Source organism: Martes martes, assembly GCF_963455335.1.
Source record: "Martes martes genome assembly, chromosome: 2".
Classification (NCBI taxonomy): Eukaryota; Metazoa; Chordata; class Mammalia; order Carnivora; family Mustelidae; genus Martes; species Martes martes.
In genome coordinates, this window is record NC_137889.1 from 108,789,016 (window position 1) to 108,890,673 (window position 101,658).

At 41.8% G+C, this 101,658-nt stretch overlaps 1 protein-coding gene across 3 annotated transcripts; it reads left to right on the top strand.

Annotated features, from left to right (window-relative positions):
- The first annotated feature begins 1,751 nt into the window (after positions 1–1,751).
- On the top strand, positions 1,752–98,009 carry MCUB (mitochondrial calcium uniporter dominant negative subunit beta). 3 transcript variants are annotated; one of them, XM_080796947.1, is made up of 8 exons: positions 1,752–1,964; positions 79,924–79,999; positions 80,481–80,651; positions 84,989–85,093; positions 92,867–93,027; positions 94,397–94,600; positions 95,193–95,309; positions 97,132–98,009. In XM_080796947.1, the coding sequence occupies exons 1-8, from the start codon at positions 1,863–1,865 to the stop codon at positions 97,207–97,209; spliced, it is 1,014 nt and encodes a 337-aa protein (XP_080653073.1). In that variant the 5' UTR covers positions 1,752–1,862; the 3' UTR covers positions 97,210–98,009. The 3 variants fall into 3 exon arrangements, with proteins under 3 accessions (XP_080653073.1, XP_080653074.1, XP_080653072.1); XM_080796948.1 differs by lacking the exon at positions 1,752–1,964 and adding an exon at positions 2,277–2,510; XM_080796946.1 differs by lacking the exon at positions 1,752–1,964 and adding an exon at positions 2,501–2,695.
- Positions 98,010–101,658: the final 3,649 nt, after the last annotated feature.

The following is a 101,658-nucleotide window of genomic DNA, read 5'->3' on the forward strand; positions in this document are numbered from 1 at the left end:
AGAAAAAAGAGGGGCGCCTGGGTGGCTCCGGTGATTAAGTGTCTGCCTTCAGCTCAGGTCATGATTCCAGGGTCCTGGGATGGCTCTCTGCTCAGCAGGGAGTCTGCTTCTGTCTGCTTCTTCCTCTGCCTGCCACTTCCCCTGCTTGTGGTCACATACTCTCTGTCAAATAAATAGATAAAATCTTAAAAAAAAAAAAAAAAAGAATTACCATGGCCTCAGCAATCCCACTACTGGGACTACTGGGTGTATATCTGTGGGAAATGAAACTAGTATCTCAAAAAGATACTGCATTCCTCTGTTCTTTGCAGTCTTACAATAGTCAAGACAAACTCTTCTTTCATTTGGAACACTATGAAAGAATTCAAGTAAATTACCTTCCCATGTGGACTTAATCATTTCATGTGTCACTATCTGCTCAGGACACTTGTATTTTGAAATGCACATGTAAGTTAACATATATGAATTAGACTTTAATGGTGGCAAAGTTTTTGTTGTCATAGAGACCTCCATCTTTTTTCAATAAACAAAGATCATTATCAGGAGAAGTTTGCCACTTGTTGCATTATTTTCCAACTCTGATTCATTAACTTAAGCCTCTTGCAGACTTAGCAAATAAAGACACAGGATGCACAGCTGAACTTGAATTAAAGACAAATAACAAATGATTTAATCTAAGTATATCCCAAGCATCTCATTTTTCTTTAAAGAGTGTCAGTCATGCAACATCTGCCAATTATTTGCTGTATATCTGAAATTCAAGTTTAACCGGGCATCCTACATTTTATCTAAGAACTCTATTCTAAGCAAGCTATGTGAAAGATTATTTTGCTCTGAAATGGTTTTCAAAAAAAAAAATTTTTTTTAAAGACTATTTGTCAGAGAGAGAGAGAGAGAGACAGGCAGGTAGAGGGAAAGCAGACTCCCCACTGAGCAAGGAGCCTGATGCAGGACCCCATCCCAGGATCCTGGGATCATGACCTGATCTGAAGGCAGACACTTAACCCACTAAATAACGGGCATCCCTTTTATATGTTTTTATAAACAAAAAGTCTCTAAGACAAAACATTACATTTTCCAGTTCCTGGGAAGACTAAATTCGGGTTCCTCAGCTCTATTAAAAACGTGATTGAACAGAGAAGCCAACTGTGCTGTGCTAGAGAGACTGTCCCCAAGACCTCCAGGCAGGCCACCATCTCGAGAACAGCAAACCTCCACCAAAAGCAGGCCTTGAGCTGACCCTCTATGGACCTTAACTGGCCATCGCTGCCCTTAGCACAAGCCTCGGAGACAATTGAGGCATGGAGGCTTGGGGACCTGCTTCTCGCCCCCTCTGCCATTCAGTCCTGGAGGCTAACTTCCAGAGGGACCCCGCCGCATCTCTCCAGATCCCTGACGCTCTCCTCCCCTCACCCTACATCCCCCCGCCCCATGGGCGGGAGTGGAGACGCTAAGTACCCAGAATTAACGGTGGGTGTTGGAATCAACAGCCCCCAAGGTGTGATCGCAATCTCTCGTTCATTCCAGAAGCGGATTTTTTTTCCCCCACCGGAAAAAGAGGGGCCGCCCAGGCATTCGCGCTGCCCCCCGAAATCTAAGCGGGGGGAGGGCGGCTCACTAACGCCCCTCCCGTTTTCCTCTTTTTTCGGTCGGAGGAGAGAAAGCAGGCCGGCGCCGGGCGCGGACGGAGAGCCGCGGGAAGCGGGACACACCCTCCCGTTAGCCCGCCCCCCGCCCGGCCGCGCGGCGCGGGGAGGCGGGGGCAGGCGCGGGGCGGGCTGCGCGCGCGGAGGGCGCCCGCTGCGAGCCTCCGGGCGCTGACGATGGTCGGCTGAGTCGTGCGGAAGCCCGCGCCGGGCAGGATGATGCTCCTGAGGGGCGCCAGGACGCCGCGCCCGCGGGTGCCGCCGACCCTGGGGCCCGGGGGCCGAGTGCATCCGCGGCCGCGAACGCCGTCGCCTCAGGTGAGACAGAGCCCGGCTCCGGGGACCGGGGGCGCTGGAAAAGTTTGCGTCGGGCGACTTGGGCGGGAGCGAAAGCCGAGCGGCCGGCAATATCCCGGCGTTTCGCTGGCCCTCCGGTTCCGCGCGCGGGGGGACCCTGACAAGTGGGCGCCCGGGCCGCAGACGTGGGTGTCCAGGTCCCCGGCACAGTCACGCACCGGGGCCGAGGGAAGGCGAGGCCGGGGCGGCTTGGACGAGCATCACCTCCGCCAGGCTGGGGTGCGGGGACCACAGGGCGGCGCCCCGGGGAGCAGCAAAACCTCTCCGGGGGGCGGTTTCTCCGCGGCTACAACGCGCTCGGGAGGAAGTTTTCAGAGTCACTTTGCCGTTGGCTCGGGCGTGGGTGGCGAGAGGGACTGCGAAAACGACCGAGCACGGTGACTGTCCCGAGCGTGCACTGTGGTAGGAAAGTGAGATCTCCAGGCTGCAAGCCGCCGCCCCTCCCTTCTAACGGGGGGAGGAAAACTCGCGTTTTGTTCTGAGACGCGGTGAATCATGAGTGTGTCGGTGAGTAACAGCTGGCCCGACACAGTTGTGTTGTGGCCTGTGTGGAACCGTTGCTTGGAGGAGAGGGAAGAGAGTGGATGTGCCCTAGAAAAGACCGAGGTAGGGGGAAATGCGGCGTGCACCTCGGGTTGGGAGCCCTAACTGAGCTGATGAGGAAGGACAGCCCATTAAAAAGAGCCTTCCAGGTGCGTGTGGTTGGGGAGTGCGTGGTTTCTGAGTTTTAGTTCTCAGCCCCTCTTCCCCCATTAGATTAGTTTCAGGTCGTTAAAGAGAAAAAGTACGTTTAGCGGTGCAGTTTGCAAGAAAAACAAAAGAAGCCAGGCCATTATCTTGTCACTTTCACTTCCTGTCCCCCCCCCCCCCCCCCAGCTATTTCAGGGCTTCGCAGTTTTGAGTGCTGGAGGAAATATTTAAATACATATTTAAAATTTCTTCCCTGAGTGTTTGGGAGAGATTGAGGAAGGGCATTTTGCTACTAACACCCAGGAAAAGGAGCAGACTCCTTAAAATGATAGACTTAGTAGTAAATTGGAGAGCGGTGCTTCCCCTTTATGAAATTGTACTTTATTAGAAAGTGTTGCACTTCTTGGTCAGAAATAGACCAAACAGTGAAACAACCCAACACAAGGAGCCTCCTTGACTGTACCACCATTTAAACATAAATGACTGATTCTGTTTTCTGTTAAGTTCATTTAACATCGGGGTAAAGTTGTTACAGAGCCCAAGGCTGGCTGCCCTTTCTCAAATTATCATCTCTAAGCCCCTTTCTCAGTATTTCCCCACCTGATGCTGTTCCCAGTGGGTGCCACTGCATGCCCCAGCAGGAATGTGGATTCCCTTGAAAGAAAGAAAGAAAGAAAGAAAATGAAAATGATACAGTGGGGCTTATTAGGGTTAATCATAGGGGAAGAGTGGTTAGTACTTTGCCTCTAGGTAATCATCTCAAGCCTTACATTGGCTTGTTTCTAATTTGCAGATATTTAAGTCTTGACTGTCCGTGCTATTAAGTCAATTTACTGAACTTTAGAAGTGGAAATGCTTCCATTATTTTACTTGCTTCATAAAAGACCCCTGAAAGAAGAAAGACAAGCCTGTGAGTTTGCTTCTTTATATGCCTGTTTGGAATCATACAATAAAGAAACTGACAGGGGCACCTGGATTCAGTCACGATCCCAGAGTCTTGGGATCAAGTCCTGCATTGGCCTCCTTGCTCAGCGGGAAGCCTGCTTCTCCCCCTCAGATTCCCCCTGCTTGTGTTCCCTCTCTTGCACGCGCTCGCACTCTCTCTCTCTCTCAAATAAATAAGAAAAAAAACTGACAGATATCCTGGCCACTTAGGATTAAACCATTCTCTGCAAATCATATTAACTGGCCATAAGGACATTTTTCATTCTAAAGTCTGTTTTGTGGTCTCTCCATTGGATATGAAGAGTCCTATGACTAAAGAGAGTCATAAGAGATATGACTCTTGCCACATTCAGACCCCTAGCATCCATGAAAACAGGAAAAACACACCCAGCAAAAGTGAAATTTGCAACCCCACAGCTCATAAAAATCTTATCTTGCAAGGACTTGTCATTAATAATATCTCAGGTAAGCATTCCCAAATATATTTGACCTTTTCCGAAAGTATGGGTGTGCTTTACAGGAGGATTTGGTAATTTTAGAACATATACAGTTCTCATCCTTCATATGGTAGGTGAGTAACAGTCTGTCAGTATTTTGTGGGTGGAAAAACGTTTGTCAACATGGTTACGTTTGGTATACCGGGATTGTTTTTTAAGTTTGGAAGCGTAAGCGAGCAAGAGCATGTTGTGTTACCTTTCGCCAAGGCATGCCCTGGTGTCTAAGATCCCGTTCCAGTGTCAGCATTTCTGCCTGCCAGCAGTAGGCTGGCTGAGGCTGAGCGGTTGTCAGGGCCTCCGTGGCACCTGCTGGTCTTTCTGTTCTGCAGGACGCTCGCTGCTTTGAGTGATAATTGCATCTGGTGAATTATCTCTAAACAGAAAGCCCTTATAATTGTGCCTTTCTTAATTTGGGTTTTCTGCTGCTTAGTTTGAGAAACTAACTCCCTGGTAGGATTTCAGGCCCCCCAGGACAGCATTTGAGTCCTTAAAGTTGTGTTTAAAACTTAAAAAAAAATCAAGTGTGCTTTGCAGAGAGGTTTGGGTATGTGTGTTTTGTTTTGTTTTTAATATCTGGAAACAAAGCAATACATGTTTTCATCCCACCACCAAATGTTAATTTAGAAATTGTTTTTACCTTTTGAATTTAGGTCAGTCCCATTTGACACTTTCCTCCAATTCTACCTCTTGTGTTTGTAATTAGTGCACTATATTCTGTAGTAACTGGTTTCACAGCTCTCTCCCGAGAAGGGTGTTTAGTTGTACGTTGGAGTTTGTACTTAGACTATAGAAGACATTGGGGCAAAGTCATTCTAGACCAGTTTGTTAAATATTAAACATTACCATCTTCCCAGCGCTTAGGTATTAGTATTCGTGCTTGGTTTTTTATTTTTAGATTTTACTGTTCATTGCAATTTAACAAACACTACTAGTGCTGTTTTATGGCAGACTCCTATAAGCTAGAAAATAATTTTGTATCTTGGCAGATAAATATTTGTGGAATGTGAGACTAAGGTAGAAAACCTGAGGAAATCTTGGTTGATCTGATAGCTCTATAAACTAAATGTGTTTAGGTCATAGAATAGACATGAGCAGCTAATTTAGGTGATGGTGGGCGGTTGGGACATCTGAGTGCCACCTGGCCTTGCCGTCCCATTGTTCCCTGAACCAAGTCACTTGGTCTGTTTGGGCATGTTATACTCCCTGTTGTACAAGGAGACTTGTCTGATTGGTCCCCAAAGCCCTTTACATTTTGAAAATTGCTGTTTTGTAGGGGCGCTTGGGTGGCTCAGTCGGTGAAGCGTCTGTCTTCAGCTCAGGTCATGATCCCAGGCTTCTGGGATCGAGCCTTGAGTTGGGCTCCCAGCTCGGCAGAGTCAGCTTCTCCCTCCCCCTTCCCCTGCCCTGCTCTATCTCTCTCACAAATAAATAAGTAGAATCTTAAAAAAAGAGATAATTGTTATTTTGTGGGGCACCTGGGTTGCTCAGTTGGTTAAGCCTCTGCCTTTGGCTCAGGTCATGATCCCAGGGTCCTAGTATGGAGCCCCACTTTGGGCTCTCTGCTCAGCAGGGAGCCTGCTTCTCCCTCTCCTGTTCGCTCTGCTTGTGCTCACCCTCTCTCTCTCTCTCTGTGAAATGAATAAATATTTTTAAAAAAATTGTCATTGTGTAAGTTTACCGGGGAATGTAAATAGTATTGAATAAAGTATTGTCAGTTGTCCGAATGGTTGTCTTACTGGCTGAACAATCCTGTTGTATGATCTCAGGCTGGAGTGGCAGCTCTACCTTGTGGTTCCAGTAACTGTTTTCCCTTTGAAAAGGCATTGAAATTTATTTGATTGGGTAAGCATGTCAGAACAGATTAAGTCTCGCTCTGATACTTCTTTCTGTCATTAGCAGTGTTTTCATCTGTGAAATGTTGCTTATTCAAGAGTATCTAGCATTAGAGCCCTAAAACCATTACATAATAGACATTGTGAGCTAACCTGTGGGCTGAAAACCTGTAGGTAATAAACAGTGTCATCTTAGCCATATTCCAGAAATATCTTCTTTTTTTAAAAAATCTCATTTAATTTACCACAATATGAATTTTCCTGTTTTTTAAAAAACAAATACCAATTCTCTGTTCTCTGAGCTGTATGGTTCAGACCGCATGGGATTCCTCACCCAAATGTTCTTAATGAATTTTCCAGATTAGCATACCTTTTAAAAAACATGGTAGTCTGTTAAAAGGTGCCCTTTAAGAGGACTCCCAGAAGAAATTGCTGTCTAGTCTTAGTATTCAAGTCTTTGTTTCTCCTGCCCAGATGCTGGTTTTATTGTACGGGCAGTGAAATGAGTGCATGGCCAGTGCTGTTCTCCCTGTGCACTGGCTACCAGAAAGCCTAGGGTCAGATTTTCAATCCACCTTTTAACAAATGTGAAATGATAAGCATTTTATGTGTTTCATAATGAATGAATGAAACTCACAGTTTCATCATCTCTACCTTCATTTTTATCTCCATTCACATCCTCACCCATTTTTCTGAAGTTGTCTTTTAATGGGAAAATGTGGTGCATAAATAACATTTTGTTTTTGTTTTAAAGATTTTATCTATCTGGGAGGGCACAGGTTGGGGGTGGGGGAAGAGACAGAGGGAGAAGCAGGCTTCCCATTGAACAGGGAGCCTGACATGGGACCAGATCCCATGACCGTGGGATTGTGATCTGAGCCAAAGGCAGATGCTTCACCACCAAAGCCACCCAGGTGCCATAGATAAGGTTTTAAGAAATTAAAGAAATCGGCTTTTGGTGTTTGAACAAATATATTCTAAGTAGTTAATTGAGAAAGTGTGGGAAACTAGCATCTGTCTTCCCTGCAGTCTCCTAGGTGCTTCTTCACCCATAGGAATTGGATATTGATTGGATTGAATTGATTGGATAATCAATAAATATTGATTGGATTGAATTGAGCTGCTGTAAGAATCTAGATGCTGTGGTTCTCTTTTTGATTGAGATGTAAGTGACGTGTATGGTTCTGTCTTAAATGAGGTGCTGAAGTTGTTTACTCGACACCTTTTTTCCTTCTTACTACTCTCACCTGTCCTAAGTCTTATTTCTTTGCTACCTCTGCTGTCCTTACCTGACTTACAATCTAGTTTGGGTCAACTACCAAGGCCTAGAAATCTCTTTATTCTCAGAGTTTCCTATTCCATTAACTCCTAAATGGTGTTATTTGATTGTACGTGATTTTTACCTTAGATGCAGCTTCATTATAAAGGGAATAGAGAGCACTGCAGTCCAGGCTTTTGTTTGGCAGCTCTTTTGGGGATAATTAGATTTATATATATATATATATATATATGTATTTTAATCTGAGAGAGAGAGAGTGTGCACGTGCGTGTGCACAAACGGGGAGGAGAGGTGGGTATGGGGGGTGGGGTGGGGAGAAGCAGGCTCCCCGCTGAGCAAGTAGCCCAATGCGGGACTTGATCGGAGGACCCTGGGATCGTGACCTGAGCTGAAGGCAGATGCTCAACTGACTGAGCCACCCAGGTAGGGATAATTAGCTTTCTATTCAGGATTCACAATACTGGTGAGAAATGATGAATGAAATCTGCACTCTAAACAAAGTTTACTGAAGAGAATTTCTCTCAGTAGATTTCAGGGCAAGAAATAGGGAGACATGGAAAGAGCAACGAGGGATGAAGCCGGAGTTGAAATGTCTATAGCCTGTGAGCAGAAACAAGAAGAGACAGGGAACATTAAACCTCCTATCAAGAAATGGATAGATGCACAAAGTTTTATTGTGGCAAACTTTAGGGAGGAAAAAGACTTCCCGATCGGCAAGGGTCATTCCCCCAAGTAGGTGTTGTACCTGAGGGTCTTCTGGTACTTACTAGATGGAATAGATGGTTTATGACATTGCTGTGAACACTGGTAATCTCATTATATTTAATTCCACTGGGAACTCTCAGTTGTTTTGTTATAGGAATGCTTTTATATTGAACACATTGCTCAAATCACATTTCTGGGACTTGATGATTTAGCTTATTTTTAACCTCTTAGGCATAACGGTAAATAAATGTCCTGAATCTGGTTGGAGGAAGGAAGAAGTTGGTCTTTTTGACCTTCTTCTTTTTCTGATCACGTGGATGATGTATTCATGTGTGGCTGTCTCTTGTTAAATATTTTGTTTTTGGTATGAGTTTCCCCAGTAGGCTTGAATAGGTTATTTGAAGAGAGGATTTTAAAAGGTGTTTGATGAATAACTGCTCTTTGCACCAGTAATGCAGCTGAAATATAAGTGTACATTTTTATTAGAGAGGCTGACAGTATTGTGACCATAAACCTGAAAATACATTGTTTAGAAACTGCAAACATATCAACATAGCACTGGCTCTCTAAGCCCTCCTGGAGGATATTTGTGATGACATTTTATAGTCTGATGACTCATTTCTGCAAGTCTGCTTTGAGAATGTTTCAAATAATATATAATAAAGCAATTTCCACTTTTTAGGAGAAAGTATGGTTTCTTTGGACCTTGTAAATTATCCTCTTATAGTTGGTTATTCATGAAATCAAGGCAAGAAAGCTTTAAAACACAAGCTACAGTTGATCCAGAAATCCATTGGCCTTATCCCTTCCATCCCACTTTGTACTTGGTGCCTTCCGTGTCCCGTAATTGGTGTCTGTGATGTTCCCTGGGTAGCCTTGGACCCCCCCACAGCACCCACCCGTCTGCATTCTTCCTGAGTTCTGCACTTCCTCAAGGCTGAGTTCCAGTACCCACCCACCCGCTGCTGCAGATCCTCATTTTGCTGAGGTCCACAGGTCTGTGCCACCAGAATTAACCACGTTCTTTCCCCCTCCTGCAGCACTTATGCACCCCACTGTGTGTTCTAGCTGTGCTCGTGTGGTTTTCCCAGCTGGATTTGCTCAGCACTTTGGGGTCAGAACTCTTTCTTCTCACCTCACATGGCCTCTGCCCTGACCCAGTAGGTGCATAATATATGCTTGTTGGGTAGAGGGGGAGTGGACGGATGAGCAAGAACTAAATGTCACACAGAGTTCCTTAACAGTGGCTCTCTTCAGGTCTTACCTTCTCGAGTTCCTCTTCTTCACTTCACCCAGATGGGCACACCTGAAGCATTCTTCCCTACTTTTTGTGATACGAGCCTTGAATAATTGAAGATTTTTTAAAAAGTTAATCAAAATAATCTTTATGTGTTGTATTTTCTATTAAAAGAAAGCAATCTTAAATGATAGTTTGGTTAGTTTTATTTAATTGATTAATAATTTTTAAAAAAAGATTAATTTATTTGACACACACACAGATCACAAGTAGGCAGAGAGGCAGGCAGAGAGAAAGGGTGGGGAAAGCAGGCTCCCTGCTGAGCGAGACGGTGATGCGGGTCTTGATCCCAGAACCCTGAGATCATGACCTGAGCCGAAGGCAGAGGGCTTAACCCACTGAGCCACCGCAGTGCCCCAGTTTGGTTAGTTTTATTTCAGATAAGCTTTCAAATCGGGAGTTTTAAAGGATGTGATTAACAATCTGATGAAGCATAAGTTAAGGACAGCCTGGTGTGTAAGGGTGTGCGTTTTCTTGGCTGTTTTTTTTTCTTTTATTGAGGGATATGACCTGCCACATTATATTCATTCCAGGTGTGCAACATAAATGATTTGGTATTTATATATGTGTTGTAAAACAAGCACCACAGTAGGTCTAGTGAACATCTGTCACCATACACAATTACAGAAGTTTTTTTTCTTGTGATGGGATCTTTTAAGATTTACTCTCTTAGGGGCGCCTGGGTGGCTCAGTGGGTTAAAGCCTCTGCCTTCAGTTCAAGTCATGATCCTGGGCTCCTGGGATCAGGCCCCACATCAGGCTCCCTGCTCAGCGGGGAGCCTGCTTCCTCCTCTCTCTCTCTCTGCCTGCCTTTCTGCCTACTTGTGATCTCTGTCAAATAAATAAATAAAATCTTTTAAAAAAAGGATTTACTCTCAGCAACTTTCAAATATGCAATACAATGTTGTTAACTATAGTTGCCATGCTGTTCCCTGTGAGTTACTTCCCTCTGATATGTATTTTTATAACTGGAAGTCTGTATTTTTTGACCATCATCACCCATTTCTGGCAAGCACCCATCTGTTCTCTGTATCTATGAGCGTGGTTTTTTGTTTTTGTTTTTTTGACTCTACTTGGTATTTGTCTTTCTCCAGCTCACCTGTTTCACTTAGCATAATGTCCTCAAGGTCCATCCATGTTATTGCAGATGGCAAGATTTCATTCTTTTTTATGGCTAGATAATATTCCATTGTGGGCACACACCACGTTTTCTTTATCCATTCATCTGTCGATGTACACTTAGGTTGTTTTCTGTATCTTGGCTATTGTAAATAATGTTGCCGTGGACATGGGGGTGCATAGATCTCTTCAGGTTAGCGGTTTGGGGCTTTTTTTTTGCTAAATACCCAGAAGTGGAATTGCTGAATCATACGGTAGTCCTGTTTTTAATTTTTTGAGGAATCTCTAGTTCTGTTTTCTATAGTGGCTGCACCAATTTACATTCCCACCAGCAGTGCACAAGAGTTCCCTTTTCTTCACCTCCTTGACACTTACTTCTTTTTCGATAATAGTCTTGGCTGTTCTTAAAGGGTGGTGTTGATTTAGGAGGATTGTTTACATGTGAGTTCTAATTCTGTGGGAGAAGTAACCTGACCGGTGAAGACTTGGGTGAGGAGTGTTTAAGAAGCAGTGGTTCAGGGGCACCTGGGTGGCTCAGTGGGTTAAGGCCTCTGCCTTCAGCTCAGGTCCTGATCTCAGGGTCCTGGGATCAAGCCCCGCATCGGGCTCTCTGCTCGGGGCGGGGGCGGGGGGAGCCTGCTTCCTCCTCTCTCTCTCTCTCTGTCTCTCTCTCTCTTTGCCTGCCTCTTTGCCTACTTGTGATCTATCTGTCAAATAAATAAAATCTTTAAAAAAAAAAAAAAGCAGTGGTTCAGCACAAGCATTTAGTCCAATGGGTTTGTTTATCTTGGGAGTTGCCATTAAACCATGGCTACCATCTGCCTTTAATCTGAATCCACCGTTAGAACGTAGTCTGTGTTTATACACTGTTTTTCCTTTTCCTTTCTCAAATCATTTTCTAAATGAATTTTCTATTATCTCTATTGGTGAGAATAAGCTACAGGGTTCAGCTTTTGCTGACATAAAAGTCCCAACAGTAACTTAACACAGTTTTTTTTTTTTTTTTAAGATTTTATTTATTTGACAGAGATCACAAGTAGGCAGAGAGGCAGGCAGAGAGAGAGGAAGGGAAACAGGCTCCCCGCTGAGCAGAGAGCCCGATGTTGGGCTCGATCCCAGGACCCTGGGATCATGACCTGAGCCGAAGGCACAGGCTTTAACCCACTGAGCCACGCAGGCGCCCAAAACACAATTTTTAAGCCAGTTTTTTCTCTCTAGGAAATGGTTCTGAGGTGAATTTTTTAGGTCAGCCCTAGCTCTGCTCCACACAGTCATTTTTTAGGTCATCCCTAGCTCTGCTCACACGGTCATTCAGGGACCCTTTTCTCTGTCATCATCAGCATGTGGCTTCCAAAGTCAAAGGACTGTGGGGTTGTTTTGATTTGTTTTGTTTTTGTACTTGTGTTAATGGGCGAGGTTGGTGATGTCGCGCAACACCCATGCTCACATTTGTTGAATATTTCATTGGCTATGTCAGATGGCTACATTTGGCTACAAGGGGGCCTGGGAGAATGTAGTCCTGGCAGGGAGCCACAGTCTGGCTAAAATTTGATTAATGTGGAGGAAGAGAGATGGATTTCCGCGGACATTTAGCTGTTTCTGCTGCAGGCCCCTTGGCCAGAAACAGGAGAGTTTTGCATTTTGTGGGCACTGAATTTCCAAGGCTGTGTTGAACTTTTGTTTATATGTGTTCCTCAGCAATAGATGTTTGCAGGGAAGCTTTATTTCTTTCTGGAAAACTTAAAAAGGAAACAAGGGAAATGCAGCATTTTTAATTTGGGTTAGAACAGGAACATTTGACACCTTGTTAGGTTCATTATAAGCTGCCCTCTGGGCTGAAGCTTAATAGGAAAGGGTGTAATCTCACTTGTACACTGTAAGCTAAGGAAGGGAAATAAGTTCTGATGGTTCAATTAGAAGCTGAAGCCAGAATTCAAGTTTATGCAGTGACACTTGATAAAGAGGAAAGAAAAGTAGAAGATGCTGACAGTATGGTTTTAGGGAAGGACTTCTTTTAGAGGAATTGTGATGATTAGTAGGTAAAAATTATAAAAGTACTATGCATATCTAGGATATGAATTTAATTGCATTTTTTAGGCTAGCCTGTTAGAAATATGGTCCAATAGAGGGATTTTTTTAAAAGAGCAATCTTAATTGGATACTTAGGATTGTTGAAAGGTGCTGTGTTTTAGGATGAAATATAGCTTAGTATATAACATATTGAGAATAATCCACTGTAATTGAGGCTATGTTCAGAAAGTGTTTTATTCATATGACCTTGTATAATGCCTCCTCATCACGTTATTTACTTAATCACCTTTCTTTGGCTTATACGCTAGCTTTTTAATTTTAATTTGTCAGGCTTGGATATCACTGTTGATCATTTTTTCGGTTTGTTTTTTAAGTTTTATTTACTTAAAAGAAAAAATTTTATTTCAGTAATCTCTACACCCTTCATGGGGCTCGAACTCCTCACAGCCGGCTCTGAGGTTGAGAGTGCCCTTCCGACTGAGCCAGCCAGGAACTCCCACTATTAATCAGTCTTGAATGCACTACTTTGATTAATTTGGAGATAGAAGAAATGTTTTCCTTTCCCATTGCTTTTCATGTCCTTTAGTATAATTACTATTTTATATCATGAAATGGCCAGATTGTAATACTCATGTGTGCCTTGAACTTGGACACTATATTTAATTGTTCGTGAAACGTTAATAAGGCTTTAATGAAACAGCTGTCTAAAGGGCTTATTATATATGTATATATATATACACATACACATATATAATATATAGTATACAATATGGTTTATGTAGAAACGCATGTAATTGGAAATATATAATACTACTATCACTGATCTGAACATATTATTAGTGGTCCCTGTGCTTTAGCTCGGCATTGTTACAACATGAACGACCATCCGAGGTCCTGTGGAATTCGCTTTTTCTGGAGGCTTCTTACTCTCATTCCATATGGATTAATCTGGGCTTGGTAAGCATGTATCAACCCTAGAAGAAAGCAAGTCTCTCTCAGTGGGGAAAAAGGTATGGGATGAATGTGACTCCTTAGTGACTGAGGGAGAGTGGAATATCCCAATCGTGGCAAGCAGTAGTCCCTTACATTGTGTCAGGACTGACAGTCCGGCTGTGTCCTGCGTCAGGGCGTTACGGTTCTTCTCTGAGTATGTCAGAAGGTACAGTAGCAAGCTACAGCGAGGGAGGTGCCTCCAGAAGAAGATTAAGATGTTGGGGATTTCTACAGAAGATGATTAAAAGGGCCGGATATTCTTAATCTGGTGAAAAGAAGGCAAAGAAGAAGCAAATATTTGTGTTCACATATCTAAGAAGGTTTCTTGTGAAAGAAAGTTGTATTCTTGTGTTGCTTTAGAGTGAGGAAATCACACCTGAGATTGGGCACACCAGGTAGGCAGAGCTCAGCTCCGTTTAAGAAACTATTTGTATCTATTCTGGCTGTTCATGAGAACAGACCTTTTAAGTGCTAGAAGAACTTGGGCAGATGCCAAAGAAGGTCTGCTCAGTGAACGCTGCTGACCAGAGGTAGGAAGCAGAGCAGCCTCTTTTCCTCCTCCAGTGTCTCTCTAGTGCCCCCTACTGACAAAACTTTAGTGCCAACGAGCAGAGGAAAACTATTTAAAGGGCCCAGATCCATTTTCACAGAGAAGTCAAAAAGGATGAATTTGGAGCTTACCGGAATTGATAACCATCACAGGCGGGAGGAGGCACCTGTGCAGTACTGGAAAGTGACAGCTGCTCTCATGGGCATGGCCAACCTGGTAAAGCCAAGGTGGGGTGGGAGACAAGAGGCCAGACCATGGCTGGGGTACTGGTTATATGGGTGGTAATTTTGGGTATGATAGAGTGCTTATCGTCTAGATCAGAAATCAAGGAAGCAACACTTGACTGTTCCAGGAAACGCAGTCCAACCCACAGAGGAACAGATACAATGGCTTAAAAAAAAAAAAGGAGACTTAAAAGTGCATGAAGAAGTTAGAGCAAAGGGTGGATGATTGAGAAGCCAGGAAGTAGGCTTGAGAAGAGTTTGTTGGGAACTGGTTCAGGTCAAGGTCAAAATGAGAGGTCAGCTGAGATGACCTATACAGTTCCTTTCATTTTTAATGTTCTGTGAGGTCACTTAGGTATTCCGTCTTTGATATGCGCCCCAAAGTCAGAAGCTGCTTAAGTCTGGAGATTGATAAACTTGGCTAAAAATTAATCAGTATCTCTTGTCCACTCCTCACAGTCTGTCTTCGCTACCAACAAAAACCTTTGGATTGGTAGAATGTTATGAATATTTCGTTGTGGTGGTTTGTGTTTCAGCCCTTCATGTAACATTCTTTCTGTCAAGGTTTGGTTTTAGGATGTTTGCTGTGAGTTCTTGCCTGGAGGTCACCCACCCAGGTGTGCTGCTCATAACTGTTGTCAGTCTGAGCTGAAGCACAGATCTTCTGCTAACAGGTGAAAGCTCTTTTTCCCATATGAAATTCACTTTCATGAATCCAGGCAGTTTCATTTAATTAGTTTATTCCATTTAGTGGGACTGTGCCACGTTTAATTAGTGAAGTCTGAAATTATGCCAGTGACTAAGCATTGTCATCAACAGTTGTTGTTATGCCTGCAATTGTATGAAAACATCCAAGTCTGACCTCTCGGAGAGAAGTTCTATTACTTGAATGTACCTTTGAACTGAATTAGGATGAAATATCTTAATACTGTATTTATAATTCTTGTTTTTTATTTTTATTTAAAAAATACTTGTTTACTTGAGAGAGAGACACAGCGAGAGAGGGAATACAAGCAGGGGGAGTGAGAGAGGGAGAAGCAGGCTTCCCACTGAGCAGGGAGCCTGATTTGGGGCCGGATCCCAGGACCCTGGGATCATGACCTGAGCCGAAGGCAGCCGCTTAACAACTGAGCACCCAGGCACCCCTAATTCTGCTTATTTTAAACTATTAGATAGACATTAGAAAAGGTTTTTCACAGGCACAACAGTGAGCATTAAAATGATTTTAAGATAGCAATGTATTGGTTTTGAAACTTCAGAAAATATCTTTGTGGTCTCTGCTAGTCATCTTTTTCAGGTGTCTTCCTTGCTCTTATTGGACATCTTAGTGGGACATGACTTGCCTTCAGCTGGTCACCTGACCCAGGAATTTGGAATGGGGTTTAGGGTTGCCATCCCTGTTGGCTGCTCTTTTGAATAGTGGAATTGTTCACTTGGAGGTGGGTAGTGATCATTTTCTATGTTGTGGACTAGGAAGCAGTGAAAATCATTTCGTAGTGATAAAGCAGAATGACACTGACGTGTAGAGAAAAGGAGAAATGAAATACGGGTCAAGAGGACTCACCAGCCTCATCATGACACTCCAGTCCCTGGTCCTTTCCCAAGGTGTAATTATATCCTTCCATTGAGTCTCTGTGAGAGATGCCCCTTAGCCCTTAGACTAAATTCCCTCTTTGCTTAGGGTAAGGTAAGTAGATGTTTGTTCCTTCCATCCAAATAGCACATACATACGTGAAGATCATTCGGACTTACTCATAAAAAATCAGCTAAGATCTCAGGAGAGAAATGGGTAAAACGCATAAGTGATTCTCAGAAAAGGAAGTTAAAAATGCCTAATAAACATATGAAAAATAATAAGCGTCACGATAATCAATTAAGATTAAAAACAGGGGCATCTGGGTGGCTCAGTGAGTTAAAGCCTATTCCTTCCGCTCAGGTCCCTGGGATCGAGCCCTGCATCGGGTTCTCTGCTCAGCAGGGAGCCTGCTTCCTCCTCTCTCTCTCAGCCTGCCTCTCTGCCTACTTGTGATCTCTGTCAAATAAATAAATAAAATCTTAAAAAAAAAAAAGTAAAAACAATGGGCAGGGATACATTTTCTCCCCCTTTTTTTTAACCTATCGAATTGGCAGAGAAAAACAATTCTCGAAGTGTAAAGCATGTCGTGATGTAGAACTGATGTGGACTGCTAGTCGGAGTGTAAAGTGATTGTGTGATTCAGAATCCCAACAGGAAACAGATGGCTCAGTCAGATAAGGATAATCAGAAGAGAGTTTATCCACAAAGGACTATGCATAGGGGTGTGGGTACAGGGGAACAGCCAGAGATGGGGCAGTAAGCCTGGGCTGGTAGCAGTGGGGGGGAGGTGTGTGTGTCAGGGAACGTGGACCCAAGACCACCTTGAGGGGAGTAGGAACCACCCCCTTAGTCGAAGGACCCAGCCGGATAGTCACTCTTAAATTATTTCCTTATTGTTCCTTTAAACATTAACAGTCATTGAAACTGGAATTGCAAAATCCTGTCTTTCTGGTCCAGGTGAGACTTCAGGTGCTTCAGTAAATAATTTTTAATGAAGAAGCTGATGTTTTTCAAAGTCTAGCCTCTAGGTTTGTTTTCTTTTTTCTGCCAGCTATTATTGGAGTCCTCGCTCCTTTTTTTTTTTTTTTTTTGGTTGATAATCTGTGTGATGATGGCTAATACCTAGCCTGTGCTAGACACTGCCGTCAGCTCTTTCCTCACTATCTCATTTAGTCACCATCCCGGGAGATGGTCCCTGTGCCCACTGTTTACTGATCACTGGAGGCAGCAGCTGAGGCTTGAACCTGATCTGTGGCTTCTCAGGCTTACGCCCCCCAGCAGCCACTGCTTTATTGTTGAGGAAAGTTCTCTCTCACTTTGAAAAAAGAAAATTATAAGGGAGCATCTTTTCAGGGTTTGGTTATGCTGATTCAGTTGAAGAAGAGCTTCTGACATTTGTTTCATTCTGAAATGGATATTTGAATTTTATAAGAGCTGTGAGATTAAATTTTGAAGTGTACCACAAAGTTGACCCAGCTGTACCAGTTTCATATGGAAACTTATTTATAGTGAAGAAGTATGTTTTCTAAAACCTTTTTTTAAAGGTTTCCAAGTAAATACATTGGAAGTGTATTCCAATACATTTCATTGAAATAAAGCTCCAATGAAATTGCTTTTTTTCCCCCTCTAAAAGAAGCAGTTGGCTTTCAAAAGAGGAAATTAACATTTATTAATTAAAAGAGACTTCAATTGTTCAAACTCAGTCAGTGGTCAGTTGTGAGTTCAGATAATCCAAGAATGTTGGGCAAGAACTTCGAAAGACAATTTGGGTCTGCATACTATTTTGTAGCAAGATTACAGCAAAATCAGAGTTAAGCTTGTGTATAGCTGTCTCCTGTCACTTAAAATCTATCCACACCCCCCCCCCAACGATAGTCCAGTGTCTTTTTTTTTTTTTAAAGATTTTATTTATTTATTTGACAGAGACACAGAGAGAGAGAGGGAACACAAGCAAGGGGAGTGGGAGAGGGAGAAGCAGGCTCCCCGCCCAGTAGGGGACCTGATGTGAGGCTTGATCCGGGGACCCTGGGATCACGATCCAAGCCAAAGGCAGATAGTCACCGGCTGGGCCATCCCAGTGCCCTAGGCCAGTGTCTTTTAAAAAATTTTTTAAAGATTTTTATTTGTTTGACAGAGAGAGGGCATGAGCACACACAAGCAAGGGGGACAGGGAGAGGGAGAGGGGGAAGCAGGCTGCCCACTGAGCAGGGAGCCCAACGTGGGGCTTGGTCCTAGGACCTCAAGATCATGACCTGAGCCCGAGGCAAATGCTTAACCAACCGAGCCCCCCAGGTGTCCCGAAAATAGTCCAGTGTCTTAAATTTTAAAGTTATTCCCTTAAGTGATCATAAAATAATACTTAGTAATATAGTTCTGGAACTCTGAAGATGGTTGATATATGAAAATTTGAGAAAATCATTAAGAATAACTTTCTAAAAGTTTAAAAAGTAGTTTCTGTACACGTGATCTTATGTTCTCTATAGCCTTGTCATGTGGATAATTTTTTTTGTGGATAATATTTTTTTTTGTGGATAATATTTTTATTAAGGGGAACACTAAGGCCCAGAAAAGTAAATTATTCACATAATTAAATCCAGGTCCTCTGATGATGAACCCTACTTTTTTTTTTAAAAGATTTTATTTGAGAGAGCACGTGCAAGAGAGCATGAGTTGGAGGAAGGGGCAAAAGCAGAGGGAGAGGAAGAAGTAGACTCCCTGCTGAGCAGGGAGCCCAGTGCCGGGGATGCGGGGCTCAGTCCCAGGACCCCGGGATCATGACCTGGGCTGAAGGCAGACGCTTAACTGACTGAGCCACCCAGGCGCCTTGAACCCCATACTTTTAACAAACTCCTGCTGTGCCCTAGTTTTCTTCTTTCTTTTGGAGCACAAAAATAATAAAATAGACTTGGGCAAACCCAAGATTAATCCCAAAGAAGGAATTCTCTTTCTGGATAGTAAAAATGAACAGGACAAGTACCAAGAAGAAGCAGCTTATTGTTTGAAGCTCCCCTGATGTTCATATCCCAGTTTCCTTCATTTGCATATGCAGATCAGGCCCCTCTGCCTCCTGTTTCCAGCCTTCCTTGACAAGCTCTGTTCCTTTGTCACAGGTGTTCGCTTCCATCGGTAGGATGGTAGGATGCCACTTGAGCCTTGCTTCCATTGTTTTTATTGACGTTGATGATAGAGAGCATTTGCACTTGATCAGTTAGGCTGCGTGTTCTCTGAAGTCTGGGACCTCGTGTGACACCTCTGTACTTTGAAGTGATTAGTTCTGGCTGGGTTGATTTCTAGTTTGTCCTCTCCAGCATATCTGAGTGGTAGGGACTCTAGTTAAACCTCACATTTAAGGCAAAGCAGACTTTGTACTTGCTTAAGGGTGCTGTGTCTAAGAGGTGGCATTTACCTTGCAGATGTCGAGCGTGGGTACATTTTGATGCTTTTCTGACAAGTGGCCATTAATGTCTAGGAAGGGAAGCTGCCTTTTAAACTCACTCGAGGGCAGCTATGGGTCAGTGCAAAAATCCTGACCACTGCCGCACAGAGGACATTTATATTACAGTTGGCTTTGAGTTTTTTCAAACTTGAAGTCTGGCTGAAAATGGCAGTTAGGGGACAGAAGAAATAACCAAATTCCTGTAAAGGAACGTAACAAGATTTGAAGATTACTGTTACAACAGGCTTGAAACATATGTTTATAGGAAATGAGAGTATTCTTTTAAAAGGTAGTTACAGATTTAATAGGAAACAGTGATTAAATGACTAATATATTAAGCTGTGTTCTGAGTGTTGCCTAATTACTGAGATCATAACCTTAACTTTTTCTAAGAAAGGCACTCATGTAAAAATAGATACCAGCCTATGCTAGAGGCTTTGTAAATGAATTGAATTCAGAAGTATTTAGTTGTTTTCTCCAACATTTCAAATAGTAATTTTGCTGCCTTTATTGTACTGAAAAAAATTAAGCCAGTAGAAATGAAAACTTGTTTGCTATTTTGGTTGGTAGATTTGGCAAAATTAGGATGTCTGAGTGGCTCAGATGGTTGGATGTCTGCTTTCGGCTCAGGTCATGGTCCTGGGGTCCCAGGATCGAGCCCTACATCGGGCTCCCTGCTTGGCGGGGAGCCTGCTTCTCCCTCTCCCTCTGCAGCTCCTGTTTCTTGTGCTCTCTCTCTCTGTCAAATAAATAAATAAAATCTTAAAAAAATATATAAAAAAGATTTGACATAATTCGAAGCTAAATCCTATGGGGTTCGTGCCCAGAATGTGGTCTAAAATACAGAAACTTTAAAGAGTTCTCCAAGGAACAGATCTAGAAAGGTTCACTTGTCATTTAAGGAATTAGTTTTTAAAAACTACAGACTTTAGCAGTGACCTTCACCTTCCCAGTTGTAGATGCCAAATCACAGCTTCGTGATGATCTCTTTATCACAACCTCCTAATGGAAAGATAAGGTAGGATTGTGGCCCAACTGGCAAGAATACATCTTTAAAATATATCCTCTGTTTCTCATCTTTAAAAACATTCATGCTGAAGGATGGCACACCAAAGTGAGGGTAAAATGTTCTTCAGTAGATGTGTTTCTCATTTTCCTGTGGTGATGCAAATCACCAGGTAACTCCCTCTGTTGCTTTGCGCTGCCAAGAGACTGGGTGGGTCTGCCTTGAGGAGCTGGGTGTTTGAGTCTCTGAATTCAGTTATGTTTTTCTTTGTCAGCTAAACGGGCATTTATGTTTTCTTTTGAGTTTTTGAGGTTTGTACTCTGATGCTGCAGTCGTCAGCTTTTAGCAGGGTTTGAAGTGGCCAAGTGAAAGAAAATCTTGTTTTATCTCCTGTCACTGTCTCTTGAAGATCGTGTCTATTGCTTTTTATCCCTTATGAAGGGTTACATTTCTTAGTTCAGTACAAACAGAACTTCCTCTCCCAACAAACTGATGCCTTTTTGCCAGGAGTAAGTGCTAATAATTCAGTCAGTCTGACTTTTTTTCCTGTCATGCCTCAGAGATGTTACAAGGGCTGTGTTTTATGTCTCACTATTGATAGCTTTCCATAGCCCATACCATCAGTTCTCAGCTTTTATTTCTTAAAAAATTATTTTAAAAAATTTTAAAGTAATCTTGGTCCCCATCTGGGCATAACTTACAGCGCAGAGATCATGAGTCACGTTCTCTACGTCTTGAGCCAGCCAGTGCCCCTCAGCTGTTCTAGCACCCGTTTTATAAATTGTCTGTCGTTGATGGTGGGGAACGGAATGCAGTATAAAGAATGAGCGATAGATTGGCCAATAATGTCCATGCAATATGATTTTTCATGGAATCTGGTAAACTACTTTTGACATTCATTTGGAAAAGAATAGAATAGTCAGAATTTAAAAAAACAAGAAGGGACTTGTCCTAACAGATGTCATTTAAGACTAGCATAAATAAGACAGTGTTGTATTGATTCAGGAATATCTAAATGGATAGGGAATAGATGATAGAGAAACAGAATATCAGTGGGAATTGAGTATATTGTAAACGTGGCATTTAGGACCACTATGGAAAGGGTAGATTATTTGTTCAGTGATTTGGGGGTAATTGATTATCCATTTGGAAAAATAAGTGTAAATTTGTATTTCATATGTTCATAAAATTTCATATGATTTGACTAGGTCAAGATGAAAAACTTTGGAAGTACTAGAAGAAAATACAGGAGAATATAATCTTAATTGCGAGGTATAAATGAAAAATTGGTAAATTTCATGTTAAATATACCAAAGTAATCAGTTTTTTAAAAGATTTGTTAAGTTATTAGTGTATTAGTGAGACTCTTAAAATGACATCATTTTTTTAATCTCTTTTCAGCGTAACAGAATTCATTGTTTATGCACCACACCCAGTGTTCCATGCAGTACGTGCCCTCCTTAATACCTACCACCTGGCTCTCCCAACCTCCACCCCGCACCCCTTCAAACCCTCAGATTGTTTTTCAGAGTCCATAGTCTCTCATGGTTCGTGACATCATTTTTAATAGTTGCATCATATGCCATAGTACAGCTTTATCATTGTATAGTGTATAGTGGACATTCTTTTTTTTTTTTTTTAAGATTTTATTTATTTATTTGACAGAGATCACGAGTAGGTAGAGAGGCAGGCAGAGAGAGAGAGAGAGAGGAGGAGGAAGCAGGCTCACCGCTGAGCAGAGAGCCCGACTCGGGGCTCGATCCCAGGCCCCTGGGATCATGACCTGAGCTGAAGGCAGAGGCTTTAACCCACTGAGCCACCCAGGCGCCCCTATAGTGGACATTCTTAGTTACATTTCTTTTTTTTTCTTTTCTCTAAGATTTTATTTATTTATTTATTTGTCAGAGAGAGAGTGTGAGTGCACGAGCAGGCAGAATGGCAGGCAGAGGCGGAGAGAGAAGCAGGGTCCCTGCTCAGCAAGGAGCCCAATGCAGGACTCAATCCCAGGACCCTGGGATCATGACCTGAGCTGAAGGCAGAGGCTTAACTGACTGAGCCACCAAGGTGCCCCCTTAGTTACATTTCTTAAACCACTGAGCGAATTTATATTTTCTAAAAGATGGTCCTCTGAGCTGTGTTCAGATAATCCAGGAAAAACTTTAAGTTAGAAGACCCTCTTTGTCCAGATACCTTTCTGTCTTGCAATTTCACATTTGATACTCTGATTGGGTTAAAACATGCCCTTTTACATTTGTTCTTTTTAAAAAGTGACATTTCAAAGTTACATTTTAACATTGCTCTATTAACTTGTTTGCTTTTAGAATTCTCTTGTGACCAGTGTATTTGCTCCCTTGTTTTATTTGTGACTACTGTGCTAAACCGTCAGAATCCAGCAAGGTATAAACAACTTAGAATGAAAAGATTTCATATTTAGATAGTAGAACCTTCTCTTCAAGGCCTGTGTTTGGGTGAAACCCAATATAGAAACCAGATGCAGCACACACCTGAGGGAAATGGTGTTGGTGTTCCAGGCTCAGGTCTGACCAGACTGCCTCTGGCCATCCCCACCAGGTCTGTGGGGCGCCTCTGCACATTGCTTGGAACATGCTTTGACAACCACTGATAGCAGCAGTGTTAGGTGAAAAGGCACCAGGGCGTATGGTTTAGAGTAATGGTGCTAGTGAGGTTCTTAGGATTTAAGTGCTGGTCTCCTTTAAAGGGAATGCATTGTGCTTTTTGAAGTTATTTTTGTGTGGCCATGTTGGCATGCCTGAGTTCATTCATTCATTCATTCAAGCGGGGGAGAGCACGTGTTCGGGCAGAGGGAGCAGCAGGCAGAGGGAGAGGGAGAAGCCGACTCACTGCCGAGGAGGGAGCCCTATGCGGGGCTCCATCCCAGGACCCCAGGATCATGATCAGAGCTGAAGGCAGATGCTTAACTAACTGAGCCACCCAGGCACCCCCCATGTTGGCATTCCTCTGACCATCCTCCGCTTGACAGCTGCTGATGCCTTCATCAGTTTCTCTGGAAGGTGGAGCCTAAAGTACAAAAGATTTTTAGCCACTCTTGCCTCAAGGTGAAGGCCATGCCTGGCCCCGCAAGTTATGAACCTCCTGGTGTGACAGTGTTTGTCAGAAGGCAGGGCTGGGCCCACATGACTCCTTTGTCTCTACGTGCCTGTACTTCCCTCCCCTCTGGAAATAACTTCCACGGGGGTGTGTGCAGAGAAACTGTGGAGTGGATTGCTCTCACGCAGGATGCGCTGGCAGCTTCCAGAAGCCTTTCCTTCTCTGCAGCCACAGCCCCCTAGGAGGCTACCTCTGCTCTCACCCCACTTGCTTTAGTTTAAAGACGTAAACGAAGCCCCTAAGTTTTTACGTATTGGGGACAGAGTTCTAGTCTACAAAAACCTTCGTTTTAGTCACCATCTCCTGTTCTCGGATGTGCAAACTGAGACATAGATACATTCTGATTTTTTTTTTTTTAAGATTTTATTTGACAGAGAGTGAGAGAGGGAACACAAGCAGGGGGAGTGGGGGAGGGAGAGGCAGGTTTCCCACTGAGCGGGGACCCTGACTCGGAGCTCAGTCCCCAGACCCCAGGACCATGACCTGAGCCGGGCAGCTGCTTAATGACTAAGCCACCCAGGCGCCCCTAGACTCGGGTATTGAGTCTCTTCCCTGCTGTTGCTCAGATGAATTTCCGAGTGAGCTTTAATGGCTGGTTACTGAAATGGGCTCCTTATGATGGTGTTTTCCTTTCTTTTAGTTCTGCTGATCATTAAGGTTTATGAGGGGTGGGATAAAGCCCCTTTTGTATCCCCAGGGCCTGGCATAGTGCCTGGCACCAGACTGACTTTGACCATCTCCCTGGCCATGTGGGGATCCCATTTCTTCGTTGTCATGGCCGTTATTCAGAAGTGCCTCATCTTAGCTTAGATGAGAATGCTGGGAAGGTCTTGGGTTTCTTCCCTCTTGTTCATGCAGATCCAAAAAAGTTACCATCAACCAGTTTATCTGGTGGCAGACGACTCCTTACACTGTTTCTTTTTTTCTCTTTAATTAGAAGTACCTCTAAGTTAAGACAAATTCAGATCCACTTCCTGTTTCATTTTTGTTCTTTTGTGAGAAGGGCCTAGTCTTAAAAGATTTCCTATAGGCAGGCTGTTGGAATTAGGTTAAGAATAATACCACGTCTTTTTTCTCTGAGTTCTAAGAGTAAGTAACCCTTGATCCTGCTTCTTTAACTATAAAAAGACTTGAGAGATATATAAAAATGAGGGTACCTTTGAAAGTGTTTTAGGAACAGCAGGGTATCTACAATTGTTGCCCATAATTGACTTCCTATTGCTTTTGTTTCTTTAAAGTTTAAGTCCTTTCTATACCAGTTTTAAAATATTGTTTGATTAGAGCATTGAAAACTATATCTAATGCAATTTCCATGTTTTATGGACTTTAAAAATTGAGCTCCTTTTTCATTAGAAAGTTCTTATAAAGAGTAGGGGAAAAAACCCAGGGGCGCCTGGGTGGCTCAGTCATTGGGCTTCTGCCTTTGGCTTGGGTCATGATTCGGGGTCCTGGGATCGAGCCCTGCATCAGGCTCCCTGGTTGGTAGGAGGCCTGCTTCCCCCTCTCTCACTCCCCATGCTTGTGTTTCCTCTCTCACTGTGTCTCTCTCTGTCAAATAAATAAATAAAAATAAATAATAAATAAATACATAATTTATTTTAAAAAACCAATTTTTTATTTTTTTGACAGAGATCACAAGTAGGCAGAGAGGCAGGAAGAGAGGAGGAAGCAGGCTCCCCGCTGAGCAGAGAGCGTGATGTGGGGCTCTATCCCAGGACCCTGGGATCATGACCTGAGCCAAAGGCAGAGGCTTTAACCCACTGAGCCACCCAGGCGCCCCATTAAAAAAAAAGATTTTTAAAATTGAGGTTTTTTTAGTAGATTCGTATGTGCATGCATTAAGTCAGATAGCTATACAAGTTGCTATGAAAAGCAAGCTTTCATCACTACCTACAAGCAAGCACTCACAACAACTCTGTTAGCTGATAGGTTTTGCTGCCCTTCGTTGCTCTAAAAGATGGGCCTTGCTGCTGGCACTTGGTACTTGTTTTAGGTATTTTTAGGAGAATGAGGATGGAGCTCTTCTTACTGCTGCCCTGTACCTTCTTGTCTCTACACTCTATCTCAAAAGCTGTAATCTTAGCTCAGTGTTCGGGCTTTGCTTGTGCACGGGCGAATGCTCTCCACAGGGGAGTCATGTAGAAAACTGATCAGTTCTTTTCTGTACAAGGTCAGTCTTGCCCTTAGTGTAAGATTGTTTTTCCACATACAATTGTGCATGTACACACATTTGCACTTGATTCTCTTTGTACCACTCAGTAATTCAATCTGGGACTTCCCTTCAGTTGTGTAAATCTCACAGCTTCAGACTCCTTCCACATCCTTCCAGTGGTTTCTTTTTGAGATACTCTTTCCTGGAGTTGCTGCCCTCCTCTCTGTTTGCTCAGCTGCTACCTTTGATCTCCACGCCTACCCCCACCCCCGTTGTTCTCTGGTGTTGGGTCCTCAATCAGGTAGAGAGCACCTCTTCTAGTAGGTTTGGGGGAGGGGTATGATACAGGTTGGTAGAGGAATGATACAGGTTGTCAAGACAACGTGGGGTAGTTTCATTGGGTTGGCTGAGTATCGAACTCTAGGTGGGGAGAGCGTTTTCCTTGGAATTTTGGAGCCATTGCTCATTCTGTTTTAGCTTCTGGTGTTAAGCCCAGTGCCATTCTGATTCTCGATCCTCAGTATGAAACCATTTTTTTTTTAGTTTTGGAAGATTACGTAGGGCCATTTCTTTGCGCTATGAGGAAATTTGATGTTCCGAGAGTTCATAAAGATGGGCCTGTGGGTATCTATGTCTTCCATCATCGCCCTGGCTACTTAGTAGGCCCTCTTGATCTGAAAACTTGTGTTTTCAGATCAAGAAATTTTAGCTCTGGAAATTGTTTTTGTTGATGATTTCCTCCATTCTTTTCTCTATTCCTCTCTGTAATTGAGCTTGTTAGAAGTTTTCTTCACTTAGATATTGGATCAATCCTCTGCTTTTCTAATCTTTCCTCAGTTTCCACTTCTTGGTCTTTTGTTTCTACTTACTAGGAGATTTTCTTGATCTTTTAAGTGTACTTTTGATGTTTTCCTCTTCTGTTGTTGAATTCTGCATTTTCTAAGAACTCTTACTTGCTTAATTCCCTCCCTTAAAAAAAAATGACATCTTGTTCTTGCTTTCTGGATGTATTGTCTTATCTCTGAAGATATTAGCATGAGGTTTTATTATCTTCTTTCTGCCTCGTCCCTGTGTACTTCACATTGCTTGTGGTGGTGTTCCCGCTTTCATATTAGGGGTGTGGTACTAAAATACCTGATAGGAACCTGTGCAGTTAGGTGGAGTTTATCTAACATGGTCAACACACTTTTCGGTACAAACGCACAATCCCTTTATCTGCAGTTCCAAAATCTTAAGTTCAAAGTGCCAATATCAGTAGGAATGCATAGATTCTGATTTTAATAAATGGGTTATAATCTCTTACTATCATTATTTATTATGTTCAAATTTTGCCAGTGGGAGTCCAGTCTGACCTTTGCAATTCCCTATCAATTCTTTGAGCACTTCCTTTGTGGTGCAGCAAGATGGTCCAAGGCTCATTTTGTATTTTTTCTGCCCTAACATAAGAGTTAGCTTTTTCTCCAAAGAGCCCAAGTTTCTTTTAGTGGTTGATGGTATTTAAATACTAAGATCTGGTGGCTAGGCCTGTTCCTGGGTACCAGTTGTAGCACTATCTCAGAAAACCTAGCTAGTAAGAAAGAAACATAAGAAAATTAGCATATATATATATATATAAATATTATTTTTGTATATTTTATAACACACTATATATTTTATGTAACACACACGTATATACTGTGAATTCATAATAATTCCTGCAGTTCCAACTCAGCACCGAAGGTTACATCTCTAACAGTGAGGTTACTTCTCTGTATGCATTACTTCAGTATGCTTAATCATTTGTTCAAGCCTAGAGTACACAGAAAATAGTAGCTTTAGAATCTCTTTCCTGTGCCACTGCAAAAAGCAAACCTCAGTAGAAACCAGTATTTTTTTTTACATAAAATTTAGATACAATGAACTACATCCTGTGTGCATACTTTCTAATTTTGACCACGTGTAGACTTGTATAATTTTCTACTCCTGTAAAGATATAGGAACATTTCTATCACACTAGAAATTTCCCTCATGCTCGCTTGCTTGCTTTCTTCCTTTTTAAAAGATTTTATTTATTTCTCGGACAGAGAGAGAGAGAGAGAGAGAGCGCACAAGCATGGGGAGCAGCACAAGGAGAGGGAGAAGCAGGCTCCCAGCCAAGCAGAAGCCTGATGTGGGGCTTGATCCCAGTACCCCGGGATCATGCCTGAGTGGAAGGCAGACACGTAACTGAGCCACCCAGGTGTGGGGATAATTAGAAAGCAGTGATGTACACGTGGATATATTGACAGTGAGCGAGCCAGGAAAAAAACATTTTTAAGCCGTGTTCTGTCTTATAAATTCAGTCCTTTTTAGGCATTTACTTGAGACTCCATTCACGATCTAGTATTTTCTTCATTCTTTCTAGGTGTATCACACTAATGTCTCTTTGAAAGTACCAGTAATCACTTCAAGGCTAGAGCAGGTTGGCTGGTATGTGTGAGCAAATAGAAACACACATCTTTCTTGTGTGTGATGGTTCAGAATGACCATTTTGGGATGATACCCAACAGTATTTCAGTAATCTTATTTCATGTCCATATTTTCCTACATGATTAAGAAAAAACAGGAGTTTTCCCTAAAAACTGGGGATAGTATGTAGGGAATCACTAGAATAATAAGAAAACATGGTTGTCTAGTCTTTTGTTAAAAAAGACACTTGAGGAGGGCGCCTCGGTGGCTCAGTGGGTTAAGCCTCTTCCTTTGGCTCAGGTCATGATCTCAAGGTCTTGGGATCGAGTCCCGCATCGGGCTTTCTGCTCTGCAGGGAGCTTGCTTCCTCCTCTCTCTCTCTCTGCCTGCCTCTCTGGTACTTGTGATCTCTCTCTGTCAAATAAATAAATAAAATCTTTAAAAAAAAAAAAAAAGGAATCTCGAGGGAAGATACTTGATTTCCAGTTCTCCCGCACAGGTGGGTGGAGCGGTTATTGGAGCTCGGAGCCCCACTTAGTGTCTGTTGCCCTCTTGCCCTTCAAGTATATGTAAGATTGAGAGACTGAATGATTATGTGAGGTCATTTCGGGGTGTTGTGAGAGTGTGTCCCATTCCTTTCTATGTCTACCTGCATAATGATCAAACAGGTCAAGTGGCTGGTGTCCCTGGCCGTCATTTCATATGACTACTTTTTTTAGACTTTCTTTGGAACACCAATGTGAATTGATGTGGGAAACAAAGGCAGAAGAAAAAATTACTAAATTTCCTTACTACCTACTGCCCATGGACAAGTCCTTGAAGCAGGCAGTGACATTCCTCTAGGGACTCAGCTGTCTCATGTAAAGACTTTGCTAAAAGTAAAAGGCAATCCTAGCCTGATGTCCCTCCCCCTCTCCCCAGGAGCCTGAAAGTCTTGTTTAACGTATAAAGATTCCTTTGGAAACTACCTTTATCTCTAACTGCCCCCCCCCACCAAGATACGTTTTGGCAATCATTCCCCAAGCATATGGCCCACCAATACACGTCTGAAGGGTCTCATGAAGCAGGCAGTGACGTCACATTCCTCTAGGGACTCAGCTGTCTCATGTAAAGACTTTGCTAAAAGTAAAAGGCAATCCTAGCCTGATGTCCCTCCCCCTCTCCCCAGGAGCCTGAAAGTCTTGTTTAACGTATAAAGATTCCTTTGGAAACTACCTTTATCTCTAACTGCCCCCCCCCACCAAGATACGTTTTGGCAATCATTCCCCAAGCATATGGCCCACCAATACACGTCTGAAGGGTCTCATGACTAAGGTTTTATTAGACAGTAATAAATGACCTTTTCCCCACAATAGCTAGCCCACTCAAGGTCTTGGAAACCTTGCTTCCAAAATGCCTCAGAGACTTAGGCCATCTCTAACCCCTTCCCAACTTAAAGTGTATAATGGGCCACTCCTCATGACCTGGGTATAGCTTTCTGCCCACAGGTCCTGTCCCCATGCTTTAATAAAATCACCTTTTTGCACCAAAGACATCTCAAGAATTCTTTCTTGGCCATCAGCTTTGAACCCAAACATCGTCTTTCCTACATCATGAATGTTCTTATTCAGAAAAATGGAAAGACTTATTTGAAAACTGGCACTATAATTGAAAACACTTGATTTCCTGAAGATGGTTAATGCAATATACACGTGTATCTCCATCTCGGGATCTAGTAATAAACTATTGATGCACGTTAGAAGTTTTAGCCATTTTGTATTTGTCTTTAATTCATCATCTTTATTAATATAATGCAGTAATTTTTTTTTCTAGATCACTGAACTTGATTGCTCCTTGGCACTTATTAAAGATGTGAAGGCAGGGAGGCCAAGCTTAAGCCTATGTAAATTTCCCCTGGGCTGCCGCTCTGTCTTCTGAATGGTAGAGTGAGTCCAAGGATAATGTTGGGACTCCAAAAGTAAGGTGTCGACTGAGTCCCAGACATGCTCCTTGGCCAACTGTTGCTAGGTCTCCCTAGCGGAGAAAAGCTCGAGGGAAGAAGTGTACACGCCTTCCTTCTTCCATTTACATTTAATGACCCCTACTGCCTAGAAGGCTGCCTCTGCTCTTCAGAATTGAGCAGGGCCCTGAGAATTTCTAAAACTGGGTATTTACCAAAGAGATACAATATGTGTGGATTGGAAGCAATTGGTAACTTATGTCTAAAATATTGCTTCCTGGATTCTGTGTGGGTTGTCAAAAAGCATGGCTCTTGTTGTAACGGTTACAGTCGGGGGGGGGGGTCCAGTTTGCATGTGCTGTCTGGAATGTCACAGCAGTCTACAGGCGGCCAATTCCGTGAGAATTTTAAGCCTTCCAGGAGAACCGTGAGGGGGTACTGTGGGGCTCATGGTTGGGTTACTAGGTGCTGGCATTAAAAAGAGAGAAAGGCAGTGCCCAGCTAGTCCCTGGACAGAATGCTCACGAAGACAGAGCCCCTCAGCCTGCAGTGGGGATGGACACTGGGAACCAGGACGGGCGCCCCAGGTTGGGACACACAGGGTGGTGGAGGGCTGCAGCTGTGTAAATATGAAAGTGGGTCTTCTGGAGGGAGTTTAAATTACAGGAAAATTGGATCAAATTCTCTTTTAATTATGATCTGTGTCCTTGATTTTTCATATTACCAGTGAGTCCTGATTAAAAAGGAGATTGATTTAACAACGAGATACCACCTCACAGCAGTCAGAATGGCTAAAATTAACAAGTCAGGAAATGACAGATGCTGGCGAGGATGCAGAGAAAGGGGAACCCTCCTACACTGTTGGTGGGAATGCAAGCTGGTGCAACCACTCTGGAAAACAGCATGGAGGTTCCTCAAAAAGTTGAAAATAGAGCTACCCTATGACCCAGCAATTGCACTACTGGGTATTTACCCTAAAGGTACAAACGTAGTGATCCGAAGGGGCATGTGCACCTGAATGTTTATAGCAGCCATGTCCACAATAGCAAACTATGGAAAGAACCTAGATGTCCATCAACAGATGAATGGATAAAGAAGAAGTTGTATATATATACAATGGAATACTATGCAGCCATCAAAAGAAATGAAATCTTGCCATTTGTGATGATGTGGATGGAACTAGAGGGTTCGCTATGCTTAGCGAAATAAGTCAATTGGAGAAAGACATCTATCATATGTTCTCCCTGATATGAGGAAGTGGGGATGCAACATGAAGGGTTTGGGGGGCAAGAAAAGAATAAATGAAAGAAGATGGGATCAGGAGGGAGACAAACCATAAGATACTCTTAATCTCACAGAACAAACTGAGGGTTGTTGGGGGAGGGGGGTTAGGAGAGGGTGGTGGGGTTATGGACATTGGGGGTTTGTGTGCTGTGGTGAGTGCTGTGAAGTGTGTAAACCTGGTGATTCACAGACCTGTACCCCTAGGGCTAAAAATACATTATATGTTTATAAAAAAATAAATTAACAAGAAAAAAGGGAGATTGGTTTGAAAACTTCAAGCTGATACTTTGCTCATTGAATTCCTTTTACTTTTAAAATACATGTGTGCTGTGTTTCTTTCTATAGTCAAATGGTTAATTTTATTTTGTTCTCTGAATTGGCACCAAAAGAATTAATCGTGAAAGTATTTCAATAGATCGGGATATATATTTATATATTCAGCTGTGCAGAATACAGCCAGTCAACTCTTTTATATGAGCCAAATGTGTCAGAATAAATAGACTGGGCATTTATCATCTCTGAAGAATGCTTAAATTTTAACTTTGGAATGAGAAAGCTTTGAATGTCTTTGACATTTAATATGTTTTAAAAAAGAAAACAGCCAAGGGGTGCCTGGTTGGCTCAAGTTGTTAAGTGGCCAACTCTTGATCTCAGTTCAGGTCTTGATCTCAGGGTGGTGAGTTCAGGCTCTGCATGGGGCTCCATGCTGGGTGTGGAGCCTGCTTAAAAAAAAAGAAAGAAAGAAAGAAAACAGCCAAAAAACCAGCTATCACTTCATTTGGGAGGAAAAAAGGTGAAAGTGGGAGAGGTAGAAGGTATTCTTAATGATGGATCTTTAGTTAAGCACTGTGGTCCAAGAACAGAATTGGGCATCATAGCTTACCATATCATATCGACTGATCATAGCTTGGAATTCGAAGCCTTAATTAAGTGCTGAGCTTTGCTGGGGGTTGAATTTCCAATCAGGTGAAACTTTTTTGTGTGGTTTGCATTCAGAACCCCATTCCATCCCTCCCAGCTCTTGTTCCATCCTCTTTGACCTCTTTTGGCCTCATGTCTTCTATGATGGAAAAAAATCTCGAGTTATGGAAAACGCCTGAACTACAAGAAACAACTTTGCCACCTTTACTTTTTTTTTTTTTTTCCTGAAGTTAAGTAAACTTAACTTGAGCCCCAAAGCATGTACTTGCAGGGTATCTGCGGTCTTTCCACTGCAGTAGTGTTGAGGGAAGACTGTCTAGAAGGTCCTTGGGGGTGGCTCTACTTTAGAATATCGTTCTTCCCTGTGGGATCCTGTGCGTGGTCTCCAGGATTCAGAATCTTGGTTTTTTGTCAGTTCGTGGCGTGAATCCAGGCCTGAGTCCTGAGTGAGCCCTGAGTCATGCTGGTCAAACTTAAATCTCTTGCTAAAATGATGTTAACATTAATTTACAGTTAGCAATGTATGTCCTATGCAGGGCAGTGTTTCCTAGAACTGAGATAACTTGGAGATGCAAATGAGTTGGAAGGTGCTCATTGGACAAGGACTTCCAGGATATGTTATCTAGGCTGCCATGCACAAACCCATTTCCCCAGTAAGAAATGCAGATTTTTAGTGGTGAAATGGCAAAAGTACTTGATTGTGATTTGGGACATCTGGGTTCTAGTCCTGGTTCCGCTACTGCCTGTGCAGTAAAGGGATAGAGTTAGGTGGCTTTCGTCCCTCAGATGCAGGTTTTCTTTCCTTCCTAGTGTTCGTGCCTCCAGTGACTTTCCAGCTTTCATCCAGATGTTGAGTAGCCTACATTTTCCACTTTGTACTCTCTGTGCTGCCGTAGGAAAATGGTGTATTCATAGATTCAAAGCTGTTTTAAAGAGCAGTCCGACACAGTCATCTGTGCAATGCTTGTGGGAACCCACGCGGACTTTGAAACAGTCGGCTCTTTTGGGCTGAGACATTGCCTGAGGTATTTGGACGTCCCCGGGGCCCTGTCAGCGAGTGGTAGGAATAGGTCTGACAGGGAGCTGGGAAAGACTCTCATTGCTAAGCTTAGCTTTGAGAACAAGAACTAGACAGGATGGGCTGGAAGAGAGAGGCCCGAGCTCCTCCATGGAGGGTGAGGGTGTTTGGGGGGACTTGGGGACATGTTTTCATCATATCATTTAGTTTTTGACCCCATGTGCATCTCTCCCCTCTGAGGAGGCCTGTTCTATGAGACTAACCTACAATACATCGAGGGGGTCCTATTTGCTTCCTAGGGGATGCTCCTTTTCCAACTGGCTTGATCGCTCTTAGGTTTGCTGTTCCTCATTCTTTCATCAGTAATGGTACAGGGTGTGAGGTGTTAGCCTGCTTGTATAGTTATGTGGTTGAGATCTCTTTCTCTCTCTTTTTAAAGATTTGTTTATTTGAGAGTGTGAATGAGCAGGGGAAGGGGCAGAGGGGAGAGAGAGAATCTCAGGCTCCCCACTGAGCGCGGAGCCCCACACCCACAGGGCTTGATCCCATTGACCCCTAGATCATGACCTGACCGAAACCAGGAGTCAGATGCTCAACTAACTGAGCCACCCAGGAGCACCGTGGTTGATACCTCTATATTCACATACACATATGCATATGCGTATGAGTACTATGGAAATACGAGATATCCGGGCCAGGGAAAATGATTCTTTATTTAAAAAAAAAAAAAAGAATTCTTCATTGGTACAACTAGATCAACAACTAGAGTACCATGGAGCAATGAAAGCTCATGGAATTTCCCTGTGCAGGTGGCAGGTTGCGCCCCGTAGACGGGAGAGAACACGGCTGTATTTTCCCCATTTATATACAGAAGAGAGGCAGTTGCTCTCCTCCTCTCTTATAAGGATGGAGAAAAGGCTTTGCTCCTTTTAGATAGGCTAGAAAGGCTCTCGGGTTCTTACCCTAAACTTTGGGAATACAGGTGCATCTCTCTGAGGACCAGATAAATATTCTGTGTTCTGGATTTTTACGTCCAGGAGATGTCTCCGGGGTCCACGCTTCTGTAAGTACCTGGGAAGATAATGCTTTTGCCCTCCTGGCATGTTGGGAATTTTTTTTTTTTTTTTTGCAGGCTCCCCGCTGAGCAGGGAGCCTGATGTGGGGCTCCATCCCAGGACCCTGGGATTGTGACCTGAGCCGAAGGCAGATAAACCAACTGAGCCACCCAGGCGCCCTGCATGTTGGAAATTTAAATGCTTCTGCCTTCCTGGCATGTTGGGGAATTTAGTCCCGGGGCCTAGTCTGGGCTGTAACCATTTGGCCCTCTTGTGGAGATAAGTTTTACCATCTCTTTTGGAACAAGCATTTAACTAGACAAATGGCTATAGATCTAATCTTCATGGTTTATGAAAAGCAAAATGCATCTAAGGGAAGTGCAAGCAAACATTTGCTATCTTTATATCTTATATTTTCCTTGTCTTAGGAGGCTACGGCTTTTGTAAGAACACTGAGAAATCCAGGGAAGTTTTATTTCTCCAAATCCACCAAAGGTACTTTCACAATTCTGATAATACCTATTTTTTTGGAAGTAGCGACTTGATAGAGAGGTCAAAGGGGGTAATTCAGTTGCTTATGTATCATATGAGTGAGGATTACTAGAAATTAGGGTCAAATCTCTCTGTAGTTCAAGTAGAATTCTAGGCATGTATTTTTCTCTCTCTGTTAGAAGAAAGGCTGATGGTTTGGAGGCGATTTCCTTTTATTGGTATCACTCATGCTGGCAGAACGGAAGCAGATGGCAAAGTGGGGCATTTTAAATTCCACTGCTAGCTAAAACTATAAGAACATAAAGCCCTGTGATTATGTTGCATTGATCAAGTGATTAAGATGAAAAGAGTGCATTTCGGAGCATACAATTTCTCCTGATCTCCCTTACTAGATTGATGACTTGAAAATTTTAGAATAAAATAACTGTCATTTAAAGGAGACTGCTCATTCATTTTTTTCATTAATTTTGTTGGTCTTGTGGTCCATTAGTCAGCTCAGACTTCTGTAACAAAACGCCATAGATGGAATGGGTTGAACAACAGACACTTTTTGGTCACAGTTTTGGAGGCTGAGAAGTTCAAGGTCAAAATGTGGCAGATTTGGTTCCTGGTGAGAACCTTCTTCTCAGCCCACAGACCCCTACCTTCTCATCATGTCCTTGCTCGGCATGGGGAGAAAGCTCTGGTATCCTTATCTTCTTACAAGGGACCTAATCTTATCATGAGGGCTCCATCCTCTTGACCTCATCAGAACCTAATTTCCCCCCAGAGGCTCTGGCTCCTAGTATCACATTGGTGATTAGGACTTCAGCTTAGGAATTTTGCTGGGACACAGCCATTCAGTCCATCATGGAAGATTTGAGTGTGACTTCAGTAAAAGATGGCAGATTCAACAACTCGAAGTTTCCTTCTGAAATCCTAACAAAACAAGAATACAGGACTAAAAAAGATATACACGACAAGGATAAAGAGATTGGAGTTATTATTTGATTGCAATCACAACAGAGTACTTGGTGCTACATAGCAGACAAATAGTAACAAGCCTGTATTACTTATCTATTATTATATAACAAAAATACACCAAAACTTAGTGCTTAAAACAGTGCACATTATCTACCAGTTTCCGAGGGTCAGGAATCCAGGTGTGCTTCAGGGTCTATGCCACACTGAAATCATGATGTTGGCCCTTGGCCAGAGGTTACCCTCAATTCCTTGCCTCTCCAATAGGGCAGTTTTCTCCATCAAAGCCTGCAGGCTGAGAGGCAGCTGAGCTAGACCAGCAGATCGAAGTCAACCTTAGAAGCTCATCGTGATGTAACATCCCATCACCTTTACCATATTCCATTTGTTAGAAGCAAGTCATTGGGTCCTGCTCACACCCAAGGGGAAGGGGTCATAAAAGGGTGAAAATGTCAGGAAGGAGATCACTGTGGGTATCTTTTTTCATTGAATTATTTATTGAGATAATTGCAGATTCACAGGTAGATTTTAAGAGATAATATGGGGAGATCTGGTATGGAGCTTGCTTACCCATTTTTTCCCCAATGGCGATATTCTGCAGAACTAGCACGGTAGAAGACCTGGGATGTTGATGGTGACATTGATATAATCCACCGGTTTTACTTCACTTATTCGGATGTATGTGTGTGTGTGTGTTCAGTTCTGTACAAATTTGTTCCATTCTATCAGGTGTAGATTTATGTATCCACCCCTGCGGATCCTTTATGTAGAGGACCATATTTGCAAACCACATACAACAGACCATCTAATGACTTACATACCTTCAAGGTGCAAAAAAATACATTTTCCTCCATCTAAGGCCCCCAGAGCCTCATCTCATCTCAGCATCTGCTCAAAGTGCAAAACGGTGTCCTCTGAGTCAGCTCCAGGGCTCTTGGGTACAGTCTCTCCGCATCTGCAGACCTCCTCCACCATACTTTGTTGCTGCTTTAATGACACCTCATTAGTGTGAAGCAGAAGCTGGGCCTTCAGCAACTCTACTCTCTCCTGGCTCCTCCTCAGCCTCTCTGACTCCTGGGCCAGGTGCGTGACTTCCCTTCTCTGAGGAAGGACTCCAGCTTCCGCAGAATACCCTTGTCACCAAGACCAGAGGCAGCAGGAACTGACTTAGATTTCAGTCCATCCTTATGGACTCCAGGTTGTGCTTGTGGTTCTTAGCTTGTTTTCTCTTCCCCACTTTGTATCCATCTTCCTTTCCTGACCACCCGCTCTGTGGACTTTAGCCCCAAAATCGGACATGACGATGACAGCCTCATAGAAAGCGCTTCACCAATTCCCACAGTTGGCCGAGGTCAGGTCCCTGTAGTGAGCCTCTGTGTAGTCACACAATACATTCTCAGTGGTTTGCCTCTTTGGTTGAACCCCAACTCATTCACAGTCCAAAAAGCCGACCATCAGGTAGCAGTAAGGAAAACTAAGAAACAATCAATTTATATTGTTGGATTTGATGGAACAAGTGCCTCCAGAAATATAGGGTAAATCATGGGTTATAAACATGAGGATTGGTTAAAGGTCTGTTTAAGAAGCTATTAGACCCGAACTCTCTATATAGGTGGGCAGGTGGCCTCTCTCCCACCTGGAAGGAAAGCCAAAGTTGTATATGTTAAGACGGGGGACATCAAGCATACTGGCATACTCCATGGAAAACCGGAGGATTAAGTGAAAGTTAACTGACCAAAGTTGGACTCCAGCCATCTTTCTTTCCTGTGTTGTGGAATGCAAGCCCTTAGGATTATATCTTCCAAGCACATTACAGAGGAGCCTCTTATAAGAAATCTGGCCAGCCCGAAAGAAGAGACTTGAAAATGCTGGCATTGTATAAAATCCTGAACAATAGAATTGTCGTAAGTAGGAATTTATTTGCTAGGTCTCAGCAAATAAAAACTTGAAGAAGGTGGTATTCCTTCTGAGAATATTTGTCAAAGAATAAGACTCTTCCTTTATCTTTGGAAGACCATCTTTTTCTTCCATGGGCACATCTGATAAGGGCCACTTTATGTAGTACTGAGGGAGAAGACACTCTTGGCTAGTGATATGGGTCGGTAATACTTGTTCCAGCAGTCAGTGAGTGACAGGCGTCATCACCGTGTGCACCTTTGTCCACTTAGGACAGGAAAGAAGTACCCCCAGGGATTACATCATATCCAGCAGTGAAAAGCTGAAAGCTTTTCCTCTAAGACCAGGAACAAGACAAGGATGCCCATTCTCGCCACTTTTACCCAACACGGGTTTGGCAGTCCCAGGCAGAGCAATTAGGCAAGAAAAGAAATAAGAGGCCTCCAACTGGGAAAGGAAGAGGTAAGACTTCATCATTATTTGCAGATGACATGCTGTTATATATAAAACCCCTAAAGAGTCCGCCAAAAAACCAGAACTAAGAATTCAGTAAAGTCATAGGACTTGAAAATCAGTATACAAAAATCATTTGTTTCTGTACACTAATAACAAACGACCAGAAGGAGAAATTAAGAAAACAGTTCCACTTACAAGTGCATCAACAAGAGTAAAATACCTAGGAATAAATTTAACCAAGGGCGTGAAAGACCTGTACACTGAAAACTGACATTGATGGAAGAAACTGCATAAGACTCAAATAAGTGGAAAGCTATTCTATGCCTGTGGATTGGAAGAATTAATATTATTAAAATATCCATACTGTCCAAAGCAATCTATAGATTCAGTGAAATCCATAACTAAATTCCACTGGTTTCATCAAGATAAAAAGCTGCACAGCAAAGGAAATAATCAATGAGACTAAAAGGCAACCTATGGAATGGGAGAAGATATTTGCAAATGACCTGATGAAGAGTTAGTATCCAAAATCTATGAAGAACTGATCAAATTCAGCACCCAGAAAACAATCCAGTTAAGAAATGGGCAGAGGACATGAACAGACATTTCTCTAAAGACGACTTCCAGATGGCCACCAGACACACGAAAAGATGCTCAAAAAGATGCATTTCCCATTAGGGAAATGCAAGTCAAAACCATAATAAGATACCACCTCACACCAGTCAGAATGGCTAAAATTAACGAGCCAGGAAACGACAGGTATTTGCAAGGATGCGGAGAAAGGGGAACCCTCCTACACTGTTGGTGGGAATGCAAGCTGATATAGCCTCTCTGGAAAACAGCATGGAGGTTCCTCAAAAAGTTAAAAATAGAACTACCCTGTGACCCAGCAATTGCATTACTACATATTTACCCAAAGGATGCAAAAATATTAATTCAGAGGGAGACATGCACCCTGGTGTTTACAGCAGCACTATCAAAAAAAGCCAAATTATGGAAAGAGCCCAAATGTCCGTGGATGAATGGATAAAGAAGAGGTGTTGTGTGTGTGTATATATATATATATACACATATATACATGTACAATGGAATATTACTCAGCCATCAAAAAATGATATCTTGCCATTTGCAGTAATGTGGAGGGAGCTAGAGTGTATTATCCTAAGCAAAATAAGTTAGACAAATATCATATGATTTCACTCATGTAGAATTTAAGGAACAAAACAGTTGAACATAGGGGAAGGAAAAAAAGAGAGGGAGGCAAACTGTAAGAGACTCTTAACTATAGAGAACAAACTGAGGATTGCTGGAGGGGAACTGAGTGGGGGATGGGCTAATTGGGTGATGGGTATTAAGAACAACACTTCTTGTGATGGGCACTGGGTGTTTTATGTAGGTGATGAATCACTAAATTCTACTCCTGAGACCAGTATTACACTATCTGTTAATTTGGGTGGCTCAGTGGGTCAGGCATCTGCCTTCAGCTCAGGTCATGATCTCGGGGTCTGAGGACCGAGTCCTGCATTGGGCTCCCTGCTCAGCTAGGAGTCTGCTTCTCCCTCTGCCTGCCTGCTCTTTCTCTTGCTTACTCTCTCTGACAAATAAATAAAATCTAAAAAAAAAAAAAAATTTAAAAACTTAGATAAAAACTCATGTTCTTCTGGAAAAAAAAAAATTCAATGACGTTTTTCATAGCAAATCAACAAATAATCCTAAAATCTATGTGGAACCATGAAAGAAAGACCCTGAACAGCCAAAGCAATCTTGAGAAGGACAAAACTGGAGGCATTGCACTCCCTGATTTCAAACTATACTACTAAACTATAGTAATCAGTCAAAAACAGTTTGGTATTGGCATTAAAACAGACCTATAAATTAGTGGAATAGAATGAAGAGCTCAGAAATAAACCCATGCATAGATGGTCAATTCTTTATGACAAAGGAGCATAGAAAATAAAACAGGGAAAGGGGATAGTCTTCAATAAATAGTGATAGGAAAACTGGACAGCCACATGCAAAAGAATGAAACCGGATTATTATCTTTCTACCATATGTGACCACTAACTCAATTAAAGATTTGAATGGAAGACCTAAAACCATTAAACTCCTAGAAGAGAACATAGACAGTAAGCTTCTTGGCATCAGTCTTGGAGATGATTTTTTGGATTTTGACACCAAAGCAATGACAACAAAAGCGGAAATAAACAAATGGGACTACACCAAACTAAAAGCTTCAGCACAGCAAAGGGAACCATCAAGAAAAGGGAAAGACAGCCTATCAAATGGGAGGAAATATTTGCAAATCGTATATCTGAAAAGGGGCTAATAACCAAAATATATAAAGAATTCATACAACTCAATAACGAATAAACTATCCGATTGAGAAAAAAGGGCAGAGTATCTGAAAGACATTTTTCCAAAGAAGACTCCCTAGGAGTAGATTTTAAAAGTTATCATCGCAAGGGGCACCGGGTTGTCTCAGTCATTGAAGTGTCTGCCTTCAGCTCAGGTGATGGTCCCACGGTCCTAGGATCGAGTCCCATGTCGGGCTCCCTGCTCAGCTGGGAGCCAGTTTTTCCCTCCACCTGCTGTTCCACCTGCTTGTGCTCTCTTTCTCTGACAAATAAATAAAATTTTAAAAAATAAATAAAAATTAAAGTTACCATCATGAGAAAAAAATTGTAACTGTGTGTGGTAAAGGATGTTAACCAGCTTATTGTGGTGCTCATGTTTTCAGTATATACAAACATAATCACTTTTTTCACCTGAAACTAAATATAATGTTATATGTTAGTCATATCTCAATTTAAAAAAAAAAATACCACCAGCATGACGAGTAGTCTGATACTACATCTGACAGCTACAGAGGGGAATAGACCAAAATTTGAAGTTCAAAAAGGATATATGTAAAACGGTAAGGGATAGATCTGTAATGTCTTGCAGTTCTCACTCAATAGACATTTGTGGAAAGAATAAATGACTATTTTGATATGTTTTTGCCCTTTAGTACATATTTATAAATTGCCTGTCTAATGTTCTTCTCTCCTTTTCCAGTAATCAACTTTGCTAAACTCTGTTTTCTGCTAGAGAATTTTACATGTTGTTTTTACTGCCTTATCTTAGCAGTAGGTTTAGGTCTACATTATGTATACTATCCTGACTGATGGATCTCTTGCTTCTCTGGATGTTGAAAGTCTTGCCAAGTAAGTTTTTGGTAGTGCCTTACCTCTAGCAGAGTGTGTATGGTGTGGCGTCATTGTCTGGTGCCTCTACCAGTTATTTCCCAGCAGAATATGCAACCATGAAGAAACATGGTTCTAAATTTTGTCCTTCTTCCTTTCATACAGCCCAGCTTCATTTTGCTTTCATTTGGACCTGACGCTTTTTAAAAAATTATCATATAATGTATTATTTGCTTCAGGGGTACAGGTCTCTATAATTCATCAGTCTTACACAATTTATAGTGCTCACCATAGCACATACCCTCCCCGATGTCCATCACCCAGCCACCCCATCCTCCCACCCACCTCCACTCCAGCAACCCTCAGTTAGTTTCTGAAATTAAGAGACTCCTGGTTTGTCTCACTCTCTGGTTTCATCTTGTTTCATTTTTTCCTCCCTTCTGCTGTGATCCTCTGTCTTGTTTCTCAAATTCCTCATATCAGTGAGATCATATGGTAATTTTCTTTCTCTGATTGACTTATTTTGCTGAGCATAATACCCTCTAGTTCCATCCATGTTGCTGCAAATGGCAAGATTTTTTGATGGTTGCATAGTATTCCATTGTGTATGTGTGTGTATACATACATACGTACATATATATATGTATATATGTGTGTGTGTGTGTGTGTGTGTGTATTTGTTTGTTTATCACATCCTTTTTATCCATCTAGGCTTTTTCCAAGTTTGGCTATTGTGGACATTGCTGCTATAACCATTCGGGTGCATGTGCCCCTTCAGATCAGTTGGTTGGACCTGACACTTTAAACGTGTGTCTTAGGCTGTTTTGCCAACTTTTCAATTTTCTTGAGTGTGGACTTACGGCTTTCATTTAAGCCACTAAGATTTCAGTAAAGAAGAAATTCTTCCACTAACCGTGCTGTGGGGTGGCTGGGTGGCTCAGTTGGTTAAGCGTCTGCCTTCGGCTCAGGTCATGATCCCACCGTCCTAGGATTGAGTCTTATATCAGGCTCCCTGCTTAGTGGGGAGCCTGCTTCTCCCTCTGCCTCTGCCTGACACTGCCCCAGTTTGTGCTCGTGTGTGCTCTCTCTCTCTGTCAAGTAATAAATAATACTTCTTAAAAAAAAAAAGAATGAACCATGATAGTATTTTAATATTTTGCTTTCCAGTCTTTTCTCTGTACACAATCATGTTCCCACGTAATAAGTTATTAACAAACATCCCAAAGTCACAAGTACAAAAATATACAATAATCTTTGTGTTTTTGTTCTTTTCCAGGAAAGCAAGAACACGTTATTAAATTGCAGATGGTACTGCATCTTTTAGACACAATTTGTGATTATGAATTTTCAGTGTTTGGAATATGGGCTTTAACTTTGTTCTTTTGATTTATAACTAAATATATACATATTCAGTTAGCCAGAGCCTAAATACACAACTTCATATTAAAAAATTCACCCATCTGGGAACCTCTGTTAATCTCCTTCTTTGTTCCAACCATATTGTAATCTCTGCTTGTAACACATATATGTAAGCACTTTGATTTACCCATCTCCACTGATTTTATAAAATAGTAATGATACAGGCAAATTAATAGTCCAAATTTGCCTCAACTTTCTGGCACAGATGCTTGCAAAATGGAGTTTTTGTCTGGCATAGGATCATTCTGAGTGTTTATTCCTTCGTTCATTACTTTTCTTTTTTAAAAAAAATTTTTATTTGAGAGCTAGAGGGGGAGAGCCTCAGTGGGTTGGGAAGGGGCAGAGGGAGAAGGAGAAGCAGACTACGTGCTGAGCAGGGAGCCTGCCCTGCAGGGGTGGATCCCAGGACCCCAAGATCATGACCTGAGCTGAAGGCAGATGCTTAGCCCACCGAGCCACCCAGGTGCTCCATAGTTCATCACTTTTACTGTTGGCATTTTGGTAGGGCATTTTTTGTTGTTGTTGTTCTGTTTATTACAGGCTTTGTCCGCTGTATGTTTGTAGCACCCACCAGTCAATATGGCATCTGAAAAAGGTTCTCCACACATTTCCACACGTACCCGGGGGTAGGCGGCAGCAAAACACAGTTGGTTAGCTGAAGCACTGGAAAAGTTTGATGTAAAGGAAATTGAGAAGTGAAAATGTATAGGTGTGAAAATGCTGGTTTTGAAATAGAAGAAATCTGAAGACCATTTGTTTATGCTTTTACACAAATACAGTAACACTTCATATCATTTGGATCTAACCGCTTTCGAAGTTATCATTACCAGGGTACTCTCCTTGTGTCATTGTTTTCTTGAAAACAATTTTAATGGGTGCATAATGGATTTTACAGATTCATAATTTATTTAACCCTTCCATTATTATTGGACAGTTGGGTTGTTTCCATTTTTTGTTGTTACAATGTTTCTAATCTCTTTGTATAGATAAATCTAAGTAGATGTTAAGCCCACAATAAAGAATATGCAAAGATTTGATTTTCCTACTCTGATCAATCAATTTTTATACCTACTTTACTTTTTTAAAAAGATTTTTATTTATTAAGTGACCAAGAGACCACGGGAAAGAACACAAGCAGAGGGAGTGGGAGAGGGAGAAGCAGGCTTCCCTCCAAGCAGGGAGCCCCATGCAGGGCTCGACCCCAGGACCCTGGGATCATGGCCAGAGCTGAAGGCAGACACTTAACGACTGAGCCACCCAAGCACCCCTATACCTACTTTAGATAAAGATACTCTTAAAAGTATTTGGGGAAGATCAGGATAAGGGTAATTTCCCTTTATTCTTTGGAAAAGCCAGGGACATCTGGTTTTTATGTGTAACTTCTTAACATGTGTAGCAGCATACGCCTCTGGTCCTTGCATGCCTTCACTCTGCCCACCTCTTGTTTCAGTAGTACCTGCGGTGGGTTGTTTTTTTGCAAATCCAGAAACACCGTCTGTTGCTGGTGTTCCTCAAAGTCACGTCCGCTCTGTTTTTCTGTGTCTGCCCCAGTACGTTCTTAGCAGCAGAGGAACCACAGAGTTTGTCGAGCCTGTGTACCAAGCACAGCCTGGAGGGGCAGTGATGTTAGTGTTCCTTCTGTTCCCCCAGGGCGACAAATCAGTCTGTAGCACCCTCCGGAATGCTCTTTAGTTTAGCTTTTCTTCTTCCTTGTCTCATGCCTTCTATTCTCTAACTCCCCCTTTGGAGGATCACCTCCCGTAAATTTCTGCACCCAGATCTTGTCTTAGGCTCTGTTTTTGGAGAAACCGAAACCAAGACTTCTGTAAGGATGGGCTTTTTTTGATTACTATGTTTCCTGTTAAATGCATGTGTTGCACTTTTACCTAATTAAATGTCAAGCGAGAAAACAGCCTGGAAACAAATTATGATTCGCAAAGGTATACAACCACTGGACCAAAGTGGTTGGAACCATAGGGAGAATAAAATATAAGTTGTGACTGGAGGCATGATTTTTCTTATAAGTACCATTAATACTTTATTTTTTAATAAGATTTTATTTATTTGAGAGAGAGCACGAGCAGAGGCAGAGGAAGAGAGGGAGAAGCCGACTTCCTGCTGAACAGGGAGCCTGACATGGGGCTGGATCCCAATACCCCGGGATCACAACCTGAGCTGAAGATGCTTAACTTCCTGAACCACCCAGGTGCCCGTAAATACCATTAATACTTTAAATAGCCATATTGTTTAAAAAGTGCTTAAAGCCTATGGAAGAAGACCAGTGCTTTTTCTTGTTCGTGACTGACTGCCATGCAGCAAGGAAACTACGTCCTCTAAGAAGCTTGTTAAGTTGACACTTACTACTCTTCCCAGACTGATGTACCAGGAATCCCAGTTGGTTCAGAGTCCATTAGTGAATACTGAATCTCTTTCTTTGTTGTTCCTCTTGAAATGAACAAAGCTTTTAGGTCATTAATGGAGTTAGTCTATAATAATGTTTTGAGGTTGTGTTGATTCTGCCTGAGAAATTACAATAATAGTAGTAGTAGTACTTAGAGTAATAGTGAGGGTGGTGCATTTACTGAGTGCCAAGGTTCTTTACCCACCTGCTTATCTTTAATGCGTGTGTCAACTCGTTGAGGTAGGTACTGTTATCCCCATTGTATAAATGAGGACACTTGAGGTACCTAGATCCCATAGCTATTGAGTGACCGTTTGGATGCCCGTTCCGGCCTGCCTGACTCAGCTCTGCCTTTACCTCATACTGGTTCCTTTCTCATCAGATGCTTTCCAGGACTTCTAGGGACTGACATGATGTTCCTGAGACCAGTGTTAGAGACACTGCTGGGTGAATTCATGATAAACTCCCAAGTGTTCTGTTCCTTTACTTTCTGTGCACAGACCATGCAATGCCAGAGAGACTCCTTAATAACCTCTAACACCAGTGTACATTTAAATTCTGGAACCCCACACCAGAGGGACTCCCTCTGGCTTTTCAGCCCCAGCAACAGGTCAGGAGTGAGGCCTGCTGGCATCCCACCTCCCCCGGGCCCCAGTGCTTCCGTTGTTGCACATTGTTGGTGGGGAATCCCTTCATCCCTGCACAGTACTAACTATGGGGAGGTATTTCATCAGACTTCTCTTCCTTTTCTAGCCCTTTTACTGAAAGTTGTATGATTGAGAGATTTCCCTACACTACTATAATTTATAGTACAAGTGCTCTAAGGACCTATTTATGAAGAAACTCCCAGTAACTCACTATACAACGTGAGAGCATAGCGAGGAAAGGAATGTCTGCTGAGTCTCCCAGATGCCAGGTGTTGTCAGTCTCACGTGCGAATAAATTAACATTCAGTTTTCATCACAACTAATTCTGTGCACAAATGATTTGATGGCAATAACTTGTATGTTTTTCTCTTTGTTCCTGATCTGAAGAGGTTGGGAGTTGATTAAGAATAAAGAGCTTTTATTACATTAGTAACACATTTGTCTTTGTGGTGTTTGGTAATTCCCAAGCCCTCTTCCTCTGTGCCTTCAAGGAACTCCAAGTCCTAAAGAGGCAACTCAGTCCCCACTTTACACCCAATGCAGCTGGAGCTCGGAGACGCTGAGCAACTTGCCCAAGGGGCCAGAGCATCCACATTCTCCTAGCTGTAAGCCATCGCAAATCTGATGTGTTTGGTTGAATTTTTTCTTCTGTTTCTCCATAATTATTAATAGACTGGATTGTCTAGAAAGAAAGAATGGGTGGAAGAGGTAAGATTCAGAGACTAGAAGTATATTTGATTCTATAGCTGTCCTGAACTATATGGTTGAGGGCACCTCTTAAGAGTTTGGCGGACCAGAGAGTGCATGTTCTCTTCTCCAACTTTATCTGGTGTATCTGATAAAAGATGGCAGTTACCTTAGTTACTTCTTCTGTGCTATACAGAAATGTTGCAAGATGAAATGAATGCTGTGTAGAACTTTGAAATGCTTAGAAGAAAAAGTAGATGAAATTAAGTTGGCAGTATTTGAATTTTATATCTTGAGAGAAAGATACATAACGTTCTGTAGTAGCTGCACATAGAGGAAGTAAAACAGATTTTACTCTCAAGATTTTACAGTAAGTACAATAATATAATAAGGGACAGAGTGCATAAAATAGAGCATAAGCATTTTATACTTGTTTCTGCTTAATAATAAAACTATAATGTCACTACTAGAGTTCTTATCCACCGATAATTAAATCACAATGGAAGAACTTTAGTCTGTTTGCAACTCCACAGTTGATCTGTAGAAAACATGAACATGAAACAACGTATAGATTTTTTGTCATTATTAATAAGAAATAAAGAAAAAGTTTCTCAATTGAAAAAGGGAATATGTGCTTATTATTTAAAAACTTGAAGAACTGGGAGACAGAAGTCCTTCCCTTTCTGCATCCAGTGCTAACATGTAATATTACATGTTTGTTTTAAACAACAGAATTTTATAGGGATGCCCGTATGGCTCAGTCGTTAAGCATCTGCCTTTGGCTCAGGTCATGGTCCCAGAGTCCTGGGATCAAGCCCCTCAGGAGCCTGTTTCTCCTCCCTCTGCTTGTGCTCTCTCTGTCAAATAAATAAATAAAATATGTAAAAAAAAAAACAAACCCAAATTTTATAAAGAATATAAAAGTTAATGTTTCTGAAATTTGGGATGAAATATGTAAAATAATCAAGTTATTTATTGGCAAAGAGTTGTGAATGAATGTAAACCAAAAAGTTAAACCCACAAGGAAAGATCTTAAAGAAATTAGGGTTTCAAAAAGCAATTGTGCAACTTTAAGGGTCTTTCATTTTTAATAGAAATGTCAGTATGATTTAAAATTGAGGATCATCTGAGGCATTTGAAAACCAGTTATTTTTTTTAAAATATGCTTCAGCTATTTTAAGATTAAATCGTGTCTGTGCTTCTCTGGATACCCTCATTGCACCCTAAAACTTACTCCATTATGGCCCTTTCCCCACAGACCCACAGTTGTCCATTTACTCACTTGTCGCACAAGAGTACAGACTGTATCTTGCTTGCCAGGGTCCCTCCAGGGTCTAGTACATTATATAGCGACCAGAAGAAGTATTTGATAAATGGTTTTGGGAGATTGGGAGATAGAAAGGACACAGGGTGGGAGAAGGCATCTCCTCATTCTGAATAGAATGCGATATTTCCATTGAGTAGAATCAGAAGAATCTGCATGTAGGTTATCTGCCCTAGTCCTTTCCTCCCTAATCTTTCCAGAGTGCCTGCCCCGGTCCTGTTATTAAAGCTCAGAAGGGATTGAGTTTCAACCTATCACTATTGTTCTTTCAGTCACAAATGAGTGTTTAGGGCTCTTATTGGCCAGTGTCCCACATTCTGAGATAACAACCCATATGAAATTGGGATGTCTGAGTCTGTGCCTGATACTGGCTTGTCAACACTGTTCACAACCAACCCTCATTTCTCCCTTACATTATTTGCTTCTTGACTCATCTTACAGTTCTCGCCCATCCCAAATTCCTTTTAGAAGTTTCTTACAGAAAAGATGTAAAATTTGAACAGTTTTCCAGCAAAGAAATTTTACAAGAAAAAAAATTCTTATTATAATATTCTTCTCCGGTGATGTTCCCTTTAAGGAGGATGCAAAGGTTTTATAGAAGAGATTTTATTAAATTTAATATATAAAAATTTTAACACTGAGAAATCCTGGCTGTAGTATATAAGTGATCTGTCAGTTACTACACAGATAATTAACTATAATTCTGAATGCTCAGACTTAAGAAAAGTTCTTTGAAAGCCAGGATTTTTAAAAAAAATTATTAAAGACACTGTGGTCTGGTGATTTTGAAGTCAGATTGACCTGGTGTGAACTAGGACCCTGTGATCTGGGGCCTGCAATTTACTTAAGGCTTGGAGTCTCATTAGTGGGAGAGAAAGAACAACAGCTACCCCCTGGGGTTTACTTGCAAATTAAATCATGAAACACAGGTGAAGTGCTGCTCTACAGCTTTTCAATAGGTAACTCCTTCCTCAGCTCTTAATAGTATAGTTAAAGCAATACAGTATTTGTCCTGTACCTTTCCTGTGTTAATTAAAATACATTTTGTGGAAGGCAGCAGAATCCAACTCTGACCATCTTAAAAATCCTTCTTAAACAAAACTTGCAAGTATTTTTCCCATTCAGTAGGTTGCCTTTTCGTTTTTTTAAAAGATTGATTTATTTTTATTTGAAAGAGAGTATGTGAGCCCAAAGGGGGTGGGGGTGGGGGAGGGGATCTCCAGCAGACTCCTCTGCTGATTGCGGAGCCCAGTGTGGAGCTTGATCTCAGGACCCCAAGATCATGACCTGTGCCAAAATTAAGTTGGATGCTCAAATGACTGAGCCACCCGGGTGCCCCTCCTTTTAATTTTGTTAATGGTTTCTTTTGCTGTGCAGAAGCTTTTTAGTTTGATGTAGTCCCACTTGCTTATTTTTGCTTTTGTTGCTTTTGCTTTTGGTGTCAGATTCACAAAGTCATTGCCAGGACCTATGTCAATGAACTCACACCCTGTGTTTTTTTTCTAGAAGTTCTGTGGTTTAGAGCCTACATTCAGGTCTTCAATCCATTTTGAGTTCGTTTTTGCGTATGGTGTAGGATCGTGGTCCAGTTTCATTCTTTTGCCTGTGGCTGTTGAGTTTTCCCAACATCATTTATTGAAGAGACTGTCCCCCATTGCATATTTTTGGCTCCTTTGTCATAAATTAACTGACCATATATGTGTAGATTTATTTCTGGACTCTATTCTGTTCCGTTGATTTGTGTGTCTGTTTTAATGGCTATTCCTTCTTTTTCAGAGGAATAAATTGAGGCCCAATGTGGTTAGTTGGGTGGCTTGTCAATTCGTGTCTTCTGCTTCATGAATCAGAATCAGTGCTCAGGCTGTTACCCACATCAGTGCAGTCTCTTCCAGAAATCCAGTCTTTCCTCCATGTATCACCATTTTCAAATAGTTGGGATAAGGATTTGTGGAGTAGAAATGAAAGACCTCTGAAATAAGGTATAGCAGATACTAATTTTTTCTGAGAAAACGCTTATACATAGCTACTATCATTAGATGGTCACCTCATTTTTTTTTTAATTGAGGTAAACTTTGGTCTTCGTATCTGATATTTTCTTTAGGAAATCATATAGATAACACATTATTTGCCAAACAGTGTGTATTTATTAGCTTAGCTATTTAGACTTAATTATGGTCTCAGGGGTAGTGTCTGAGTGCTTTGCCTTAGTATTTTCATTCTGTAAGCTAAAGTTTGGGGTTCACAGAAACAGCTAAAGTAAAGGGGGATACAATTATCATTGTTGGAAGTTAAAGCTGGGCTTTAATATAAAGTTAAACGGAAGCTGGCAGAAGTGTTAAGAATTTGCTGTTACTTATTTGTGTTTCTAAGAAGAATCCTCTTTTGAGGAGGCCTGGGTCACATTCACACGTGTGAGATTATACTGAACGAGTTGAGGTGCATTTGTTGTGTTTTATTATATTGTGGTTAAAACAGGCTGATTTATTTTTCTCCCACCACAAAACAGATTTTTTATTTGGAGATATTTGCTAAAGACTGGAAGATAAAGATGAGAAAAGAAGGAAAAACTGTGGGGATTAATATGATAAAGATAATGCTAATTTTACATAAAGTAATGGATGTGGGGTGCCTGGGTGGCTCAGTCGGTTAAGCATCTGCCATCAGTTCAGGTCATGATCTCAGGGTCCTGGAATGGAGCCCCGGGTCAGGTTCCCTGCTCAGTGGAGAGTCTGCTTCTCCCTCTCCCTCTGCCTTGCCCCACTTGTGCTTGCTTTCTCTCTCTCTCAAATAAATAAAATCTTAAAAAAAAAAATGGGTGAATTGATATTGATATTGATAATGATTCCATTATCCACTTTTGCCAGGGAGGTTAGTTTTAGTTTTGTTTTTTAAATTTCTAATAAAATTTAACACAGCTCAAGATGTACCACAGCTTTCAGTTTAATTCCTGACCATTATTCCCATTATTTCTAAATTTAGTTTTTTGAGATTAAAAAAAAACTTCCTCAAAAGGTATCAAGTTTATCCTCAAATAATACATCATCATTCTTTGTTTTCTGAGACCAGTAGAAGATGACCAGTGTTTACTGGCATGTAGGAAGCATTTGAAAGAAATGACAAGAGAAGTTTAATTTTTCACTGAGATATTTAGAATAACTAACAAAGCGTAAAGGTATGGAGGAAGAATTAAATTCACTTCCATGATTAAGTACAAGGTGATATGCCTGATTTGGGGGGAATTAAAGAGTCTAAGCCTTGCCTCCTTAAATGGAATCTGTTAAGTACTTTAGGAAATGAATAGCTTTTGTTGGGGTTTGGAACATGTTACCCCAAACTATGGCACCTTGATAACAGACCATAAGTGTCAAGATCCCTGCTGTAGTGGGGAGAGATGGAGAAGTGAACTCGGAGGTGATCCAACAGCAGACTGAGATAAGAAGTAGGAGGAAGTTAAGCCAGGGGTAAGGGACAAGGGGTCATGTGGCAGGAACAGTATTGGGTGGGCTGATGGGGAAGGCCTGTTGGAGGAGGCAGCATCTGGGCAAGAGCTGAATGGCCAGGAGTCAGTGGTGTGCAGGCTTCCTGGAAGGGTTTTCCAGCTGAAGGAAGTGCAAGTGCCATGTCCCTGAGCAGGAGTGGAACGGAGGTACTTCCGAGACATGGAGGTGACAGGTGAGTCTAGAGAGGACAGAGTGAAGAGAAGAGAAATACAGAGGGTGAAGTCAGGACGTAGGTAGAGGCCAGACTGGAAAGGAATTTAAATTTCATCCCAAGCACAGTGGTAGGCTTCTGGGGTTTGAGCAAGGGAGTCACAGGATCGGATTGATGCTTTTAGAAGATCACTAAGGTTATTGTTTGGAGAGTAGCTGGGAAGAGGCAGGAGTGGAAGCCGGGAACCAAGTTAGAGGGGTAGCAGAAGTACCTAGGGAGGCATGCTGGCAGCTTGCAGAAGGGTGTCAACGGTGGAAACAATCTGATTGACTTGGGGTTCATTTTGGAAGTAGAGCTGAAGACACTTGTTGAGGGATTTAGGTGAAAGAGAAGGGGAATGAAGGATTCCTTGGTTTTGCCTAGAGCAGCTGAGTGGGTGGTGACTCTGTTTGCTGATGGGGGAAGCATCAGGAAGGGCTGATAGGGCAGAGAAAAGAATTTCTGCCTTTCAGCAAAACTCAGGTTTTCTTGAAGGAGGAGGAGAAGAAAGTGAGTTTCCAGAAAGATAAAGAACCTGGTCCAGGATCCTGCTGCGAGAATCACTAGGCATTCTGGTTGTGACCTTGGCACCCTTGTTTGGCTTCTTGGCTACAACTTTTAAGGGTAGAGTCTAGGAGGAGCTGGCATCCAGGGCAGAGCCGGAGAGCTGGTAAAGGTGAACTACTTGGAGCAGCTGTTTGGGACTTGCTGCTGAAGAACAGTTATCTGTGGGCCCTGGTTGGTGGGGTCCCAGGGAAACCTAGATCCAGTTTCCTTCTTGATCTCCCCAAGCTAAAATTCAGTCTGTCCTTTAAGAGCTTTATTTAGAACTTTTTTTTTTTTTCTCCAGGCTGGATGTCTTCTTTACTAGAAATCGGATTTGGGGAACATAGCTGCTTTTGTCTTTTATCATATTAAAAAAGAATCCTCTAAAGATTTTCTTAAGGGTTATTTTCAGGCAGAGGGTATGATTTTCAGCTACACAGAGGTCCCGTTTCCCCTGCCTTGCATAAACCATGCTCCCTGGACTCTCTTGTGACGCAGTCGAACTTACTGGCAGAGCTCCTGAGCTTCTCCACCGCATGGGCAAGCCTGTCCAGCTCCTTTTTGTTATGCAGTACTTTGCTCTCCTCTATGTCTTCTCTGCTGAAATGGTCCCTCTCCGGGTGGAGGCCGGTGGCCTCACAGGTGGGACCATGCTGGGATAACCGGCCGCAGAGGACCGTCTTCTGGAGGAACTGAGTCGTGTGATTTCTGGGCATGCGCCTGTCTGTATGGTCCCGTGTGGTACAGAGTCGGACACCACACCCCACACTGTGGCACTGGATTTGTGCCTATTGACGAGGTGTGACACGTTTTTGCTCTGTGAGCATTGCCTAGTCTCTTCTGCTTTGGGTCTTAGGACTTTGTTTTTCAACACTCACTCTTCCCTGGTTGACTTTGCTCCCCCAACACTGGATAATTAGATAGGAATGTGGGGCGCCTGGGTGGCACCGATGCTGAAGTGTCTGGCTCTTGGTTTCGGCTCAGGTGGTGATCTCAGGGTGGTGAGATCAAGCCCCCTGTGGAGTTCCATGCTCAGTGGGGAGCCTGTTTGAATTTCTCTGCTTCTCCTTGTGCCCCTCCTGCTTGTGTTCTCTCTCTGAGTAAATAAATCTTAAAAAAAAAAAAAAAAAAGGAATGTGAGACTCACTGTAGGTTTCTTTTCCTCAGAATACAGGTTACATAATAAAATGAAACTGAGTGCCTGTGGCATGTTTACTAAATACAGTGACAAATACTGAGTATCATACATACTTGAGACACAACACAGGCTTACATTGTCTTTCCTTTAAAGAAATGCAGGACAGAGTAGAGGGGGAGAAAAAGAATATGGTGCTAGTGATTCATCCGTCATCTCTCCGCTCCCACTCTACCCTTCTTTGCTTTGGGATGTTGGAGTTGGTCTCTAAACATTTCTCATTTGGCAGCTGTTGCACGTTAGCCTCTGTCAGAAGAGGGACTGGTCAGTGGCGTCCCACAGCAAGGTGATGGGCACAGGGATCACTCCCTCCCCAGTTCTGGTTCTTCTTCTTCCCTCCATGCCAGAACCCTGTGGTGCTCCTATGTCACCCTTGGCAACTCTCGCAGGCCTTCTGCCCACCTGCTGGCTGTTTCTGAGGTGTCCCTGCCCCCCCCCCCCCGCGCCCCGCCGTGTCCTTAGGCTGCATTCTTCCCACAGGGAGACCTGGCCTGTGGCCCAGCTTGCACCCTTAGCAGGGGCTGCCCTTCCATGGCCTGGCCCAGGCTGTGGCTCTCCTTGGAGTCTCTGAGCCCACAGCTGCACCCTCTTGGGGGCGGGGGCGGAATTTCAGCCTTTGGGGGTGGGAAGCCTCTCCTGAGCCCTCCGCTCTCCTTCCGTGTAGATAAATGTTATTCCAGACCGCTGGGAGCCACAGACTACAACTGAACACATTACCTCCCTCTGGGTTTGATATTTGTTTAGAGGGAGGTCAGTACACTTTTTTGGTAAAGGGCCAGATGATAAATATTTTAGACTTTGTGGGCCACCTACGATTTCTTGTTCATATTGTTCTTCTTCTTCTTCTTTTTTTTTTAAGTCAACCTTTTGAAAAGGTTAAAAAAAATTAGTTCATGGGCTGTAATTTCTTGACCCCTTTGGTTTAAAGAATGAATCAAGAAAAGTCTAACTTTTCGAAACTAAAGAAGTGTTACCTAAAGCAGACATCTGAATTTGAGACTTACCATAGACTTTTGGCATAACAAATCACTGCAAAGCTTAGTGCCTTCAGACAACAGGAGTTTCTTAACTTTCCTGATTTCTGAGGGGGCAGGAATCTGGGAGCAGTGTGGCCGGGTGATTGTGGCTCCAAGTCTCATATGAGGCTGCAGGCGTTGGCCAGAGCTGTGGGCCTGCGGAGGCCCATGTGCCCCGCCTCTGGCTAGGGACCTCCACACCTTTCCCCACAGGCCTCTGCGCTGCATTAGTTTGTGGTCTTCGTACGTCCCCCTGAGAAAGTGACCCGTGAGACCGGCCAGAAGCTACGGTGCCTTTCAGGACCCAGCTTTGGGCGTCCAGCACCATCACTCCTATGGTATTATTTTGGCAGGACAGCCGTGATTTCGTGTGGGGGGCATCACGCACGGATGTGACTGCCAGCGGGTCGGGATTATTGGGGACCACGTTGGAAGCTGTTCTGCCATAAGACTTGTACCTGTGATTGCTTCTCCGTGTGCTGACTACGTTAACAAACTGTGAACAAGCAGAGAATCTTGGAAGATCAGTGCTTTAGAAATTCACTTAGTGAGATGGATAATTAAGTTCCATAAAAACAGCAGCTTCTAAGATGCCTAAGTTAGATAGAATTGTGTACAGTAAAAATGCTTTCTGCCATCCATTTAATCGAGTTTCTCTTAATCAAATTCCACTTAAACCTCTCTTTTCCATCTAGAAAGCGTATAGACCTGATGAATTCTTTAAAATACCTTGCTAAGGGGCGCCTGGGCGGCTCAGTGGGTTAAAGCCTCTGCCTTCGGCTCGGGTCATAATCCCAGGGTCCTGGAATCAAGCCCCACATCAGGCTCTCTCCTTGGCGGGGAGCCTGCTTCCCTCTCTTTCTCTGCCTGCCTCTCTGCCTACTTGTGATCTCTGTCTGTGAAATAAATAAATAAAATCTTTTAAAAATAAATAAATAAAACAAAATACCTTGCTAAGTTTTTTTTTTTTTTAATTCACATACAACTGACATGTCACGGTTTCAGGTGTACAATATAGAACCAATATTGTACATATTGTAAAATGATTGCAATAAGTCTAACATCACTACACATATTACAGATTTTTTTCTTATTTTTGTTTTAAGATCTACTCTCTTAGCAGCTTGCAAATAAATATACAGTACAATACTAAAGCCGTAGTTCACCATGCTGCACACTTCATGCCCAGGACTTATTATTCTTTAACTGGAAGTTTGTACTTTTTGACCCCCATCACCCATTTTGTCCATCCCACACGTCTCTATGGCCTGCCTCTGACAGCCACCAGTTTGTTCTCTGTATCTATGAGCTCATTTTTTTTGTTTTAGATATCACATATAAATGGGATCTTACAGTATCTGTCTTTTCTGACTTATTTCAGTAAATATAATACCTTCAGCGACAATCCATAGTGTTATAAATGGCAAGATTTCCTTCTTTTTAATGGCTGTGTGTGTGTGTGTGTGTGTGTGTGTGTGTATAGAATGGGTCGTATATATAATCATTTATACATATGGTCACTAGGGCATGCTGAATTCTTAAGGCTATTCCCATTAGTAGAATTGTTGACTTGCCAGAAATCAAGTGTTTGTTCCCAAGCATGGTTCTGTTAATTGTATTTGTTACTCTATAATTATGTATTCTCAGTAGCATATAAACCAAAGAACTGTGAATGTGAGTTGTCTCTCGGAAAATTAAGTTAAATACTTGGGATAATTTGATAAATGAATTACTCAGATTTGTTGTTGAATTAGATATTAGCAAGTCCAGGAGAAATCATGAAAATCTGGAGAAATTCTGAACCCAGATTGGTTTTCAAATATCTTAAAGGTCTTTTCTAAAGAATCTGGAAATGATACATGATTCCCTGTGTGTATCATTGCAAAATACCAATGAGTGGAATTTTTCTCAAAGAAAAGACTTCAGTCATATGACAAAATATTGGCAGTTGAACATTTACACATTTTGGATTAAAATAAAATGTTTAAGGTATGTTTGTATTACTTAGTTTGTGTCTTCTCATTACCGGCTAGCTGCCGGTTGTGATTGCAATTGATGAGGAACTCCCAATTTTAAAGTAGAAGGGCCTTTGGAAATGTGTGGTGCAGGGATTTGTAGTGTGCTCCACGGGTCCCCAGGGGTGTGTAAGCGCTCTCTGGGATTACCTGTTTATGCAGAGGGAAAGTGTTGGGATGCGGTTGCAGACTTACAGGGTGTTTAGGGGGGCTGTGATCTTTGAGAGCGGCTTCTCCTGTGTTTGTCCCATACATTCCTGCTGGGTAGAAATGCATTTGGACATTCATGGGTTTCACATTTATACCCCTGAACAGACACTGGAAGAAGTTTTGGGATTGCCCAAGAGAACGTAGCTAGAGTCCATCAGTTCTTGAGAAAGCACCTGATAAAAGTCCCGATGAGGCTGTTTCCCCTACAGTATTGTCCTGCTTCCCTGTACACTCTCCCCTCAATACATAAAATAGTTGGAGAGAATTCTGGCCTTTTTTTTTTTTTTTCTTTGCCATTCTTTTCTTTACAAGCCCTTTACTCTTATATTGCATTTTTAAACACTTTAACTGAACCTTGTTACATTGAAAATGAAAGAAATCTAAATCTACTGAGCTTTTACTACACTGAAAATAGTGAGGTTCTCTTATGAAAAACTATGCTGTTTTGACCTGTGATCAAAATTAAACTCAGATATGCCTTCTTCAGTCCTTTCTTTCATCTTTTCCCGCATAAGCCCCACCAGTTCTCTGTTCTGCATTCCTCCATCGGGAAGGTCTGCTTCCTGTCTTTTGGGTCTGCTGACCTCCTACCCAGACACCTTCCCCCACTCTTCCTTCATGCTCCTACATGTTTTCAAGGTCCAGCAGAGCAGCCAGTGTATTGAATGAATTATGTTTCTCCCCTAGCAGTTTGGGCATGGGATCTGTCCCGTGCCCCTTGGCGATAATTAACCTTCTTTCTTCCTTCTGAGCTTGTGTCTTCTACACGGCTAGAGGGCTGGCTTCTTGAGGGCACAGACTGCATTCTGTTAATCCTGTGGTTCCTTCCTTGGTCCTTAAGTCATCTTCATGCTGCCCTCACGTGTGGGATTAGCTGTCATTGGTTTGCCATATTATGGTTTCAGTGAACCACCTTTAAAAAAAATCTTTTCTATGTTAATTAGATCTTAATGGCAGTTGCCTTTTTTGTGTTTTTTTTTTTTTATCCTAAAAAAAATATTACTGGATGTCAGTGGACCTAAAAGGGCGTCTTGCCATAAGGTGTGTTCTGCCATATAGTTGTTTTCAGAGGGGAATGAATACTGATGATTTTTTGTTTTTTTTAGTTGGTTTGTGTATTTTCCCCTGTCTGAGTCTTCTGTCAATCCTGTCCTTTCCAGTCTCTGTGTCAGCGCTATTTTGGGTAGGTGGCATGGTGTGGCGGCTGAGTGAACGTCAGGCCCTTAGGCTGATTCTCCAAAATAATGACTGTGAAACTGTGTAGCCAGAAAGGGAGGTTAGGAGGAGATATTAGGGCACCCATGAAATAGAAAAACACTGGATTTTAGGAAAGAGTCTAAAATGAAATATTATAAATTTATAACATTAGAAATGACAGAAGTCAAGAAGTATCTGTTAAAATAAAACTTTTTAAAAGATTTTATTTAATTATTTGAGAGAGAGAGAGTGACTGAGAGAGCAAGTAGGAAGAGGGACAGAGGGAGAGGCAGACTCCCCACCGAGCAGGGATCCTGACATGGGGCTCAATTCCCTGAACCCTGGGATCATGCCCTCAGCCAATGGCAGACGCTTAACTGACTGACCCACCCAGGTGCCCTGTTAAAATAAAACTTAAATCATCTTGGCTTTCAGTTAGTCTTTTGTTTTGCATTTAATAGAGCAGGATATAATATTTTATAAGGAATTTTAAAAGGAAACTTATTAAACATGAGTCCTTAAGTATGCCTGCAGAGGAATAAATTTCTAAGTACTTGATGTGTTGGTTTGCTGGACTGGAGTAGAGCTGCCCGCTCTGCTACCCCATGTGGCTTGTGGCCCTCTCTCATCTCAGACGCTAGTCATCAAAGACAGCTTTGTTAGTACCTTCTGGCTCTACCTCTGAGGCTCTATCCCATTCCTTTGAGATAATTCTTTTTTTTTTTTTTTTTAAGATTTTATTTATCTGGGGAAGAGAGAGAGCGAGCACGAGAGCAGTGGGGGAGGGACGAAGGGAGAGGAAGAAGCAGGCTCCCCGCTGAGCAGGGGATATGTGGAACTCAATCTCAGGACCCTGAGATCATGACCTGAGCTGAAGGCGCACCTCAACCGACTGCGTCACCCAGGCACCCCTCCTTTGGGATAATTCTTGATAGTAATTGACTTAGATTAGGAGCAAAAAAAAAAAAGAAGAAGAAGAAGAAGAAAAGGTTTAGGTATGTTCTTCTCTAAAATCCACCTTCCATATAAAGTTTTTCTTCTAATTCTTTTCTGTGGGGGCTCCATTACACTTCATTTGTTCTTTCCACTGTCATACTTACTCTCACTGTATTATTCCTGTTCTAAGCCTGTTATTGAAAGAAATTCTCACAAAGGAGAATTGAAATCTCAGTTCAAGAGTCCAGTTCAGATTTAGCTGAGCAACTTAAAGAAGAATATTCGTATAGGAAGTACATTGTCCCTAAGTTTAATGACTTCACAAAATGAACATACCTGTAAGCGAGAAACAGAATATTAGCAGGTCCTAGAGGGCCCCTGTGCTCTCTGCCTAAACCTGGAAGTATAACCATCATCCTGCCTCCAGTGGCATAGATTACCTTTGCCTGTTGTTGGAATTTATATAAATGGAATCTTAGAGCATACACCCTTTTATACCTTTTGCTTAATGTGTTTGTGTATATATGTGTATATATGCATGTGTATAATGTGTATTATTGTAATATCCCATCTGATGACTATACCTCTGTTTGTTGCACTTATGATTTGTGTAGTTTCCAGGTTTTGCTTATAAAGAACACTTCTATGAATGTACTTTTGTTTTTTGGGCACATATGTAGTTCTCTCTCTTGGTTTATACCCAGAGTGGAGTTGCTGTCATTAGGTATGTTAGTAATTGGAAATAGTGCCAGTTTTCAAAGTGGTACTTTACATCGTCAATAGCAGTGTACAAGAATTCCAGTTTGAACACACATTTAGTCAATCACATTCCCAGGATGGGAGCCTGATTGGCCCAACTTGGAGCAGATGTCTGGACAGTTACAATGAGGGGAACTGGTTGGGGGTTGGGGGGCAATTTGGGGGTCATGTAATACGGACATGGTTTGGGAAAGCCCACCACTGATAGGTTCTAGCAGAAGAGGCAGTTTCTTGAAAATGAGAGGTTGTGTGAATTGTGTGGATCTCCTAAATGGTTTCAACATAGTATTGGCAAATGAGATGCACAAGGAGAGGCTCTGAGTGAGGTACAGCTTTGAGTCATCAGCAAAGTAATGTAGTTAAAGCCAGTGACTAGGTGAAAGAGTGAGGTGAGAGCGGGTAGTGCATGGTAGAACTCTGGAAAACACCAACAATTAATTATAGGATGACAGAAGAATCTCTAAAGGAGAAGGAAAAGGTGTGATCAGAGGGCCAAGGGAATGTGGTGTCATGGAAGCCAAGAAAGAATCCTTGAAAGACAGCAGTTAGAAGTGGAGACTGCTTCTACGAAGTCAGTGACTAAAAAGTTTTTACTTGATGGAGAGATGAGGAGGTTCGTGGCCTTCTGAGAGGAATTTTGGTGAAATGGGGGAGCAGAGGCTGGAGTGCAACCGCAAGGGATGAGGGAAAGCTAGGGTAGTAGAGATAATAGCTGTGGCCAGGCCTCTCAAGTCACTTAGTGAAAAGGGGTCGAAGGGGGTGGAGCTTGAGGGAAGGCCATCAGAAAGTAGCAGAGAACATCTGGTGGGGAATATCTGAGACAGAAAATATTCGGACAAGTGAGATCCCTTTGGTCGTAGTGGGAACGGCCGGGATCCAAGCGCTGGGAAATGTGTTAGCCTTAGGAGGACCCAGAAAGACTTCCTGCACTGCCACCATGGAGAAAGCAGGGAAGGGTGGCTGGATTGGTAGCAGTCTAAAAGAGTCTGTCAGTCAGCACATAGGAGGTGCTCAGTAAATATTAGTTGGATTGGACTGAATGACTGTTTTCAGGCATTATATCCTGCAGTCTCATCTGTCAATTTTTTTGTGCTTCCAGATCTCCTGGCTTACGTTACTCAGGAGAGCTGTTATTTCCACGTCTACCACCACAGAAGGTGTAATAGCTTGGGATTACCACTTGCTAAAGAAATCCAAATAACGGGGACCCCTGGGTGGCTCTGTCAGTTAAGCGTCTGCCTTTGGCTCAGGTCACGATCCCAGTGTCCTGGGATCAAGCCCCATATCCAGCTCCCTGCTCACTGGGGAGCCTGCTTCTCCCTCTCCAGCTCCCCTGTGCTTGTGTTCCCTCTCTCACTGTCTCTCTCTGTCATAAATAAAATCTTTTTTTTTTTTTAAAGATTTTATTTATTTATTTATTTAACACAGAGAGAGATCACAGTTAGGCAGAGAGGCAGGCAGAGAGAGGAGGGGGGAAGCAGGCCTCCCACTGAGCAGAAAGCCCGATGCGGGGCTTGATCCCCGGACCTTGAGATCATGACCTGAGCCGAAGGCAGAGGCTCAAACCACTGAGCCACCTAGGCGCCCCATAAATAAAACCTTAAAAAAGGAAGAAAGAAAGAAAGAAAGAAAGAAAGAGAGCGAGAGAAAGAAAGAGAGAAAGAAAGAAAGAAAGAAAGAAATCCAGATGTGTTCCCTTTATATGGTGCCCATCTGTTTCCCAGTAGGAAACATGCCATGCAGAGATTTTCAGAGTATGTAAAAGCTGGGACTATAAACACGTGTACTGATTTCAGTTGGGGTGTGTGTGTGTGTGTGTGTGTGTGTATTTATGTTTATATATAATATGTATTTCTAATATGTATACATTTCCACATTAGACCATTTGTGTCCAAGTATTCGCTTTAGCTTGGGGAAAATAGAAAACACTTGTATTGACTTTACAAAATGTCACGACCATGTTTTTGGAGTTGTTTTCAGACCTTGGGCCACATTACTTTGTATGTCTTTAATGGTGGGAAGCCTTCGGCCTTTCTAGGGTTACTAGATGGCTTCAGACAGCTAGGTGTTGTCCGGAATCCACTCTTGGCCTTTTCTCATCTGATTTCCAGTATGAGCCTTGAATCCTTTTAAAGTCAATTACATAACATGATGATACCTGTGGACTACAACTGAGCAATCCCTGAAGAGGGTGGTAATAACGAGTTCTCACTTGTGGATGTGGGAAGGGCCAACAGGAGCACCGTGTTATCGCTGAAAGCCCCGTACTGGGACTGGTGTCACACGGAGCGCTTTTGTAGCAGGATAATTAAAGTTGTCCTAAAAAGGCTTCTATTTACAAGCACTTTGTTTTTATTTATTTTTCCATATCCGTGTGTCACTCTTGCCTTTCAGCTAAGAAATTTAAACCGCTCCCCTCTGATTTGTATTCATTATGCACATTATATGCTGGTTCCTGCTGTTGCCCATTACACATCCGTAGCTCTTCTTCACCCCACGTCACAGTTCATTCTTTCTGAAGTAATGCCGCTGCTGCTTTTTTATTCTCCGCTGGGCTAGACTTCTGTTTACACCATACTCTCTACTTCTTGACACTTGACATTTTCTTAACGCTACAGTGTAGGGTTGGATTACAAAAGCCCGCTGTGCTTACTTTAAAGGGATGAAAACAATGAACTAAAAGAAAGTTCAGCTTTTTGTTCAGTCTCCCTGATGTGTACATTTTTTTCCGCTTCCCCCTTTGATGTGTCATTTTTAAGTAAATGGCTTGTCATGGGGTTATTGGTGTCCTCTACTATATTTTAATACTGGAAATAATTTATCATTTGTTAACATCCAAGAGAAGCAATATTACTAGATAGGTAAGTTTATTTTACAGAAAACTTATGCTGTCCTGGAAATACGAACCCTCTGACAGGATTCGTAACTGCTCATAGTTTCCAGATGGTTCACAGGTTCACTCAGAAGAACTGAGTTTGGGTTAGGCAGTCTTGAAATGCTTCGGCTCTGCATGCGTGGCAGTTTTGTGTAAGATTTTTAGAATGGTCTTTTAATAAAATCCCTCTGAGAAAGGGTTGTTGTAGGCAAAATATAATGGTTTCTCTTTGACACCTTACTAACATGTCAAGAGAATGCCAGTATTCTTATCATTTGTAAATAAGAACTGGTTAAGGGTACCCTTAACATGAGTTTCTGTGCTTGGGGTTTTTTTTCCCCCCTTATTTTTTTCTTTAAAAAATTTTTTCAAATCTCCAAGTAGCCATACTTTTTTACTGACATACAGTAAAAAAGTAAAGTTTATTTAATGTTTGACCACTTGTTAATAGGTTGCTTCTCTCTGGGAATGTTAATTTTAGTTTAGTTCGTCTAAACTATTTTTTAGAATAAATGATAAGTTTAGTTTGTCTAACCTATTGTTTTTAGCATTGTGTTATTTTGGAACAAGCAAAATGCAGTAAGAAGGAAGTTCAGAAATAATCTGAGAATAAGTCATTAACGTGATGCCATTCCCCCTCAAATACAAAGACATTCTCTAATTTAATCACAAAATGACCCTCCAAATCAGAAAATTAACATGGGTACATTACCACCATCCAATCTGTAGACCCCTTCAAATATTGCCAGTTTTCCCATTAATGTTCCTTAATGTCAAAAGCTCAGAATCACAGTTGAATCTGTCATATCTCCTTCAATCTGAAACTAACATTGTTTCTTTGACTTGGAACGATTTTGACTCTTGTGAAGATTACTGCTGTTTTGTACAGTGTCTCTGTTTGGGTTTGACTGGGGTTTCCTTGTGAATCGATTCAGGTTATGCGTCTTCGTTAGCACTTTCCCACCTGGTACATGTAGTCTCAGGGCTTGATTTCCTTCTGGCCCTATTACTGATACTGGTCACTCTGATCACCTGATTAAGATGATGCCCGAAAGACCTCTTTCTTTTCAACTTACTATTTTCCCTTGGAATTAATGCTTTTGTGTGGAGGCGTATGTGTGAATATCTTGTTCCTTATCAGACTTTAATTTTTTCCATTTACTTAATTATATTGAAATGGACTCATGGTTTCCGGTTTTCTTCAGTGGATTATCCATCTGTTACTACCATTATTTTAATGCTCAAATCATTCTAAATTTGACCATTGAGAACTCCCTTTAAGTTGATTTCTGCATCTTTGTGATATGCATCCCATTATTCATTGAGAACCCCCTTGCTTTTTAGTACAGCAAGAGGCCTCGGGTTCATTTTGTCCTTCCTGTGTCCCAGCCCAGGGATTAGCCATTTTTCCAAAGAACCCTGGTTCCCTTTGGATAAGAATGGTACTTAGGAGCCAAGATCTAGATGCTCCATAGGGTCATTACTAGGACTTTTACTGCTCACACCCGGCCCCTCCCATGGAAAGAGAAGATACACCCATATAGGTATAAAATATATAAGTATATGAAATTTAGATATATTGTATAAACATATAGACCCTAAACACCTGAATCTTTTAAAATGTTTTATATTTATCTTGTTGGTTTTATTTATAGTTTTGTGTATTAAAAACCATGAACTCCTACCAGTGCTTCCATTTCATTCCAATACTACAGCATTCATTCCAGTTTTCTCCTTTACGTATTGTAGCTTCTTTTTTGATAGGATAAGTCTGACTTCCATTAATCTTGATATATTTGCTTATTTGATCAGGTTTTTTTTTTCCCCCTAAGATTTTATTTATTTATTTGACAGAGATCACAAGTAGGCAGAGTGGAAGACAGAGAGGAGGAAGCAGGCTCCCTGCTGAGCAGAGAGCCCAATGCGGGACTGATCCCAGGACCCTGAGATCATGACCTGAGGCCCCTGAGATCATGACCTGAGCTGAAGGCAGAGGTTTTAACCCAGTGAGCCACCCAGGCATCCCTGATCAGTTTTCCTGTATGTGACAACCTCTAATCTCTGCCACCACTCCTTCCCCTACATTGATGCTTTCCTCACCTGATTGGTCTCCAACAGCTTGTTCTTAGCTTACCCTCCGTGCAAAGCCTTCTTCATTCCATCTGGGTCCTGCCAGCCCACATGAATCCCCCTTTCAGTATGCTTAGGCCGTTTTACCCCCATGCTGGCTGCCGCTCAGCAAGGATGTCCTCCAGCCACAGTCAAAGTCCGACTTCCCACCTTTGTGTCACTCCTCTCACCCTCCATGAGTGCCCTTTTTAGAGGAATCCTTAGATTGAAGAAGCATTATGAGTCCCAAGCAGGAAAAACAAAGTCACATTTGTACCTGACACTGTGGTGAAATTGCAGAACCCAGAAGCAGAAAGACGGAAGAAAATCTCACAGAAAACTGTAAATTTACTGAAGATGTTTTATTTGTTTTTTTTTTGTTTTTTTTTTTTTAAGATTTGATTTATTTGAGAGAGAGCGTGCACGAGAGAGCACAAGTAGGGGGGAAGGGGAGGGAGTAGCAGACTCCCTGCTGAGTAGGGACCTGGATGGGGGCTCTGACGCAGGCTTGATCCCAGAACGCTGGGATCATGACCTGAGCTGAAGGCAGACACTTAACTGACTGAGTCACGTAGGCGCCCCCAGATATCTATATTTATCTGAGATAATAAGTGTAAACAGATGAAATTCAACAGTGAAAAAGACAGAAATTGCCAAATTTATTAACAGCCTAGACTGAGGACTTTATTACCCATACAAAAGATCTCTTTGAAAACATTACTCAAAGCTGTACTGAGCAAAATTTAATACAGAAGGACTAAGAATGCAGAAGAAATACCAAAAGAGGAAATGAGTAAAATACAAGAATAAAAAAGTAATAAAACAATATTTTGTTGTTGGTGGTTATTTTGTTTTGTTTTTAATATAAGCTCTACACACAGTGTAGGGCTTGAACTCATGACCCCGAGATCAAGAGTCCCATGCTCTACCGACTGAGCCAGCCAGGCACCCCAAAACCCAATATTTTAAACCCTGTATTATGGGGCGCCTGGGTGGCTCAGTGGGATAAAGCCTCTGCCGTTCGGCTCAGGTCATGATCCCAGGGTCCTGGGATCAAGCCCAGAATCGCATTGGGCTCTCTGCTCAGCTGGGATCCTGCTTCCCCCTCTCTCTCTGCCTGCCTGTCTGCCTACTTGTGATCTCTGTCAAATAAATAAATAAAATCTTAAAAAAAACCCAAAAACCCTGTTTTATGTACCACCTAATATGGAGTTCTTGTGTGGAATGTGTGAAGCAGGCAGGTAAACTCCTTGGTTAGATCATTGTTTTGCTTTGAAGCTTGTCCTTGGGTTCATTAGTGTTTTATCGGGATTTTTTGTAAAACCCCACACTGAGCCTTTGAGCTTTCATGATTTCTTTTTGCTTCTTTGTTCCTGCTCCCTCCCTCCCCTAAAGTAAACTAATATATAAAGAGCTCATTTTTTATGAGCTTTTCTGACTTGTCTCTACATTACATTTTATTTATTTTATTTTAAAGATTTTATTTATTTATTTGACAGAGAGTGAGAGAGGGAACACAAGCAGGGGAGTAGGAAAGGGAGAAGCAGGCTCGGTGCTGAGCAGGGAGCCTGACATGTCAGGACACGGACATGTCAGGACACCATGTGTTGCTTCGGGACATGGGGGTCAATCCTGGGACCCTGGGCTCATGACTTGAGCTGAAGGCAGATGCCTAATGACTGAGCCACCTAGGCATCCCTTTAGATTACATTGTAAATCTGCCTAAAAAATTTTGCATTTTATAGCACACACTGGGCTGAGATAACTAAGGCTTCTGTCTGTCTCAGGTGCTAAGTGAATCATTAGTGTTAAAGTTTTCTCTTTGATCTGGATAGTCCAGGAAGAGTAGTTTATAACATGACTGAAACAGAACAGAAACAGAAATAATGTGTATGTAACACAGCCATAGCTTCCACATGTTTAGCGTAGTATCCCAGCAAGACCATGTTAATATCTCTTCCGAGCACTTGGCATTTAAGCCGTTGTCTGGACTGATCCCAGCAGGATCCCTAAACTTCATGTGCTCGTGTGTTTTGTGTGTGTGTGTGTGTGTGTGTGTGTGTGTGTGTGTTTGTATGTATATGTGTGTCTGTGTATCTTCATTCTTCCTTTCCTCATTCACTCCTTTCCTCTCTTCACTTCAAAAGGAAATGCTTTGGAGAGCAAATAACAAAGGACCACAACCCATATAGATGATACTAGACTAATTGTTGGTCTGTTACAAAGCATGTTGACCTGTTGAAATATTAAGAGTATATTGGCTTAAGAACACATTATTTACAATTAATGAATTGATTTCAGCATCACCGTATGAATGCAGTTTCTTAAGATTTGTTTGTAATAGAAGTATCTAATATTTTTTCCTCTTCTTCAGACCACTTGTTCCACAAAATCTTTCTTTCTTTTTTTTTTTTACATGTGTAAAACTTTTTTCTACATTTTTACACTTGGTCTGGAAACAGAGCACCCTGCTCTGCACAGGTTTGGGCACAGTGTATGATCACCTGACCCGGGTGCGGTTCTGTGTCCTGTCCCACAGGGTGACAGTACTGACAGGACAGTGAAGCAGTTGAAAGAATGGGAGCTCCTAAGTGCTTGACTGTGCTTCCTTATTAACTGACTTAATCTCCTTGTGTTCCAGTATTCTAATAATTAAGATATGGGAAACAACCTGCATGCAGCTCTTTATAGCAACTTTATAGATAGTGACCAAAATTGAGAAGCATCCAAGATACCTCAGTAAGCTAGTAGATAAATTGTGGTCCATTGAGACAATGGAATATTATTCAGCACTAAAATGAAATGAGCAATATAGACAATATTATCATGATCAAACTTACTGAGAGACTAGATCTTAATCATTCCCATCCCGAAAAAGAAATTACAATTATGTGATGTCAAAGAGGTGCTAACTAATGATATGGCAGTCCTAAATGTATCAGATCAACAAGTTGTTCACCTAAATTTACACAGTGCTGTACATCAAATATATTTCGATTAAAAAACTTAAAAAGGAAATAAGTGATCAAGCCACGGAGAGACGTGGAATCCCCTTGAATGCATACTAAATGAAAGAAGCCAATCTGAAGGGGCTACACATACTGTATGATTCTGACTGTATGACATTCTGGACAAGGTGAAACCGTGGCGACAGTGAAAGGATCGGTGGTTGCTGGGGGCTGCAGGGGTGAGAGGGAGGCAGAGCATATAGGATGTTTAGGAAACTGTTCCGCGTCGTGCTGTGGTGGTGGCCACAAGTCATCACGCAGGTGTTAAAACCCATAGAATGTCCAAACAAGAATGAACCCTAATATCAGCTATGGACTTTGGACGAAAATGATGTGTGAATGAATATAGGTTCACAGATGATGTGTGAATGAATATAGGTTCACAGATTGGAACAGTTGTACCACTCTGGTGCTGGATGTTGATACTGCGGAGGCCGGTGGGATGGTGGTGGGAAGAGATGAAGGTATGTAACTCTCTGTACTTTGCTCAATTTTACTATTCTAAAATTGACCTAAAATATAAAGTTGATTTCTGAAAACTGGGGGAGGGGCATGCTGGATTCACCCCACAGGCTCTTGTTTACCAACTCCAGCTCTCTACTTCCTATTACATCAATGCTAAGCTTATTTGCTAGATCAATTAAGTGATAAATACATTTGAATGGGGGGAAAATGATGGGAAGTAATCGTATGCACCTCATATGGTTGCTAGAAAGATTAAATGCGTGTAAAACATCTAGCTATACAGAGAAGGTGAGAAGGATATTCGAGATGGAGAACAGCATGTGCTACAAGCCTGAGATCTGAAAAATTTGTCAAGTTCTAGGAATTGAGAGGTCACCAGTAGGATCAGTGAAAGTAAGCAAGGAAGAAAGGGAATGAGACAAGCAGCATCTCTTTGGCCATGTTAAGCTTTTATTTTGTTGAATTACAAAGGGAATCCATTGAAAAATTTTAAGCAGAAGAGTGAGATGATTGTGTTTACATTTTAAGATCAACATTTTTGCTGCTTTGAGGAGGGTAGCATAGAGGAGAGCAAGGGTGGAAGCAAGTAAACGAGTTTGGGAACTGTTACAGTGGATCATGGTGGCCTGGACCAGAGCATTAACAATAAAAATGGAGAGAAGTGGATAAATTAGGCAGATAGAATGGATGGGTTGATGGAATTGATGGCATCAAGAATGACTCCTGGGTTTCACTTGAGCAACTGGGAAGACAGTGGGTCAGTTACTACAGGGGGAGGATGGAACCAGAGTTATAGGTTTCAGGGGGGTCAGTCAAGAGTTTTGTTCTAGGTAAATACAGTTTTAGAGGTATATGATTATGTAAGGGCACGTGTTAGTCCAGCATTTGGACTAAATGCTGGACCTTGGGAGAGGTCTGGCGAGAGTTGAGGGGGTGGAGATAGAAGCATTATGGTATATGTTAAAGAGTGAATAGGAGTGGAGGATGCCAGCTTAGATAAACTGAAAGGTGTGGTTAAGGAGAGCCTATGAATGGGGCAGTAGCTGGAGGGCTATGTGGCTAGTGGAGGGTTTGGAACTTTTTGAAGATGAGAGATGGCAGATCATGTCTGCCTGCTGAATCTGTGGTGTGAATAGTAGTGAGATGAGATGGAGTTAAGATTTTGAATGTAGACGATGGAGAGCAGCTGAGGATGGCTTGGCCTTTGAAGAGGAAGGTCACTTGATTGTAATAGGCAAGAAAGTGATAGTAAGAATAGAGTTCTGTGTTTTGTTTTTTGTTTTGCAGTGGGAATAGTTTTTATAGGGTGGAAAGGAGTGCAAAGGCAAGGAAGCATTCAACAGTGCATGCTAATCCAGAAACTGCAGTGTTTCCTGAGTCTGAAATCCAGGGTGGGGAGGTGGGTGGTGCTGGTGAGACCGGAGAACCAGACAAGAATCAGTTCCTGGAAAGTTATCTTTGAAATTGTTTCTCTTTGCAATAGAGAGCAAAGAGAGGTTTTTAAATCTAGAAATAGTTTGACTTTATATGATTTCAGGAGATCTTACTATGGAAAGGATGTGGGAGAAGCCAAGTAGGAATCTGCTGCAGTGATCCAGGCAAGATGATGAGGCCCTGAAAGAGGTCAGTGGGGGTGGAGATGGAGGGAGAGGATTGGATTTAAGGGATCTGTGTGAATTAGAACCAGCATGCCTTAGTAGTAGTTCATTTGTAAGTCCAGGTCTACCAGTTGATTTTATAGAATATTAGTTGTTGTGGATAACTTTCAGGGCTCTAGTTCTAACATCTGGTCATTAGTGGTGTGAGTTCATCAAAATAAGGAATGAAGGAGAGGATCAGGTCCTCGGTTCAGGAGGTATTGAGGTTGAGGTACTGGTGGGCTGTCCCAGTAAGGACATCTGGTGAGCCTCCAGCAGGAAGCTGGTTCCTCCAGGGATGCCCAGATGTGTCTGTTATTGTTTGATTCTGAACCTTATGAACATTTGCTTGCTTGGGTTCAGACTATTATTAATACTGAGTTGTACTGAGTAGAACAACATGAAGCAAAGAAAATACTCCCAACAAGAAGTTTGATAATACGTTATCAGATCCCCAAATTTTTACTGATTTATGATTTAATCATCCTGCAGTCTACTCTAAAGGAAAAAAAATTCTAAGAAAGATTTACATATGAAGATGTTTAGAATCAGTTTAGCTGTAATGGTGAAAAATTGAATATAATACATAGAAAATAACCTGGAAGGTATACATCAGTGTTAACTGGGGTAATTCTAGATAATGGCTTTTTGGATGACTTTTCTTTCTATGAATCTATGATGTGTAGATTTTCTAAAATGAGCACGCATTTTCCGATGAGAAATATATGGAAATATATGGAAATGGTGTATGAAATGGAAATGTCCAGCAACAGGTAAATAGTAAATTCTGGTACATCTGTAGGATAAATGGTTATGGGGTATTTAAAATTATTTTGTTAGGGTACTAAATGAGAAAAATATGCAGCCAAGAATAATCCAGCTAGGCTGTCATTGAAAATAGAAGGAGTGATAAAAAGCTTCCAGGATAAACAGAAATTATGAGAATTTGCGATCACCAAACCAGGTCTTCAAGAAATTGAAAGAGGCCCTCTAAGCAAAGAGAGAGCCCAAGAGTAACATACACCAGTAAGGAACATAGACAATATACAGTAACAACCACATTACAGGCAATACAGTGGCACTAAATCCATATCTTTCAGTAGTCACCCTGAATGTAAATGGCTAAGTACCCCAATCAAAAGGCACGGGGTATTGGGTTGGATAAAAAAGCAAGACCCATTGATTTGCTGTCTGTAAGAGACTCATTTTAGACCCAGAGATCCTGCCAGATTTAAAGTGAGGGGGTGGAAAACATGCTAATAGACATCAAAAGAAATCTGGGTGGCAATCCTTATATCAGACAAATTAGATTTTTTTTTAAGATTTTATTTATTTGTTTGACAGAAATCACAAGTAGGCAGGCAGGCAGAGAGAGAAGGAGAAGCAAGCTCTTGGCCAAGCAGAGAGCCCAATGTGGGGCTTGATCCCAGGACCCTGAGATCATGACCCGAGCTGAAGGCAGAGACTTAACCCACTGAGCCACCCAGGCGTCCACAAATTAGATTTTAAACCAAAGGCTGAAATAAGAGATGAGGAAGGACACTATATCATACTTAAAGAGTCTATCCAATAAAAAGATCTAATAATTGTAAATATCTATGCCCCTAAAATGGGAGCAGCCATTATATAAGCCAATTAATAACAAAATCATAGAAGTACATCGACAATGATACAATAACAGTAGGGGACTTTAACACCCCCCCCTCACTGAAATGGACAGATCATCTAAGCAAAAGATTAACAAGGAAATAAGGGCTTTGAATGACACACTGGACAAGATGGACTTCACATACATATTCAAAACATTCCATCCTAAAGCAGCAGAATACACATTCTTCTCTACTGCACATGGGACATTCTCCAGAATAGATCACATACTGGGTCACAAATCAGCTCTCAACTGATACCAAAAGATTGGGATCTATTCCCTGCATGTTTTCAGAACACAGTGTTTTGAAACGTGAGCCTAGTCACAAGAGGAAAGTTAGAAAGAACTCAAATAAATGGAGGCTAAGGAGCAGCCTACTAAAGAATGAATGGGTCAACCAGGAAATTAAAGAAGAATTAAAAAAAATTCATGGAAACAAATGAAAATGAAAACTGTTTAAAATCTTTGGGATGCAGGAAAGGTGGTCCTAAGAGGGCGGTAGATAGTAATACAAGCCTTTCTCAAGAGAAAAGAAAGGCCTCAAATATACAACCTAACTCTACACCTAATGGAGCTGAGAAAGAATAGCAAATAAAGCCTAAACTGAGCAGAAGAGAAATAATAAAGACCAGAGCAGAAATCAATGAAATAGAAGCAAAAAGAACAGTAGAATAGATCAATGAAACTAGGAGCTGATTCTTTGAAAGAATTAATAAGATTGATAACTCCCTGGCCAGACTTCTCAAAAAGAAAAGAGAAAGGACCCAAATTAATAAAATCATGAGTGAAAGAGGAGAGATGGCAACCAACACCAAAGAAATGCAAACAATTATAAGAACATATTATGAGCAACTACACGCCAGCAAATTAGACAATCTGGAAGAAACGGATTCATTCTTAGAGTATAAACTACCAAACCTGAACCAGGAAGAAATAGAAAACCTGAACAGATCCATAACCAGCAAGGAGATTGAAGCAGTCATCAAAAATCTCCCAATAAGCAAGAGCCCAGGGTCAGATGACTTCCCAGGGCAATTCTACCAAACATTTAAAGAAGAATTAATACCTGTTCTCCTAAAACTATTCCAAAAAGTAGAAATAGAAGGAAAACTTCCAAACTCAGTTTATGAGATCAGCATTATCTTGATCCCAAAACCAAAGACCCCTACCAAAAAGGAGAATTATAGACCTGTATCCCTGGTGAACATGGATGCCAAAATTCTCACCAAAATACTAGCCAGTAGGATCCAACAGTACATTAAAAGGTTTATTCACCAGGACCAAGTGGGATTTATTTCTGGGCTGCAAGTTTGGTTCAACATCCACAAATCAATCAGTGTGATACACTACTTTAATAAAAGAAAGGACAAGAACTGTATGATAACTCTCAATAGATCCAGAAAAATCCTTTGACAAAGTACAGCATCCTTTCTTGATTGAAACTCTTTACACTGTAGGGATAGAGGGTACGTACTGCAATATCATCAATGAATATCATTCTCAATGGGGAAGAACTGAGTGCTTTTCCCCTAAGGTCAGGAACACAGCAAGGCTGTCCACTATCACCACTGCTGTTCAACGTAGTACTAGAAGTCCTAGTCTCAGTAATCAGACAACAGAAAGAATTAAAAGGCATCCAAATTGGCAGAGGAGTCAAATCCTCACTCTTTGCAGATGATTATTATACTTCATGTGGAAAACCCAAAAGACTCTACCCCAAAACTTCTAGAACTCATACAGGAATTCAGTAAAGTGTCAGGATATAAAATAAATGCACAGAGGGGCACCTGGGTGGCTCAGTGGGTTAATAAGCCTTCAGCTCAGGTCATAATCTTGGGGTCCTGGGATCGAGTCTGGCATCGGGCTCTCTGCTCAGTGGGGAGCCTGCTTTCTCCTCTCTCTCTCTCTCTCTCTCTGTGTGTGCCTCTCTGTCTATTTGTGACTCTCTCTGTCAAATAAATTCTTTAAAATTAATAAATAAAATCTTTAAAAAAATAAATGCACAGAAATCAGTTGCATTTCTATACACCAGCAGCAAGACAGAAGAAAGAGAAATTAAGAAGTTAATCCCATTTATAATTTCACTCAAAACCATAAGATACCTTGGAATAAATCTAATCAAAGAGGCAAAGAATCTGTGCTCAGAAAACTATGGAATACTTATGAAAGAAATTGAGGAAGACACATAGAAATGGAAAAACGTTCTATGCTCAGGGATTGGAAGAACAAATATTGGTAAAATGTCTGTGCTACACTTAAAGCAATCCCTGTCAAAATATCATCAACTTTTTATCGCAGAAATGGAACAAGTAATCCTAAAATTTGTATGGAACCAAAAGAGACCCTGAATAGCCAGCAGATTGTTGAAAAAGAGCTGGTAGCATCCCAATCCCAGACTTTAAGCTCTATTACAAAGCTGTAACCATCAAATCAGTATGGTACTGACAAAAAAACAGACACACAGATCAGTGGAACAGAACAGGGAGCCCAAAAACGGACCCTCAGTTCTATGGTCAACTACTCTTCGACAAAGCTGGAAAGAATGTCCAATGGAAAAAAAGACAGTCTCTTCAACAAATGGTGTTGGGAAAATTAGCCACATGCAGAAAAATGAAACTGGACCATTTCCTTACACCACACACAAAAATAGACTCAAAATGGATGAAAGACCTCAGTGAGGCAGGAATCCTTCAAAATCCTTGAGAACACAGACAGCAACCTCTTCAACCTTAGCCATGGCAACTTCTTCCTAGAAATGTTGCCAAAGGTAAGGGAAGCAAGGGCAAAAATGAACTATTGGGACTGCATCAAGTTAAAAAGCTTTGAACAGCAAAGGAAACAATCAACAAAACTAAAAGACAACCGACAGAATTGGAGAAGATATTTGCAAATGGCATATCAGATAAAGGGCTAGTATCCAAAATATATGAAGAACTTATCAAACTCAACACCCCAAGAACAAATAATCCAATCAAGACATGGGCAGAAGACACAAACAGATATTTCTGCAAAGAAGACATCCATCCAAATGGCCAACAGACACACGGAAAAAGCGCTCAACATCACTCGGCATCAGGGAAATACAGATCGAAACCATCATGAGATACCACCTCATGGCTAAAATTAACAAGTCAGGAAATGACAGATGCTGGCAAGGATGTGGCGAAAGGGGAACCCTCCTACACTGTTGGTGGGAATGCAAGCTGGTGCAGCCACTCTGGGAAACAGCATGGAGGTTCCTCAAAAAGTTGTAAATAGTGATACCCTCTGACCCAACAATTGCACTACTGGGTATTTACCCCAAAGATACAGAGGTAATCTGAAGGGACACCTGCACTCCAATGTTTATAGCAGTAATGTCCACAATAGCCAAACTATGGAAAGAGCCTAGATGTCTACCAACAGATGAATGGATAAAGAAGATGTGGTATAGATATACAATGGAATATTATGCAGCCATAAAAAAAGAAATCTTGCCATTTGCAATGATGTGAATAGAACTAGAGGGTATTATGCTAAGCAAAATAATTCAGTCAGAGAAAGACAATAGTCATATGATCTCACTGATATGTGGAATTAGAGAAACAAGGCAGAGGATCATAGGGCAAGGGAGAGAAAAATGAAGTAAGACGAAACCAGAGAGGGAGACAAAGCGTGAGAGACTCTTAATCTGAGGAAACAAACTGAGGGTTAGTGGAGTGGAGTGGGGTGGGAGGGATGGGATTGCTGGGTGATAGACATTGGGAAGGGTATGTGCTATGGTGAGTGCTGTGAGTTGTGTGAGACATACCTGTACCCCTGAAACAAATAATACATTATATGTTATAATAATGATAATAATAAAAGACAGAACTATGGGGACAGTAAAAAGATCAGTGATTGCCAGGAGTTGGGGTGGTGTGAGAAAAAGGGATGAATAGGCAGAGCAGAGGATTTTTAAGGCAATTACAGTACAGTATCATACTCTGTATGATACTGTAATGGTGGAAACATGCCATTATGCGTTTGTCCAGAGTCACTGAATGTACACCAAGAGTGAGCCCTGATGTAAGCTGTGGACCGTGGGTGGTTATGATGTGTCTGTGTAGGCTCACCAGTTGTTAACAAACGCATCAGGCCAGTGAGGGTGTTGCTAGTAGGGGAGGTCATGCATGGGGCAGAGGCTATACAGGAAATCTCTGTACCTTTGTCTCAGTTTTTCTGTAAACTTAAAACTGCTATAAGAAAATAAAGTCTTATTAAAAAAAAAGAAAAGTTATCTTTCTCCTTGAATTGCCTTTGCATATTTGTAAGAAAAATATCAGCATATGTGTGAATCTTTAAAATTTAAAAAATAAAATTATTTTGCTTACGAAAAGTTTTTGAGGTAGGTAAATGGTTATAAAACAATGATCAGTTCTCCGTGGGCTGTGATTACAAGAGCATATATATCTGAAGGAAGGCTGGCATAAATGAAGTCGGGTTCGTGGGATTGTAGATGTCTGTTTTCTATATTTCTCAAGTTGCCACAGTGACTTTTTTTTTACATTTCTTTTAGTCTTTTTTTTTTTTGGTTTTCTAGTTTTTAAAAAGCTTTTTGCTTTTTTCTGCTTTCCTTGAAAATTTTTGTTCTATTTTTTTCTAGCACTTAAGAAACTGTAGATTGAGTGGTTTCTTTTTTTTTTTTTTTTTAAGATTTCATGTATTTGTTTGACAGAGATCACAAGCAGGCAGAGAGGCAGGCAGAGAGAGAGGGGGAAGCAGGCTCCCTGCTGAGCAGAGGGCCCAACACGGGACTCAATCCCAGGACCCTGGGATCACGACCTGAGCGAAGGCAGAGGCTTTAACCCACTGAGCCACCCAGGCGCCCTGAGCGGCTTCCTTTAAGTGTTTAACATACACACGTAATTACAGTTTTTCTAACAAAGTCTTAAGTTTTTCACTGTCTTTGCCCTCCTCCTGAACATGACAAGAATCTTCACATGTTCTAAGAATTCATTCAGTGTAACATACCAAATCTTGCTTAGAATTTAACAGTCATTTTAACACCAAAAAATGGTTTAAAACTTCGTAAAATGAATAGTTTATTTACCACTGTATTTTATAGCTTTGGTGTTTGTATCTGTTTCCTGGGGCTTCCTTGACAAAGTACCTCAGGCTGAGTGGCTTAAACAATAGCTTTGTTTTCTTACAATTCTGGAAGACAAAAGTGTGAGGTGAAGGTGTTGGCAAGTTTCGTTTCTTCTGAGTCCTCTCTCCATGGCTTCTGAATGGCCATCTTCTCACTGTGTCCTTACCTAGTTTTTCTTCTGTGTATGCTCATGTTTGTGCCCAAATCTCCTGTTCTTGGAAGGACACCAGTCATAGTAGATTAGGGCTCACACTCATGTCCCCAGTTTGACTTAATTACCTCCTCAAAATATATTCGCATTCAGAGGTACTGGAGGTTACGGCTTCAACATGAATCTGTGGGTTAGAGGGAAAACACAACGCAATTCAGCCCATAATGATGTTCTCTTCCATCAGGGGTTAATTCCCTTTTTCCTGACGAAGTTCTTCAACAAAGATGTATGGGAAGGAAACTGTGATCTCTGTATATCTGAAAACTCTTTTCCTTCAACCTTCAGTAATATTCCTGAGATAGTGTTCTAGGTTGAAAGTTACTTCCCCTTACCAGCTCGAAGGTATTACCTTCACATTTATTTAACATATAATTACTGAGCCCCTATCTTGCATGTCAGGTGTGTCAGGGGATATAGCAGTGAACCAGACCAGCCCCCTCCCTGCTTCCGGGGAGATGGCACACTAGTGGGTGGAAAGGAAATAGCATTTGTACAGGTCGCGTGAAGTTAAGTTTTCATTTCTCTAGGGTAAACAACTAGGGGGTGGGATCACTGGGTCACATTTTAAAAAATGTAAAAAGAAGAAACTGCATCTTGATTTTATTAACAATAATAAATTTAATGGAAAGTATGGCAGAGCGTTAGAAGCAGTCTGGTCTTGTTAATTGGCCCCGACATAGGCTCATTGCACAGCTTCTTTCTACTAACACCTGCCTCCCTTTTACTTTGAAGCTGAAACAGACCTCTCCTATGTTAATGATATTTTCCCTTTTGTCATCTTCTAATATAGCCATCTCCTCCTCGTTCTCAAACCCCTATCTTCCTGATCACTCTGCCTGTCCAAGATCAAGCAGGCTGGTATATCTTGAAGCTGGGATTCGCACTTGCTCTGCTTGCAAAAAGCAAGTTCTCTCCACTGTGACCATGGTGATCTCCTGGGAAGACTTAAAGAGGAAATGGCTTTTGAGCTAGACCTTGAGGGAATGACAGGATTTGTAGATAAAGAAGGGGCTTTCATGAGTTATCATCAATCAAAATGGTTCTGTGCAGAAAATTAGCGTAGTGCCCTGAGGGTCACCGAGGGTCTTCTAGAGCCCAGCTGCTCCGAGTGTGAGCCTCACACCTGTAACTTCTGTATAACCCTGGGGCTTACTGAAAATGCAAATTCTCCCACCGGACCTCAGACTTACTAGATCAAAAATCTCAGGGTGGAGTCCAGGAATCTGTTTTTAGCAAGCCCGGTCTACTTCACAGTAGATGATACTCTGCTCTTCAGGTGATTCTTAGAGGCCAGCAAATGCTTGAGAAAGCTCGGAGAGTTTTCTCTGGCCGCCGTACCTTTCGGAATTTCCTTGTTGTCAAGTGGTTGCCTCTAAAATGACCTCCTCAGTAGTACACCAGAAACTTCCATCAGCACATTAAATGATAAGTACTTCCTGATCGGGAATTACCATTGGCATCTAAAACCTGACTCGTAAGCTGTCTAGCTATAGATAGACTCTAGGATAAAATTTAGCTAGTATGTAAAGTGGTAACATAGAAAAATCCTGGAAGGATACTTACGAAACTACTGTTAAAAAATGGTTCATGGGGGTGCCTGGGTGGCTCAGTTGTTAAGCGTCTGCCTTCGGCTCAGGTCATGATCCCAGTGTCCTGGGATTGAGCACCACAACAGGCTTCCTGCTCAGCAGCAAGCCTGCTTCTCCCTCTCCCACTCCCCCTGCTTGTGTTCCCTCTCTCATGTGTCTCTCTCTGTCAAATAAATAAATAAAAATCTTAAAAAAAAAAAAAAGTTTCATGGCCCTGTTGTAAGGTTAAGTTTATTCAGGGGGACTGTGACTAGAGGGTTTTGCGGTGGGGAGAGAGATTGGGCTGGACTCCAAATACAGCAAGGGAAAATGGGGATTTATATGGAAGGGCAGGATTGATAGAAAATAACTCGAGAGGGCAGGGTAGTTCTTAGCTGAACTGACTACTCGGATTCTTGCTGAAGGCAGATGAGAATGATCAGGTAATACGTATACGTGGGGGGACTGTGGAGAATGTGGAGTTTGGTTGGATATGGAGAGTGGGGGATTCTGGCCACACTGACAGGATTCTTGCTAGAAGGGACTCTTTGAGGACACGCGCCAGGATGGGGCTTAGTCAGGCCTAGAGGAGCCAGACTGAACTTTAGACGAGGAGAGAGTCTTCGTCACCACTAACAGTGGTGGAGGGAGGTTTTGGTGCAGAAGTAAAGGGTAAGACTTTCACCTTTACACTCTGTGGTTTTATATTTGCCTTTTATATATGAAGAATCGTTTATATCATTAAATATTTTTAAAGAAGTATTTTGGTAGAGAATTCTGACGTGTTTTCAAGTGGATACTTGGTTTCTTGTAGTTTAGAAGTGGTAGGAAAAAAACAACAGTATTGTACTACCCATTATCCAAACTTGGAAAACTTCTTTGTATCTTTATTCTTTGAGAGCTGCATCTATCTTAAGACATAGTCAGGGTTTTCTTCCTTTTCATCTTAGTAGTGAGTTACATTTAGAAATAAAATTCAAATGAATGGCCTTAAATTAACGTGACAGATGATATTTTGTTGTAAGTAATAGCCTATGTTGTGTTTAATACTAGAAATATGTAGCTGAATGTTTTGTTTAACTTATTGACAACATTGTTTTGATTTTGAGCATAATGGAACATCATTTGAGTCATTGTCATTGTTTCATTTTTCAGAGCAGTGAGCACATTTTTAACTATTTGATTTATTGCATAAATGAAAACTTGACAAATAGAATTTAGGAAAGAGTTTTGGGGGCACCTGGGAGGTTCAGTCCACTCTGTGGAGTGTGCAACTCTTGATTCTCGGGGTTGTGAGTTCGAGCCCTACGTTGGGTGTGGAGATTACTTAAAACTTTAAAAAAGTCAGAAAAAGAATTCTTCATTGGATAATTCCTGGCACACTTATTGTTAAGGGACACTTTGCAAGGTGATACATTAAAAAACACTGGATGTTGTGGCACCTGGGAGGTTCAGTTGGCCGAGTGTCCCAGCTCTTTCAGGTCTTGATTTCAGGGTCATGAGTTCAAGCCCCATGTTTGGCTGCATGCTGGATGTGGAGCCTGCTTAAGAGGAAAAGAAGAAAAAACCCTGATTGCTATGATACTGATTCCTCTGGTATAGGTTCTTTGAAGTGCCAAATGCCTATGGACACCCTATTTCTCAGTGCCCTTTCTTTCAGTGACCACAGCGTCTCTGTGCCCTGCTGTGCCATGATGTCATCTGGCCTTCCTTAAGCACCAGTACAACTGTCAACCAAACACCAACACAAACTCAAACATGTCCCACAGTCAAGGAGCCATTTTAGATGTTCTAGGCCCAGCAGTGCTTTCTGATAGAACTTTCTGTGATGATGGAAATGTTCTGTTTCTGTGCAAACACCATAGCCCCCGGGCACACAGAGCTGTCGAGCACTTGAAAGGTGGTAAAGGTGACTGAGAAACTGAATTATTAGTGTTCCTTTTAACTTTAATGGTCATGTATGTCTAGTGCCTACCACATGGGCCAACAAAGCCATCTGAAAGGTTTGGTGAGCTTCTCTAAGGGCTTATCTGGGTCTGTGTGGGAAGCTGAAGTGTTTATCATGCTTGTCCTATAAAGTTAGGAAAATCTTCTGGTAAAGACACTTATTTCAGCTTTCCCACTTTTTCTAAAAGAAGAAATAATCTTTCTTACAGGTTTTGTGCCTGCAGCTGTGTGGAAATCTTAAATACTATCAATCACATCTTTATAGTACAGTGGTGCCCCCTGATGGTAAGCTTTCTTATCACTTCTTAGATTCCTATGCTAGTATATTTACATTCTTCCAAATAAAAGGAGAATTAGGGGTTTTGAGCAAAACGGACTCTTCTTGTCCCCCTCCTTTCTCTTCCCCCACCCCGCCCCTAGTTCACTTCCTCCCTTTTCTGCTGCCATACTCTTTGGCAAACTCCCACCCCAGCAGCAGATGAGGTATAGATGAATTTGAGGCAGTTTCTGCCCTCAAAAACCCAACTCTTCACCTGGGAAGACAATAAGCAGATAATTATAATAAAGTGTGACACATGCTTAACGAAGTGTTATAGAATGGTAGAGTATAGGCAAATTGTAGTATAATGAAGGCACTATTGTAGGAATTCAGAGGGTTATGAATTCCATATTTAAGCATTCTTCATAGAACCTTGTATTTTAAAGTTGCTTTTTAAAAAACTAAATTTTATCTATTTCTATATTCCTACTTTTTTTTCCTCGACAGAAGTAACAGTTAATTATAGACACGGCCTTCCCTTGATAACACTTACTTTGCCATCCAGAAAAGAGCGCTGTCAATTTGTGGTCAAACCAATGTCATCAACAGTTGGTTCATTCCTTCAGGACCTACAAAATGAAGATAAAGGTGTCAAAACGGCAGCCATCTTCACAGCAGGTATATATATATTTTTTTCCACTTGTCTTTTTTTTCTTTTTCTGAACCTTTATTTTATTCTTATTCTAGACAGTTGATTCTTTAATTCGTTACATAATAAATGGTTGGCCTTTACTGTGTCCTTCATTTTTGTATATCAGTAATATAAGAAAATTAACTCCAGTGAATAGAGAATGAATGGAGTAAGTTTGATGTAAATTTCAGTTACTTATTTCAAAACCTTAGCCCTAAAATTTTTCCTGAGAAAATTTTAATGACAGTGATTAGTGTGTAATTTTCAGCACAATTTGAATAATTAGAAAACAAAATGCAGCTCTGATTAAATAGCTAGTGAATAATTATACAAATACTTCACTAATCTTTATTATAAAGGGATATGATCTCATATGTTTTCTGATGGCTCGCTTTCAGGAGGAACGTACATATTTTTTAATACCAGTAAGGTGTTTAATCACTAGAAATTTCAAGTTTTAGGATCTAGCTTTTATGTCTTCATGGTCTGAGGTGGTCTTGGACCTGTTGCCCCTAAAATAGAATAATGAATTCTTTACCCCAGCCCAACATAGAGACTACGAATAGAGATAAATGACCAAATTTGCATTTTTATTTTATTGTAGTATTACATGCTTAGAATAAACTTATTGAAGCTATTAATGATTACCGTTACAGTTTTGAAAAGAAAAGAAACATTCTTCTTCCCTGTCCAAGTCCAGAACCAAATAAGGGGTAGATACAGAAGTTGGAAAAATTGAGATTAAGAATTTATTTTCTAGAGGGTCTCATGCTGAGTGAAATGTCAGAGAAAGATAGTTATCATATCACCTCACTCATATGTGGAATTTAAGAAACAAAACAGAGGATCAAAAGGGAAGGGAGGGAAAAATAAGACGGAATCACAAAGGGAGACAAACCATGAGAAACTCTTAACTCTAGGAAACAAACTGAGGGTTGCTGGAGAGAAGGAGGGTGGGGGGATGGGGTAACTGGATGATGGGCATTAAGAAGGACGCTTGATGTGATGAGTGCTGGTTGTTGTATAAGACTGATGAATTGCTGACCTCTGTCTCTGAAACTAATCATACACTATATATTAATTGAATTAAATTTTAAAAATTACTCAACAAATTGAGCATCTAATATATTCCAGGCACGGGTCTAGGTGCCAGAGGCAGAGCAGAGGACGACAGAGGTTAAACAGTTCTCCTCTTTTTGAGGTTATGTTTTAAGAGGAGAAAGAAAAGGGTGAAGGAAATATGTAGTGTGTTAGGTAATGAATGTTACAGAGAAAAGGCAGAGTGGGGGGCCGTGGTGGTGGGGAGGTGTCTGTGGAGCAAGTGGGTGTTTATGTCCAGGGAGGTGCTCTGGAGTTGGGGGGGTGTTATGGCGGGAGGTGCTCACGGAGTGGGGAGAGTGCTGTGGGGGGGCATGGTGTAGGGGGAGATGCTTGCAGAGTGGGGGGGGTGTGCTGTGGGAGGACATGCTCTTGGAATTGGGGGGGGCAGTGTGGGAGGAGATGCTCTCAGGGACCTGGATGGGGGTGGGGGAATGCTCGCTAAGGTCAGGTTCTCGGAAGACCTGGAAGAGAAGAGGGAGCTGCGTAGATGGGTGAGCTCTTCTGGCAGAGGCCCGGGGGTGGGAGCTGAGCCACTGTGGCTACAGAGGAGGCAGCTGGGTGAAGTAGGAGGGGAGGGACAGATTAGGGCAAGCTTTATTGTAGGCTGCGGTAAGAGCTTTGGATTTAACTGGAAGGGGAGCTTTCTTCCTGATAAAAACAGGATCAGAGAAGAAGGTTTTCGTCCTGTGGCCACAGCGGCTTAGCTTTTCGTCTCTGAACTGACTGAATGGTCCCAGGAGCATGGCACACCCTCGGGCCTTCTGCACTGGGCCAGCACCTGCCTTCCTGAGCTTCTAAGAGACGGCAGCTAGCTGCCAGCCCGTGTGCCTGGAGGGGCACCGAGCACAGCCCTTGCCCAGTGGTGTGGACTCAGTAAGTGTCCCTTAAGTGAATGAAATAAGCAGGTTACAGCGGCAGTTGACATGGACCCTGCTTGTTTCTAAAAATGTGAGTAGCTTTGAAACATAAAGCACAATGGAAAAGACAGGAAATCTTAGAGAAAAAGGGCTCTTTAGACTGAGTGAAAACACTTTATTGGGGTTTAAATCAGTACAACCAAGACTCGGTGAAGAATTCAAGACTCTATCATTAGCTCCTCAAGAGTGTTTCGCGTCAATTTGCCACCGTTCCTGTATTAGTATAAAGGATAATATAGTACTTGGGCTGAGAAATCATACCCAGGTGATTGCTTTTTATAGCCCTATTTGAAGGAGTAGGTTTGAAGTCATTTAAATGTAAATTTTTAAATGACACTTTCAAAGTCATAAAGTGATTGGTGTCTTGCGCATCTTTAAAAAGAGAGGTTCTGTGGGTGGAATTTGCCTGCCTTTAATTTGGGCTTGAAAAGAGTGTTCTAAGCTTGTCACAGTTTTGCCCATAGTGTGGGTTGAATTATTTGGCAATTCCTGGGAAAATGATGTCACCCCAACTGATGAACAGGAACCCAAACAGCCAAATTCGAGGAACAGACCCAGGTGCAGACTTGACTCGCTGCCTTCTGGAACAAAAGAGTTACAGAGAGCCAGACGGGAGGCAGACAACCAGGTTTTTCCTGATTTTACTAGCAGCATTACTGCGGTCATGCATATTAATGTAGTTAGAGTAGCTCTGGTAGGATATAGCCAGGCAAATGCCAGGCACAGTAAAAATTACCCATCCTGGACTGTTCTAAAGGGACAATGATAGAGAAACTCCCACCCACCGACAGTGTTTTTTGCTTATTCAATGAGTTTGCTTTCTCAACACCTGGGTTCCATTAAAGTTTAGTTCCAAAATAAAAAAAAAGCCAGGCTATCTAAGAGGCTGAGCGAAAGCACGCTGAGGTTAAAAATTTCCAGGAGGTTTTTTTTGTTTTTGTTTTTGTTTTTTAAAGATTATTTATTTATTTATTTGACACAGAGAGAGATCGCAAGTAGGCAGAGAGGCAGGCAGAGAGAGAGGAGAAAGCAGGCTTCCTGCCAAGCAGAGAGCCCGATGCGGGGCTTGATCCCAGGACCCCGAGATCATGACCTGGGCCGAAGGCAGAGGCTTAACCCGCTGAGCCACCCAGGCGCCCCTCCAGGAGGTTTTTGTTTTTCATTTTTTTGGTTTTGTTTTGTTGTTTTTCTTTCCTGAATTGTTCCTAGGATATTTGAAATTACTATTAGAATCTCTCCTACCATTTTCTTTCTTTTTTTTTTTTAATGTTCTAAAGTCTTTGCATTTTCTTTTCTTTTTTTTTTTTTTTAAAGATTTTATTTATTTGGCAGAGAGAGAGGAGAAAGCAGGCTCCCCGCTAAGCAGAGAGCCCAATGTGGGGCTCGATCCCAGGACCCCGAGATCATGACCTGAGCCGAAGGCAGAGGCTTTAACCCACTGAGCCACTCAGGCACCCTTCTCCTACCATTTTTGACCTCCATAAAAACCACACACATGCTGACTGACTCCTTGGGTTTAATTACGTTTATTACTATCCCTGCCACCACCACCCGCCCCCCCCCCCCCAGCCCCTGGAAGCTTTGCCTCACCCGCACCCCTGCCAAACCCAGCTACAACATTGGGGAGCCCTGTGTGGTAGTGGTTGGTGGTGCTGTTTGGCTATGAAATTTGAACCAATCAGTCACCTCTAATAATTAACGGGTTTTAAATGTGATTACTTGTGTGCCTTGCACATGCCAGTCAGGGGCTTAGCTACCAGCAGCAGATGAGGACTCTGGCTGAGCGGAGGAGCCTGTCAGTAGGCTCTGGAGATTGGAATAGACAGAAAGCCAGGCTCAGAAGAAGGCAGGAACTAAGGGAGGACAGACCAAAGACCAGGTTAGCCTAGGATCCACCCGATGGGCTCTGCTGCTGACTCCTGCACCCTTACCACCCCCTCAAAGTGTCACCTCCCCTGCTCTGGCTTTGCTATGAAGAATCCATCCCCGCCCCTGCCCCCAAGCTTAGCCTGACCTTCTGCAGATACAGTCTCCCAAGGAACATCTGCCTAGACCCCAGCCCCACTAACAGCGTGGGAGAGGGAACCCCTGCCTGCTCTCTTTGGTGCAGTGTAATGGGAGGTAGAGCAGGAAGGGAGAGTTCCTCAACGTGGGAACAGTATTGGGGATTGGAGAGCCCTGCCCCATGAAAATGTCCACTCCTGTATTATAAAAACCTGAGTTAGTAAATATTTCTCTGTATATTGGAAAATGGTTCTTACTGTCTAAACCAAGGACATATTTTTTACATGATTTTTTTCTTTCAGATGGCAGTGAAATTCCAGCTTCGACCTTGATGGATATTTTGCTAATGAATGATTTTAAGCTTGTCATTAACAAAATAACATATGATGTACAGTGCCCCAAGAAAGGTAAGAGACACAGCTAGACAACAATCTTTTTTTTTTCCTAATATTTTTAAAATTTATTTGACAGAGAGAGAGCACAAGTAAGCAGAGTGGCAAGCAGAGGGAGAGAGAGAAGCAGGCTCTCTGCTGAGCAGGGAGCCCAACACGGGGCTCGATTCCAGGACCTTGGAATCATGACCTGCGCTGAAGGCAGCTGCTTAACCAACTGAGCCACCCAGGCACCTGCTAGGCAATTATCTTAACATTTCCCTTTAGTTGTGGGGCTTTTACAGGGAGCAAGCTTAAGAACCTTCTTAACTGATGTTTACGCTTCTCTTGAGGGGGTACGAATGATGAGTAGCAGTTGCCCAGCAAGGCCTTTTAGTGTCGTATCTTTTTTTACACTTATAAGACTTCACATTAGGATCTTGAATGCTTAAGCTGACATTATTGGATTAAGAAGAAGTAGGCCTGAAAATCATGAATCCATGTGTGTATCATATAGTGCTTAACTCTTTTTTCAAAAACAGGCTTGATTTTTTCAGAGTAGTTTTAGTAGGTTCACAGGAAGATTGAACAGATAGGATACAGTTCCCATATACTCTGTCCCCTCCCCGTAGCCTCCCTCACTGTCAGGCACTACATTTGTTACAATCCATGAGCCTGCACTGGCCCATCATTATTACTCAAAGTTTGTAGTTGACATTAGGGTTCTGATAAATGTCTACTGACATATATCCACCATTGTAGTATCACACAGAGTAATTCCACTACCCCAAAGTCCTCTGTGATCTGCCTGATCCCTCCCACCCATCACCCACCAACCATCAGCAACTATTAAAGTGTTTACTGTCTCCATAGTTTTGCTTTTTTCTGAATGTCAGATAGTTGGTATCAAACAGTACGTAGCATTTGTAGGTTTTTGTGTGGACATCAGTTTTTGATGCATTTGGGTAAATACCAAGGAGCGTGAGTGCTGGATTGTATGTTGAGAGTATGTTTAGTTTTGTAAGAAACTGGCAAACTTTCTTCCAAAGTGGTTGTACCATTTTGCACGCCCATCAGCAGTGAGTGAGAGTTCCTGCTGCTCCACATCCTTGACAGCTTTTAGCATCGTCGGTGTTTGGGATTTTGACCATTCTAATAGGTGTGTAATAGCTTGTTTTTTTTAACTTGTACTTGCTTAATGGCATATGACTTCAGATGCTTAATGTATTCTTTGGTGAGGTGTCTCTTCAAGTCTTTGGGTCATTTTTTAAAGCAGGTTGTCCATTTTTTAAATTGTTGATTTAAGATGGTTTTTGCATATTTTATTTTTTTGCATTTATTTTTAAAGATTTTATTTATTTATTTGACAGAGGTCACAAGTAGGAAGAGAGGCAGGCAGAGAGAAAGGGGGAAGCAGGCTCCCCGCTGAGCAGAGAGCCCAATGCGGGGCTCAATCCCAGGACCCTGAGATCATGACCTGAGCTGAAGTCAGAGGCGTAACCCACTGAGCCACCCAGGTGCCCAGGTTTTGCACATTTTAGATAACAGTTCATTATCAGATCTCTCCCTTGCAAATATTTTTTTCCCAATCTGTAGCTTCTCTTCTCATTCTGTTGGCATTGTCTTTTGTGGAGCCGACATTTTAGTTTTAATGAAGCCCAGTATATCATTTATTCCTTTCATGGACTATACCTTTGCTGTATATAACAAGTCATCCTCATACCCAGAGTCATCTAGGTTTTCTCCTATATTCTAGGAGTTGTATAGTTTTGCATTTTACATATAAGTCTATCATCCATTTTGAGTTAATTTTTTTGGAGGGTATAAGGTTTGAATTTAGATTCTTTATGTTTGTTTTTGCATGTGAATGTCTAATTCTCCCAGCACCATTTGTTGAAAAGACTGTCTTTGCTCTACTGTATTGCCTTTGCTCCTTTGTCGAGGATCAGTTGACTCTATATGGGTCTGTTTCTGGGCTCTCTGTTCGATTTCATTGATCTGCTGGTGTATTCTTTTACCAATACCAGGCTCTCTTGACCACTGTAGCTTTATAGTAAGTTTTGCAATTGAGTGGAGTCAGTTCTCTGACTTCATTCTTCTTCTATACCAAGTTGGCTAGTCTAGGTCTTTTGACTTCCAGTGTAAACTTTAGAATCAGTTTGTTGATATCAACAAAGTATCTTCCTGGGATCTTGACTGGGACTGTGTTGAATGTATAGACAACTTTGGGAAGAACTGATAATCTTGTCAGTGTTGAGTCTTGCTTCCCATGAACATAGAATATCTCTCCATTTACTTAGCTCTTCTTTGATGTCTTTCACCAGAGTTTTATAGTTTTCCTTATAAGGATCCTGATCGTAGCTTGTTACATTTAACCTATTTCAGTTTTTTAGGTGCTGATATAAATGGTAACATGTTTTAATTTCCAAATTCCACTTGTTGATATATGATACATGTACATACAAGCATTGGATACCTTTTTGCTAGTATTACTTTGAACAGACTGTTGTTAGATCAATTAATAAGCGAAAGGAAAAATGTTTTAATTTTGTCTTCCCTTACTCCCTCTTTAACATAGTTCCTTTATTTATGTAGATCTGGGTTTCTGACCTTGCATCCTTGTCCTCCCTTTGCTTTTAACAGTTTTCACTAGGCGGGGCTACTGGCCCCATTTTTTGTTCTCAACTTTTGTTTGAGAAAGTCTTCATTTCTCCACTTTTGCAGAATAATTGGGTGGGATATAGAATTCTAGGTTTGTGTTTTTTTCCCTCACATTGACATAAAATGAACACACCTTTTAGAATTTCTAGAAGGAGGAGGATTGTATTGGAGTCCACATTAAGACAGCTGCCCAGGATATGCAGTCTTCACAAAGCAGATGGTGCTGTGTCAAAGGACATTTGGTGCAGGTTATTTACATTTTTTTGCATAAAATGTTACAGGTCATTAGACAAAGGACATTTCAGAAAGTTGCTGACATTAAGTTTCTAGTGTATTCAGAACTGTTGGACTTTAATCCTGTGTGAACCAGGAAAGTTTCTTCCTTTTTCTTTTGAGTTCAAAATGCTCTTTTGGGGTTGTCTTCTTTTCTTTTCTTTCTTTCTTTTTTTTTTTTTTTTTCGATTTCATCTATTTGACAGAGACCACAAGTAGGCAGAGGCGGGGGGGGGGGAAGGGGGAAGCAGGCTCACCATGGAGCAGAGAGCCCGAAGTGGGGCTTGATCCCATGACCCTGGGATTATGACCTGAGCTGAAGGCAGCCGCTTAACTGACTGAGTCACCCAGGTGCCCCTGTGTTGTTTTCTTTAACAAAGCAGATGTACAGCATGTGCTGAGGGCAGAAGCAGATCCTGCTTTGAGGTTTTGCCAAGTCGTTCTGACCTTAGTAAATGGTAAAGTGTAGGTCCTAAGACATGAAGTTGAAATTTTCTTTTATCACTCTCAACGGCGAGTTTTCCCTCTGTCTCCTCCTTGCTGGTGTCGTCTCTAGGAGTCAGGTGTAATTTTTATTTGTGTTCTTCGGTAGGTAAGGCATTCTTTCCTCTGGTTCCTTTTAAGGTTTTTTTTCTTTATCTTTGATTTTCTGCAGTTTGAATATGTTATGCCTTCTTGCTTTTTTTTTTTTTTCCCCCTTGCCGTATACTTATTTGTTGAAAGTTGGGCATGATGTGTTGGGTAGTCGACGCTGAAGCAAGTAGGTGTTTGATGTGCGGTATATTATATGTGTGTCCAGGGAAGAGGCTGCTTGCTGTTTGCAGTAGTGGTAGGTATCAGAGACTTGAGTTTCTTCTAGTGCCCTTGTTTTTCTCTTCCCTGTTGTCTCTGGATTTCCCTGGAAATTCTTTTTTGGAGTCTGCATCTTGCATGGAAGAGCAGGCCTGGTGATGTAGTCGTAAGGTCTTGGGGGTAAGGGGAGAAGTATCCTATAAACCTATGTTGAATTGCAGGTGTTGTATTAGCCAGAATTCCTGGGCTGCAACTTTGAGAAGAGTTTCTTAGCCTTTTTATTTTTCCCTCCCCTATGAGAGATGGGAAGGCTGGAGGGGGGCTGCAGTCGGCTGGCTGACCTTCTCCCAAGCCAGGGCTGGCTGACCTTCTCCCAAGCCAGATAAGGATCTGGTGAAGCTGTTTCCTTGCTGTGGAGAAAGTTATGCTGGGGGCTGATTCAGAATGGTTACTTTTCCCCTCTCCCTGCTCCAAGCACCAAGTTATGTGTGATCTCTGACCTTCTCTGTGAGAACCTGGTAGGGCTCCTGGAGGTAAAACTCACGAATGTGTTTTTGTTCTCAAACCAGTCCACACTGAGCCTCAGGCAAATCACTATTTATGTTTAAGTGTTCCTGCCACTATTGGCTCGGGAGGCTTCTGTTCCCAGTAAGCGGTGACCATAGACTGCAGCAGGAAGGAATTAGTAAGTCTGTGCCTTAATAAATAGATGACAAAATAAATAGATCAATAAATAAGGGAAGGCTCTTGTTCATAGTTAGGATGCTCAGTGTTAACTGAGGGCTGCGGGAATCCAGCAAGTCCTCTTGCAGCCAGATTCTCCCAGTTCTGCCTCAGCCAAGAATTCTCAGTAGGTGCCGGTGAGAAGGGTTAGGGCAGGGGAGGGGATTTAGATTAAAAAGGAATAAATGCTAACAATGAAGAAATGGGAGTAAGGAACTTAAGGGGGCTCCCACTAGTGGTTAACTGGTACAGTTGAACACCACGGCTCCCATATCTTGTGACTTGCCCCCATTTTTATTTCAAGCTTTTTCTTATTTTCTGGTGTAAGGTGATCCAGGCTGATCTTGTACCCCAGAGTTGGTGTCAGCCACTTCTCTGAAGATCCCTTGAAGAGAAAAATATATTTTTAAATTTTGTGTGTTTGAAAATTTTACGGAATTTTCAAACACAAACAAATATAGACAAATTAAAATGAATCCGTCCTTACAAAAGCTGTGAACTTTCTTCTACTGTTAATTCTTCTTAAAAATCAGGGCAGTATTTAACCTCAAAGGGAGAAGGATGGTGGACGTTGAGAAATACAGAAATGGAAATCCCTGTGAAGGTAGAAAGTTCTTGTTCAGTGAGGCCCCAGTACTCTGGAAGGCCTTCTGCTTCCTTTCTCTGGGTTGAGTATTTGAGGAAACAAGTGGAAATAAATGATTTTTTTTTTTTTAAAGGGTATCTCTTTGTTCTACTTGACTTTCCTCTCCTGCAAGCCCCAACATGTCGCAAGCCTTAGGTCCCCGGGGACTAAACGGAGGCCTCCCTCCTGCCAGCTCATTGGGAGGAGAGCCTTCTCCCTGCTCGGGAGGGGGCGGTTTGCTGGGATTGTGCTCTGGGTGCCACCCACGCCTCCCTGGCCTTGGGTTTACCAGGTTCCTCCCTGAACGCTGACTCAGTCTCACAGAGGGAATTCAGCTAACGGGCGCAGGAGGTATGGTCGGAAGAAAGATGACAGAGGAATTATACTGGACTGATAGTAAATTTAGTTTGTAAAATTATAAATTTAGAGTTAAAAAATGTATTTAAATTCCGTCTTTTCTAAAATCATTGGCCACGTTAGATTTGAAAATTTAGGATATGAAAATGAAATCCACATTGAAGACACCTCTAAAAGGAATAAACAGCTTCTGGTTTTTTTGTTAGGCGATAACACAGACAAATGTTTATTTATTTAGAGAAATGTTTGAGTTGGTAAAACAACATACAAATTTTGCTGTACCATTTCTGAAAGACGATAGCTTGTCACTGAACTCAGATAAACATTTCGTGTCACATAACAAAGACCCTCTCTTTGACCAAACTTGAGCCAGGCGCCTCTGAGCCCTCTTCTTGACTAGACCTCAGCCTTGACCTAGAAAAAAGATAGCAGATTCTCCACACAAATGATTTTGTTCTCTCCCTGCCCCTAAGAGACTTGAACAGACACCCGCATGGTTTCTGCAGCTCAAGGGCCTATCCCTAGGATTAGACTACAGCCCTCCTAAAATCCTTGCCTGGGAAAGTGCAACACTGTTGGGAGAACTTCCTATTTGTTCAGGGAAAACCTGGTGATCGGCAGACAGGTCCCTGAACCCCCTCTTACAGCAGTTACTTGGGAAAGCTTGCAATTATAAATCCTTTCTCGGTGGCTTTGAAGTGTACAGCTTCTACCGTCCAGAACTGTCATGTCAAGGACCTGAGAAACTCCTCTTTGAGGGAACTCTTGCTTTCCCTGCCAGCTGGGTCGCTGCCTTGCTCGGACTTGCTCGGGGCCTCTGTTGGTTTCTCTTCAGCCTAAGTGCTCATCAACAACACAAACATTAGTCTAGTCACATTAACCAACAACCTTCACGCCCGATTTTTGTAGATTTCCCCTTCCCTGACTCTGCTTAAGCCCCTGACGTCCCCCCTTCCCCCTGTCCCTGGAAACAGCAGCCACCTCTGCACAAACAGAAGTCTGAGCTCAGTTCACCCTAGATCCTCTCCCTCATCGAAGTGCTTACTGATTAAAATCTATCCTGATCCCTTTAGCGTCTGGCTTTGTCTATCCTGGATATGCTCCACAGCTAGGGACGGAATTGTGTCCCATCTGTACCTTTCTTCTATATGTAGACCTTTAATTTTTTTTTAGACTTTTAAAATAGCATTACATTTCCCATCAAAACAAAAGGGCTCTGACTGTTCTACAAATCTCAGAAGCCTAGAAGGGAACTTCGACTTCTTACTTCTTCTTGGCAGCTGTAGCCTGGAATGTAGAAGGGATTAAAGACCACGATAATGTCTTGGAGGCAGTGTGTGGAGATAAAAGGGAAATGACTGGAGCCCTGCTGGCGCTGGAGGCTCACTGGAGGCTCACAGAGCTAGTCCTTAACCTTGGGTCCTAAGGCTCCCCGGGCAGCAGGTGTGCATGACTGGCCCGCAGATCTGTCCTGCCTCGCCCCCCGCCCCCCGCCCTAGTTCTCCCGTAGTGCTGGGCAACAGTTATGGTCCTCAGGAAAGGAGCACTACAACCGAGTTTGTTAGTGGAAGTTTGTGGGAGTTTATTGATCCAAAGAGGCAGAAGGATTAAGAGAAACCCATAGGCAAAAGAACTTTGTTAATAACTTAGAAACTGACTTCCTTTCTTCTCAATGTGAACCTCCTTTCAGACCTACATCTTGCTGAAAAGAACTTACACTTTAATTGCTTTTCAATATGTATATTATACATATTATAATTTCATTTACATGTTTGTATACCAGCTTCCCTCCCTGTGCATCCTAAAGTAATTTTTGGATAGATGGCTGGGGTCTAAGCGGGGAGGGATCTTAGGTTGAAGTCAGATATAAAAATAACCATAAGGAGAGCACTTGTGATGAGCACTGGGGGTTGTACATAAGTGACAAATCACTAAATTCTACTCCTATAACCAATATTACACTAGATGTTAAGTAACTAGAATTTAAATAAAAACTTGAAACAATGACAAAATGAACCCATAAACTCTAAAGTGTTACAAACAAGGTGAGGCATGCACCTGGGTTCTGATAGATGGCTACCTTTTCCTGTATGAAGATTTTTAAAGAAACAGTAAAGTCATATTACAAAAGGAAAAAAAGACAAAAAACATAATGAAGTTTAAGCCTACTGTCTAGTAATTTATCATTCCTGGCTTTGTTTCTGTGGGAGGGACAAATCACCTGAGACAAGAAGAAAGGCCAATCCCAGATGCCTCCCTAGGGCTTGGAGCACCCAGGCTGTCAGCCACGGGCACACAGGTCGGGTTCCCTGGACTCGGAGAGCGGGGAGGAAGAAGTGTGGGGACTGCCTTACGTGTCCTTTGTGTCTTTCTCTCAGAGAAACTGAGTATGGAGCATGCTACAGAGATGGACAATGTGAAATCCTTGGTTCACAGACTGTTCACGGCTTTGCACTTAGAAGAGTTTCAGAAAAAGAGAGAGCACCACTTACTGGAGAGAATTGACCACCTGAAGGGACAGCTGCAGCCTCTCGAACAGGTTAGGAAGCATCACCGTTGAGGCTCTTTGAAAATAATACTGTTGACTGAGCGCTTGCTAAGTGAACGTTTTGGGGAACACCCTACATAGGCTTGCTTTCTCCTTCAGTCCTCACAGTGAGCCTGTGTGTACTGTTACCTCTCAGTCACAGAGACAGCGAAGGTGCACAGCTAGTGCATGGCGGCCCCACTGGAGCCGCCATCTTGAACAGTGTGCACACCGCCTTCCGCCGCTGGCCCCGCTGTCTCTGTGAATGAGGATCAGGTGGGCCTGGATGTACCAGCTACAGGATTGCCGGTTTCCTTTTTTGGAGAACAGGCCTGTGGCCCAGCTCTGCTTACCGTACAGACAGCTGGAAAGTTAGCAATGGCTTCCTAACAACCGAAGTTAATCACTGATGGAGGGGAAAAAATAATAATTTTGGGGGGGAGGCAGGGTGGGAGTCTGTTTTAAGGGAAAAAACGGCGTCTCCTAAACCTCTGATCCCCTCTGACTTTTAAAACCGGATGGGTGTCTTCTGCGTATCTTCGTATCTGAATAGGAAGTTTCTGGAAATAAAAGAAACTTTTTTAATAGTATTGTCTAAGGATACCTAGAAGATGGCAGAGTGAGGGACTTTGAAATTTTATTTATTGGATTGTTTGTACCCACATTTTATTTTTCACTTTTTAAAAAGTTGGTGATATATTTACTCGTATTAAGATTTGAAAATCGGGAAAGGTGCCAGTGGAAAGTTTTCTTCCTACTACCATATCCCCACACCCGTGGATCATTTTAGATTTTCTTCATCTGTGTATACACAAGTCAAATACATTATTTTGTTCCCTTTTTCAGAAAAGGGCATATGGTGTTATATACTGTTCTCCCTCCCCTTTTTTCACCAACAGCGTATGCTGGAAGGATCTCTGCAAGGGTACATAGTTTCCTCGATACTGCTGCATAACAGCTCAGTAGATGTAGGCACAAGTGTTGGTCTTTTACTCTTGAGCATCTGAAATGGACCATGTGTGAGCAAGGCTTCCTACAGGGCGCATTGCTAGAAGTGCAGTTGCTGGGTCAGAGAGAATAGGCCTATCATTTCAGGCTTCAGAGGACAGCGTCTTGAGTTTTCCATTGTATACCCTTCTGTATTACTTAATTTTTTCTCCCCACAAGCAGATATTACCTTTATATTAAAAAAAAATGGCTCATTTAATGAACTGAATTGGAAATAAGTGATCACTCACGAAATGTGTCTGTTTCATAACTTGTCCCTAAATCAGACCTCGTTAATATAATGCAGATAAGTGTTACTTTACTTTTGTTCCTTCTTTTCTTTGCCCATGACTGGGTACCCTGTAAGCTGAACCAGGCTGGTTTTGCCCCTTAGATAAAAGCTGGCATCGAAGCTCGCTCAGAAGCCAAAACCAGTGGACTTCTGTGGACCGGGTTAGCCTTGCTGTCCGTTCAGGGCGGGGCATTGGCCTGGCTCACTTGGTGGGTGTACTCCTGGGATATCATGGAACCGGTGACATACTTCATCACATTTGCAAATTCCATGGTCTTTTTTGCATACTTTATCGTCACTCGCCAGGTGAGTAGTTTGTTAGGAAAATGGTAAGTTAGAACATGTTTTGCAAATAATTCCATATCCAACTGAAGTAATGAGCAATAAAACTTTTTTTATTTACTGAATTGCTCTCTGGGTCTGTATAAGCTGATAAATTCCGTTGTTGTTTTTCACGAGGATAGCGCATATACAGCACAGAAAACTGATAACCTCTATAGAGAAATAAATAGTGCAACTCATGAATTTCTCCGTGGAGATAAACACATCAAATTGTGTTCTGTGTCTTTAGAAATCGAATTGAATACATATTGCAAAAACACCCAGTAACTTTAGCTTTCATTGCATGATTATTTTGACAAAACAGTTTCCTTTTTCTCCTTTCTATCCCAATATGTGTGATTCCTCTTCCCAGCTTGCTTGCTTTTGAGAACAGCCGCTGATCTCAAGCAAGATGAAATGTTTTCCTTGTGTTGCCTTATGCTTCCTCTGTTGGCCACTGCAAATATTTTACTCATCTGCCTTCTTTTGCTTTAGTGTTGCTAAGGCAAGTGTCTTTCTTACAGAGACATTATGTTCATTTAAAACATGTTCTCCCCCCCACCTTTTTTCCTTTTAGGATTATACTTACTCAGCTGTTAAAAGGAGGCAGTTTCTGCACTTCTTCCATAAGAAATCAAAGAAACAACATTTTGATGTGGTGCAGTACAACAAGTTAAAAGAAGATCTTGCTAAGGTACCGTGTCGGAAATACGACCTCTTGTAACTGGTCCTGTTTGGGCTCTTTGGGAGCTAGAACATAGTATCGGGGAAATCCCCAAGTTCAAGCTTGGTCCTCGATAGACTTCAGTGTACTCTGCTTTGCTCAGTGAAACAGTTGATGTTTCGGTTGATGTTCAGTGAAACAGTGTGTGATGCTAATTTCACATCCTACAGTTTTGGTTTTGACTCCCATATTCTGCATGGGAATGTCTTTTAATGTGTGGGGGGAAATGTCTTAAATGACTTTGAGATAGTAAAATAATAGTTTCCAGTAGCAGTTCTTATTTCTTATTTCTATTTCTATTCACATTCTGAGTATGTGTTTTTAAAGAAAACTGTCCAATATCCAGCTCAACTTTTTTCTTCTCCCCCGCCCCTTTTTTAAAATTTTATTTTGGAGCAGAGGCACAGGGAGAGGGAGAGAATCTTAAGCAGGCTCCATGCCCAGCACAGAGCCTGATGCCGGGGCTGGATCTCACAACCCTGAGATCATGACCTGAGCCAAAATCAGAGTTGGAAGCTCAACCAACTCAAGCCCAACTTTTGTTAAGAACATAAAAGAAAGTAGACTTTCAGGAAGATGAACACCAGTAAAACATGTTAAGCTTTTTAAAGGTATTTATAACTTCTCCTTAAAAATAAGAGAGTCGTCATGGATGCCTCATTTCATCTTTTCCATCTTTCTGGTGAGAAAAGGGAGGTGCTTAGTTACTTGCTTAGGTATTACACTGTTAGAAAGTGGGGAGACAAGGCTATGAACCCACCAGCCTGACTCTGGAGCCTGTGCTCTAAGGGTCTTCCACATAATCTGTATCTCAGGCAGCTTTTACTCTGGCCTCCCAGTGGACTCATTAGCTTGATTCAGATGCTACATGCTTCTTAGCACATTAACTAGATTTTTAATTTTTCTTAGTAATTTTATAAGAAAAAAGTTTCAGTAAAAATCTCTTCCATTGATTAATGCATGCTCCTTTAATAGCCAATATTCATAATGTCTCTTGTTACCTGTAACGTTCTAAACTAGCCATCTCTCAAATTAAAAAAACAAGTTCTGGAATTCAACTTGTAATCCAAGAGTTGGGGATGATAAAACCTTTAACAATTTTTTAAATTTTCTAAAATCACTACTTAAGAAAAATATAATATTATTTTTAATTAGCGGGTACTCTTACATTTGAATGATATAATCCAAGGAGGCTAAAGGGTGGATGTTCTTCCCACTGGTTAATAGTCCTGGGCGTTTAAGATTTAAAGTAGCACCTATGGGGGCGCCTGGGTGGCTTAGTGGGTTAAGTGTCTGCCTTCGGCTCGGGTCATGATCTCAGGGTCCTGGGATCGAGCCCCGAATCAGACTCCCTGCTCACTGGGGAGCCTGCAGCCTTCTCCCTCTGCCTGCTGCTCCCCCTGCTTGTCCCCTCTCTCTCTCTCTGTCTCTCAAATAAATAAATAATATCTTTAAAAAAAAAAGAGCACCTATGAAGTATTCTTTTAAGGCAGTAACGTTGAGGAAGAAGGGAGAATGATTGGTCCCAGTGTTTTTCTTTTCAAATAAGAACTAGAAAAACCATTATAAAAGGAACAGCAAACAGCAAGAACTTGAAGGATATATTAGAAGCCTTAAACTCTTCATTTCAGAAAGGATCCTTATTCATCAAAATATTGTAGACATTTGCCATTAGTAGTTTCAATAGATTTATTAACCTAAGGATGCATTAAATTTATAGAATTCCTCTCCTGCAGTAATGCTGTTTCTCATTCTCTTTGATCATGTACTTTTTTCTTTTTCCTGTTGACAGGCTACGGAATCCCTGAAACAGGTGCGCCACTCCCTCTGTTTGCGAATGCAAGGAGAGGAAATCAATGAAAAGAATTAATCTTAGATTTTTAAATGTCATTGAATTTTTCCAGTGTGTGTTGATTCTGCAACTTAGAAACTGGAACTTTTTGAGTCCTGTAGTTCCTTTGAATTTGATTGTTTCAGTGTCTTTTGTCAATTAAAAAAAAAATGCTTGCAAAAACAGAGGTATTCTTTGAAGTTCTCACTTGAGATTTTTGGTTTGTGGATTCACATGACTTTTCGGGGATTAATGCCAGAAGGAGTTTGGCTGAGTCAGTCCAAGTCAGAGCGGCTGCGGCTGGGGATGGGGCCTGGAACTTGAGCTAAGTGTCCTCATCCTCGGACATTGTGTTCATTCTCCCTGTGGAGGGGGAATGGTCAGGGTGCGTGGGATTCACTCTTATTCTTCGGCTTCCTTTACAATTGTCTTGTCATTAATTTATTTTTAAATACATGATTGTTCCAAGAACTAGATCACTAAACATAGCTAAAATTATCATAAAATGTCATTTGAACCATTTCATTTTTAAGATCTACTGAGATAGATACCGTTTATATGCTGTCAAGTACTGATGTTAGCTGTTACATATATGTTATTTGTAATCCTGTTATCCTGTGAGAGTAGCTATTTTTAATCCCAGTTTCGTAATAAGGAAATGGAGGCACAGAGAGGCTAGTTAGCCCAAGTGCACAGAGCCAGATTTCAGCACCTACTCAGAGAAGATGATTAATTTTCATGCATTTACAACTAATGGTATTTGGCCCATTGTCCAGGATTTCAGGGCCTGTGGGCCAGAAAGGGTGATGGTGATAACCTGATATTAGAGATTTGCTATTAAAAAAAAAAAAAAAACCCACCCCAAAGCTCCCAGTGTTTTCAGAGTTTGTCTTTTAATCAAATCAGAATCAAACTTCCTGTACCCAAACTGGAACAGTGCACAGTGACCACTTGCTGTGTGTGTCAATGTCTTGAAACATGGAGATTTTGAATCACTACTATATTGGTGTCTTACAACTAAACTAAGAGGATGCACTAGTATGTTTTTATAATGAATATCACCAGGTTAAGCATTATGACGAGTCTTTAGAACATGTTCTGCCTTTGAACTCTATTCCCAGGGAGACAAGACCATCAGTACGATTAGATCAGAGTTCAGAGAAACCACTTGGGAAAGGTGGGTCTTGCCTTTTGGATGGAATTTGGAACCAAGGGGAAGCATTTCAGGTGGGGATATAACATGGGAGGGGCAGGGGAGTCCTGAACTGGATCTTGGCTCTGTATTGGTTATCCATATGGGTGGGAATCAGTTTCTCCCAAACTCCTGTTTATGTTAATATTTTGACTTCTTCCCATGAATCACATGTGTTCTTAATGGCACCTAGAATGGTGAATCCTTTCCAGAGGATTTTCAGTTGACTTTGCCCAGATCCATCAGAGGCATCACTGTCTATGGCAGCTACAGCCTTACAAAATGTACTTCTTAAATATTAAGACTTGAAAGTTGAAATGACTCCTTGATCCATGGGCTGCAGAATGAATGTTGTGTTAGCCGAATTGAAAACCTTAATCTCACTGTGCATCTCCATAAGAGCTTGGGGTGACCAGGTCCATTGTCAGTGAGCAGTAATATTTTGAAAAGAATCTTCTTTTTTTTTTTTTTTTTTAGCAGTTGGTCTCAAAAGTGGTCTTAAATATTCAGTAAACCATTTTGTAGACAGCTGTGCTATCACTCAGGCTTTGTTTTTCCATTTACAGAGCTCAGGAAGAGTAGATTTAGCATAATTCTGAAGGGCCCTAGCTGGGATTTTCCAAATGGTAACCAGCTTCGTCAGCCCCTCACAAGAGAGTCGGCCTGTCCTGTGAAGCTTTGAAGTCAGGCGCACTGACTTCTCCTGTCTTAACTATGGAAGTCTGAGACGGCATCTTCTTGCAAGAGGGTGTTTCATCTACACTGAAAATCTGTTGTGTGCTCACCTTCATGAATCATCTGAGCTAGATCTTCTGGAAAACTGTCAGCTTCTCCATCAGCACCTGCTGCTTCATCTTGCACTTTCATGTAATAGAGATGGCTTCTTTCCTTAAACCTCAGAACCAGCCAACCTCTGCTAGCTTCTGCCTTCTCTTTGGCAGGTTTCTCACTTCTCTCAGCCTTCACAGAAGTGAAGAGAGTTACGGTCTTGCTCTGGATTCAGCTTATACTGGCTTAAGGGAATGCTGTGGTGGGTTTGATCTTCTGTCCAAATCACTCAAACTTTCCAGCAGCAGTAAGGCCATTCCACTTTCTTACAGCTCCCGTATTTACTGTCATTTCCTTCGAGAACTTTGTCCTTGCATTCACAACTTGGCCGTGTGGCCCAAAGAGGCCTTGTTTTTGGCCCATCTTGGCTTTTAACATGCCTTCCTGACCAAGCTTCATTATTTCTACCCTTTGAGTTAAAGTGGGAAACCTAGACTCTTCCCTTCACCTGAACACTTAGGCCTATTAATAATCCTTAATAATCCTACAGTGGCCTCTACTTTTCAGAATTGTTGTGGGTCAGGAAGTGGGGAAGCCCAAGAAGGGGAGAGAATGGCTAGTCAGTGGAGCAATGAGAACACACACATTTAATAAGTTGCTGTCATATATAGGTGTTATTCATGGCACCCCAAAACCATTATAACAGTAAACTCAGAGATCAGAGATCACCAAAACAAATATAGTAACAACAAAGTCTGACCTATGAGAATTACCAAAATAATGAGACACACAAGATGAGTGAATACATTTGGGAAAATGGTGCTAATAGACTTGCTTAGTGCAGAGCTGCCACAGACCTTCGGTTGGTTAAAAACAAACCTGCAAAGCATGAAAAGATGAGATATGCCTGTACACATCTTCTTTATCCATTCATCTCTTGAGGGACACTTAGGTTGCTTCTATAGCTTAGCAAATTATAAATAATGCTGCAATGATTAGAGAGATACATATATTGTTTTGAATTAGTGGTTTTGTATTCTTTGGTAATTCTAGTAGGAGAATTACTGATCATATGGTATTAATTTTTTTCACTTTTTGAGGGGATTCCATGCTGTTTTTCATAGTGGCTGCACCAATTTACATTCCCACCAGCAGTGTACAAGGGTTGCCTTTCCTCTACATCCTGACCAGTGCTTATTGTTTTTTTGATATTAGGCATGCTGACTGTTGGGAGGTGATAGCTTATTGTGGCTGATTTGCATTTCCCTGGTGAGTGATGCTGAGCATCTTTTCATGTGTCTGCTGGCCATTTGTATGTCTCCTTTGGAAGAATGTCTATTCAGGTCCTCTAGCCATTTTTTTATTCGGATTGGCTTTTGTTTGCTTGGTGGTGAGTTGAATGAGTTCTTTATATAATGTCAATATTAACACTTTATCAGGTATACGACTTGTAAATATTTTCTCCCACTCAGTAGGTTGCCTTTTTGCTTTGTTGGCTTCCTTTGTTGTGTAAAAGCTGCTTAGTCTGATATAGTCCTATTTGTTTTTGCTTTGTTGCCCTTGCCTGGGAGCAGGAACTCAGACCAAATGTGCAAGAGCTTTCTGCCTATATTTTCCTCTAGTTTTATGGTTTCAGTTCTCACATTCAAGTCTTCAGTCCACTTTGATTTTATTTTTATATATGGTATAAGAAGTGGTCCAGTTTCCTTCTTTTCCATGTAGCTCTCTAGTTTCTCAGCACCATTTATTTAAGACTTTGTTTTTTCTTAAAGACTTTGAGAGAGACGGAGGTAGAGGGAGAGAGAATCTGAAGCTCACTGTGTGCTAAGCAGAGCCCAACATGGGGCTCAATCCCAAGATCCCATGCTCATGACCTGAGCCAAAACCAAGAGTTGGACACTTAACCAGCTGAGCCACCCAGATGCCCCTTTAAGAGACTGTCTTTTTCCCCATTGTATGTTCTTGTTGTCTTTGTCAAAGATTATTTGATTGTGGGCTTCCTGTTTTGTTTCATTAATCTGTTTTTGTGCCAGTACCATGCTGATTATTATTGCTTTGGAACAGCAACATAGTTTGGAATGGGGAAGCATGATACATCTAGCTTCGTTCTTCTCAAGGTGGCTTTGGCTATTTGGAGTCTTGTGTGATTCCATACAAATCTTAGGATTCTTTGTTCTAGTTCTGTGAAAAATGCCATTGGTATTTTGATAGGGATGACACTGAATCTGTCGATTGACTGTTTAGGCAGGATGGACATTTTAACAATACTAAACCTCCAATCCATGATCATGGTATATCTTTCTGTAAAGGTATTATTTTTTATTTTTTTAAATGTGAGAGTTGAAGTCCTATATAAAAAGTGATAAATCTGGCGGCTCCTGGGTGGCTCAGTTGGGTGAGCTGTGCCTTCAGCTCAGGTTATGAACTCAGGGTCCTGAGATTGAGCCCCATATTGGGTTCCCTCCTCAGTGGAGAGTCTGCTTCTCCCTCTCCATGTGTCCCCTCCATGCCCCCCTCGTCATTTCTCT

Coding starts and splice junctions, on each gene's coding strand:
- MCUB (XM_080796946.1), top strand. CDS start 2,588: ATGTGCCCTAGAAAAGACCGAGGTAGGGGGAAATGCGGCGTGCACCTC. Junction 2,696..79,923: donor CATTAAAAAGAGCCTTCCAG/GTGCGTGTGGTT, acceptor TCTTTCTTACAG/GTTTTGTGCCTGCAGCTGTG. Junction 80,652..84,988: donor GGCAGCCATCTTCACAGCAG/GTATATATATAT, acceptor TTTTTCTTTCAG/ATGGCAGTGAAATTCCAGCT.